Genomic DNA, 107,121 nt, shown 5'->3' on the forward strand with positions numbered 1-107,121 from the left:
AATAAGCATAGATAAACATTAAACAAGCATCCTAGAATCAAGGAGATTTATTTTTTCCCTTCCTATATATATTATAATTAACTTAAATCCCCGTGGAAAAGCTCAATTAATTATCTGGGTTGAAGTTTTCATCTTTGAAAAGTTCAAGAAACACTGTGGTCTTGCACTTAGGGCACTTTGGATCCACCTCGGATAACATGACGTACATGAAGCATCGAGGACAACCAACGAGATCCATGGCTTTTGTTTCTGGAGAAGCATTTGCACGTTGCACATTCTCTTCATCCTCAATTGGTATCTTTGATGAAGATGACACCGAAGAAGATAGACACGATGACCAAGAAAACTCTTCTGGCAACTCACCTGATGATGATTCAACAACCTCCGGCGGCGATGTTGGCATGTTCGGTTGCCTCAATTCTGAGCTTGGACCCTTTCTTTTGCACATTTTTTTGTTAGACCTTTTCCAACCAAAGTAACTCTTCCTCTAAGTCAGTCATTGGAAACAATTAGTATTTTCAAGAAATAATAACTTTTTTAAATATATATATATATATATATATATATATTTTGACCAGCATTTTCTAAACAAGTTAAATCAGTTACGTACGCATAATTATATAAATAGAGCAAGAGGGAGTAGCAATTAGCAGGTGATTTTGTTTTTAATCTACCCGTCAAAGCAAGTCATAAAGTGAAATAGTGCGTGTGAAAACCAGAATGATCGAGATATCGTGGGTGTGTTTGATTTAGAGGATGAAAATAAAATAAATTTTTTAAAATTAAAATAAAGTGTAAAATTTGTAAGTCTTACATGAAAAAAAAATTTCTCTTATTTTTCTCCTCTCACCTTAAACCAAGCACAGGAACATGCAACATAATTAGTAGCTAGTGACTAGTATTTGATATTCTAAAGGGTTGGGGTCACTTGTACTTGTACCTCTATCTAATCCATGTTTTTCTTGGCTGATAAAAAAATGTTGCGTTAAGTTGAACTAAAACAATTTTTCAGAAGGAGGAATTAAGCTAATGGAGAAATGTAAAAGTCTCTTGTGGCAATATAATAAAGGGAATTAAGGGATCCGAGAGCTAAATCCGACCCTGTTATGCTATAGCTAGCAACATGTAAACAAGTATGGTGTCAAATAAAAATTTCATGTACGGGGTTATCCAAGAACCAAGAAGGGTGGTTAGTGTGTGTGTGCGCTTGTTTATTGTGAACCTTTTCAGTTTGACAGCACTGCACAACGTAATAAAAATTCGCAGATCAAAAAGTTGTAGCATGCAGCAAATATATGAGAATACCTTAATTAATTAAAATAGAACCAAGCGGGAAGAGCCAGAATTATTGGAGGGGATGGATCAGTGGTTGAAAAGGATCACACACTCACGAGTCACAACTGTCTCACCAGCCAGAGAAACATCAGCAATAGCATATTCGTACTAAGCTAATTGAGGGTCGACACTGGTTATATGTAGAGATTTTGAGGAGTGGAATGCAGTAAAGGAGAATTTATTGCCCCTGTAAATATCAAATTTAATTTGGGCAGAAAGTTGGCTTGTCTGGTGAAGTTCTTCCTACGTAATAAAAGCGCATTTTTTAATTGTTTCTTAAGATTAGTATTATTATTACATTAACCAACAATTTAATATATGTTCAATGTTGTATAGGATAGTGTTTGATATAAAATGTTAATAGTACACGCGGGTTTGGATCGATCATTTGACATTATTATCGATCACGTGAAATCTTAGCTTATATATAATTAAAAGTAAGAGAAAGAAAATTTAAATAATAAAAGAAAGACATGCCACTTGAAAGGTGAAAATTTTCACATGAGAACATTCAAATGAATGTTTCACGTGAGAGGATCCATTTTCTCTCATCCATATATCCCATTTTAGGTGAATCATGGTAGAGGGAAGAGAAAGATAAAGAAAAAATAATAAATAATAAATATGACATGTAATGTCATGGAAAAAATAGAGAAATAGATAAAGAAAAAGAGGATGAAAGCGAATTATAAGATAATGAGTTATATGCATATGATTGCTCTATTTGATAAGACTCAAGTGTCTTCATCACTTTTTTTTCTCACTTAATCCATCTGGATTGAAAGTTATTGTGATAAATTTGAATTTTAAAAATTTATTGTAATGATCTATATTAAAAATGAGTTTGTAATATATTTTGAATAGTTATCATCTAGTTCAATATTCTATATTTTGAAAATTTTAGGTTAAATTAATTTATAGGTCCCTATTTCATAATTTTTAATTAGGTTTTTGAATTATATTTTTTTTTCAAGTGAGCCGTTGAACTTTTATTTCTTTTTTAATTTGGTTCATGTCCTTAATTGTCATTAACTTTGTTAACGGTAGAGACCTAATAACAGAAATAGAAGTTCAGAAACCAATTGAAAAAATTGTTTAAAAACCTAATTAAATATTTTCAAATATATAGTTCAAGGACTTACTTCAATCATTCTAAAATTCTCTTTAGAATTTCACAATATTTTTCTCAAATCTTTATAGGTTACTTTTGAATTTGGTATTTTTACCTCAGTAGGTCTGCACTGAGTATTCTCATCTATCCTGGTTAATATTCTCAGTCTTCTCTTACAGGTTTAGTTTGGACAAACCTAACGCATTTCCTCCGAATACATCTTTTAATTAAGTGATATTTTTTTATGACTTTTAACTTACTTTTAAATTATTCAGTAGGTCTATAAATCATTTGAAAATTTTAATTAAGTCCCTGAACAATTATTATAATTGGATGCCTGGACTTCTATTTTTTTAATTAAGAAGTCTTCGTCGTTAATGAAGTTAACGATAATTAATGGTAGGACCTAATTAAAAATTTTCATTTAGTTCTATGACCTGTAGATTAATTTATCCTTAAAGTTATACTTATTTAATAACTATGTATTAAGGATAAGATTTCTGGATTTAATGAAGATTTAATTATGTTTTCAGTGCTTAAAATTTAGAATGAATTTGATTTTTACCCTCCAAATCTTAAAAACATCATTTGATTAGTCCCATAATTTTTTTTTAAAACTTATTAGTCCCTCAAATTTACTATATCTTAGAGAAATATATAAACATATATAACAGAAAGAAGTGATAACGTGATAATGTTATACTCCCTCCCGTCTTCAAATCATAAAAAGAGATATAAAAAAAACCGTGTTAATTAAAGGTGTTTTTCCTGATGATGTATCCATGTATTTATAAAGATATGAATGCATAAGGAGAAGTAGACACATCTTACTACCGTTCCTAGCTTGCTACGAACAAGATAGAGGAACCACGTTTCACTACCATCTCCTGTAAACTTCATCTCAACAAGATATGAACCTAAAGATTTTAAAAATTAAAATAGACCTAGTAAATAAACATCTTAGAACCATGAGAATTTTATTTTATTCCTATAAATTAAGTGAATAATCTATTTATAAAGAGTAACATAGAGAGGGAGATAGCAGTTGGCAAGTCATTGTCATCAAAGGCTCAAAGCAAGGGATGATAAAGTGAAATACTGCGTACGATACGAGTGCAAAATAGAATGAAAGAGATATCATTTGCTTAAAAAAAGAAGCAGCTGCAGGCAGAAGCGAATTACTGGGGGATCAGTACATAAGTGTGTCATCAGCCAGAGAAATTGCATGCATCAGCATATTGTACCAATTTCGTGTGTTGAGCAAACCATTGAGGTTTTCAGGAGTGGGAATGCAGTGAAGAAAAAGCAGAATTTATTGCCCTTATAAATGTCAAATTTACTTTGGGCAGAATGTGGGTTGTGTGGTGAGGACTGCGCAGAAATTCTCGAACCCTCAATTTAATTGTTCAAGATTGGATAGGATAGACATGGGGATATAAGGGGCAGTGTCTATCACCCCTTCGGTCTTATTAACACCATTCAATCTAAAGTTAATTTGGAATTATTTGAGTTTAAAAATTAGATTTGGTATATTACGGATTTATATATATTGGTAGTAACATATGTTATATATATATATATATATATTATATCACTACAACAAAAATTTATTTTAACTGTAATTATGTAATAGCAAAAACTAATGATAAGTAAAACCTCATGTAAAAATCTAAAAGTGGTCTTAGGCTCGATTTTTTAAGTAAGATCTCATGTTAAATTAGTAAATACTCTACGTCAATGTCATAATGACAAAAAAAGATAATATATATAATGATCTAATTAATATTAAATTAAGTATTTATAAATGACCCATTTAATTTGTTAAGATTAATAAGTTGTAAGAGTCACTTGATGACCTTCCTTGGTTCAAAAAAGATTGATTGAGTTTAATTGCTATTTAGTTTTGATAATATTTCTCTAATCTTATTTATCTTAATTCATACAACAACTGGATTAATAATTTGATATTCTCATAACAATGGACCTACTAGGAAAGCTGGGCTTTGGATATGCCTGTTTCATGGCAGTTGCTTTGGACACTCTTGTCTCTTGCATTATTAATAGAATACTTAAATCAACTCAGTTAACAGATATATTATGTTATAAATAAATAGTATCGTTACATATAATACTAAAATTTTTAATTTATATTTAATGTACACGTAAATTTACATAATAAATTTTGTGATGATTATTTTTTATCTAATAATTAATTTGTTTACATATATAAATTATAAATAAAAATCATAGGTTTAATAAGTATTTACATATGTAAAAAAATATCAAATTTATTTAATTATCAATTGCTATAAAAAATATCTAAATACATCATTTAATTAAATATCATATTTCTTTAATTTTTAATCATTATAATAAACATCTAAATACATCATTCAATTAAATATAAAATTTGTTTAATTATCAAATTTTATAAATAAATTAAATAAATAAAAAATTTCTAAAAAAAAAATTTTTTTAAAAATTTTACTATCACGATAATATATAAATTGGGTTGTTAAGGCCCTACTTTTGTGGGGTTTCAAAAATTTTATAAACAATTTTTAAAAAACTAATAATTAAGAGTTGATACTAAATTAATGATATTTTTTTGTAAAAATTATTACTTTATTTTCAAACAATATATATTTTAAAATTTTAGGTGTCTTTCAACTGTAATTTATAGCATTAATAGTTGATTATTAGATTTAATGGATATTGTTTTTTTTATAAAAAAAACTAAATTTTAATAGTTGATTTTGCATTATAAAATACAAGATTACTAAATTTAAATAAATTTGAAAAATATATTTTATATATTGAAAAACTCATTATATAATTTTTGTGTCTATTATATATAGCGACATTATTTGTTTATAACATAATGTATCTATTAGTTCAGTTAACTTGAGTGTTTTATTAATAATATAGTGTGTTGTTGGGTGTCCCAGTAAAAATGTTGGATGCCCAAAACAATTGTCAACTTTCATTCAGCAATTAGCATTCGGTTTTTCTTTAAAAAAAAAAATACAGGTTTGGCATTGTTCAATTCCAACGAAAGCCACACTAGCTAGCTGCTCGAGGAATCCAGGTTTCTCCAAATTGTCCGGTTTGCCACATACAAGAAGAGGTGACATTGGTTCAATGCAGCAAAATGCCCATTCCAAGGCTTATTATCTTTCTTGAGGAAGGTATATAATGTGGCTTAGTTACTTTGCAATTGCATGTGGAGATAGCTAATTAACTTCATATATATGGCTCTTTATCAAGGGGTGCCGCTTTGTTGGTTTGAGGGATATAACAAAGTGATACGAGTGATGCGTTAGCATAACTGTTTGGAACTTAATTGCACTGTTGGTTCATGAACCTATCTCACCCTCATCACAACTATAGCAATGAGTTGTAGGTGATAAAGAATCACTTGGCGAATACGGGATATATGGAGAAGCAAACATGCACAGACCATCAAGCTCACACGAACCACGAAATGAATTTTTATATATATTTATACTTAGTTTCGGTACATGAAAAAATATTATATTTATATAAATTCCAAAAATAATATATGATCTATGTAAAAGTAAGATAAACATATAATTTTTATATATACAAATTCCAAAAGTAATATATGATTCAATTTCATCTCTAATTTAATTTGGATAGAATTAATATAATAAAGTTAAAATAAAATAGCACGTGACTCTGATGTCAAACACTCAAGTTTCTTAATAACGTGATAAATCATTGGACTCTAAATGTTATTGTCATTTATGTCATCCATTAACGTTATTAGTTTACTATATTAACTAAAACCAAAATCATTAAATTTTACAGCAACTAACATAAATAAAGTTAAAAGACCAAAATTAAAGTGATCATATTTTTCATGATCAAAATTATATTTAAGTTTTTTGAAAATGCAAAAGTCAAGTTAATTATCGTGATAATATTTAAACTGAGATGAGTGATCTACAAGCTGCAATGCAAATATAACTGAGGAATACGAAGAACACTTATGTTAAGGCCAATGACCAATCAACAGCACAGCATAAAATGAAAAATATACGGATGATAGACAAGTGTATCGGATAGAAAAAGTAAAGTATTGGGTTAAAATTTATTTTTCATTTATACCAACCAGTAAGAACAAATCCAACGTTAATTTAACCAAAATATATAACAATCTTTTTATCATGAACCCTTACTATACTATTTATGAATAAGTAGTAGCTGGAGCAATCATTGTGGCCGTTTGTTTAAATTTTAAAAAAATAATTATGAAAAAAAACACTTTTAAAAAGGAATGTTTTTTAAGAAGCAGATATATGCTCATAAATAGCATAAAACTATTTTATTGAAGAAAATAAACACATCAAAAATAAAATAATTTTTTTATTTTATTTTATATTAAATGTTTTTTTAACAAACAATTATTTAAACAAACAGATTCATTATCTCATCTCACCAACATTTCATTTAGTCCTTTGTTCAAATAGAATTAAGATAAGTCATAATTACGGAAAGATAAATGACAGAATTATATTTTTTAACATACTCTTTTAAATATATTTTATTAGGAATCACAAAATTTAATAAGTGTTATATCTTATTTAATGATTTTTTTCCCTTTAACCAATAAAAGATAATATGTATAGAAGAATATGTTTAAAGAATGTGTTATTAACATTGAGAAAAAGAAGAAAATACATGTGTCTATTTAGATATTTGGTTATCCTAAAATATATTGAATTTAAATTTAGTCCTTTAAAGAAAAAAATATTTGATTTTGATCCTTAAAATTTTTGAAGTACTAAACTTTAGTCACATTTTTAACATTGTTTGCTTCTACAGGTGGCCACGTGATCTTTCTAGTCAGCGATTTTGAAATGGTTTGGCATGCCATGTAACTAGTTATAGAGATCAAATGCAAAGAAAAAAAATTGAAACAACTAAAATTAGTTAAACTTAGTATATTTTGGAAAAACTAAAAACATATTTAAGTGTTAGTTAACTATGTACGTAAATATGATTGATCTATCACTACTACAAATTTAATTTTTTATGACACATATTTTACGACGGTTCTCTGGGAACCGTTTTAGAAAGTAAGATGATGACATTTTTGTAATTATTGTAATGAAAAATACATTTTACGACGTACATTCTAAGTATCTAATAAAATTTAAGACGGGTTTTATACTAAAACCCGCTGTAATTCTAAAAAAAAAGCTCTAATTATATATAACCTTCAGTGTGCAGTGTTGTGCGCAGCCCATTCAAGCAATGCCTTCACCTCTCTCTTCTCCTTCCGCCACCTCTCTCTTCTCCAAAACCTGCAGTGTCTCACCTCTGAACCCTAACGCCTTTTGGTTTCACAATTGTAGTTTCCTCTGTTTCTTTACAACTGCATCCTCTTCCTCTTTCAAAGATTTAACCTTATTTGCTCGCAAATATGTGTGGTTACTGATTCGTCGATGGTATCTGTCGAAAAAATTCACATGGAAAGGGAACGAACACGGAAACACCCTCATCTGGCGTGGGACGTAGCTCCTCCCTCAGCGTTTGAGGTAAGCTTCCTTCAATTCCCTAATTCATAATAAATTAGGGTTTCTTCTTTTCATAGCTTTTTCATAGTTTATTGTGGGCGCAACGGGCTCTGCCGGTGCTCAGTGACGAAGGTTTGAAAGAAAGCACATTTCGCCTTCGAAAAGGGATGACAATCGAGAGGACCATTATGTCTTCAATCTCAGCGAAAATCTCACTCCTAGATGTAAATTTTTTTGCAATTGCGTTTTTTTTTTTTGCAATTTCGATGGATTTGGTAAATCTAACCATTTAAATTTGAGTATCATTTTTGGTGCATGTTGTCTTATGGCAGATTTTAATCTATTATGTTTTGTCATCACTCATGCAAGTGTTGTTGGTTGTCTTTTTTCCGCATTTTTTTTCTTTTGCTTGTTTAAGCAGCGGTTTTGATATTTTCTTATTTTTTTAACAGGTAAAATCCTCGGCAAGATAGGTGAAGGTTAGCAGTCAAGTGTCCTCTGAATACAAGATTTTAATTTTTTGTCACTATGCTTGTGTCATTCAGCATATTGCTAGTGCTGTAGGCACATTTGGTCGGGTTTTGGAATGTTGGGACCGTCAAACCAAAGAATACGTGGCTATCAAGGTAGTTAGAAGCATACGGAAATATCGGGATGCAACAATGCTCGAGATTGATGTGCTTCAACAACTAGCCAAGAATGATAGAGGAAGCTCGTGGTATGAAGGTTATGGAGCAAAATGAATATTAAAATTTGTTTGAATGGCGCCCTAAATTTTGTGATAAATGTCAAAAGATTGGACATCCTTGTGACCCAGCAGTGAAGCATAAAGTTTGGAAACCAAAACCCAGGAAAATTGAAATAGAGCAGGCCATTCCTGAGTAGGAAATTGTTAGGATTAAGATTCCCTCAAGGGAAATTATTCCTAACACTATTGATGTTGAGGAAGGTGGAGTGTGGACTTTGGTTAACAAGAATTCTAGAGTAAGAGGCAAAAGTATTGAAGTTGGGGAATCTTCTGCAACAATTAAGTTTGCTAATGGTTTTTATGCTTTGGGGGATTTGAGTGTCCCACAAGATCCTGTTGATAGAGGACCATGTTAGTGTCATGGAATATTCGGGGGCTTAATAAAGCTGGCAAATTAAGGGAGATTAGCTCCCATCTCCTTAACCTCCAACCAAGTATTGTTGTTTTGATTGAGACTAGAGTGAAGGAAGCTAATGCACATAAAATTCGTGGTAAGCTGGGTTTGAAGGGAAAATACTTAGATAACTATAGTCATCATGGGAATGGAAGATTATGGATTTTTTGGGATGATTCTAAACTTGAGTTAAGATATGTTAGGAGCAGTTGCCAGCTTATTCATTGTAGTGTTCATGATGTGGCTGGTAAATTCAAGTTCTGGTTAACTACAATTTATGCACATAACCAACTTGACAACAGGAAAAAGTTATGGCTTGAGCTGGATGACATTTATAAGAATCAGCAGGGTCCCTGGTGTGCTGTTGGAGATTATAATAATGTGCTTAATAGTATGGATAAAATTGGAGGGCAGCTAGTTACTGAAGCTGAATTTAAAGATTTGCGTGCAATGATGGAGAATATAGGTTTATGTGAAATGGATAGCTCGAGTGAATTTTTTACGTGGTCTAATAAACAAGCTTTTGCTCCTATTTACTCAAGGATTGACAGGATTCTTGCAAATGTGGAGTGGCTTCAGGATCACGTGGGTGCTTCACTTGATATCATTCCTGCTCATATTTCTGACCATGCCTTACTGCATCTTCACTTTCCTGATAGCGTTAAGAAGCACAAGCTGTTCAGATTCCACAATGGGTGGACCAATGTCTTAGGTTTTCAGGATATTGTGGACAAAAGTTGGTCTAAGGATGTGAAGGGCCTGCCTATGCAGAGATTGTGGAAAAGATTGATGAGACTAAAAAATGAGTTACTAACTCTTAACAGAAAATTTGATATTCAAAAGAAAGTGCAATCTGCCAGAATTGATCTTGCTGAAGCTTTTGTGGAGTTGAGGACTAATCAAACGGAAGCCTCTAGAATCAATAAAGTAAAGGAGAAGACTGAGAGCTTGATTTATTGGAATGAAATGGAGGAAAGGGATCTTATGCAAAGGGCAAAAATAGATTGGATTAGTCTTGGTGATGGTAATACAAAATTCTTTCATGCCTACTTGAAGACAAAGCAAAAATCTACCACTATGAAGATGCTTCAGAAGTTGGATGGATCAGTTATCACCAATCATGCTAATATTGCTCAGGAAGTTATTGAGTATTATAGTAGCTTAATGGGTCATAATAGTCCTCATCTCAATCATATAGATATCAAAGCTCTAAGAGAGGGGAAGCAATTCAGTTTGGAGTAGAGAGAGGATCTCATTAAACCTGTTAGTGTTTGGGAGATTGAATTGGCTCTTCAAGGTATTGGAGATTTGAAATCCCCCGATTTGGATGGATACAATGCAAAAAATTTTAAATCTTGTTGGGGTATCGTGAAAAATGATGTCATTGATGCTGTCAAGGAATTCTTTGAGAATGATAGATTATTTCTTCCTTTCAATAGAACTCTTGTCACTTTGATCCCTAAAAGTGAAGATGCAAAATCAGTGAGAGATTATAGACCAATTGCTGGTTGCTCCACCTTCTACAAAATCATATCCAAAATCTTGACTGCAAGGTTGGGGAGTATGATGCCTAGTGTGATCAGCAAGGCCCATGCTGCTTTTGTTCCAGGTCAGAACATCCATAATCACATACTACAGGCATACGAACTAATCAAAGGCTACTCTAGGCGAGGAGGAACCCCTAGAATAATGATGCAATTGGACCTTCAAAAAGCATATGACATGGTTGATTGGACTGCTTTGGAAACTATCATGAAAGAATTAGATTTGCCGGGTAAATTCATCACTTGGATTATGAACATTGTAACTACTGTCAGTTATGTGTTTAACATAAATGGTGAAATCTCAAATGATATGTTTGCTAGGAGAGGGATCAGACAAGGAGATCCTATCTCCCCTCTGCTGTTTGTGTTTATCATGGAATATTTCAATAGACTTATGGAGCAGTTGCAGCTAAACCCTAACTTCAACCATCATGCGAAATATGAGAAATTGGGTATCACTCATCTTACATTTGTTGTTGATGTTCTGTTATTCTGCAGGGGAGATACTGTTTCTATGGAAATGATGATTAAAACAATCACGGAGTTCTCTAACACGACGGGTTTAGTGATTAACCCTACCAAATGCAGAATTTATTTTGGTGGAATTAATAGCGTTGATAAAGCTAGTTTTCAGTCTGTGGCACCGTTTTGTGAAGGTCAATTACCTTTTCGATATCTTGGTGTGCCTCTTACGGACAAGAAGCTGAATATAAAGTATTACCTCCCTCTTATAGATAAAGTGTTGGCTAGAGTTAATCACTGGACATCTCGTCTTCTCACTGCAGCAGGCAGGCTTCAACTGGTTCGATGTACCATCTCTGCTGTGGTTCAGTTTTGGATGCAATGTCTCCCGTTACCAAAATCTGTTATCAATAAAATTGATAGTATTTGTAGAAGATTTGTGTGGTCTGGTGGTACTGAGGGCAAGAAAAACCCGGTGGCCTGGACCACTGTTTGCAGGCCTAGAAAGCTTGGTGGTCTTGATGTTCTTAACTTGCATGTTTGGAACCAAATTACTCTGTTGAAGTGTTTATGGAACATCTGTAAAAAAGACTGATAATCTTTGGGTGAAGTGGGTGCATATTCATTACATGAAAGGAAAAGGTACTATGGAGGTCAAACCCAATTTGAATAGTTCTTGGATTTTTCAGAATATTATGAATCAAAGAGAGTTTATTGGTGAATTTCAATATACTTGGGACAACTTGATGATGGATAACAAATTTGCCTCGAGGAAATGTTATACGGTTATGATTGATGATCATTCTAGAATTGCTTGGAGACACTTATTCTATAGGAACTGTGCTAGACCTCGCGCTTCTCATATGACTTGGTTAGCTTGTCATGGTAGGTTGGCCACTAAAGATAGATTGTGTCGATTTGGTTTGATCCAAGAGAAAATTTGTAGCCTTTGTAACGAAGTGGATGAATCGCATGATCATTTGTTCTTTGCTTGTAGTGAATCCAAAAAAGTTTGGAGTGAGGTGTTAAATTGGATTGATTGTCAACATAGTCCTCAACCTTGGAATGAAGAAATTGTTTGGATTTTGAAGAATATTGTGAAGAAAGGTTGGAAAGCTAGATTGCTTCAATTAGCTTTTACTGAGACAGTCTATAGCATTTGGAGACTTAGAAATGCAAAAAAATTTGGAGATCAAAGATATGTTAGTATAGATCTAAAGGATGATATTATAGAAACAATTATGTATAGGAGTTGGTCATCAAAGAAACTTAGAAAACACATTGCTAATTTGATGTGCTAGGTTGTTTTGTTTAGTCTTTTTGTGGTTGGATCTTTTGATCACCTTGTACCTATCTTGGTTTTTGAATTAATACAATTTCTTGATTCAAAAAAAAAAGCTAACATATATTTTTGTTTTCTATTAATATTCTAACATTTAGTTTTATTTTCTTTATAATTTAAGTTTTTGTTTGTGGTTTTTATTTTGTTTAAAAATATGGTAAGTCTATTATCCCTTGATATTTCACGGTGAATTAAAAGTTTATTGAGCATGAACTTACAAAGGTAATACATCAAAAAAAGAAAAACTAAGAATCGACATGTTAATACTTTTTAATCAAATATCACATCTTAATTTGAAAAATAAAAAAAAAATAATTTCAATTTAATTATAAAAAAACAAAATAATAATAGAAAAAATATTACATGATCATATTTTTTTAAAAAAATTTCTCATGCCCTTTTAGTCATGGCCATGGGCTATGTTTGCTAAAACTCTTAGAGGAGTTTAATTTTTAATAAACTACTTCAAGTTACTTATTTTGATAAGTTACTTAGAAGTATCTTATAGAAAATATGTCAACTTATAAGTTATTAGTTTTTTTTACTTCTCAATTTTGTCTTTATTATTTTATTTAAAATTCAATTTTATCATTTTATTGAATTTAAAGACCTTATCTTTTTTGTTTGTTGTGTAGAAAAATTATTGTATCTAACTTTACATTTTTACAAGCACAAGACACTAGATAAGTTATTTATTTTCTTTGTTACTATGCAACTTGAAATTTTACTTTTTTTTAGTAGTTCCTTTAATGTCAAACTATTTATTTTAATGAATTATTGCATTGCTTATTTTGATATATAGTTAAAATATTTGGTTACTAAACCAAAGTTGATAAAAAAAATAATCAAAATTATATGTACTCCATTGTATAGGAGTGAAACCCCAACAAAAACAGATTTTTTTTTCAATCATAGTTAAAAGATATTATTTGTATCATGTTTGATAGTCATGCAAATGAGAGACGTACACATCTAAGTTCTTTTTCTATAAATAAAAGAAATGAATGTTTAAGAAAAATTATATACAAAATACATTTTTTTTTATTTTTTTTGTTTAAAACAGTAATTTTATTTAAGTATTTAAATGCTTAAAAATGATTATAAACTATATAATTCTAATAAATTTTATTTAATTTAATTTTACTTTTCCAGAAAATGAAAATTTTAATTTTACCATTATAATACAAAATTTAAAAAATTATTACCCAACTTTTTTAAGATATAAGTTATTAGAAATAAAATTCAAATATTATAAATATTAAATATGTCATTTGACATTTATCAATTAACTTATCAATTAATCTTACCAAATACTTTCAATTAAAATCAATTAACTTATAACTTATTAACTCCTAACTTATAATTTATAAGCTTTTATCTAACTTATAAGTTAATTTTATCAAACAGTCGTCATTGCACCTTTGAACATAACTCATGTTTGATCTTACCATCTTGTTTTAATTTTCTTAAGCTAAATATCTTTAATTACTTTACAGTAAAGACTATAAATTATTATGATATGGTCTGAAATAGGATTTCAATAGTCTAGGGTTAGAAGTGGTCTACTTAAAGCATCAAGTGTTATATGCTCCTACTCACAAGTCTTGTGTGCTTTATATAGTCATCAAGTGTGTAGTATGAAGTATGAAGAGACTTACAAGAAAATAAGTTATTAGTGACTAAATTTAGTGATGAATATGCAATATTAGTCACTAGTATGAGCGTTACTAAAACTTTAGTGACACTTTTTTTGGTAAAATTAGTAACTAGGAGTAAAAATGGCCAAAGAATATGCAATCTCTGAGCCTTAAATGCGTAGTATATGAAGAAGCTTAATAACTAGGAGTAAAACTAGTGATGGATACGCAATATTCGTCACTAATTTGAGCGTAAATAAAACTTTAGTGGCAATTTTTTAAAGTTTACATATAAATTGATTTGTCACTAAAGTTATTTTTTTTTGTAAAATTAATAACTAGGAGTAAAATCAATCAAAGGATACACAATCCTTCAATCCTAAATGCGTAGCATATGAAGAGGTTTAATAACTAAGGATACAACTGACTCAAGGGTACAAAATAAATTTGGTGTCTTTCTTACGGGATTAAAGAATATTATTGAGACAGGTTAATTAATAAGATAAAATATAATTAAGTGAAAAAATGACATGACAAATTTCAATAATTTTAAAAAATAATATAAATTGTTCACAAATTTCATACTACTAAGTAAACTAATTAAGTTTTTAAAAAGTTAAACTAGGTTAAAAATTTTATATCAACAATTAAGTATTGTCAATTTTACATTTTGAAAAAAATTATACAAATTTGACGAAAATAATGTATACATAGAAGTGGCCCAATTTTTCACAAATGGCATAAGTGGTGTGCAACTTTAAGTTGATGGGTTTTATTATGTTAACAATTTTTTTTCTTCTCCATAATATCTTTATTAACTTCAATCACATTGAATTAATTTATTTGAAAAGTGTTTGTGTTTTTATAATTAAATTTTATTTAAATTAAATCACATTTTATTATGACAGTAGTAATTATTTTCAAAAAAAAATGTGTTGCAATCTAATTATGCTCCTTAATTGTTATATTATATTAATTGTCCATGGATTAACATTAGTAGTGTGGTGTTTGGTTCCTTAAAAGTTGTACTTATGTGTGTCAGTCATACTTGCATACTTGTATACTGGATCCAAAAAAGAGAAAGTTGAACTATACGCTAGATATTATTTTGATAAAATTATATTTTTAGTTTTTTTAATTATCTTTAATTTTAATTTTGGATTTCTTTTAAAATTATTGACGCATTTAGTCTCATGTTCAATCCCGTAAGTGTGATCTACAAGTTCAAATTTAAACTGTTATATAGGGATGTTGACTGTTACATTCAATCAGAACGTGATACATGATAATAATCATTCAATCAGAATGTAACACATGACAGTTAACAATCATTTGTAACAGTCAACGTTTAAATCTGGACTTGAGAATTGAAGAATTGAATGAGTCAATAATTATAAAGGAAGATCAAAATTGAAATTAAATATAATTAAAGGGATCAAAAATACAATTTTAGGTTTGAATTTATATTTTTGGTAAGTACTCCCACATGCAACTTGTAGACAACAAACATCCCATCCATTATGTTTTTATTAGTAAATCTGATAGTTCATAAATAATTAATCTCCAACAGTTTTTCACACATTGTGAAAGAAATTTACTTTCATACAGTAAAACCCGTACAAATTCAAATCCATATGAGTAAAAACTCGTTAAAGAATGAGTGAGGATTGTGTGGTGCATTTTTGTTACTGTGATAAACAGACGACTTTTGCAATTAATGACATGGTAGTCGTCGCAGCAGAATTCCATCGCATTCATATATATCATCGCTATTTCAGCAAGCATAGTCAGTACTCCTTCAGTAAATGCAATTAAATTTGACATTTATGGTGCGCTTGGTCCGAGAGCAGGTAAGAAGAAGAAAAAAACAAAGAAAAATATATATAATTTATAAAGTATTTTTTTAGAGAAAAAATTAAAAGAAAAAAAACTTCTAAAAATAAAATTTTTAATTTTTTCATTTTCTTTTCAATTTAAATTTTAAAATTTTCATTTTCTTTCTGATTCAAATTTTAAAGTTTTTTTTTCTTCCTTATTTTTCTTTCATACAACCAAACGGACCATTAAAGTCAATCAAACACATCGTCTCCATACGAATGGATCGCTTTTCCTCTTTTGCTTCCTTTGTTCTTCAAATTCTCTACATAAGGATCCCTTTCGCTTAACATAACAAAAACAATTAACATTTAGATGTTATTGGCTGTACTCACTAACTTTCCCATGTTAAACCCCAAATCCTAGATATGTCATCCAATTGCAACAATTTCAATAACTAATTTCACACTAATTAGATAACAAAGTTGTTTAATATCATTTATTTTTATTAATTTTAATAAAATTCTTAAAAAATATTTTTCAAAAACAAATTAAAATTTATTAAAAATAGAATTAAAAATAAATAAAAGATGTTTTAGAAATAGTATCATTAAATAAAATAAAACTAAATAAATTTGATTATATAAGTCCACCATTCATGACATTTTTTTCTTATATTTAAGTCTAAAGTACTATCTCATTATGAAGGTATGATTGAGGAAAAAGAATTAATTAAATTTTGAATTTTTAAAACATTAATTATTTTGAGATAAAGAAAGAAAGCTAAACATAAATAATTATGAGAACAAAATAGTATAAAAAGAAATCAATACATACAAAGATTTTGATTACATTTTTTTTTCGAACGGCCAAACAAATGCTATTATTATGAATAAAGGCATGAAAAATGTCACAACTAGGGGTGGAAATGAGCTAAGCAACTTGTTAAGGGCCTTTGGCTCGACCGCTCGGCTCGGCTCGACTTGTTTACTATAAAAGTCAAGCTCAAACATTTTAAAAAGTCTTTTTAGATAAAAAGGTCAAACTCAAACTATAAAAAAAGTTTGTTAAGCTTGACAAGCCGACCTGTTTAACTAACAATAATTATAATAATAATAACTTTATTTTATCAAATCTTATCTTATCCAGATTTTATTCCATCTAAATTTTATTTTATCCAGATTTTATTTCATCTAGATTTTATTTCATCCAATCTTATGTTATCTTGTCCAAATTTTATTTTATTTTGTTTATGAGCTTGGATTTAAAATAGATTTGTAAGCTTTGGGGCTGAGGACCTAATCCATACGTTTTTTTTAATATTATGCTCTTTTTATTTTTTATTTTATATACTTTGTGTTTTAACGACTTGAATTCAATATGATTTTGTTTATCAATTATTTTTGGATTTGTACATTACTTATACGAAATTTTATAAGTTTCTTTTTTTAGTTAGTATTTTACTAGATTTTAAAATAATTAATTAATCAAAGACGTCTTTAAACAAATTTTTAAATAGGCTCGTGGGCCAAGCCAGACTTTTATGTAAGTCAAGTCGAGCCTTTAAAAAAAGTCTATAACAGGTAATGAGTCAAGCTTAAATTTTACGTATTCAACTCAAGCCGAGTTCAAGCCTAATAAAACTTGGCTTGGCTTGGCTCATTTCCACCCCTAGTCACAACTTGTCACAAGGAGTGCCACCTACCATGCAAAAGGGTTACAGAAAAAAGACAGAGTATTGGCCTACCATGCAAAAGGGTTACAGAAAAAAGACAGAGTATTGGCCCCAATATGTATTGACCTGTGCCACCGCTACATATGCTATCCCACCCTTTCGTAAAGCTCTCTTAGGAATAACACAAACATTGCTCGTATATATGATGAACTGTTACATACCACTAAGCCCAACACAATGATTCGAAACCCGAAATCCATACGTACCCACGTCTTCCTTGATTATATTGAAGTTGTATATGGGAAAGTGCATTGTTGCACTGTTTAACAAAGAATTTCTTGTGATTTTTTAACTAGTGTTTTAGGATATTGATAGCATTTTCTTTAAAGCATATAATATGTTTTTGTAATGGAAAATTTTTAGAGGTTAGTATTGCTAATAAATATGATAAATAATAAAAAAAAATACTTATGATTTTAACTTAACACTATTGACTAATCTCAAATAATTTTATGTAAATAGATTTACATGGTGATTAAAATATTATCTTGGTTAAATGTCTTTTTTTAATCTTATTTATTTTATTTGATTTATTATATCATCTTTAAAAAATTCACTTTGATCTTGACTTTATTTGAAAGATTCAAAATAATTCTAATGATATTGAAGTGAGACGTCCATTAAGAAATTGGATGATGTGACATGAAACAATGTTAATTAATTAAGTTCAAATTTATCCTTCAACTTTTAAAATGTCTTCAGATTAGTCATTCAAATTTTAATTAAAATAGGTTCAAAATAATCATTCAATAATTCAATTATATTCAACACATGATGCTGAAAGAACTAAGTTTAATATATTTAAATAGTGTTTTATATCTTGCAATCTTATGTTTTAGTTGAAGTATATCATTATAATATAATACAACGACGTATTTCAACTAAAATATTATGTAAACTATGATTAATGTTTGTGGAAATTATTAACATATACACTTATGTTATGTATTGGAGTATGTTAGTAAATTATAATTAGATATTCTCTTAATACACTATTTATTTAGCTTGTGGACATATTCTGACTAAAAACAAATTGATATACGTTACCTAGCAAATTATATATATATATATATATATATATATATATATATATATATATATATATATTTTGGTGATATTTTGATAATGTTTTATTTTAAGGATTTAATCAGCAATTAAATTGTTTTTTTTTATATTTTTCTTTCTATCCTATCATATTACATCATCTCTCATATAAAAAACTTCGTACCCCATTATCCGGAGGCTCTTCGTTATGCGAAGGTATGGGGGAGGGATATTGTACGCAGCCTTACCCTTGCATATGCAAAGAGTCTGTTTCCGGATTCGAACCCATGATCAACAAATCACCAAGACACAACTTTATATAAGTATTTTTTTTCTCTATCTCTCTCAAGTTATTAATTGGTGTTAGGTGCCAAAAGAACTTTTTTCATATATATATATATATATATATATATATATATATATATATATAATACACAGATAATATAGGTTGCTAATGTATTTCACCTTTAAAAAGCGAATGTTAGCAAAAACAAATAATTAATTAATAACGCCATGTTATAATGTTCTCAATTCACGTACGCAAGATTCACTTAAAGAAAAGAAATTAAAACTGTGTCATATACATTTACGTCCATGCTGCTGTTATTTTGTTTGCTTATTGAAGCCACATGGCAAGTTGCAGAGATGCAGCAGACATGTTTTGGTCAATTCCAGATCTGAAGACACAGACGCACAGTCCACCATTTAAGTGGTTTTGTTCCGTACGTACGCCCAATGTTATGAGAGGGTGAGGTGATTTCATTTCATCAATAAAAAGGAATTAAGAGAAAAAAGCTTGAACGGGAACTAGTTAGGTATAGCAGCTCAGGCTCCACCTTCATGGCCATCATCAAACACACACACAACCCCCAAAACCTTAACCTAAAACTCTCCAACGATGAACCAATCTCCAGAACCTCACAACTCCTTTTTCTCAATCATATCAATGGCCACCCAACTACCATCTGTCCACTAGGTTCACACGATCTCTGCTAGCACTGTCAGGGCCCACCATCAAATCAGTTTCCAATGCCATCCCATTCAACTAAGCCATCTTTGTCGTACCAATCCCACCAAAAGGTCCAAAACAGTCTCATCAAATCATCACCAACACTCTGCCGCTTTTTCCTCCACATCCTTCATGCCTCCATTCCCCACCCCCTTTTTCGAGTCTTTTCATGTCTCCCTCCCTTTGTTTAATTTGTTCCACTCGCATGCATGAAGTTAGGTTTTCTCTGCCGCTGTTTCCTCCTTTATCACTGATGTTTTGTTTTACTGAATGTGTTTACTTCCGCATGTTTAGTACTAAAGAAAAAAATATGGTTTGTTTAGTTTCAACTTTCAAGTTTGATTTGTAGAAAGAAAAAAAAAATTAAAACAAAATCTTTTGAGTCTGATAAGGGTTTTGCCGCACTTTGTTGCTTTGGGTAGCTTGTTTTCTTGATTGTTATGTGATAAAAGTGCGGCACCTCAATTGAAAATTAATTAATTAAGTTCCTTAATTAAATACTATTAAATAAGTGAAAGCAATCAAACAAGTCTCATGTTGGAATCTTATAAATAAATAAAAACTAATTGCAAGAAGAGACTTGGCTAAAAGTGTCATCTATCAGACTTTTCAACTAAAATCAATAACCTACAAAACTTGTAGATATTTCGTATCCGTATCATTAATTATGACCTGAAAAAAATAAGTACTGAAAGCACTTTGGTTCCATTTGATTTATTAAAAAAATATGATAATAGACAATACAAATATAATTGTTCTGTATGTTTGATTAAAAATTAGACAAAAGGACTATAAAACAACACAAATGAATGGATGATAGACATGACAAAAACTCAATTTTCTATGGTTTGGACAAATCATGAGACAATTCTTTGTTTGAGTATAAAATATTTAATATATAGACAAAAATATTTATTTCTAATTATCATTTAATCATTATATTTTCTATCTTTCTTGTCTTACCATCACAATGGGCAATGCTACCAGTTATGATCATTGTTGGCACCAATGTCTTTATTGTTGTTATCTTTTGTTATATTTTTCAAGATGAAAGAGTGCATTGAATCATATGTAGGTATGCCTATGCCTACGGTGACAATAATCATATGCGTCGCAATAATTATTATTATTGTTATTGATGTCACCATTACTACCATTAAATATTAAGAACATTAATATGAATTATAATAAAATAACTCTTAAAAAGTAGATTATGGATGTAATTCAATCAAACAAATTTTGCTTATAAGATGAGGATTATTTTTGTCTCATCATTAATCGATGCGAGAACTCTAACACGCTTCCCCCTTTCATGAATAAAGACCGGACATCTTAAACAAAAAATTTGCAAGATTAGACATATTTGAGTGACTTAATAGACCCAACAAAAAATCGCTAGTTATTAGGATAAACTTTTATACTGTTTTAAAAAAATAGATCATAATCTTAACTCCATCCTATAAAATCTGTTTGTAAAGTAGATATTGCCCCCAATATATATACTACTTTGATGTCATTACTACTGACGGATCTCCAACAATAATTTCTTTTTTCTTTTTTTAAATCTCCAACAATGACTAATATTAAAAAGAGTATTGTAATACATTTTACAAAGTCAACCAACCAATTAATGAATAAGAGATAAAAAAATTTCTATATAAAACTTGTTCTATACTTCTCATAGTCAACCAAACAATGAGTAAGAAAAAAAGTATTCTTTTTACGTTTATTTTTTTTTTAATAAATTGAAATCAACACGGACCTCTTTTTTTTATTATAAAAAAACTACCTTACTCTTATAAGCTCTCTCTCAAGTCTCAGCATATAAACTGTATTTTTACACAAGCTAAAATTGTAAATAGAGTATGTTTTAATTTGTATTAAGATATTTTCTTGTCTTGAATGATGATTATTATACTTTTTTGTTTATGATTTCATAAATTTTCAATATTTAGATGATGCTTCATTGGTTTGATTGGGATTTAGGTATTTAACTCCTTATTATTTATATATTTTAAATAAATTAATATATTTTTTTGAAATAGTCATAGGGGAGCCGAAAAACGGCGGCGTACACCGCCACGTCCAATCACAACATTTAGTCAACGACGCAAGGCATGACCCAGGTCCATCGCGCCAACGAGCACCTTCGCCGCGTGATGGACATCGACGACTACTCTCCTGACTGGTGGATGCAGTTCTATGTGTCTCCCTATATCCACACCCAATCGACGTTCCGCGAGCTCAGACGATGTTTCTTGAAAAAGAGGATCATCGGTGTGAAAGAAGAGTCGGAAGTTCGAGAACGGAGTTTCGGAAAACTTTCAGGTAAAAAAGAAGATGAAGATTATAAATAGGCAAACATTTGAAAGGTTATTTTATCAACAAGAGAATTTCAATTTTTCACATTTTAAAATGAAATTAAAATTTGACATTTTTAGTTGTTTAAAATTCTGTTTTAAAATTTCAAAAATTTAAATTCTTTATAAAAGAATATCTAAGCAATGAATTTTAGATTAAAAAAATTTAAATTATCTAATAAATTACTTTCCTTAATTAAAATTTTCTTTTACATTAATTACTTTTCTCAGTTAAAATTCTGTTTTACATTAATGAATTTTATGGATTGCAGTGCGTATTTAGCAGGTTGGGGGTGTAATACGGACCTTCCATATCTGATTGCAGTATTCACAATTTGGACACTACTGCATCAAAGGAACAAACATCTGCAGCAAGGTGAAGTATATTTTTTGGCATGCCACTTGTTGGTGTTTGTGGTCTGAATTCAGAGGGGAGCAGCGTGATTCCATGCGAGTTTTAAACCAAGGGAGTGCGCGTAGGACTGAATAATAACAATAATAATAATAATAATAATAATAATAATAATAATAATTCATATATTCAATGAATTTTTATTGATTTTAAATAGTACGTATTTATTTATTAGAAGATATTCTTCTTTAATTTATGTATTCAATGTTTAAATTTCTTTAATCAGCGTTGATCATAATAAGATATTTACTAAATACTAGTAAAATATTTTTTTGTCACTTAAACCCTTCTTTATTTTTTAAAAAACAAAATTTTAACAGAAAGTATGTAATATGACATTTAAAGAATGAAAATATTCTTAAACAATTAAATTAACTAATCTCTTATGTATATTTTTAGTTCTCTAAAAAAGTATATATATATATATATATATATATATATATATATATATATATATATATATATATATAATTTATATTTATTTAATTTATATTTAAAAATACGAATATAATGATCAACAAAGATTGTCCGGTTGGTAAGAAATAGATTCATCTCAAAAAATTAATCAACATTTAACCATTTTAACATGTACGCTTAGTCCCTTATACCATGCTGCTATTTATGAGTAAGGGGGTAGAGCAATCTTTGTCTCTTTTCACCTTCTTTCAGTATTTTCACGGACTTTAAGTATAGTCCTCCTTTCAATTAATGTAGATGCAATTCAAGTTATAATCATATGCCAATAGTATGTACACGGGGTTCGAGAAGATCAATTATTGCGAACGGGTTACGATAAAACCAAATTAAATCCCATTTTTTATTTTTACTATATAGATTATGGCCTTCCTTATCCTTTCCTTGAAGTTCTTGGTTACTTGGTTTGTTATTTGAAAAAAAATAAAATTAGAAAAATTTATTTTTTGGTGAGCGTTGCAGCCAATTTTATTACCCTAATCATATCACATTTATCGGTTAAAATCAAAACAGAGCATCAAATGTTAACTTCTACTTATTATTTTGGAATTTGAACTTAATTTTCTCTTACAAATTTTTAAATTTCCATACTTATTTATTTGATTATAAATAATTATACAAATATTAACCTAGCTAATATATTTACCGTCTAGTTATTTACCATCTACTTATTTATTTAATTTTCTGGATAACTGGATGGTTGTACAGATGCTGGTAATTGTCCTACGGACAAGGATGGAGTACGTTGGTTTAGTGAATCGCTGGTCATATGCGTGAGATTCGTATTGGCGTTTCATTTATCAGGTAGTGGGCAATGGTGTACGTTGAAGCAGATCATGTTATTCTGTTTTTTGATTTCAGTGTTCTAAAGCAATACATATCAACAACACTGCTGCTTTAATCATTTTAGAAGTTCGATCTTCTTTGTGGGATTACTAAATTAATTGAAGCTGTTTGAATTTGAGTGTTGGTAGGAATTTTAATTATGAATTTCATTGAAAAGTGGATATATATATATATATCCTCGTCAAAATTTTCAGATACCGTTATATAATATCCTCGTAATTAAGCTTAGGTTCTAGGAAAATATTGATTGGCATTTAAAAAAGCTTAACATTATATGGATACCTAACCTAAGGCTAGTGTATATTTGGAAATTAGAGAAATAAGAAAAATACATAAAGAAAAAAAATAGGCGCATCTTATTACTACCACGATTCCTCGTTCCGTACCCATATAGTGTGGCATCGCGTTACACTACCATATACTAGCTCCCATAATCTTTACTTCACTCTCAACAAGATATGAAGCTTCAGATTTTACAAACAAAATAAGCACAAACAAACAAACGTCCTAAAACCACGAGGATTTTATTTATTTAATTCCCATAATTCTCCCCATAACTCAACTGTTAGTCTTCAAGTTTTCATCTTTGAAAAGTTCAAGAAACACTGTGGTCTTGCACTTAGGGCACTTTGGATCCACCTCGGATAACATGACGTACATGAAGCATCGAGGACAACCAACGAGATCCATGGCCTTTGTTTCTGGAGTAGAATTTTCACGTTGCTCGTTCTCTTCTTCTGACTCCTTCGGCATCTTTGATGTACATGATACCGAAGATGCAGACGATGACGATGATAATTCCGGCCACTCACCTGATGATGTCGACGATGATAACTCCGCCGATGTGGGCCTGCTTGGCAGCTTCAATTCTCGACCTGGACACTTTCTTTTGCACATCTTGTTAATTAAACCTTTTCCAACCACTAACTCAGTCTTTGAGATCTGTTCATTTTCAAGAAATTAGAAAACAAAAAAACACTGAATTCATTGTGACCAGTAAAATCACACAAAGCTAAATCTGGAGCTATTGATTGCAGGAATTCACACAGAATGAAACAAATTATGGAAAGAAAGACAAAAGATTTAGGCCAAAATTACTGATTTTCGAAACCTAGATTCCACCCATCAAAGCAAGTGTAAAGTGAAATAGTGCGTGTGAAAACCACAAAGAGATGTCATGGTTCCTTATTAAGATCGAAATTAATTTGAACCAATTAAAACAATTTTTCTAGAGAGGGAATTAAGCTTCTAAAGAAGATGTAAAAATCTCATGTGCGAGTAAAATAGAGGGAATTATAGACAAACCAAAATATATATTAGAGGGGTAGTTGATGGGAATATCTAAGATCTATGACTATATCCAACCTCGTTAGGCTACAAGAACACGAGTTTGGAGTCAAATCAAAATTTCTTGCTGAGGATAGTTATCTAGAAGAACCAACAAGGGTTTTTGTGTGTGTTGTGTACTGTTAACTGTCAACTTTATCAGTTTGAGTAATGAGTAGCATTGCACAATGTAATCGAAAATTCGCATAAACAAAAGCCGTAGAAGTGAATATTTATGAAAATACCTAACAAAAGAAGCAGTTGCTGGCGGTAACAGCGAGAATAATTATCGAGCAGTTGGAGCAGTGCTTTGACGCATCACAACAACTGCATCATCAGCCGGAGAAACAGTAGCATTTTGTTTTGTACCAATTTCGTTTGTATTGAGTGAGTGAACCATTAGAGGATCACTATATGTAGAGGTTTCGAGGAGTTGAATGCAGAATTTATTGCCCTTATAAATGTGTTATTTAATTTGTGCAGAAAGTGGGGTTTTGTGTCCTGTGGAGAAATACTTAGACGTCAAGGAAAACGCATTTTTTTTTTGCTAAATACTACCCCCTCCATCTAAACTCATAAAAAAGTGATCTTATATAGTACAGTAAATTTATCTTATTTTATTTTATTTAATATTATCATTCATAAAACATTTTTTTATTTAATTTTAATTTTATTTTTAATTATTCTTTTTTATTTACGAGAGTAAGTTTCAATCAAAAATATTTTACAAGTAATCTTATTTTTTCTTAAGATTAGTAAAATTAAACTGTTAATTAACTTTCTTAATTAATATAAAATTAATTAATTTTACTTATATATGAGTAAAAAAAAATAGTAGGTAAATATTAATCAGTATTTTTAGGACATCAACAAAGAAACTCAAAACAAAAAAATTATTGAAATATGTAAAATTATGTTGTTGATAATTTATTTTATGTTTTCCTATAATCCTTGCAATAAATATTTTATTTATTTAATTATTTAACCAATATTTTAAGAATATTAATTTTTTAACCAATGCCGTAAGTATACCGATAAGGAGACTCATATTAGTATTACATTTAACTTGGAATAATTACATTTACACACTCAATTTCTTTAACAGATTCATTTATACGTCATTTTTCTTTCTATTTATTTTTTATTTTTTGATCATATTATTAATTTGACTCTCTCTCTCTTTTTCTCTTTATTTATGTTTTTCTTCTACCGTACATAAAAAATGGGATTGTAGGTTGAAGATTTTCCATTTAAATGTTTGGTAAAGGGTACGGGCGTCAATGATCTCTTCATTGTTATTATTAACTTCTTTTGATATTTCCTTTTTTTTTTGTTTCGGTAATTCCTTTCGATCAAAAAGTTAAAGCCAATTTTTATGGAACCCATCGAGTTTTAAAAGTAAGATTTTGTATATTTTCAAAAGGAATTTGAGTTATATTATAAGTTATTTTAATTTGGTTTAATGTTTATATTTTCTTTAAAAATTATAATTTTAAAATAAATAGGAATTATTAATAAGGTATCTTAAGTTAAATATCCTTAGCCTTGATTCTTACTTAGTCTTGAAATATATACATAATATTTTGCACAACATTATAAAATATTTAAGTTGATATTATTTGTCTTTTTTTTACAGATGATATTATTTGTCTTGAAACAAATATTATAAATACAAATTAATTTTAATTTTATGCTTCTTTTCAATCCTTTCACTTATATAGTTTTACATATAATGTTAATATTGATAATTAACCTGAAGTGAGATGATTAATAGATAAATTTGTTTTTTAAGTATGTAGTCAATGCTTTGTTTTTTAAATTCATGTAAATATATTAAAAAAGTTCAATTTTTTAAATGAATTTTATTGCTTCTGAAATTAATTCTTAAAATGGGTTGAAAGAAAAGAAAAGTAAAATGTGAAGGAGAGAGAGAGTTAATATTCATTCACTCCTTTCTCATACAAAAAGCCATCTAACTAACTTTATGTTGATTGAGAGTTACATGTTTTTTTCTATCTATATGACTTAAAAATGAATATCAAAGAATTTATAATAATTCATATATCATATTTAATAAATTTAATCAGACTCATTTAATAGAATGACATTTTTAGATCTTAACATGGAATAACTTAACTCTTCTAATTTTTTTTTTCATTTTCATAACAAAATGTTAATTCGATTTAATATGAAGCATGCATTTAAATCACACCCAAAAATAATGACTAAAGAAATTAAAACGTAATTATTTTTTACACAATTAAGTGGTATTAATACCATTTAAAATATAGGATTAGTTAATTATACTTTTTATCTTTATTTTTTATTTTTTGGTAAATTTTATTCTAAAAAAATTAATTTGATGTATTTTACTTATGTTGAGCTAATGTGATATGTTGGCACAATTGTAAAAGTTAGAGGTAAAATTTATTAAAAAAAATAAGAATAAAAATTACAATGATGCTATATATGTATGTCGCATCAGCTCAATATGTAATGAATGATAAAATTACAAATTTTTTAAAAAGAGAAAGATAAAATATATCAAATTGATTGGTTGAGGATAAATTTACTAAAAATAAAAGTTAGAAATAAAAGATCCAAATAAAACTAAAATGTATATGTTAGCCTTTTTGAAATAAGTGTTATTTTGACGAAGTTTTTCTGTTTCAAATTATGCGTCATTTTACATTACTAAAAAATTAATGACCAACTTACCATAAAATATGAAAACATGGCTAGGGATCGGAATAGGGACCATGGTTGTCCCCTCCATCCGTCCCAGACTGCAAGATCACATGGGTAATGATTCATTTTTTGATAAGTGGGAGAAATTAGGAACTAGGAATCACATGTTTCCGTGTCATTTTTTTTAATAATCCTTTTTTAAAAAAATTGAGTGAGGTTTAAAATTTTAAAAAAATCACTTGTTTTGTAATTCTATTCGAACATAATAGTATCATTATTTATTCACTCTCAACAAAACATCTATCTATATAGATGACAAATACAATTTACATGAAGAGAAACTGAAACTAGTATTAACTCCCAAGCATTGAATATGCAATGAACCAAATATCATACTATGTATTCCAATGGTACTTAATTGGAAAGTGGAACATTAGTTATATTATATTTCCAATAATCTCCTTCAAGCTGAAAATGTAGACTAAAAGCATCCAACTTGTTACAGATGTAAGAAATGGTTTGTTTTCTTATCCTTTCACCCCTTCTTTGCCTTCCCTCCCCTCTCCCCCCACACCTATAAAGGATATATTTATTTAAGAGAATGAAAATAGTGAGAAAGAACTAATTTAAATCATACGATAATCATAATTAAATGATTAAATTTGTTTAATCAATCATAATAAATAATTTTTTAGTATGATTATGAAAATAAATCTAAAAGCTTAAATTAATTCTTTATGATTTTTTTGACTGAATAATTCTTTATCATATATGTTCCAATTTTATTTTATTTTTTGAAAAATATGGTCCAATGTTATAAACACGTAATTCATTTACTTCTTTCTAATGATATACTATGAACATTGACATCAGTGCGTGTATAGCAATTGGTCAAAGAATTAATAATTTTTCGATTCCCTTTCCATTCATGTTTTTTCCTATCTGCTTCCGTTCATGTTTAAATTACTCAGAGATTCCGTACGTTATAACTAACATAGCAGTTTGTCTCTCCCTTATTCTAAATTTATGTTTTACACAGCCACATAGCAAAGGCATCACACATTTCTAACTTGGGTTTGATTCAGGAGCTTTTCTTTGAGCTTAGGGCTAACCTCCGTGATAATATCACGAGCTTTCTCTTCACCTATTTATTAATACATTTATTTTAGTCTACACATTATACAAAACAAATGTTTATTTTATATACTAAAATTCTTAATAAGGAAATATCTTAAAATATATAAATTATACTTAATATTTGCACAAAAAAAACAATTTAATTTGTGATATAAGGTTATTTATAATTATAAACAAATTCTTTTTAAGAAATTATTAAAATTCAATTTAAAAATAAAAGTAAAAGGATGGATTAAAAGATATAGACAATTAATAAGATCAAGAAAACATATAAAGATGAAAAGATGGTAGTTTAAGATGATTGAAAGAATTTTTTTGGTTAGTTGTCTAGATAGTATGTCAAGTCAAATACACATTCAAAGAAGAAAAGAGAGAATATACTGAGAATATCTGATTGAGAGAATGAACTAAGTTGTGCATTATAATTTACAAATATAAGTATATATTTAGTACTTAAAAAGAAAGCAAAAAGAAAAAAAATATAAATATTCCTTATTTATTTGGTTAAAAAATTGATTTAAAAATGATAACTATTGGCTTTGGGCCTATGGGCTTTGGTTATGTGTAAGCCGAAGTGTACGGCTGTGGAGTATTTATGAAGCACGCCCACTTATCCTTATTACTGTGCATGGCTCATCCTTTCCGTACCGTGTAGAAATATAATCAAAGATTTAAATTCACTCAACCACTTTTGTTCACCTTCTCTTTGTGTTTGTGACCCATGTTTATCTATTGGTCAGATACCACTGAATGTAAATTCAGAGAAGAGTTGTGAGAAAAGTGTAATACAGATCAAATGAGAAATATTGAAAGAAAATGAAATAAATTAAAGTTAATCTCAATATATTTATAATTTATGTTAATAACAATAACTTCATTTGGCCTTCACATTATTTTTACTCATTTTATCTTCAATAACTGTATATATACTCAATTATTAAAAGAAAAATAACACTCACAATGTATGAAAACTAAATTCTCAGTAATGCATTTTAAACTGAATTTTTATAATTAAATGGAAGCGTCTGTGTTCCCATTATAACAAAAACGGAATTTTGGTTGTTTAATTTTATTTTTGACTAGTTTCATTTCAATGCACTGCGAATGTAAAAGTTATAATTTCTAACCAATGAAAAATCATAATAAATGAAATTTTTACGTTAAATTCTTTATTATTAAAAGATCTTTTTACTTGTCAATTTCTTTTTTTTTTACAATAACACATGTCAATTTCTTTTATTATACGTAATTTTACTATATTTTTATAGGATATTGATCAAATGTTGCTCTTTTATTTTATTTTTTTGTTATCAAGGGGTCTAAGCCCAGAAAATTAAAGAAAATTACGCTGAAACTAAACGTGGAGTAGAAACAAAAGTTGACAACGGGTTCATAGGCTCTTGCCAACCGAAGTCCTTCATAGGCAACCCCAAACCCAATGTTCTCAAGATCGGGTAATCGAATCGGTAGCAGTTAAAGGGTTAATGGTTAAAATGGGATCGAAACGATTTTAATAAAATAATTTCTTGTTAATATTTTAATATAATGTTCTATTAATATTAAACAAAAAATAACATAAATTTCATAAATTGATAATAATAGAAAGTAAAGTTTACTTAAAAATATTATAAATGATAACATATAGTAATCTAACATATTATTTAAGTTCGCCAATACCAAATATTTTTTTAAATCAAAACGATATCGTTTTAAAAAAAATTAAAAAAAAATATACATGAAAAAATATAATTAAAAGAAAGATTATACTAAAAGTAATTAATTACATTATCCAACAAAAATTAATAATTATCAAAGTTAGTAAATATTTCATATTTATCATAGTATAATAGTGACTAAAAATTATTTTTTTTCAACCAGTTATCTTTTTTATTAAAATAAAATGGGATAGCCTGCTTTTAAAATTACTAAACTAATATACTTTTAAAAACTTTAAATTTTAAGATAAAAGTCCGACTTTAGAAAGTTGATTTTGCTTCTTTCTTTTTTATAAAAAAAACATTGTGCAACAAATTTTTCTAATCATGAAAAAATACTAGAAATTTCTTCAACAAAATTAAAGTTGACTTTCCAATGTTTGACTTATCTCTTCAAGGTGAATTTATTAAAATATACACTACTTTAATAATTTTAATAGTGAAATAGTAAGATATACAACACTTATTTATAAAATTAAATTTTTATATTTAGACAAATGTAATTAGTTGTTTAAATATTTTAAAAATCTCAATATAATAACAATATTATTTAATTTAAAGATACGAACATACTTAAGATAATAATATTTAAAATTTTGAAACAATTTATAAAATATTTAAAAAATAATAATTTAACTCTCATAATTAACTTATGTGTGAACACTATCACTACTATAAAAGCAGAATTCAACGTCGGTTAAAATAAGTATACTACGTCGGTTGAAGATCGTCGTTGTCTGCGACGACGTAATAAATTCAATAGCTTTCAAAGATGGTCAAAGAAAACCGTCGTAGAACTTATAGAATTCTAAGACGGGCTGCCGGATAACCCTGTCTTAGAACTTACGAGAGACTACGACGGACATCGGGACAGCACCGTCGTAAACATAATCTTGTTCTACGACGGTTGTATCCTACGGACCGTCGTAGAATGGTCCACAATTCTAACATGGCTGTCGGACAGCCCCGTCGTAGAAGTAACGAAAGACTACGACGGCCATGGGGACAGCACCGTCGTAGACATAATCTTGTTCTACGACGGTTGTCTCCTGAGAACCGTCATAGAATGGTCCTATTACTACTACGGTGTTTTGTTGCGGACGACCGTTGTAAGAGACGGTGTTAATACTACTACGGTCATGATACAACACCGTCGTTGACATAAACGTGTTCTACGACGGTTGTATCCTAAGGACCGTCGTAGAATTGTCTTAATACTACTACGGTCTTCTGTTGCCAACGACCGTCGTAAGAGAGGGTCCTAATACTACTACGGTTTGCTGAGTATGATCGTCGTAGAAATGTGCTGGTTCTACGACGGTCGTGTCCGTAGAACCGTCGTGGAATGTTTTTTTTTTTTTAAACAACAAATTGTGCTGTAAAAATGTGTTGGTTCTATGTTTTTTTTTTAACCCAAGCCTTGTGGATGGCTGTTCAGGTTATAGTACGTGCACAATTGTCCTATAATTTGAACCTGATCATAATAATCGGGAGAAATATACATTTAATTAGTCAAATTTAATCATAAGAGCACATAATTAAGGAATAAAAAGATGATATAAGCACTTTGAAAATCCTAAAAGCAGATGAACATGCTTCTTAGAAGGATACATGCATGATAATGTCTATTTATTTTAAAGTCATTAAATTAAGACACAGAGCTTAATTAAGGATCCTTACTGACTCAACCATTTTTCCATTGAACTGATTACCTTGTAATAAGATCTGTTGAAGGTCACAGCTTGGTTGATGTGTCCCCCTGTAGCAACAACAACAAACAAACCCAATAGATCATAGACTTAAGATGGTAATTTAAAGGAACAACAAAGTCACCACCACCCTGATGGTAATTTCAGCTCACCCCTCCTTGTAGTCCTTGTCACCACCACCCTGAGTAGAAGTTACCTAGCTGGGTTTAAAGTCAGCAATTCTAGCAGTAAAAGTTAATGACACGACAACATTATGATAGACAATTAAGTACAAGCAAAAAAGTTAGTTATCAAATGTTAAGTGAAACAAAAAGCAGAGAGAAAATTAATTTCAATATACAATTCAAGCATTAACTGAAACAATGTACTGTTCAAGGCACACACCCACATTGAAGGGCTGGATAGGAAATTGTTCAAGCTGAGAGAAAATTAAATTCAATATACAACTCAAGTTATCTAAACAATGTACTGTTCTCAGCAGAGAAATAAAATTTTGGCGGAAACGAAAATTGTTCCTAAGTTATCTAATTTTTTCTTGGTTCGCATTTCTTCATTTGGATAAAATATGCCGCCCATTTATGCCGGAGTGTGGTCATGGTCTCTTCTGTTAGCGCTGATCGATCAGAAAACCACTGCACATGTATATATGAATTTAGTAAATCACATAGCATCAGGTAAAAACTAGTGACGTCTAATTACATTAACAAGTAAATCAATAATCAGAAACATACGTGAATCCAGTCATCCTTCAATCCACCACTTACGATGCACCATATCCATTGCATAACATAGTATTCACACTCGTAATTTCCTGTTTGAACATGACTCTACACGACATACGCACACACATTACGTTGTGAATTCAGTCAACGCAAACAGAAATGACATCCATATGGCATTTGGAATTTAAATAAACATGTGCCTTTGCTTCAATCCACTGAGGCCCATGCTGAGGTGGCTTTCCCTCTGCAGTTTTGGTGACTGATTTCATTGCACTATTTTCAAAATAGAAACAAAGCATTACGATCATTGGTGGTTTGCTGTAGGAGTGCATTATGTCATTGAGGCACGGTAGAGGCAACACTAACCTGTTTACTGCACCCTTGATGGCAACATCCGACTTCTTTCGCAAAGAACAAAACCAAACCACTAGATTGTCGCCTGGGCACAATACAACGAGCTGCCAATGGGCCTTGAACAGGTAAAGATACTTCATTAAGTCAATATGTTAAACATTACCGTACTTGACCAACATTATTTGCTCAACTTACTGGTTTAAATAAGGTGCTATGTAAATTTGTTTTCCTGCTTCCTTCAACCACCTTCCAATGTAATTTTCACACTCTTGATGTCTACTGCTTGCATTGTGGATACACTGAGGTTCAAGAAACCCATACAATGCTCCATAACCAATGCTCGCACTCCAATCATGAATAAACCTATGTAAACCATTTTTTCATAAAAGTTGTTAATAGGTTATTTAAACTAGCTAACTCAATTGTACAATGTATAAATGTTTGAGCTAATATGGGTATACACTTACATAAGCCATAGCTGTAGAATGGAGATGTTTAATCACTTGTCTCCTAATATTATCTCGCTCACATCAGCGTGTGTGATGAAGAAGCCATCTTTGACATTATTGATCCCAAATTTAGCACCATCCCATGACACCTCAACAGGCCTTTGGTAAATGTCGAACAAGTTCTTCACCAACTCTCCCAATGGATCAATAACCTCAGCTGCCTTTTCCTCCTCAACAGTCTTCAATGGTGAGCTCACATCCTTCTCTGCTTCCTACAGGAGTACAAAACATTTAAAAAAGACTTACGTAAGTAACCATTTTAAATTATATGAATTAATGTTATTATCCATTAAACATGTTACTACCTCAGACAAGATGGGTTTGACCAAATGTGCTGGCCATGGAACAAAACTACCTAAAGCTTATTTGACAAACTTTATTTCTGATGTAGGGATTGGAACCTCCACATCACCGAAAATAACTTCAACCACACTCACGCGAACAACATCATCAGCATAGGGCACGTTGTGGATGGTGCCAAAACTGTCGCACTGTTTGCCCACTGCCACTAATTTGTTGGAGTTCTTGGCAGTTACATGCAGCCCGACGTTGTCACCATTCAACTCAGAGGGTTTTTTAGCTAATGCATTTGTCTCTGCTGCTGCACAGCTTCCCTTTGTGCTTACCCTTGCTGCTAATACTTGTATATCATTTGGCTGAAGTGGGGCTGAATGTTGTGATGCAATTTGTGACAACTCTAACTTGATAGCTTCTTGTATTTGTCCTTTAAATGTGTCCATAGTGCGCTGTTTTTCCTCTTCTACCCTCCTCATCCACACCTCCTCTCTTTTAATGTTTTCTTGTTCGGCCTGTCTTTGCCATTCTTCTTTTAGGTTACCAATTATATCAGCCAACTGTTCTACAGTGATGTTTGATGAAGTGGTAGACCGACGCGATGCTGGACCAAAGTACTGCGTAATTGTAACCCCTGTCCCAGCCCCACGTACATGATCAGGATGCTCCGATCTTGCAATAGCCATGTTCAAAATATCGTCACGTCTAGAAGGCACAATGCTGCCCTGCCTGCTTTGCTCTTCCAAAGAGTCCCGTTCATATAACACAAAACAAGATCAAGGCATAAAGGAAGTTGTCATTGAAGTATTTGATTTGTTTGTCAGTAACAATTAATGATAATAGTTGCTTACAATTTTGTTAGCAATTTCTTTGGCGGCTTGAGATGTCATCTGGCCATATTGTTTTGTGGGTGCACTCTTCCATTTCTCGTGTCTAGAAATTGGTGATGGTGGGAGGTACAATGAAGGGTCCTCAGTAAATGCTGCTTGTTCTTCTCGTATCTTCCTTTTTTCAGCCATTAATTTTTTTTCTAGCAGCTCATAGCTTCCCCTAGACAACAAGTGCGGAGAGTCATTGTACTTTTGAATTTCTTGTGCCTTTTTTCGTATCCCCTTGAAATTAAAAAATAAGCATTTGTCAACGATGATGCAAAACATGTATTCCAAGGAAAAGCATGAACAGTTTGTAAGATACTCAAAACATTAAAACTGGAAATAACCTGCCAGGTAGGGGTTTGCCTCATTTTTGCAAACTCGGCCCAATCTTTTTCATTAATGCCATATTTAACCAAAGGATCATCTTTTGCTTGGCCGTCAGTGTTACCATACACATATTTTGTTGTCAACGCCGACTTAAATTGCCTCCAACGCGTTGCCACAGTTGACATCACCTTCTTTTTGGCATTATCACCCTCGGGGATGTCGAATTTTGCCTACAAAACATGTGTGTCAAACTAAAAAGCATAAACATGAATGTGTGTAACAAATATTAAATGACCAGTATGAGGGACTTACCAATATGTCATCCCATATCATGTTCTTCAGTGTTTCAGGTATATCATTCCAGCTAGCGTGAACAATTGGAATCTTGTCTCGTGCCACAACTCCAAGGTAACTGTGAAACTGATCCTTGTGAGGTCCGGATCCTCTACCAGTCGCTGGATTCACACTGACTGTTGCCCTTGCTTGCTCCAATGTTCTTGCTGTCAACCTTCTTAGCCGAGTGGCTTGTCTAGTTTTCCTAGACGTCCCATCAGAAGGAATCTCGGCCTGTGTGGGAGATGGAGGGGGTGTCGTCATTCGAATGACCCTGCTGAAACAAAATACAGTCTTAAGTAGTCACCAAGTAACGATTACTGCACACAAATTCTTAGCATTGTTTGTCTATGCATTCAGTGGTTATGCAGCACTTATGATACACATAAACACAAACACACACATTGTTGCATTCAGAGACTAAAATGAAACCTATTTTGAAATTGAAAAGCATGTTTCTCAAATAGGGTAGAATGCAAATATGGTCCTGAAGATACAATGCCTAATGGTGTACTATATTTTATTTCATATTTGGTATTCGCATTGATTAAACTCTACCTGTGTTTCTAATCATATGAAGTATGACTAACAGCATTTGGTTACCTTATTTGGCAAGCAGTCGAAAGAAAAGTGAATATAAACACACACATGAAAGAAAAGGCCACTAACAGCCAAACACCAGAGCAGATCTGAGCAGATCATCATTTGAATCTCATTTTCATTGTCAAAGTCAACAAGCCTAAGTGAATATAAACATGGACATGCCAGCATCAAAGTTTTAATCAAAATTAGGAACTACATGATTCCTCTACAATACAAGCAGAAGTAGCCCTCTGTCGAGGGAATCAAATAATGGAAACACAAGGAAAGAAATAACAACTGAAATTCTGCAGACTCACCAAATATCCCACTCCTCCCAAAATGTCTCTAGCTTAGTCAATTGTTTCCTGCCTCTCCTCCTTCATTCTTTTCCCCTTTTCTCCTTATTCTTAACCAATTCCCCACATTCACCTCTTTTTCCATGACTTTGTGCCATGTATGCAAGGTTCTTACAATTTACAACCCTTTACAATCCAAATTTCTCTTCTGCATCTTATACACATTGTTCTCATAGTATTAGTTATATGAGGGTTCTGGTTAACAACTCCTTCAGTAATCCATTCTCTAAATTGCAATAATTTTAATTCATCATCAGATATTAATTTATTAAATCAGACTTGGATTCAGTTTTCTTTGATTTGTTTTTACTGTCTGATCTTCTGGGCATATGCTGTTAATTCTGTTATGAACTTTATTCCTTGCAGTTGGCCTAAATTGGTTTCCATGGTGCAAGCTCAAAGTCAACAGAATGGGGAATCAAGCACCCCAATAAACTGGATTTGTTATCATGACAAGTGTGTTTTTTGTTGGTGTTCAAGGATGGTGAAGTTAAATTCGAATAGCTAGGTGAATGAACAGTTAGATAAATAATGTGTGTGCAAGTGTTAGTTATTGAACAAATAATTGAGTTCTGGAAGCTAAGTGTAATAAGTGGGAGAAAGATGCTTTATTACCAAAGGTATCTTCATATTAGGGGAGGAACACACTGAAGAATAAAAAATTGTTCTGTATTCTACCTAAAGTGCTTCTTCTTGGAACACATTGAAGAAATTAAAAAAAATTTCTGTATTCTAGCAGTTGAAGCATTTAACTGTACACAATGGTTTAGAGTAGGAATAGGATGAATCTTTATAGTAGGTAGAAAAAGCCCATTAAATGTACTTAAACTTTTAGAAGGGTTAGTGGGCAGTGAGAGAAAATCTTATAAATAGACTTTATATCCTCAAATTACCTTTTTCAACTTATAACTTGTGTCCCAAACTGACCTTCAATGCTATAAATACTCCAATGTTTTATAAAGTTTATATTTTTTTTTACTATCCTCTCTGTTGCTCCTTAACTTTTACACTCACTCACCTATTGTTTATTGGATTTCTTACTGTATGGTTCAGGTGGACAGAGGTGTTACATCGAGTGAGGCTCTACTAAGGCATGACAAATGGCTTCAGAAGAAGGGAATAAAGAATTCCAACTTTGCTGTGGTTACATGGTCCAACTGGAATAAAGAATTCTACCTAAAGTGCTTCTTCTTGGAACATACTGAACAATAAAAATTTGTTCTGTATTGTAGCAGTTTAAGCATTTAACTGTACACACTTGTTTAGAGTGGGAATAGGATGAATTCCAAATTTTGACCAATGAAATGATTGTGTAGAAAAAGACTGCATGAGGAAGCTGATAGCAAAAGGATTATCTAGAATCCTTGATTATTCTATTGTTCTTTCATTGTGAAACTGTGAATTGGCAAATAAATCACATCATACTCATTGGCAAACACATAACTGGAAATAGTGGCTAATTTCTTTCAGAGGAGTGAAATTGTTTTCAAAAATGGAAATTGTAATAGTTGTAGGACTGATGACTAGATTATGATTTGGATTTCATCATTTGCAGAAAATAGAGCAACCTGTGTTTTCCCATGATGCACAGTTGTGAAATTTGACTGGATGATGAGGCAATAGTTATGGTATGGTTGTATATAAGGTATTAGCAAACATTTCAAAATGCAAAATAGTCGTGCAGTCCTGTAAGTGGCAGTGGAAATTGTCAGGGGAGTATGCTCTATAGATCAATCCAGCATGATTTCACTTATGTATAAATATTACTAAACACATGATTTACCAAAGAGCAAAACATGTTTCCTATGGATGGGTGCTAGGTTTTGCCATCCCTGCTATTTCTGAGTTGAGTAAAAACTTTTTTTTTACTCTTTCTGGTTTGAACTGTATACAATTTTTTTCTCAAGTTTTTCGCAAATTAATTAAGTTCTTATTTTTAAAAAAATATTAATTAAATTTGATCCATCTATCACATTTCTTTTACTTGAAATTTTGATTTAAACTCCCCACTATCAAACCATCCTAACCCACCAACATTTTACTCCAAATAGATTGCTACTTACAACAGAAACACATCCCACTATTCCTATAGATTCAATGACTATTTGATTTCAAGACCCAACCTTTTGAACCTTAGGTTAGGGATTACCAATTGAGAAACTTCCACACTATAAATTCCCCAGATATGGTTACCCCCTTCCAGTGGCATTGGGGGAAAATAGCAGTGTGATTGACATTCTTCAATCTGCAAATATTCAAAGAGGCCACATACATGTCTTTGCTGTTGAATGGATTCAGACTAATAAAATTCACTATGGATTAACAGTCTCATATTATGGTTTTGTTGGTTCTAAGTGAAGGCTCCTAAATGGTTCTTCTATATAAACTATTTAACTAAATTTGTATAATAATTAATTCAATTACTTTTATATATGATAACTTCTATAGTAATGAATTCAATTTTAATTAAAAATGATATTTATAATTTTATATGATATTTATTACTGTTAAAAAAGAGGTACATTGTATTTTACTTTAATTTTAAAAGGGATGATTTATATTATCATTAATTTCATTAGTTTAAAAATAGTAACTTGTATCAATAATTAATTATAATTTTTTCTTAAAAGTTTAACAAGTCAAATACATATATTTGTTGTGTAAAAGAGAATATAAAACTACACAAAAAAATAAAATTAACAAAATTATATTTATGTTATTAAAACATGTTTAGCGGAAGTAAAAATATATATATATATATAATGAAAACAATGAAATCATATTTCTTGTTGTATAATTTTTTTTATCTCCTCTTACATTACAAAAATACATTTATATGATATATTTTATCAAATGAATAATGTTTTCATAAAAAATATATTCTCGGTAAATAAAATTTAAAGCACACTTTTGGGGATGAGGATAACAATTATCACCAAATAATAACACAGGGTCCTCCATTTTTATTTTTATTTTGTGATAGAAGATAAAAGATGCCTGTTTGTTAGAGTGAAAATGGTGAAGAAAGAGGGGTGAGGAGTGTGTAATAGTTTTTATGTGTGTTGTTAGGTGATGATTGAGAAAGGAAAAGTAGGGAGGAGAGGTCCCTCTTTATGCTGCAGGTGCTGTAATTTACGCAAGAAGAGATAATTTGTTGGGAAAATATTAAAATAATACCCGATGTTCTACACTTTAAAAATGAAGATTAAAACCATGGAAGAACAGTAAATAACCATTTGCCATCAATTTATAACTAGGTGATGACAAAGGTGAAGATTTTGTAGAATTTAAAACCATGTCACTTGAAGTGAAAATGCCAACAGTAAATAACCATTTGCCATCTTTATTGGAACTTAATGAGAATGAGGAAGAAAAGGTTCCTTACACACCCACTTCTTTAGAGAGTCTACATCAGCTACACAAGAAACTACTTCTCCTTGAGAGGAAAGAATCAGGAACAGAAGAGTCATTGGATGGAAGTGTGATAAGTGATATAGAAGGTGGTGAGGTAACAATTGATAAGTTAAAATCAGCATTGAAATCTGAAAGGAAAGCCTTAAGTACTCTATATGCAGAACTTGAAGAAGAGAGAAGTGCATCTGCTATAGCAGCCAATCAAACAATGGCAATGATAAATAGGCTTCAAGAAGAGAAAGCAGCAATGCAGATGGAAGCCTTGCAGTATCAAAGAATGATGGAAGAACAATCTAAGTATGATCATGAGGCTTTGCAACTCTTGAATGAGCTCATGATGAAGAGGGAGAAAGAGAAGCTAGAGCTAGAAAAGGAGCTTGAAGTATATAGAAAGAAGGTTCATGAAAAGATGATGATGTCAAGAAGAGATGGTAGCATGAGAAGCAGAACTTCATCTCCCTCTTGTAGCAATGCTGAAGATAGTGATGGATTGTCCATTGACTTGAATCACGAAGCAAAGGAGGAAAACAGGTTTTATAGTCATCAAGATCAAGAATGAAACAACCAGAACACCCTCGTGGACGTGGTCTTATATTTAGAGGAATCATTGGCGAACTTTGAGGAAGAGAGGTTACAAATTCTAGAACAGCTCAAGGTATTGGAAGAAAAGCTAGTTATATAAGAACCCTCTCACCCCTCACTAAACAAACTCACTCACAACACAACACAACTTCAATTCAATGCTTCAAGCTATAAGCCCAACAAAGCTTAAAGAAAAAAAATATAAGAAAACCAAAAAAATTACTAACTCTTGAAAAATGAAAATGGGTAATCCTAGCATGGGAGGCTCAAAGAGAAGGCTTTCAAGCAGAGGGCTTGGAGGAGCCCTTAGGCAGCAAAGGGCAAGGCTTTACATAATTAGAAGGTGTGTGGTCATGCTCCTCTAGTGGCATAATTAGGGATCAAAGTTTTATTCAGGTATTTAACAAACTATAAAATGTAGCTTAAATACTCCTGAATGTTGATCATGTGCTAAGCTAGATAACATTATGTTGCTTACAATGATTTTCCTTTAAAGTTTTGTTTATCTTCAAGGATTGATTTGCAATTAATAAGTTTTGTTTATCTATTGTCAAAACTCTCTGACTCGTCTTTCAACTACAACAACCAAAGCCTTTCTCACCAGGCAGGGATACTTGCATGAATCAAAAGAGGCCATAATGTTCTACTGTGAATCATGTCTATAAACAAACCATTGACCTCTAAATCCTGCACTGCCATTATAAATGGCTCATCATTGTAACCACCTTTTTTTAGGTCAACTAAAGTAAAGCCCATTTTGTCTTTGCGTACCCCTGTATTCGCATGAACCCATCGACAACTAAACACAGGAACTCTAAATTGACCTTAATCCAGCTCCCATATATATTCAATGACTCCGTAGTACGGCATTGACGCGTTAATGGGATTATTATCAGAAACACTACTAAAGTGAGCTGCCTCACCCTCAACACCAACCCCGCTGTTCTGCATGGTACTTCTTGCATCCTATGACTTTGTGTAGAAAGCATAGCCGTTGATATCATAACCCTGCCAAGTGGGCACATTCAGATTTGGGCCAAGGGCTAATAGTCGGAGGGTTTCGGAAGCTGTGGCATCGGCAAAAATACACTGCCTAAACCAGTTGACAAAAGTTCTATTATGTTCCTGCAACAACCTCATCTTGTTCATTCTTGGGTTTTTAGCTGACAATTGGTTTTTGTGAGAATGTATGTACGACATCACCTCTGCTGTGTTGTTTAACACATATAGATGCGCTTGGGACAGCCTTTGCAAATTCATGGTGACAACATCAAATCCTCAAGTTCCCTTACCTTGACTCGAGGGTTGATGCCGATTTTGAGGAACACCGACTGGTTGTGCGTTACTTATATAATTTGATGAAAACTCTATTGCTTCTTCAGCAACATATCTTTCAACTATGCTTGCTTCTGGACAATATTGGTTCTTTGTGTATCCTTTCAGCACCTTCATGAACCTTTCAATCGGATACATCCATCGTAAATAAACCAGGCCACACAACCTAACCTCGCGAACCAGATGAACAATTAAATGGATCATTATGTCAAAGAATGAGGGGGAAAAATACATCTCCAATTGACAGACAATAATGGCAGCTTCATTCTCCAAAATATCCAACTGCGATGGGTCAATAACCTTGTTGCAGATAGCATTAAAGAAAAAACACAAGCGAGTGATGGCATTACAAACTTTTTCAGGTAAGATTCCACGAATGGCCACTGGTAAAAGTTGTTGCATTAGTACGTGGCAATCATGGGATTTCAGGCCAATCAATTCCAATTCCTTAATTGACACAAGCCTCTTCATATTTGAAGAGTATCCTTGAGGAACTTTGACATTTGCTAGACAATGACGAAAACTTTTTTTCTCAGCTGTGGACATTGTGTAACATGTTGGGGGCAAATATGTCCTAGCACCTCGTAAAACTGGATGTAGTTGCTCCCGTATACCCAACTCAACCAAATCCTGACGAGATTTTACACCATCCTTTGTCTTCCCCTTAATGTTAAGGAGGGTGTCAATCAAACTATCACACACATTTTTCTCCACATGCATAACGTCCAAACAATGCCGAACATCCAGATTGCACCAATATGGGAGATAGAAGAATATTGACCTTTTTTTCCAAATGTTCTTCGCAGACATGTCCTTTTTTTGTGTCTTACCAAAGGTAGTTTCTATGTCTCTGACCCTTTGGTAAACATCATGAGCAGATAATGGTTCAGGCGCTATTTCAACCTCATTATCTCCATTAAACGCCTTCTTCAAACGCCGATATGGGTGATTTCGGCTTAAAAATCTTCCGTGCCTTGTATAGACTGTCTTCTTCCCATGGGTTAGTTGGATGTAACAAGTATTTTTTTCACAAATAGGACATGCATGGTGTCCTTTGACACTGTATCAGCTCAAATTACCATAAGCGGGAAAATCGTTAATCGTACAGAAGAGCATTGCACGCAAGTTGAATGACTGTTTAGAATTTGCATCATACACTTCAACCCCATCAACCCACAGTTTGGTCAAGTCTTCTATCAAAGGAGCCAAGTACACGTCAATATCATTTCCGGGTTATTTTGGACCAACTATCATCATAGAGAGCAACATATATTTGCGCTTCATGGACAACCATGGAGGAAGGTTGTAAATCATTAATAATACCGACCACGAACTATGATTGGTGGTCAAGTTACCAAAGGGATTCATTCCATCTTAGGCAAGCGCAAGCCTTAGGTTTCTAGGCTCTTGTGCAAAAGATGGATACAAGGAGTCAAATGTCTTCCATTGTGTGCAATCAGCGGGGTGTCTGATCATACCATCCATTCTTCTTTCATCTACATGCCACCTTAAGTATTTAGAATCCTGTACACTCGCAAACAACCGCTTCAACCTAGGTATTATTGGAAAATACCAACAAACCTTTGTTGGACGACTACTAGCGCTGGCTGAACCTTCAGTACCTTCCCCATCGTTGCCCTTGTACCGTGAAAGTCCGCAAGTGGGGCAGAATCGCATATCCGGAAACTCATTTCTGTAGAGAAGGCAATCATTCGGACATGCATGGATTCTTTGGTTGCTGAATGTATTTGGGCAAATGACAAAAACTCTTCAACCCCATGTTGATATGCTTCGCTTATACGAGGTGCTGTAATCCAAGATCGGTCCATGCTCAGTGTTGTCTAATACAAAGCACGATGATGGGAGGCAAAACAACAAATGTTGTATATGAGATAAGAAGCTACAATTCCTTCTTTGCAATCACAGCTTTCCTAAGCCAAATGAACAAACAAACAAGGAAATTTAACAAATGGAGAAAAGGTTTAAGAATAAGAATGTGCAAGCAGATGTTTGGACTTAATGGAAAAGAACATGGTAGGGAAGAATGAACATATAATAGGGGAATGAGGTCCATAGCATCAACTTGATATCAGATGAAAAGAAGAGAGGGACGGGGGAAATTTAAGCCAAAAAGGAGAAAGAGAGGAAATGGATCTACCATATTTAGATTTCGTAATGGATTGGAATCAAAATATACAGTTTATTATCATAACAACAACAACAAAAGCCTTATCTCACTAGGTAAAGTCAGCTACATTAACTACAAAACATCTTTAATCTTGATTAAAGACCAAATCTTTAGAGATATTAGGCCTTATATTGATGATCTAATTATAGAACTTAATTAGGTTAAATATTTAGAGATATTAGACCTTATATTCATCTGATTTCTCGGTCAAGATTGACTACAAAACCATGCCACAAAATATTGCTCCTCCTAATGTGTACTCCACTTCAAGATCCATGGGGAACAATAAGGACGTCAACATGGGTTTCAATCTCACGTGGATCTTCCAAGTTGATCCGGGTTCCATGTACCTTACAAGGTTGCATTTTTGTGACTATTTCTATTCCAAAGTGAATGAAATTGTTTTCAAAATCTTCATCAACAATCAAACGGCGGAGGCTGAAGCTGATGTGATTGGGTGGACAGGAGGTAAAGGCGTGCCAACTTATACAGATTATGTGATATATGTGAAAGATGAGGCAGGTGATGATCAACTCTGGCTTGCTTTGCACCCTGCACTTGAAACAAAGCCAGAATTTTATGATTCATTGCTCAATGGGGTGGAGGTGTTCAAGCTCAACGACACAGACTTATCTGGTCCCAATCCTCGACCTTCTGAGATGTAGATTCAACACGAGGAGCACGCAAAGACTTTCCAAAACAAACATGGTAGTAATAAGACTTTTGTTATTGGTAGTGCTGCTGGGGGTGCTGCAGGTTTTGCCTTAGTGGCTGCAATACTTGTTGTTGTTCAACACCAACAGAAAAAAAAAAGCTCCAGGATCATACAACACATCAAGCTGGCTACCTATTTACAGGAATTCACACACCGCAGGCACCAAAACCTCTGGGTCAGGGAAGAGTGTTGGTAGTGCCAACATATCAGCCATGGCTCAAGGATTGTGCCGTTATTTCTCCTTACAAGAGATGAAACAAGCGACCAAGAATTTTGATGAGTCAAATGTGATAGGGGTAGGAGGGTTTGGAAAGGTTTACAAGGGTGTTATTGATAATGGGTTCAAAGTGGCTATCAAAAGATCGAATCCGCAATCAGAACAAGGAGTAAACGAGTTCCAGACTGAGATTGAGATGCTGTACAAGTTGAGACACAAGCATTTGGTGTCCTTGATTGGTTTTTGCGAGGAGGGTAATGAGATGTGTCTGGTTTATGACTACATGGCACATGACACCTTGAGGGAGCACCTTTACAAAGGAAACAAGCCATTGGACACACTATCTTGGAAGCAAAGGTTGGAGATCTGCATAGGAGCTGCAAGAGGCCTTCACTACCTTCACACGGGTGCAAAGTACACCATCATTCATAGAGATGTCAAAACAACCAACATTCTCCTTGATGAAAATTGGGTTGCCAAGGTTTCAGATTTTGGACTTTCCAAAACGGGCCCAAACATGAACCAAGGTCATGTTAGTACACCCTTGAAAGGTAGCTTTGGATACTTGGATCCTGAATATTTCAGGAGGCATCAATTGACCGAGAAATCAAATGTGTACTCATTTGGGGTTGTTTTATTTGAGGCACTTTATTTGAGGAAGGTAGCTTTGGATACTTGAATTCACAGTTATAAGATAGGAGTTATGCTAGTGTCCTTAACCATATCAATTACAACCAACAATAAATTGAAATTTAATTTTTTAATCCAAGTTGCATACTGCTGATTATAAGAAAATTAAACACAAAGCTACCAAATTTATTATTTTTCAATATCACATGAACTATACTAAAGCACATAATATACTTTGAAATCAAATTCAAGTCAATGCTTTCATATCAGAATCAACCCAGAAAAAAAATAAAGCAAAACAGCTTGTTCATAGAAAATACATCATTTATCATGATTAAATACAGGATTTTCTGGGACCAGGAGTTCAATTTCAACTTCATATTAGACCACAACATATATAACAAGAAAAAAAAAGCTAAAATATTGTCAAAAAGCAACTTATTATAAAGGTAGTAATTATTTGCTATTTTTAGATATTTAGCGAACTGTATACCTATATGGTCTCATATATAGCTTGTCCTAAGCACGGGTTAATGAGGAGAGTTATGTAATAATCACCTTAATAGTCAATATCAAATTCTCAAATATGAATTACTCACTGCAAATTATGTGTTATAATACCAGGGTAGACTAAGAATTTGATTAAGAAAAAAAAAACTTGTAAGGATTGCAGGGATGACAATCTCAAAAGAGAAATTTACCATACACAACATAAGGTATTGATCTTTGATATTTGTCTCAAAAGTCCTAATCGAAAAATCTGACAAGTTATAAATCAAGAGTCAATTATATTGGTGGTGTCATTAATCATGTAGCTAGGAAAAAAGGCTATTGCTTTTGCAAGGTTGTTTTTAGCTATATTTTTATTTATTTGTAAATATTGGACTATTCAATTTGAATTTGGCTAACCAATACAAGTACAACCGACTTAAAGAGTTTAATTATTAACCTTTTCAGTAATAAATTGATATATATATATGCTTCTAGTCTAGCACAGACACAGTATAAAAATATCAGTACTTTTTCAATATAATTAATTACAAGCAATTATACCAATATGCTACTAGTGTATGAATTACAACAAAGCAGTAATTGAAATTAAATTTCCAATTAGCCCAAATTACTGCTCATAACATAAGACTAACAAAATTCATATTAGTTACCAAGAAAGATTCAATTTAAACAAAAAAAATAAGGGCTATAGATTGTTCATATAAAATACATTATTTATCAGTTTATGGTCTTCAAATACAGAAAATGTCCTACTAGAACGTTAACACAGTATCATAAAATTCATAATACATAAAAAAGAACAAACTTGATCCATTTGACTGTTCGCTACTCCTGTTTTCAAATGTGGCATTATTCTGGTAAGTTTTGGTGGGTAATGATAAACCCCTATATTCATCAACCTAACTATAGGATTGCTTCCTAAGAATCAGACCACAAAATTGTACTGTTTTAGATATATTGTAACAAATTAAGCCACATACTGTTTCAGGTGAGAACATCTTAGATCACACCAAAGAACCACATGTGGTATTTAACCACATGGTCTCTTTGATAATGGTTGTATAGACATGGCATTATTACCAAAAGTAATTAAATTGAGAATGTACACAGAAAAAAGTGGTATAGATAACATTTGGAACAAAAAAGGTGAAGATGAAAGTGGTATAGATAACATAATTAAGAACATTATTTAAAAACAAAAATTAATTATGAAAACAAAGAAGGGATCAAAATGAATAAATTCTTTGTTTCAGCCTTTCTGATTCCACATATCCTGAAGGGTTGATTGGTAAGGAACCAAAAGAAAGAACAACATATACTGCTAACAAGAACCGTATATATAATTTATTCTCCAGTTTATTCAATTACAGACACAACTAAGGATGGAGACAGCAAATCTGAAGCTCAAATTAAACATAAGGGGTTTCATCAAGTTCAGTGTACTAACTTAGACCACTAATGATGTGGCACAGGATGACACCACTGATGAAGGATGGCAGCAGGCTGTTCCCGAAGCTCGTCTTTGGATTTTAAACCCCACTGAAACGCAAAAATATAAAATTACAAGCCATAGCTGCAGATTACATAAGAACCTAAACAAAAATCATAGTTTCTGTCACAAAACACACAATGTATCTTACCTTATGGAACCACCTTATCTTCCTTAAACACTACAATGTAGACGACGATGAAGAGCACCAAGAACAACCAACGGCCTGAGACGACAACGAAGCAGAATCGTCAAATGAATGAAGGAATATAACTCATGCAAATGAAGGGATACACAAAGAAGACCTAAATGCAGGCTTACCTTTGTCGGCGGCGGCTGCAAACGGAACAAGAGGCAACGGACACGAGATGCTGTTTGTCGGAGACGAAGGTCTTTGTCGGAGAAGAAGCTCTGTGTAGCTAGGGCGCCAAAGTAAGGGTAAGTAGTCGAAAAATCGAGCAAAGAAGTGATACGGCGCGCCAAAGTAAGAGAAAGTAACGAGCACGTGCCGTAAACGTGATACAATTTGGGATACAACGACGGGTCCTAGCAAAGACCGTCTTTGAATGACGCCCGACACGTGTTTGTACAAAACATACAACGACGGCTCTTAGAATAAATCCGTCTTTGTATGTTGACGCATTAAAGAACGTGTCATCCACATGTAACCACCAACAATACGAAGACAGGTCTTGGGCATGACCGTCTTCGTAACTAAATGACGAAGATGATGACGTGTTTATACTGTAACCATACAAAGACGGGTTTTGGCCAAAGACCGTCTTTGTACTTTAACGCCTGCAATCACGTGGCCTACACGTGAAACCATTAACGATACAAAGACGGTTGTTCGTGAGGACCATCTTTGTAATTGAACGCCTCCAATCACGTGGCCTACACGTGAAACCACCAACAATCCAAAGACGGGTATCTGGATACGATCGTCTTTGGATTTTAAATCCTCAAATCACGTGGCTGGCACGTGAAAGTACTTAAAAAACAAAGACGGTCTCACCAGACCACCGTCTTTGTATACTCGTCGGCCCACTCAGGTGGTTGCCACGTGCTACCATTAACGATACAAAGACGGTTATTCCCCAAAAACCGTCTTTGTAACTTACCCACCTAATTACGAATTGCCACAACAGCTGGATATCTACGACGGGTAGCGGCAAACATCGTCGTTCTCATGCGCTTAATTACGAACATGCCACCGGTTCACCTTTTACGACGGTTCTTTGCAACCGTCGTAGAAGTCCTGACGTAGAAAGCTGTTTTTGTAGTAATATATGTAAGAAGAATTAAGTTAGGAGGAAAATATAAAAAAAAATAAGTTAATTAAAAGAGTAAAATCACATCTTAAAAACAAATACTCAAAATTATAATATAAAAATAAAATATAATAAAAAAATCTTCTATTTTATTTTTATGCTAGAAAAAAATCCTTCTATATTGCATCAGTTTTTTGTCCTTTTAAATTTGCTTTCTTTCGCAGCCTAATGATGAACCGCTCTTTTAATTTTTTTTAAAAAAAGATTTTATTATAGGTGGCAATCAAGTGGGGCTCACGATATTTTTGTAGGTTGGACTTGAATCACTTGATACATCGGAATCTAAATTTAGGCATGTGGAAAAGGAGTGTTAGCAACTCGTTTGCCGTCTTTTGTATAATGGAATACAATTAATGTTTTGACTGGTTTAGGAAGAATATAAAATAAAACAATTAAAAGAGTAGAAAATAAATATAAATTTATAAATTTTTTGATAGAAAATAAAATTTAGATGTGTAAAATAAATTATCATAGTTAATACATAATTTGTAAGGATTTGACGGCCTGCATTTTAGTATGTCTAAGGTGCATATATATGACTCCCTAAAATTCGAGGAACAGAATTTTAGGTTTGATTTGTAAAATGATCATGGGACTGGACAAAATAAAGGCGTAAAATTTGTTACTCGCAAAAACAGGAGACAAGGTTTTATAGGACAAGGGGAATGGAGATATGTTATTGAAGGTGGTTGGCTGGGTAGGATAAACCGTTGCCACATCACTTAACGATTATTAATAGTGTATGTTATCTCATTTTCATTATTCTCCATCTCAAATCTAAACAATGTTCTTTATCCCTTGCCGTTAAAATGCCATTGAAAAAACCTCCCAACATCCCTATGCAACTCCCATCACACCATCATGCCTCATTGACAGCAACACTCTTACCTCACTGCTCCCATTACTTCGATTGATACTTTGCTACAATTAAGAGACATAAAACATAATAAAATCATCCCAACACCAAACAACAAACATCTTCTATGCTCCCTTTCTTTCTTCCATAAATGTTTTTTCGGTTTTTCTTGAATGATCACTTGTTGTCCCCTATTTTTTTTTTTTGCGGTTGGTGCTAAGTGAGTTTGGCTTCTTAGGTAATAAAAAAGCTTTATTATTTTTCCTTATCGATGGTTGATGTCAAGGTTGCCACTCGGGATTGTCAAAATTAGAACAATTGAGAAAGGCTCGGGATTGTGAGAATGATTTTGGGGCATTGAGACTAATTAAGACAGAGAATAAAAGGAGACAAGAGATGAGATGTGATCTTTTAGTACCTTTTTTTATTCTTATAGATAAGAATAATTAAGTATTTTTTTTATTTCTCGATCATTTTAAATTGCCATAATTTTATCTTTATCTCTATCTCTAAATTAATCAATTATTATCTTTTATCTCTTTTTTATCATGAGTTTTGGAAAGAAAAAATCAATAATAATAAAAAAACTTTCTATTACAAATTTAAAAAAAAAAAACAATTTACTTTTAAGCCAATGATGATGAGACTACCAAAAATGTTCTGTCAGAGTATCAGAAACATTATTATTTTATTTTATTTTTTGAAAAAAAGTCATATAACCATATTAGCAGCATAGTATGTTGGTACTTTGTTACCTAGATTTCTGTACACGTTGAAGTTGGACAGCAGTTATGTATAATACGCATATATACCCCACATTCACCACTTACACTGAACTTATCCACACCCCACCGCTTCACGCGCGCCCACACCCTCACCTTCCCCCACCATTATAAAACAAACCAAACTCCCCCTGGCCCCTTCATGATTTCACCGCAAACCAGACATTCCTTCGGTTCACTCTTGCTCCTTTTCCTCGTGTTGTTGCAGAAGCGATTCCAAATGGGCTTGCTAGAAGAAAACCCTAATCATTCCAAGACCATCCTGATCCGCGAGGTCTGGGCATCCAACCTCGAATCCGAATTCCAGCTGATTCGTCAAGTCATCGATGATTACCCTTTCATTTCCATGGACACCGAATTCCCCGGCGTCGTTTTCCGTCCCCACACTGTAGACCCCACAAAACCCTACCTCCCACCTTCCGTCCACTACCGCTTTCTCAAGTCCAACGTTGATGCACTTAACCTGATCCAGATCGGTCTCACTCTCTCTGATTCCAACGGAAATCTCCCCCACCTCGGAACCGCCAACCGCTTCATCTGGGAATTCAACTTCCGTGACTTCGACGTGGAGCGTGACGCCCACGCGCCTGACTCCATCGATCTCCTCCGCCGCCAGGGAATCGACTTCCGCCGCAACGCGGCGGAGGGCGTCGACTCCTACCTGTTCGCCGAACTCGTGATGTCCTCGGGACTCGTCTGCAACGACTCGGTGAGTTGGGTGACGTTTCACAGCGCGTACGATTTCGGGTACTTGGTTAAGATCCTGACCCGGCGGAGCCTGCCGAGCGGGTTGGAGGAGTTCTTGAACATGTTGAGGGCGTTTTTCGGGAACAACGTTTACGACATAAAGCACATGATGCGGTTCTGCGACACGCTCCATGGCGGTCTGGACCGGCTCGCGCGAACCCTAAACGTGGACCGGGCCGTTGGGAAATGCCACCAGGCCGGGTCTGATAGCTTGCTGACGTGGCACGCGTTTCAGAAAATGAGGGATATTTATTTCGTGACGGATGGGCCCCAGAAACATGCCGGTGTTTTGTTTGGATTGGAGCTCACTTGCTCAACCAGTTGAGAAAACTGACAATATATATACATAAATAAAAAATTTATTCATTATTTTATTTGTCGGATAAATTATTAGTATTATTCTTTCTCCTCTACGTTTAGGAAAAACTGTCAATAGTTGACAATTTTTTTTTTGATGGGATGAAGAAATTGAAATTTGAAACACACGCCATGCATTGTTGTCTCTTGGAAATGAGGACCGGTCTCTCCTCTTAGGATTCCGAGATAGAATTAGGACAAGTTAAAGATGTTTAGTTTGACTGTTTTAATTTTTATTAAAAATAAAAAATAATAATAGAAATGTGTTTGTCGAATGATGAATCAAATTATTTTCAGCAATAAATTTAATTTTAAGTAAAATTAAAAATATATTTTTTTAAAATTTTTATTTTTTAAAAGTAAAAAATAAGAAGTTAAATCAAACATATTTTTAAAATTCTAATATTTTAAAAATAAAAATAAAAAATAAAAATACAAACCAAATACACTCTTAACTTTTCATCCTAAAATTCATTCATTTTTAGTGCTAGTTATTATCGTTAATTACACTTTCTTTTTCTTCTTTTTTAATTTTTATGAATAATTTATTTAACATTTTTTATCCACAAAAATACATAAACATAACAATATAATTATTATTATTATTTAGAATTATAATTTGAATAAAAATGGGGAAAATATTTGATACTATTATTTGTAAAATTAGTTTATTAAATTTTATAATAATTATGTTAAGTATTATGTCACAATATAATTTATTTACCGTATGAAAATTTTTATGCTTATGTTTATTGAATTTTTTTATTTTATTTTAAATGATTTTATCATATACACGCTGATCATAGGAGTGAATTAGAAAAAAAAATCAACTCAAGATAGAATATAAAAGATAAGGGTAACCTTCACTCTAAGAGCTAACTGGTCATGAAAATATAAATATTCTAAGAAAGAGTAATAACAGAAGAAAAAAAATATAAATATATATTATATGATGTAATAAAAGAAAAAAAATAAAAATAAAATATGTATTGTTAAATAGGTGTAAAAAAAAGATGTAACTCCTTATATTTTTATGTTTTTATTGAGCAAAGACGTGGGCCATGAACGAACGCGAGCATCGTATAGGAGCCGTGCTGACAAATAAAGTTTGTCTTTTGTCATGAAATTCGTGTACTGACACCTGCTCTAATATTCAATGGATACTGACTGCTATTCGAACGTTAGGCACAATTGGGATAAACTATGGGCCTGCATGCAGGTTGTTTTTGGCAATTAGTAATCCAGACTCTTTTTCTTTTTTTTTTTGTAAAATTAAATAGGAAAATATAGAAAATGAGTAAAGAAAAGTAGCAGTTGGTACATTCTTCTTTTACAGTCAATTAATTGAAAATATTTTTAACTATAACTTTTAAATAATTATTATTAAAAATTAAAAATTTATCATATTAGTCCATTCTAATTATATTCATAAATTCATTAGATAACATAATTGAATTTTAGTCCATCTTCAAAAATATGACCCAGCAAGATTAGCAGTAAAACAATTTTGAGAAATAAATTAATTCTTACATTATAAATATGATTTTTTTAACATGATCCTCCACGACTACTTGATTTGGAAAAAATAGTTCTTATATATTCAATTATTTATAGAACTATTATTTTAGTTTGAGCATTGCACATAATAAATTTTTTTTATAAATTATAATTTATAATAAATAAGTATTTTAACATTTTAAATTATATTATAATAAAAAATTTTAATAAATAATTTTTTAACATAAATTATATTTTAGATTTGTGATAAATCATTTATATTATGATATCATGTTAATTTTTATTATTTGTATTTAAAAAAAATCATATTTAAGTTTTAACTAAAGATATTAAAAATAATAGATTAAAAAGATAAGAAATTACATATTGGCAGGAGCATATTTGAATTTTAAAATAAAATATACATATTTAAAATTGATTTTATGATATTCAGTTATATGTTACTGACCATTCAATTAATATTAAAATTAAAAACATAAGAGAATATATTATATGTATAAGAGGAGAGTGAAGTGTACCACTTTATGAGAAAATAGTATTCAAACAAGAATAAATCTAAAAGAGAGTGAGAGAATGAAGAACAAAGGAAACATAAACTTTTATATATATATATATATATATATATATATATATATATATATATATATATATATATATATATATATATATATATATATATGATTTCTAATGCACTCACATATTTTATTTTAAAATATAAATACACTAGCATATAACAACAATGAACAAAAAATCATTACTTTTTGCTTTCCTAAATTTATGTAAGGATATAGCAGTAATTTGATCCTTAACTTTTTTTTTATAAAAAATTAAATTATTTCTCTCTCCTCCACTACTCATCACTCCTTTCTATTTCCTCAATCATCTCTCACATCTCACCCCGCTAATTAAATTTTCAGATTCTACCATTTTCCTTTCAACACCTTTGTAAGTTCTTAAGTATTCCTCAAACCGAAGGAAAAAGAAAACTCTTAATCAGATTTATCAAATTGATCGTTGAAACAAAAATGCATGAAACAAATAAATTAAGCAAAGTTACTGAAAAACATTTTTTTAAAAAAAATAGTGTTTAAATGTACCAAAATGATTGATTTTGGCTTTAATGGAATTCAAGTATCTAATATTGTAACATAAGACCATAAGTGGTCATTTACTCTTTCTAAAGTTTGGATAAAGAGAGTTCATTGTTTCTTTAATAATGTAAAGTACCATTCCAAATTTTGTACATAAAAGCCATTTTTCAAGGATTAAAATTTTTCACTTTCCTCCACCATAGCACCGTTCCCCCATGCTCACGATATGGAGGTGTTGAAAGTTTCAGATTGCAAAAGCTACAGCCAAGATTGTCTCTTTTTCTTTTTCTCATTTTCTTTTGCCATTTATAAGGAATACAAACAAGGTTATGACAAGGTGTCGAAAGAATATGAAAATTTAATGGGTGACGGACGGTGAGAGGAAAGAGACAACAGATAGGAGAGAGAAAGGAGAAAGAGAAATAAGTTTTTTATTTTATAACAAGTTAAGAATTAAATTACTATTATATCCCTACATTAAATTTATAAAAACAAAGTAAGTGATTGGTTTTTTTGTCTAAAAATTTTGAACTATATAGGAAAAGTGTAATTTGGTCTGCTTACATTTTTCATTTTTTTATGAATCTTAAAATTATGCGTATTTTTTTTTCTTTTGTTTTTCACTGGTGACTTTTCTTTGGTCCAAGACGCAATAAAACAAAGACCCAAAATGGGCCCAACAAAATATGATTGTTATTCATTCAAGTTGAGAAATTTCTGTAAACGAGATCTGTTACAGAGCTATTGGCCCAATTCGAAAGTGCTGGTCTGGTCATAAGGTGGGGAGGATCATACCCATTTTGCCTATTTTTTGTACACTAATCCTTGTTAGGATAAATTCTCCCGTTTATGCTTTGTAAATAAAAGTTACAAAAAAATATGGTGATAAATTGAAATAAATTATGCCTGCTTCCCTTTCCCCTCCCTTATCTTGCCACATTTTGCCCCAATTGAATCAATTTATAGTTATTCCATTCGAAGTGTTTAATATATACGTTTAACATCGCAAATATTTCATATATGTTCATAAAAAATAATGTTTAAAATATATATGTTCCATACCCAAGTATTAGGATGATTGGTGATTGAACACCTAACTCCTCTGTAGCTCCTGATCGATATGAGAGGGGTGCACCGATAGAAAATACTCTCACATGCTCATGTCATCTTTGTGAGTGATACGTGTCTTCATAAGTTCAAATCTTATTACTAAGTTAAATTACTATATATAGAGAGGAAGAAATGGATTAGATTATAAGAAAGATCGACGATGAGTAGTAGTGACAAACATGGATGTGGTGATGATAGGTAATAATAAAATCACAGATAAGGATAATATATATCCCACCTTAGTATGTGACCCTAGAGAAGTAAGGAACATTTTCAAGGAAGGATGGGGCCATGATGTCTTATACAGTTATACCACTATTGCGACTATCCATGGAGATTTAAACGTCTCATGAGTATGAGGCCTCAAGCATGGGCATGAAATATCTACATGATTTTGGAATCAAATCAAGAGTTTAATTTTGAAGAGTATACATTCAGTCTCCTCACTTTCTTAATTAAAAATTCTCAATATCCTATTTAAATGTGCATTTCACACACTTTTTTTACAATTAACAACAACAAAAAGTCAAGGTCTTAAATTCCGTCATGTGAATATATAAATATGATAAAAAATTAGTCATTGACAAAATTAATAGATATTTTCACATTATCATATAAGATATAGATTAGGGTGGACCACCACTTCATGTGGTTTATGGTGTACCACAATTTTTATCCTTCATATTAATTTCATTCTATCATTATGGGATGTGCATCATCTACACCATATACCTTCTCCCTCTCGGATCGACCCCCTTTCATGATCTTTGTCATCATGCTTCACCATTGCGGCTCTGATGACATTGTACCACTTTGGTCCATCGTCAAAAGTTTGCTTTGTTGTCACCACTCCAACTTCGCAAATTGAGAACAAATTTCATTTTCATTTTCCACCCCTCTAATCAAATCGTCTTTCCAATCATTCTAATGACATCACTATCTTCTTTGAGCCTCTATTATTAGAAAGGTATGATAGGAAAAATAGATCAACACAATGACAAATTCAATAACAGAGCAATAGGCAGCAAAAATAAATTATCTAAAACTTGCAAGAACCTATGAGGAACATCAATAAAAATAGAACACAAAATAAAAAATCAAAGCACACAAGAGATACAATTTGTTTAATGTGAAAATCCCCTCAATGCAAGGATAAAAATTACGGGTCGTCTAGACAAAAGAAACAACCCCACTATAATCAATAAAAGTACAAGAGAGTCTTCAACATGTATAATAAAACATGCTACAAACAGCTAGATAGAGAGACAATAAGATGAAATCTTAAATTGGAGAGTAGAGAATGTGAAACACTTATCTCCCTTTCCATATATCATTTTGATATTCCAACCAGACAATTTGAAGTATCAAGTTTGTAGAACCTATTGTCCAAAAATCAGTCTGATCCAACAGTGAACCCATAATTGCAATTTGAAAAACGCTCTTTGGTGGGTGTGCGAAAATCACAATAACTTTTTCTCTCCTTTATCTCTCAATTTTTGTAACTGTTTTTTTTTTTTTTTACAAATGAGTCTCTCTCACCCTAATTTGACCCATTTTCACTTAAATAAGTGAGATAAAATGAACCTTTTTATTTGGGTCTTTACTTCATATAGAAAGGAAGCCCAAAAACCCTAACAAGGTAATCATGTCAAGAAGGTGACAAAGCTTGCATCTAATATAAGAAGACAAGGGTTCTTTGCCGTAGAATAAAATGAAACGTTGTCATTGAAAATTACCTTGGACAACAACAAATAGTGGCTGGCGGGCTTTGTTGGATGGAGTTTCCATAATCAGGTATGGCATGACCTATAATAGTAGATTGGTCCACCTTAAAACATATACAACACTAGACCACCCTAGAACTTGTCTAATAAACAAAAAAACTACTTATCTTCTAATTTTTCTATATATTTTGTCTCTTTAATTAGCAGTGTAAACTCTTTCATTCTACTTTGTTCTATTTCTAGTTGTAATTGATCGAATTTCAATAACTATCTTAAAAAGAAGTTATAAATATTTAAAAATAATCTTATATCAATTTAAATTCTTATTGTAACATCATTTTGAGTTAAATTTATACAAGTTGTAAACACATTAATAAATGAATTGTGCCATTACATAATTCAACGAGAGCTTTACACATACAAATGCATAAAATTAAAGTTATTCGAAAGAAAGATACACTAGTATTTACGTCCTTCATTCTAGGGATATTTATACTTGAATTTCCCTCTTTCTCTTTCGCATCTAAATTTGAAATCTCAAATCAAATCCCACAAAACCTCAATAAATTTTGAACCGTGCTCCAGCTCCTTCCAACCCCACGTACATAACAGTTAGATAAACGAATAAATGAGAGAGAATGAACATGATAAGATTTGATAGATCAGTTTGAAACCGTAACGTTTCCATGCAGCTTCATCCCACGTGCGAATTCAATGCATTCACGTGGCCTTCACACGTACATACGTTCGTTCACGCCTGAGCTAGCTCTAGCATCTGCAACAACATTCACCGACTCTTTCTTGTGATCTGGTTCCTGCGACATTGTTGATCAGGAGCGCCACCACCCTTGACCATGCTCTTCTTCGGGAACACTTCTTCGCAGATCTCCATGAAGGCTTGAACGATGAGTTGGTGGTGGCACGTGGCGTTCAGCTTGAGGAAGCACTCGAGAAGCTCTCGGAGATCGGTTTCTGTGTAGATCTCTCTCTCGAGGATCATTTGGAGCATGGAGGCTCGGAAATCCTTATGTGGGTCGTTTGAGTCCTTCTCAACGGCGATGCTGTCAACGAGTTTTGGGTTTGGTTTTGGCATACTGTTGTTGTTGTTGGGGTTTTGTTGATTTGTGTCGGGTTCGGAGATGGTGGTGGAAGTAAAGACTTCATCGTCGTCGTTGCGGTCACCGGAAGTGGTGGATGAATTGAGGCTGCTAGGGTTTGTGTTTTGGTAAATGGAGATTTTGGGTTTTGGGGTGGGTTCGTGGACGTCAGAGGATTTTGGTTTGCTACACCCACAGCCTCCATTTGCTTTGTATAGGGCTCTCATGAACCTCCTCTTGTTGGAAGACATTAATGTATTGATCCTTTAAATTGCGGTTACAGTTGCAACTGGGATTTCGCCGGGATCTTTGATATCGTGACAAATTACTCACTAATGCGGTTGATGTGGTTACAATTGTAATTGCAGAGATGGAAAAACTTTGATGTTGCAGCTAAAATTGACGATTGACTATTATGATTTTGCTTGGGATAAGATGGTGTTGTTGGTAAAAGTCCTTTTCAAAATCAGATTGAGGCAGGGAGAGAAAGAAAAAAAATGGGAATGGAAGAAGAAAGTTGGATAGTGGATTGGAGTTTCTGTGGGAAGTGTTTGGGAAGAAAGGCTTTTAGGTTTATGATAGGGTGGAAGGCATAATCATGTGAACGCTCTTTCGGGAGAGACCCTCACGATAAGATCCTTTTTTCGCGTTTATTATCAATAATAACCAATTTTGTTAAGAATAATATTATTTCATTTTGATTTTTTAATTGTTTCTACTTTCCTAATTAGGGCATTCCAATGATAACAGCGGAACGGACCCCTTTAATGTTTAATACTACATGTCAATTAGTACGTCATTTTAATTCGCAACAAACTTCTCTTTCTCTCTTTTCTTGGGTCTTTGACATAAGAAAAAAAATTCTTTTGTAAATGCTTGATAGTTCGAAGGCGCAAATCTTATCATTATTATATAACGTTCTTTAAATCTCATATAGGTTGCGTTGCCCTCCTTCCATCTACTTCATCCAATCAGTTTTTTCTGCTATTTCTTTAAACAAAAAGAAAGCTAGGTTTTGTCTTTAAATTTGTTCACGAAGATATTCAAATTAATAGTCTAGTATGAGATGGTTTTTATATTTTAGAGATGACAGTATTTTAGTCTGGGTATCATAGAACAAATGTTTATTTCTATATAATTGAAATTAATAATAAATATTTTTAATATATAAATATATTATAATTAAAATCTATAATAAATAAAAAATTATTATATAAATTATATTATAATTTAATTTTATAAGATATATTTTAGATTTATAATGAATAATTTAAATTGGGATATTACATTAATTTTATTTATTTACAATTTCTTTAAAAAAATTATTGAATTTTAATTTAAAGATATATAGATGAAAAAAGAAAAATTAAAATAGATAGACAATTAAAATAGATATAGGTATAGATAAAATAATAAGAGCAATTTGAGATGGTTAATAAAATTTTCAGCCAATTTGTTGGGTGTGAAATGTACTTTTAAAGAAGAGAAAATATTAAAAATGTACATCTAATTAAGATAGTAAAGAACTTTAAAGTTTCATTTTTCAAGTTATATATTTTAATTTACTGTAAATAATACTAAATGTTTTAGAAAATAATTTAAAAATCACCAATGAGCCATAAGTCAATAGACTTCCAAAAGTAAACCACTGAAGTTTGATTTACATGTGCATCTTTATATGATAATCTACATTTGATAAGGATAAGAGATATAAAGCTATTTTAGGTTAAAATAGATTTTGTCTTTTATGTTTTGAATTATTTTTAATTTGTTCCATTATCTTTTTTAATTTGAGTTAAAACAATCATTTTAAAATAATTATCATTTTTAATTTTAAAACATGATTTTAATTTATTTTTCTTACTTATTCAAGATGTAAAATTTGTCATATAAATTTATGTACGTGAAAATTATAAAATTAAATTAATGTTCAAACATAAAAAGTTATAAACATAATAAGATCACATGAAAAATAATCCAGCAAGCAACCGAAAAAGACTTTTAATAATATTTTCGTGCATGAGACATTCAATAGTATTTAAAAGCAACATTCAATAGTATTTAAAAGTATTATTGTCTTTTCAATATTATTAAATGAAATTAACTATACTTTTAATAGTATTTTCGTATGACATTCAATAGTATTTAATAGCATTCTCTATTTTAATAAATATTAAATGAAAGAACAAATTAAATATGATGCTTTGAAAGCGCTGTTCATGAAACAATTGAGATAGCAGCAATTGTTTAAGAAAGTACTTCTGTCTTTACATTTAATCTTAAGAACAAGATATTGTGTGTTCAGATTTCTTATTCTATTTTCTCCTCTAAAAGAAAGTATATGGGATGTTAAAATGAGCTCAACTCATCAGATCAATTATATTTGTTTAATCTATCAAAATGAACAGAAACTCTTGCAAGTACAAACCAAAAATCTCATTTTCACATAACCAATAAAAAATAAAATAAAATAAAATAAAACAAAATACTAACAAGTCAAATAAAATAAAATTAACAAGAATCTAACATTTAAAATTAAAATGAAATCCACGATTCTGTCCTTTTATGGGGATTAAATTGTATTTTAATAATCACATACATGGACCTGTGAAAAACAGAAGCTACTTTTAATTTATTTAAATTCAGGCATTAATTTATAATCGTCATACACTTTTAGGACCAAAGCGACCATTCTGCCCATTCAGCCTTTCTTTCTTTTTTGACTTTTTTGACTCTTAAAACTTCGATATTTTTAGATGTGAATTGAATTGTATGAATTGAACGACCATAGCAATGAGACATCAAGTCCACATCTTCCCGGGCTCAGTGCTTAGACAACATTGTATATGAAACGGGCTTATGCAAAGGCTAGCAACAGATATAGTTATGACAGTGTCATTATTCTCAGGCCCATCAAAGTCGCATTATATTCCAAAAGGAAATTAACTAAAAAAATTTACTAAAATAACAGGAGAGAGGCAAAACAACATAGGTAGATAATTTTCTTTATATGTTATACTTTCCATACTTAGAATTATTCAGACCATAGTTTTAAAAAAGCTATTCATAATTTATCATCGACCACAAAATTATGGATATATCATCCTCTTAAACCAGGATGTGTTATCCGCATATCTTTTTTGGTGTACAAGATAGGCCTTTCTCCAAGAACTCTTTCATTTCACTAAGAAGAAAAGGTCGAACTACATACAATTTTTCACGGCTTTAATTTGTAACCATATCTAGTGTCCAAGTTTTGTTTTCTTAGGCCCACTTTTTTTTCTAGTGTCTCAACTCTTGTTCTGGATTTAGCAGTGGTGACAAACAGAAGGATGCCAAATAGATGATGGCTATGGAAATTTTGATTAGACCAAAACAAAAAAGAAGAGTGTGGTTTTCTCAATAGGCATTGTACATGAGGCAACAAGCCAGCTGATCTGCTCCCTGTTCAATTCAAGTTGCCACTGGTTTGCTGGGTGTGTCCAAATTCAGCCTATCTCCTTCACTTTATTGCTTCAGTTCAATCTTTGGAAGGACAATAATTAGGTGTACTTTTGATGTTAATCTTTAATGCCAAATTTTATTAAGCAAATTATTGGCTATAAACTTTTAATTTAATTAGAGAATGACACCAAAAGCATTTAATAAATTATAGTTAGATTTTGTCCTTTTTGAAAACATTACATGAAAAATAGTTTAATTTAGTTTTAATATATTGTCAATGTAATTTTTTTAAGCTATTAGCCCGTTAAAAAACACCTTAAATATGTTTCTAAACTAAGTATTGCAAAAGTTAATAATTTTTAGTTATAATATAATGCAATAATTAAATGACCATGTAGGTAAATCTAATGCACAATAACCAGACATTGGCAATGTTCTTAGAATACTTATTAAGACTAAAAATATTAAATAAAAAGTAAAATTATTTTTGTTTATAATATATTACATATTGGCGGTGGACTAGCTTCTTCACATTTATTTTCTTCTTCTTCTAAAAACAAAGGTGAAAATATATTAATTAGTTGAATCTTTAGGATAATCTATACACTAAGAAGAGATATTAAATAGAATTAGATGTATCTACGAATTAGTTGTTTTAAAATGGATTCTTCCTAAATACAACACATGAAATGATATTTTTTTATTATTTTTTAAAATTTACTAATAAATATTCTCAAAACACTAGCTATTATTATTATTATTATTATTATTATTATTATTTGAGTTTTATTATTTACATATGTAGATTAGAAAATCTAAGTGCAAATATAGTATAATATAAAGAAATTTGGAAGACCTTGCCAGTATTATTATTCACTTCCAATAGCACATTTGTAAACGAAATGTGACTAAATAATATGTACAACTTTAACGAATATAGCTTAAAATTATATAACACTAAAAAGTGTGTTTTTCTTTAAATGTTTATATATCTATATTTGATTTGGAAATTCTAAAATTACATTAAATCCATCCCACATAACTCTTACTTACGCTGTTACGCATCGATCCTTTTAGTTTCCAACACTTCAAGTTTAATTAGATTGGTTCAGTTGTGCTTTGTTTTTTTTTTTTGTTGAATCTTTAACCTAAATTTGTATTTCAAGCTTAAGTTTCAAAGAACAAAAGTCTCACTTTCATGAGTTTATCTTCTTTTATTTGAGTTTCAAAGGACAAATCAAATATATGTGAAGTCATGTCTAAGAGTGTAAAAGCACGTTAATGATTTATTAACTTGAATAACTTATCTGCGTCAAATATTGAGAGTTCTAACTTCCAAATCTCCAATCGGACATCAAATACCTAACTTATCTCGCATTATTATATATGAGTTTAATGTTTATCTATTAATTTTATATTATCATTTTAATTACATATTATTATTTAAAATATTTTAAAATAATTATTTTAAAAATTAATAACTTATTATATATAATAAATTATGATTATATTTTTATGTTAAAAAAAAAATTAGACTTTGACTGTGCATGCGTAACTTATTTAATCTTTGTATATACCCCGTATCAAAAGGTAAGAGGAAGTTGGTGGAACAAGTTCATCCATCTCTCCTTTTAGAATCTGCAAGAACTAACTTTTTGTAAAGCTTCAGGTAAAAGAAACCACTACGAATATTTATCCTTACTCAAAAATCATATGCATTTAATTATGTCTATATCACGATGAATGACTTCAAAAATCTTTCAAAAGTGACCTATGCTCTATGATATCCGTGTGTCATGTGGTCCACATGCATTAAAGCCACATGATCCAACACTACCGAACATGACAATATATCCACTCTAATATTATGCCTAGAATTCAGTTACTCTTGCAACATATTAGTTTTCTTTGTTCGTGTCCTATTTGAAAGAGTAAAATGACAGTAACAATGATAACAAGAACAGCCACAAAGCGAAGTAGCTAGCAATTTGAATCACAAAGATGCAATGTAATTTTTGAGGGGAAATTATATATATAATCCTTATAATCTCGTGGTCAAGCAAGAACTATATAATCCCTTTAGTAGTTCAGAATAAGAAATTTGAAAATACTCTCTGATTTCTCTCTCTCTGAAAAATAAAAGAGCTAGCTTTCGAATGATATGGCTGATGCATTGTTGTTAGTGTTCTGGGAGCGGAGGACATGATCTAAAATACATGCAGGGATTGTAACAATTAAATTACTTATATTACAATTAATTGACTTGTACAAAAAAATGAGTTTTCATTAAATTGTTTTGTTTACATTAGGAGTATAATAAAGAAATGCGACTTTATATAACTTATTTAGTACGCTGCAAATACTACTTCTCCGGGCTAAACTTTATTACAGACAGTTTACTTTATACGCCAATTAAATTAAACTTTATAGTTATTTTTTTCATAAACCAATTTGGTCAATTAAACTTAGTTCATAGTTTGGGTTGTCGCTTAACAAATTAAAAATATTCCTATGGCCATAAAATGTAATTTGCGTGAAAAAGGCATTGTCCTTTCAATCGGGACGAACATACATAAATAAACCATAAAGCAACTTGTAATTTATAAAAAAAATTAGAGCACAACGCGCTCCTAATTGAAAGAGGTTCTTTAACTTATTTCCAATAAAAAAGAGTTTAACCTCATAATAAAGTGTAATCTCATAATAGAGTTTAACCTCGTTTTTATTTAGAATAAGTTAGCCAACTCTAATTAAAAATTGGAACTGATTAGTAGGATTATATAGTACTAGTAGAATGAAATCTCCTAATTGTCCGATTCTGCGTTCTTCCATAGTACTATTGGACCTATTATACCAAAAGAAACTGAGTCCCAAAGAAACCTTGGTCAACTACGTGGAGGACTACACCATTCCATCAAATTCGAGTCAATTTACTTCTTCTATGCGCAAATCCCCGTGTCACGGAGAAAGGATAAAAAAGAAAGAAAGAAAAATACTAGTATTGACTAGTGTCTTTAAAATACTCCTATTAGTAATTAAGAAATTAACAATACTATTAATATATCTCACAACAATTTTCAATATATTTTTACACGTAAATTTTAATAGTAATTTTGTATCATTAATGTCTTAACCAATATTTTTTAAATTGAATTTAAGAAGACAAAGAATTTGTGACACATTCTTAGTATGTGTAGTGGTATGATTTTAGGTAAACATTTACATATTTTATTTCATAATTAGAAATTAATGTTGGGTATTGAATTTGAGTTAAAAGATGTTAGGTAAGTTTTATATTGAATAAAAAAAATTCTTAAACTTTACTATGAATTTAATTTTAGAATAACATCCACGTATAATTAGCGTTGGTAGACGTGCAAATTAACGTCTATTAAGGTCATATTTTGTGAGTATAAATTGTCAAATTGATGGAAGGAAAAGTAGATGAGATTTCTCTGTTAGAAATTTAGAATTTTTAAAATTAAAATCGCGTGATAAAATTAAACCTAGTCGTCGAAGCACACATCATCAAAACAGGTCAACAACCAAAAAACTATCATATCAACTATTCTCCCGGGCTTTCCCTTTCATCTTCGGATTTACAGTTACATCTTCCATGAAAGCCTCTTCCATCCACGAAAACATAACCCATTATTTAAAAAGAACACACATTTAAATTAAATTACTTAAAAAGACAATTTTTATTGCTTTTTGTGAGAATTTAGAAAACAACCACACAGTTCAAAATTAAACTAAAATAAGCATGCAAATGCAAGGAGTCGGTCGATAAGGAACAAAAATAACAAAAACATTTTCATATATATAAACTGAAGGATATCGACTTTATCCAAAATACTTCCGAAAAAAGAAATTAAAAACATAAAAAGAAAAAAGAGAGCATTATGTATGAAGAGGGTGGTTGAGAATAATTAAGAGAAAGAAAGTAAGAACTATAACAACTATAGCAATGCAAGCAAACTACTTGGTTTACACATAGATATCACTGTTCATGGCTTCATGCATTGCTGAAATTTCTTGAGTCTGTCTCTGACTTTAGAACTTCTCAGTTGTTGGTATATGGAGAATATAATTACTAAACTAGACATCAACAATGCATGTTTGGAAGAGCTGAAACTTCACGGCCGGACCGGCAAATCCGATGGCGTCGTCCCGGTCGCCGGCGAGCCTGAGGTACGCCGGACAGTTGACATTAATATGGTAAATTCCGGAAACCCAAGTTCCGACCTTCCACTTGACTCTTCCGTTGACTTTTACGTTGACCAGAATTCCTCCGGAGGTTTTGTCCTGCTGGAGGATCTGGAGCGTGAAGGGGGAGACGGGGACGGCGGTGGCGTAGAGGTAGGGGGACCAGACGGAGGTGTCGCGGTGGCCCTGGTAGGTGGCGGGGAGGGAGGTGGCGACGGAGACCTGCTGGCCGCGGTAGGCGGCGTAGGCGTCGAGTTTGGTGTAGTAAACTCCGATGCGGTGGTTGGGGTTGAAGGCGGCGAGGGTGACCTGCATGGTGAGGGTGAGGGTGTTGGGGGTTGGGGTAATGGGGGAAGGGGTGTCGCCGGTGGAGGAGAGGTTGAAGGCGTAGACGGTGGCGTCTTGGAGGATGAAGCGGGGTTTGGTGGGGCGGAGGATGATCCAGATGAGGAAGATCACCAGGAGGATGAGGAGGATGAAGCCGAGGATCGCGGCGAATACGCGGCGGGGGAGCTGACGCCGCTCCTCGTCGTGGTGGCAGCACTCCTTGGTGCTCATGGCTAATTTGTTTGTTGAGTGAGGACTAAGGGTGAATGTGGAGGTGTGTTTTGCTTTGCGTGTAGTGGATATTCACCCTGAGGAGAATGTTTCTTGCATTATGTGTGCCTTATATAGCCAGAGCAATAATTTAACCAAATATCAAATGGATCTACCACAATGGACTAATTTTTCATACCAAGATGAATCAACCACCAAGGTTTATATTCTTGTTGAGAAATGTTTTTATTTGATCTCTAAATGTGTCTTGAATAAAATTGTCTTTAAAGGAAAAGATTTGGGAAAGATAAAAAAGTTTTTTTAGAAAAAAAAAGAGAGAATAGAAAATTAATTAAGAAAAGAAAGTAAGAGATGTTAAAAAAAGAAAGAAGGATTGTTGGAGGCAGTGCATGCTGCAATAGTACTACTTAGCAGATGAGAATAGTAGATATGTAGGTAATGTTTATTATTTAACATTACCATGGGGTGAAAACATGTCACACTTTTGTGGATGTGATCCTGCACCATAATTATTAAATCTGATTTATTTACTTATCATAAGGTTTTTTAAGCTTTAATTTAATTTGCTTAAAAGTTTGGTTTGACTTAAAAGTTTATTTAAAATTTTTTTTCTATATAAGAGTTTATAAAGAAGTCTAATTAAACTAATTAGTCTAAACAAATCAAGGAGTCTAAATGAACTTATATATAATATTATATGTTATTAATTTATTATATAAATAGATCAACCTCTTAGATCTAATAAGTTTTGTTAAAATCTAATGTCTGACTTTTTTAAATAAAAATACTTTTTTAAAAAATTAAATCTAATCTTTATAATAAGCATGTTAGATCTTTTGTGGGCTAAGCTACAAGCCCCTCGATGAGTCACTAGCTTATTTTCACCCACCAACAGTTAAGAGAAAAAGAAAAGAAAAATGATAAACTATTGATAAAATATTTATAAAGAGCTATAAATATTAGTATTAAAGTTCATCTCAAAATGTGATGGTGGTAGATATAAGAGATAAAGATAAAGGAAAAAAAAGGTAATAAGAGAAAATAATAGATGTGATTAATGTTGTATTAAGAGAAAAAATGGAAGTGAGATTATTAGGTAAAAGAAAATAATAAGTGTGAAGGTATAGAAAGAGAGATCTAAACAAATTAAGGGAAAAGCTAATGATTTATTTTCAACAAAGACGGTATATCAAAATTCAATTGATTATTTGATTATAAGTGAAATTTTAATTTTGAATAAAGAATAATAATAAACATTATTAAATTATTATATGTGAATTTCGTCCTATATTTACTTCTCTCTTTCCTTTAGTAAGATAAGCTTTTAATAATAATAATAATAATAATAATAATAATAATAATAATAATAATAATAATTCTCTACTTGCTACATACAGTTTGTACTTATAATACTCAATGTGCATGTATTACGGTTTTTGTACTTATAATACTCAATGCCAGAATATTTCCGCAAACACTGTTATGCTATTAACACGTCTCATATGCGTGTTATCTTGATTGTTTTCTAACTTAACAATCAGATAAAAATCAACTTAATGTCAAATGTTTTAAGTAAACATTCTTGATTTACCTCTTCAAAATTAAAATCCCCATATGTATAATTGGTAAGTCAGGACTTCAGGAGTTTAGAAGCCTGGCTAATCAGTAATTAGCAATATTAAGCACATATTTTGATTGAAGTTTATAAAAATATTTCAATAGTTACTTCTTTGAAACTGAGTTTTCAGACCAAATTTTAATTTCAAATATTCTTTTAAAAAATAAATAAATATAATTTCAAATTTATTTTTCTCTCAAACATGCTTTTAGATCCTTTCAAAAATCTAAACACTAACACTCCCTAATAATAGGTTCGGGAGGTCTTACTGTAACATAAGGTTCTGTAGAAATCTGGGCATGGCAATGGAGGGTCCCCCTAATAATTAATTAGTAACTCAAAAAATGTATAGCGTAGAAATGCCAATTATGGCATACTCCTACACTCACCAGTCACCCCCGACCACATGGGCTATGCCCAAGTACTTTACGATTTTGGTACATGAGTAGGGACTTACTACTTAGGAGGGTCTAATTTAATTTACCTATTTTATAAATTACCGATTTCCATTTGAGATTTTTGTTTCCTGTTATAGACAATGTATAATTGATTGCTGTATGAATTGTTGGCTAAGTTTTCAGGGAATTCTCACATTGATTATGCATGTACCAAAAAGGGTTTCACACTGATTAGATAAGAAACTACATATAAATTTTTAATTTTACACTCCGAAGAACATTATGTCTGAGTAATTAATAGTCAGCCTTTGTCTTCTGCAGCCAGTTTTAGAATTTCAATATGTATTTCGAAACTGGACTTGATGCGTGACAAATTTTCAGAGAACTGTTAAAACTTGAAATGAAAGACAGGGTTCTTAATTTTAACCAGACGACAGAACAGAATCAACAAATATTGACTGATTTATTTTGAGTTGTTTGCAACAATCATAATTTCATAAATTACTGACATCACTATTACGGATTTTCGCTGTTTTTCATTTGAATATATATTTAGCTACAAGCCAATTTAAATCATAACCGAATTAACTATTGCACCTACCGCCACAAACTTGTGTCAATTTGTAAAGAAAACATTATTTCGATCAAGAAATTCGTGCAGAACTAAACTGGATGGATAAAGCTTAAAGGTATCTAGATGTCAAATCAAATTAAGTTAAGGATCATCATTATAGATCCCAAAGTAAGCAAGGCACAACCGGAATATATGTGAATATATGCACAAAGAATTAGCGTATATGATCTTCATATTTGACATTGATAATTTTCCCTGACTTAAAACATATATACTAGTATATAAATATGTTAGGTAAGTTTGCAAAATCAACTAAAAGCATAATAGAAAGACTGAAAAGTTTAAAGAAAGAGGATATACCTGTCATGGGGCTAGCTAGAACTAGAATCTCTAGATTTAGACAAAATCAAATTAATTAGCTTGAAGAGAATTTATAGTACGTTGTCCTCGTGAAAGGAGTTAAAGAAATTAAGAAACTTCTTTACTAGGGAGACACCCAACACATTCCCCACCCCACGAAGAATTTATAAAAAGGTAGCATTGGATCCAGAGCAGAGTTAGTAGGGGCATTATAGTCACAAGGATTTCTTATGTGAAGGTTCATCTTATTACTTTCATTTTCTTTTTCTATCTAGTTAGACATGGCATCTCACGGGCGGGGACGGATATGGGTTCCTCTTTCTCTCAAAATTATCTTTATTCTTGATGAGTATGAAATTTTTTTCCCATACCTGTTCTATAATTAACAAAATATTTTTTTGCAAAAAAAAAGTACATCAAGAAATCAATTTTAAATAAATTGAACAAAGAAAGTAAAATAAAGAGCAATCTTTTACATATACACAATTTTTACATAAAACAATTTTAAAATAAAGAACAAAAAATTAGATAATCATTTGCACTTTTTACATATACACAATTTTTTTCTAAAGTTAAATGTTAATTCATCCCCTTAGGTATACATAAAACAAAGAAAGTAAAATAAAGAGCAATTTTATAATGATGCATAAAAGTGAAAAATTCCCCCAATAGGTTTACATAATTAAAAATGCTAATTTGCCTGTTAAATAATTAGTGCTCTCTGATTAGTATATACTCAAGACACTCGTTTGGGAGGTCCTTCCACAAATGTAAGTGAAAAGTCTAATCATGCGTCCAAGGTCTTTTCCTATTGTACACCTTAATCATCCATTAACACGGTGTCTTTTCCGAAGAAGCCAGAAAGTTTGATAAAGTTATTTCTTATTTAATCACTTCCCCATTTCTTTTCGTTTTCATAATCTTTGAAATGTAGTACATGAGAGGATTACGTAACCACTTTTTTTTTTTTTCTTTACAGAAGATTATGAAACCACTTTAAGAGGAGCTTTCATCAAATTACTTTGCCCATATAAGTGTAATCAGCAAGTATAGCCGTTGGTTAAGTTCCTCCACCAATTAAGATACGATATGAGATGCGGAGTATAGTTTATCTCATATTCACATTGACTGTTAATTGTTATAAAACATGCTCCTCAATCTATCCATTTTTTTCTCCCCTTTTTACTTTAGTTCGCTATCCATTCTTGCCTTCACATTGGAAAACAATAATAAAAGTAACAAGGGTTGAGGGAGAGTCAAATCAATGGATGTTCATTGAAATTTCGAGTCACATTCAAGTCCACACCAATGTCACCGCTATTTGGAAGGGCACCAATTGGAAGATATATATGAACATACAGATAGACTAGTGCAACCTTTTCAATGGATGCTAGCAATTGTAGCCTTAAAGGGGGGCCTTTTTCCAACACATGATGAATGGAAAGCGTTAACCCCCAAACTGTTTTGCTTTATGAGATTGGATGTATTAGTGGATACTCTAACTCTAATATATTATTAATTTGGTCCCTAACAAAATTTGATTAGATAGAGGTAGACAGAAAAACGAACTCGTGGGACCATGACAACCATAAGATAGTCCTTGGATTAGATTTGTTATATTATTTAATTTGAAGGTAGTTGAAGGTGGGTGATGGATAAGTTTGGGAAAAGAACCGCTTAGTCCCAGATTTGCCTTATCTTTCAAGGTAGACATGTAGGCCTTTTGGAATTTTTGTACGCAAATCATGTCCTCCTAATGCATGGCCAATTTCTGGTCACTTTCTCCATGACTCGTTAATTTCCTCTCTCGCTGTGTTTGATTTTCATGATGATATTATGGTCGATTGGTCGTTAACTTGACTATGCATGATTTTAAGTTGGAAATCACAACTCACAATGAAAGCTCTGCTTTCCTCGCAGGTGCATTGCATTAATTACTGGTAGTTTCAGGAGGACTTTGAGAAGTTTCACATGCAACATGTTTTGTTTACTATCTTGGTCTTCCACCGTATGTGACACGAACATAAACACCAGCCTTTCGAACATTGGTAGTGCTTCAAGTAATTAGTTAAATTAATTTTTGAAATTATATATATATATACACCAATGAATTTAATCTTTAAAATTGTGAAAATTCACATTAGGCTATGTAATTATTAAAAGTAAGTAATTTTAAGACCAAACGTTTTTATAACATTAAGGATTAATAATTGAACATATTATTTTATTAGGTTAAAGCAACATCATGGAAAGTACATGATGAGACATTTTAGTCCTTACGAGATAGAATAAGTATAAAGCCTTTTTAATAAGTGGGTTTTTATTCCTGAGATATGCATCCAGGAAATTTCCTTTAGATTTGTCATGTTATCTTCAATTGAAGGAATATCAAGAACGTGGAAAAGTGTCAGTAGAATTTTCTTTGAACCTTCGGTTTGCATATCCATTATATCAAGAGAAGATTCTATTAGCATCCCCTTTTTTTCTCTTTTCTCTTTGGACTCCTTCGGTTTGCATATCCATTTTTTTCTCTTTTCTCTTTGGACTCCTTCGGTTTGCATATCCATTTTTTTTTCTCTTTGTACTCCTTCCGCATTTTTGTGCTTTTCTTTTTGGCAAAAATACTATTTTCAAAATTTAGTTTACAAGTTATACATTCGGAAAATTAGTTCAGTACATTTGCAATCTTTGGAAGAAAAAAGAGATGAAATTCATTGGTGAAAACAGCACCAGTGAAGGACATGACAGCGAAAAGGAGAGGGGAGATAATGTTGAGAAAAGAGGAAGGAGAAGGACAGACAATGGGGTGAGCCAGTGAGAGGGAAACAGGGAAACAGGTGTTTATGGAGGAGAAGAAAAGGAAAAGAGTATTTTGAAATCCTTTGCAAAGAAAAAAGCTCTTGCTATTTACACTCCGTTTTTTCTAAGTTCACTTCCTACTCCTCTGCCTCTTAATTATTTATTATACCCTTTTTTTTAAGGAGTATACCCCTTTCGCTTTCCAAAAATATTTTTCCTAAATTACATATATCTATTCCAGAAGTATATGTATAGAACTATGATTCATAGTTATGAAAATATACTTCCAAAATAAGTATATATTTTTAAGAAAATATCACTTAAGAATTAAAATTATTGATGAGAAATTAAAAAAAGATGACAAATACTTATCTTATATCCATATTTGTTAATCTTATTTTCATCTTATCATTAGTGTTCTTTAAATCATTTCTAAAATCTTATTTTCATCTTATCATTATTATTTTTTAAACCCTATTTTAAATTATTTTACCATATATTCATTATATGATACTACATTTTCACCATTATTATATAATATTTTATATTTTCCTTCATGTGATACTACATTTTAAGGTACGTTCATCACTAAATTCATATATTATACACCTTAATTACAAAGCAAAACTTTTGACAATGATTTATTTTCTTTAAGTGTGTTCATTCATTTTCTAATCCAAGTCTACATCAATGATTCAGGCTGCAACCACTCTTAAGTACTTCGATTGAAGTATGATTTGTTAGTAACGAAAATGTCTTGAGGGATATTTTATTGAAAAATATATGCTTATTCTAGAAGAATATTTCTGAAACTATGAATCATAGTTTCAGAAATACACTTCTAAAATAGACATATATAATTCTCAGACATTTTCAAAAAGCAAAAGGAATGCACTTGTTTCAAAAAAAGGATATAATGGGTAATTGAGAGGCAGAAAGGAGGGATACAGGGTGTGCTTAGAACAAACGGGTGTAAATAGAAAGAGCCTAAAAAAAGGAGGTACAAACTGCGAATAAAAGACCTATATCAAGGCCTGGGCCGAGGTACTTGTGAGCCCCTCCCCCATTCTGGGGTAGTAATGGGTATTGCAAACCAATCTGTCCGTGGTCAAGTAGACCAATACATTATGTTTTGTAGATCTGTTCACAGAAGGCCCATGTGCCTATTTTTTTTTTCATTACTTGTAGAATTCTTGATTTGTGTGCTACCATGAACAAGCAAAAATTATGTGTTTTACTATTAAAATTACCTTCTTTATATTTATATATATATATATATATATATACAAATAAATAAGTTAATCAGCAAACATGCCAATCAAATCCAAACTTGCAAGTTTTGCAAACAAATCCTACTTACGCCTACAATAACGAATTTAGCTTCTCTGTTGTCCCTTCCCATACTGTTCCTGTACTGTTCCATGGAAATAACACTTCATGACAACTATATTAATATTTAATTTTAAAAATCATCAAAATTGTATATTTTTAAGGGGACAACACAAGAAGGGACAACAGAGAAGTCAGATCCCACAATAACATGACTAGTAATTCACTTTGTCCAAAATCAGTACTACCACATCAGTTTGGAAACTGGGGCCATATATTCCTCTCAATTTAGCGGAAAAAGATTATCTCCTTATGATTTTAAAAAAATAAAATAAATGACTCTCCATTTAATGTGTATCACATCCATTTCATTTATTTTTTCAAAACTTTAGTAATAAAAGAAATGAAGAGAAAAAGAATTGGGAGTAGATCTCGATCCCTATTAATTTAGCACAATTTGAGCAAGGTTACACTTAGGCCTAGACAATAAACTCTCCATGATAATCCTCATAACGATCATTCAAACATTACACCTTAAAAGTTACTTCAAAGCCTAACGGGTAAGGCATATACTATATTCACTTGGACTCGTCCAGATAGGAATCTCAATTCCAAAATTTTGAATGAAATTAATTTTAAAATGATGTGATTTATATATGTATGTTTTATTATAAAATTAAGTTAGAAATAAAATTTAATACATAATTTTGAATACAACACAAAAATTACTTAAAGTTATTTCAACTCAGAATTAATTATGGACCCAAAATCAAATATATAAAAATATATCCAAAATTAATTTTTCAAGGCAAAACCAAACATGCACTAAGTCCTTGAGATACTATTATAGAATCAATACTAGAAAAATTGAACCAAAATTATTCGAAACGAAAAAAATGTAGGAAGCTATATACCGGAATAAAGTCAAGGCAATGACATTCACATGATATCACTTTATGGATGAAAGATTCCAATTGCCTACAATAAAATGGAGGGTAAAAGTGTGGTAGAATGAAGGTGGAAAAGAGAAAGAAGGAGGAAAAGAGAGAAGAAACAGATTTAAGAGGATAGAAGAAAAGAGAAGAGAAACAAAGAGGTCAAGGAAATGTGCGCTGCAGTCTGTCTAAAATACCACAAACTTACCTAACAACCATAAAATAACAGTAGTTGACTAAAACTAACTATCTGACATCCTTTTCTTTTTATATTTACATATCAATACCCCTCCACCAAAAGAAGACCATTACCCTTAAGGGTCTTGCATTTCAAACATTGGAAATTGTTGTTCTAACTTGATTAAAGGAATTCATGTAGTCTCCTCATCGGGTAAACCTCGCCATTGCACCAAAATTTTAGTGATAATACAACTCTTCTTCCTTCCCATACGTTTGTTGAGAATCTTTTCAGGAAACATAAAACTAATTATGGCTGGCCAATCAATGGGAGGATGCCTGTGCTTAACAGAGGGGTCCTAGCATAACTTGAGTAAGGAGACATGAAATGTTTAATGGATTCAAGAGTTTTCTGGAAGTTGTAACTTGTAGGCAACTAGATCTACCTTTTCTAGAATTCTACAAGTCCCATAATACCTAGGAGCAAGTTTTTGAGAGCTTCTTCTTGTTGTAGAAATCTATCTATAGGCCTGAAGCTTCAGTAACACCAACTGGCTAATTTGAAATTCCCTATTAAACCTTCTTAAGAACTCCTTCCAAAAATTGTTCATGAAAACAAATCCCTATCACTAATTATCTCAACTAGTGCTCCACGTAGTTTGTAAATCTGATCCATGAAATGCCGAGCAAGTGTTGCCACTGTATATGGCTGTGAAAGGGCCACGAAATCGACATACTTGCTCATACGATCAATAACAACCCAAATAGTATCCTCGTAATTGGATGTGAGGACCCTCAATAAAATCAGTTGTTATACTTCCCCAAATCTGACTAGTAGGAATAGGAGGGTGCAAAAGTCTAGGGGTAGCAACTGTATCATACTTTTCATCGTGCACATGTATCACAATGTTCAATGAAATCCTGAACATCTTTAATCATCCTTTCCAACCAAAATTGGGATCTAGAACTCTGATATGTTGCTTGCACCCCTGAATGACCTCCTTGAATGCTAGAATGCATCCATTCTAGTAACTGATGCCTCAACTCAACATCATTGCCAATTAATAACTTCCCTTTCTTCCTCAAAAGTTGACCATCCCAGGTGTAGTGTCCCAAATTACCTCCCATCCAAGTTAAATGAGACATACCATACACCTTCAATCTCTTCCACATACCATACTCCTTCAATCTTTTTATTCCAACTTACTCCAGTGTAGATAATTCAACCCCATTCTCCTTCAAACACAACCTCTTGGTCAAACAATGTCCAATAAATCATGGTTGCTGCCATTTTCAATGAGGATTTGAAGTGTTCTCCATCCCACATGCCCTTTTATTCACATAAAGGTTGTTCCTTCCTCACCTTCAATTGCAAGCAAGCTAATGTTAGGATTATCTTCATTATCACATTCAGCTTCTTCTACAATAGTAACTTCTTCTTCATCAAGCTCAATGAGCTACAATTGCATCCTTCTGCACTAAGGGAAATTACAGTCGTTGGTGAACTTATCAAGACAACAACAAAAAAAAAAACGATTTCAAGCTCTATGATCGACTTCTTCTACAGTTAAAGCTTTCAACGTTCTTGATGAATTCTTGGGGGGAAAAACGATTCTATTTATTGTCCCTGCTGCTGACTTCTCTTTTGGCTGGGACTCACTCTCTACTATTGCGTTCTTGATGGACTTTCGATTATCTTGGGTACTCTCTATTGTATTATTGCTTCCAGGAGCCATGTAACTCATGTTCTTGGTAGCCATTTTCCTCTCATCATGTTGTCGAAGATTTATTTCTTGTGCCAAGCTGCAAGCTCCTCTCATGGTTCTTAGCTTGAATAAACGGACTGGGTTAACATATTCATCTTGCAAACCAGCCAAATAAGCATCGACAAGATAGTCTTCAGATAAGCAAAATTTACAAGAAATCGCATCAAATGCATTATTAATTTCTGACAAGGTGCCATGTTGTTGCAAACACCTCAAATCTTGAAGATGATCTTGATGGCATGTATGGTGGCGCCCTTCTCTGTAGCCATGTCCAAGATTGATGGGACATAATACCTTTTGTCCAACTGATTAGAAATACCCTCCACCTTGTCTGAAAGTGCATCAACCTTTGCAAGCTTTTGCTCCATTTCACGCATCATTGTCTATGATCTAGTTTTTGTGTCTATCGGTGAAAAGATTCTGATCTAGTGGTCGTGGACAGCCAGCTCTGAATATCACTATTATAGAATTTACAACAATCAAGATTCCTATTTACTACAATGTCCAGATTAACAGCAAGCCAAATATTAGTACTCAGCCAATAGAAGTAAACAGAGACAAGTGACAACCATCCCATTTGATAATTGTCAACATTAACAGGTTAATGAATCCATCCTATAATACTATCCAAACCCAAAACCGATCCAAAACATGGGCACCAGCCTCTACCACTAGCATCCAGCAAAGCCTGTAACTTGGAACAACTTTCGTCGTCACCAATGCTTCACTATGATTTTATATGAATATGATCTGTTTTTACTTTGTGTTAATTTATTAATAAGAATACAGGTGACAGGGAAACAGCAAATTTGCCTCATGTAGAGTCATAATAAATTTCTTAAATAATTACTCAATCAAGAAAAGGCCTTCAGTTTGTACTTTGGATGCTCAGAAATACTTGCAAAGACAGGCCTCCCCTAATGCAACATATTTATTAAACCAAATCGCATAGATATAAACCGTCGACATAAGCATCAATTATATATATTAACCATGAGGTAGTGGTAATTTTGAAGAAGAAAATAGTACTAATAGAATAGAATATGTATGGCTAGGTAGGTTCCACAAAGCATCCTGGAAAAACACAAGCATGAGGGTGACTTACACGTATAAACATAAATTAACTGATCATCGACAAAAGTGAAGGTATGATCGGTTAGTTAAAAAAAAATGCCCAAGTAAAAATTATATATATATATATTTTTATAGTAGCTAAAGAATTATACTATATATATCATAGATTTTTATAATGTTTTTATAATATTATTTTTCATTATATTATTTATTTATTTACATTTTTTTCCTTTTCTTATTTCTCTTTTTATCGTACAAAATAATTATACAACTATTTAATTTTTCTTTAATAATTGTGGTTATGCCAATATATCTGTGTCATCTTTTCAAGGAATTTGATTCGAGTGTTTCCTACTTTTATTTTTAATTAAAAAATATTATATTATTTTCAGTATTTTTTTTAAAAAGTATGTATAAGAAAATGTGACTTTTTCCTATTTTTATTATTCCTGGATCCTTATACAAACTTTTGAAAACATAAGATAATGTGATATTTTTGTAATAAAAAATAAAAATAAACGTTTTTCCCTCAAACTAAACCGAAGCTAACATTAATACAAAAAAAAAAAAAAAAAAAGCTGAAGATAAGATTTTGTATTTGCTTAAGCCACTTAGTTGAAATAAATTATTATTGATAAAATAATTGGCTTTCTACTAGTTCATTAATGTTCGGTTTCTGTGTCATTGATCAGTATTAAAACTTTTTCTTAATAATTATAAACTCTATTGCTATATCTTCTCAACAATTTACTCAAATATTAAATAAAGTAATCGTTAAATATTTTTGTACATTATAAATTTAAGTCATTATCTCTTAAAAAAATTAAATCATTATTATTAACTCTTTTTTTTTTCAAATTTCACTTTTATTGTTTTCTTAAAAAAATATTTTTTCGTCTCAAATTTCAACCATTTATACTTTCAAAAAATTTGTTTTTAAAAACTACTCTTCTCCCTCTCCCTCTAAATTATCATTTTTTTTGCTTATTGATATATTTATCTAACAATTACATTTTTTTTACTTTTAAAAAGTTCAATTAATTAAAAAATCTAAATAATGCACAAGATATTTACTATTTGTTTTCCATAGTATGAGACTTTGTAACTTAAGAACAATAATTAAGGAAAATATAATGTTTTTTATATTAATTTCAATACTTTCAATTACTTAAATAATTAAAGAATTTTTATGTATTTAAAATAATAAACAATTTAAAAAAAAATATTTTTATTGTTTCTTTAACTACTACACCCATACAGAAAGTATAAAGTATTGGTAGAATATAGCATTAACTCAATTGTTTTCTTTTTGATGCATAATCGTTTTCTATTTGTTTCATTACAGCATGATTGGAGTTGACCATCTAGGTAGAACACTGAGCGCGCACATCAATTCTTAATAAGGCCTGGCCATGTCCACACAATTGATCGTAAGTTGATGGTATTCATTCGTATGGTTACTATTTACATCAGCATAAAAAGAATTACAAAAAATGAAAGAAAAAACGATAAGCCTGTTTGTTCTCTCAATTCAAGTAGCACTTGAAAAGCTATGAAAGTGGAAAAAGTAAATTGAAAATATCAAATAGAAGCAAACTCACCATGGATTAAAAAACACTCATTAACTGCGTCCCCCACTTTCCTCGATCATCAATCCTTTTAGACTCTTGGCTAACCAAATGGCTGTCTCCCTTGGGGAGACTTTATCTTTTCCAAAGGGCTTCAGAACAACTGCAAGTTCCTCCAATCTATTTTGCTGCAGCAAATCTGCAGATAATTCCAACAGACCTTCAAGTGCTTCAGCTCTCTGCCTGGAAGATTTAACATCCAAAATTTCCTTTGGGGGTGTTTCCTCTGCAGCTGTAGGAGTGTTATGTTTGGTATACTCGGAGGAATCAGATTTTGAAACAAGAGAATCAGTGTTTTTCACATCTTGTTTCCTAACAAGAAGATGATCAGAAAAACTTGATTTGATGTTCATCAAGTCGGTGCAACTTGAAGATTTTAAGTTAGGAGGACTACTCAAGTTTCTGATTTCCATATTATCAGAAATATTTGACTTCAAGCCAATAGCTTCAGAGCAATTTGAAGATTTTAGGGTCAAAGGGGTGCTCACATTTCTCATTTCTAAATCATCCCTTGCAATGTTGATAAACTTACCGACATCTACATTTTGAACTCCCATCTCCACAGATTCCTTCCCTGGCTGCTCACTCCCCACGCGGTAACTGCTATGGCGTATGACATGAATGACATCATCAAAAGCTGGAGGAAGATGGCCAACAGCTGGCCTTTCTGGTGCTGGATTCTGTAAAACCATTCCTTTCTCTTCTTGCAAAACTTTCTGGCTTGAAATTTTAGTAGAGATAATCGAAGGAGCAGTTTCATCCACTGATGACAGTCTTTCCCTCACCATGAATTTGTCATCACCAGTGGAGATGCACATAAGTTTTGGCCGGCTAACTTTATCAAGCCTATTACTTCCTTTACTTGAAGGACCAAATTCTTCACAAACAGACTTTTCTCCAGAAATGAGGAGCGACTGTTGGAGAGATTTGGCTGAAGACATTTCCTTTGAATCTTGAGGGTCTTTGATTTCTTGTGTGATTTCAGCAGAGGGATCTACAGATAAATTATCACACCTGGAGCCAGCAGATGCAGTCCTTTGATTTATGGAAAAACTATCATCAGAAGCAAACATTACCTCAGCATCTTGGCCTGAGTGATCAAGAGTTAAACTGGGACTTACTTTCTCATTACTAGTTATATTCTGAAAACATGGTGTAACCACAGGGGTTTCCCCAGATAATTGTTCAGACATCTCAAAATGCAAATAGGAAGCACATGAAATGCTATATGGACATGATTCCACGTTTTCAGTGTGGTTTAAACTCTCATGATCAGGAAGTGTTGGTTCACTTAAGTCAATAAAAGTGGTTGCAAAATCAGAAAGTTCGAATCCTTGAATAGAGAGTGAAGATGAGACAGAATTGCTGCTGTCTGTTTGCATTCCTTTGGAACTGGTTTCAAAAGTCTTCAAAGGCTCTCTAGTAGTCTCTCTAGAAACATGTGGTAGATGAGTGTTGGTCAGCTGATGATGGCTCATCTTAGGCTCCCAAACCATTTTCTTTGGACTTGACTTTCCAGTATTATTTGTTGCATTTGGAACATCAAACCCAGCCTGCCTCACATGTCCTGGAAAAGAAGGTGGTTTAAGTAAGCTTGGACGAGTCTTTTGCCTTGGCTTGGAAGGAACTTCCCGTCCTTCTACTTGTTTGACTGGACCAGATGGTGGAATCGCATTATGTCGAGGTTTAGTTTTTGGAGTGGATTCTATCATTGGTAACTGCCAGCATGCATCAATATACCAGAAATAAATTTCAATGTTATGAGGAAATCTTCAAAAGTAACAAATAGTACACTATAGCATTTATAATGGTAATGTACCTGATGCTTTGAAGTATGCAATCCTTGCATTCTTTTTGCAGAATCAGGAGTTGTTTTAGAAGGTGCAGTAGTTGGCACCTCCAAATTAGGCTTCAAATCATAAGCACCAAAATTGGGTTTGGGCAATTTGGACACTGTCTCTGAATTTATTTTATGGGTCAATACACCACCAACCTTTATGCGATTGCCTCTTATTGGAGAACTTGTCTCTCTAAGTTTTCCATCTTTTAAAGCTGTCACAACATTCTTAATTGGTTTTGGTTGCTTAGATACAGCATTAGAATGGTGTACATTATTAGATTGCTTCGTCAGCTCTTTCTCATCTGTTTTGGCATTGACTCTACTGGAGCCATTTCCCTCTTCCTCGGGCAGGAGTTGCTCAGAGCTGTCATCCTCAATTGATGTCAGGTCTATTTCGGTGATTTTTCTATCACACTTCTTTACTTCATTTGCAGTGTTTTTCTCACTCGACATGAAACTATCTTTCTCAGGACTCAAACTACTACTACTGTTTTGACTTTCTGGCTTATTTTTTCGAGGATGATGGACAGCAGAAATTGGCCTTTCAGGAGAACCAGCTGTTGGGGTACAGAAAGATGAACGATATTGATCAACATAAGGCAGCAAATAAGGGTGTTTTAAGATTTCAGATGCCTGAGAAAAATATATAATGAAAATGTTCAGGATTAGCAACAATAGGAAACCAGGGAAACATTTGAAACTCTCAAATAGAGGCTTACTGTTGGACGATGCTCAGGATTTTTTCTCAGCATGCCCTTTATCAGCGTTTTCCTGTAGGTATGACCAAAGTTCAAGATTTGTCATGCCCATACATGAGAAGCGAGAATTTAACTAGAAAGTATATATATATATATATATATATATATATATATATATATCCTCTTATCCTATAAAGATTTGAGCTTCTCTTAATGCCAAACAGAAGCCTTTTAATGGCAGCTAAAGCAAAAGATAATCGAGTTAGGTTGCCTTTTTCTTTTATAGATCTCAACTCATGAACATTGATGAGGCATATAAAAAACTAACAGCATTCTTGAGAATAAATAAAAATTGGAATGGTGCAACAAATGCAGAATATGACCGTAAGTGCACCCACACAAGCATGTGTGATACTAGTTGGTAACAAGGGGCATAAACAATGTTACTTAAGACTAGAAGATGAAATCTTAGGTAATAGATTTTTTAGGAAAAGCATGATGGTCACTCATTTAAATATGATACTTGAAAAATGAAATTAGCTAAGTGGTAAATATAATATTAATAATAATAATAACAACAACAACTAATATAACAATTCTCCAAGTAAATGTAGTAAATAGAATTACGAATCTCCAGGTAATACTTACATATGTGATCTATTAATGTCAAGTCTACGGAAAGTTCGGCTCATTCAAACAATCGAGTCTACCTTCATGTTTGAGTTTGTTTATTTGTTTAGCTAAGCACAGGAGCTTGGTTGAGCAATCAACAACCCAAATCAAATAATTCACAAATAATCTAGATAATTTACACCCCTACTATATTAACTACATTTTTCTGCCATACAAACATGACTTCACCGAGAAATTCTGAGTAATCACTCACTTTCTATTAACTTGATTATACTAGCCTTAAACAAAAGCAGATGGAGCTTACAAAGATGGGGAATAACAGGGAGGCAAAGGGCCAATAGAGGAACGGTTTATCTTGCTTATCAACCCTGCCATATCCTGAAACAAGATTTACCATGCTTATCAAGAAAAAAAAACAAGATGACAAATTGCACACACATATCAATATATCAGACCAAATTGGGGCCACAACAAGCTTAAATTTAGAAGTTAGAACTCCATCACTGGTATCTGAATACCAACAACCATAAAATAGGTCATGATGAGGATTCAGGTAGGAGTGGTTCTTCGATTATGCCTGGGTTTTATAGTTTTATCCCTTCTAGACCATTTACATGAACTTTATTTTGTGGCACAAAATCATATATTTGTTACCTTTGGCCAAGAAATGAGATATTTTGTTCAGATCAAACTTGAGGATAACATATTACAAGAATTCTCAAAAGATAATATTTATTATGAATACTACAAAATAAGTAAAAAAATAAAATAATAGGAACTCAAACAAAATTGTTATTTAATTTCAGTCCTTGTGGACCATTATGCAAATCAATACCTTATCCTTTCTGTTGCAAAAAAATGCAACTTTACCATCTTCGATGCACAAATGAGATATTACATTCATATATGACTTAATGACAGTGCATTAAATGAGACAATTGATTATAGCATATCTATAATTACTGTAAAGTCAAAAAAAAAAATCAGAGGAAAACTTACAAAAGCTTTAAAAGCTGGGCGATGAGCAGCCATCTCATATATACAACAACCTGAACAAAAAAAATGCCTTTTAGCGGTAGCAAAACGAATATCAGAAATTCATCGCCTAAGACATATACCTAGTGACCAAATATCAGATTTGAATCCATAAGGAATATCTGCAAGAAGTTCAGGACACATATAGTTGGGAGTTCCTACCACCTGCACACAAATATTTACAGCAATTAACTTCCACAACCAGTAACTGCACATTTATGAAATAAACACAATGCTAATAATATGGTACCAATGTCATATTATAAGTAATTGGAAACTATTAAAGCATGGATTCCATCCTTCCAAAATATGAGAGCTGATAAAAATGAAGTTCAGTACAACAGTCTTCCAGCTGAATTGGATTCAAGTAGAAACTATGATCTTATCACCAATAATAATAACCATTTGTCTTATTTATCAAGTCTGAAGCAAGGAAATTAATGTAATCCACTCAAACAACTCTCAATTTCCCTCCACATTTTTTATTTTCAGAAATGTAGAATAAAATTAGAAAAGCTTGCTGACTATATCAGCAATGGAGAGAAAGACAAGGGTATGGAGCTGAAGATTGCAATATGGCTCCAGGGGAATGCCACCTTAGCCTATTATAGAATATTCTCCATCACAACTGACACCTTATAGGTCATCCCTGTTGTACTAACATATACCTATTTTCAAGATATATCACATATGCATAGGTTTAAGTGTCATTGTGGTCAACAAAAACAGAAGAAAAATATTTATAGTAACTAGTATTACAAGGAAAAAAGTTTAAAATAATGGAAGAATTGGAAGCATTATAAAAGATCTCAGTATACTTTAAAATTCAACCCTATGTATACAGTTTTTTTTCTTTCACCTACAACAAATAGGCTTGCACGTCTATTTATCCAGGTTTGATGTCAATTTTTGCCTTGGCTAAAAGTAGATATGTTATATATGAAACAAAAAAATAATAATAATTCTTTTATGTGAAAAAAATAATTGATTAAGCAAAATTCTTTCTAGCAGCCATGAATTTGGTTTAAAATAAGTGTTTTGGGGAATTTAGATTTAGCATCGTAGTAATAACAAAAGAATGGGAAGTATAGTGTAAAGGAATAAATTGACTGGACAATCAGAGAAGTTTTAATTAAACGTAATTGTGAAGGTCGTTATTAGCTCATGGCTAATGGCTTACCAAATAGACTCAATGACAAACATAGTAACAAAGTGAAGCTTTTTGTTCTCATGGTTATATGTAGATATAAATAGGTATTTTCAGAGTGTAAGTATAGCTAAATATTTCCAACCGAGGGAGCAAGTAAGGGGAATGATGTGAGGATGAAAACCCTAAGCTCTTAACTTGGTTTTAGTGCTGCTCAGCATATGATGCTAACATATGTAGGATTCAACAATGCTGTAGAAACTAGACAGAATAATAGTTAGCATGAATCCTAACATCATTTAAAAAAATGGATTTAAAGAAGAAAAAGAAGGCAGCAAGTTCCCATTTCTCACATACCGAAGAAGCCAAATCATCCGCTTTTAGTGTCTTAGCAAGCCCAAAATCCCCTATATAAATGTCAGGAAATTACAGACAAAATTCAGGATGAAAACGTCATAATCTATCCCTAAAGTAGTGAAATATGATATATGAACTCACCTAGGCGAACATCTTGATCCTTGGTTAGAAAGATGTTGGAACACTGCCAGCAGAGTGGACAAAATAATTTAACATATTTTCAAATGGAAGATTAAGGAGGAAAAAAAAGAAGCCACATTACCATACAGTTTGTTTCATCTAAGTAATACCTTCAGATCACGATGTAAAACAAAATTTGAATGCAGGTATTCTACTGCCAAAAGTATTTGAGTAAACCACTTGCAGAGTTTCTTCACAATGTCAAACACACCCAACATGAGTAACCAAAATATTCAAACAAAAATATAAGAATTAGAAAATTCCAAAAATCAAATATATATGTGCAAAAATACCTCCTCAGGAAAGTAAACCCCGATTGATTTTTTCATCAATGCAGCCCTATTAAGTATTTAAAGAGAAAACAAACATAACAAAATAGTAAGTAATTGGACATACACAACCCATGAACTTCACATTACACTAGGACTTCACACTTCACAGGTATTATCCAATACACTCACATGTCTCCACCTTCACAGTATCCAGTAACAATGCAAACATAGCAACCCTACAATACAACCAAAAACATACACAGCCAAAAAGAAAAACGTTACAATCCAACAAACTCCAGTTTACAGCAGAAAGTACATTACTGCATACTGCAATATAACAATTGAAACGGTGTGCTTTCTCTAACCTTCTCAACCCAAGCCTCTTTAAATTGCACAATGTAGGGATGCTGAATTCGAGCAATAAGAGCCATCTACAATTCCCAAAACAGCCAACAACGGTCAAATCACAGAGCACGAAGCAAATCAACAAGCAAGAAATTGAAGAAACCAAAAGCCTACCTCTTGATGAGCAGATCTTCTGCATCGTTCAGTCTGCCGCGCGAGCCTGATTTTCTTCAACACGTACCTGCAATCCACGAACCAAACGAACCGTTAGTTCTCAAAATTTGAATAAACGCAAACCAAATACAGACACAACCAAACGCAAAAAAATGGAGACGCAAACGCACTTCTTCTTCTCCGCTTTGTGGTTTACGAGAATCGCAGCGCCAAACGCGCCACGACCGATCTGCTCCATGATCTCGTAGTGATCCATCCGCGACTCCATCGCGCTCTCGATCCAATTGCAACAAACCGATTTCGCTCCAAACGAATTTCACTCTCCGAACTCCGGCGACAGCGCCGAAACCATTTCTAAACGCAGTTCGCGCGTTCTACATTGCTTCCACAGCGGAATCACGTGCGAGGTTAAAGTTTTCTGAATTTTCTCATCACTGACGTGTCTCCGCAATCAATGCAGTGCTTCGGCTACACTCAATTCTCTCTCTCTCACACACACTCTCGAAGCGCCGTAATGATATCAATAATGCCAATTACGCAGCGTAATTATCTTGCGCGGAAATCGCAATGATGAGGTTACTTTTTCGTATGAAGAAGAAGAAGAAACAACTGCGTTTTCCCTTTCTCTCTCTAAGCAGAGGAGTCTAGAGAGAGAAAGAAATAGCATACGCCGACAGTCACAGCTGGTCTACCAGTCTACCACACCGGCTTCGTTCCCACCCGTGGATTTTTCGTCTTTATTTATATGCATATAATAATGTATTACTGTTAGCGTATTTATTAGGAGGATGAATTGATGAAGTAATGTCCTTAATTTTCTTGAAAAGCAGTGATTACTTTTCTAAAATTAAGCTAAAACGCTTGCTTACTTAAGAATTAGATTAATTTCACTTTCAGGTTCCGTTAACTTCAAAATTCAGCATCCATTAATGACGATTATCATGGGGTGTGTCGCCATCGTGGGAGAAATAGAGAAATACTCCTACTGTACCAGTTATCCGTTGTTAATTACCGAAACAGAAGACGTCAATTGTGAGTAGAATGTACCACAGTGGCAGTCAGAACCTGGAATTGCAACTTTGCAACCCTACTGAAAGGAAATTTTTAGTGTAATTATTAACGAATAAAATATTTGTCGCCAGAAAAGAAAAAAGAAGAAGATATCCTTACTATAAATGACATATCTGGCAAATTAAAAAATGGAATGGCCAAATTGTTTTAATTCATTTCAATTATATGATTTTAATTGTGTTTTGTTTTTCTAAATCTTTCATTATTTTTAATTTGAAAACAAAATATATTGACATTATAAGGTATTTTTATAATTATTATCCAGTTGTAAATCGTCAATTAAGTAAAATTGTTAACCTTTATAGGAATTATTTTAGAACTTATTCTTATAATGATTTCTAATTGGTTCACCATGGAAATATTTTTTATAAAAGTTATCAATAAAGGGTATTTTCATAAAAAAAATCTTATTAACTAAAAACATTAGAATTTAATAAGTATACATTGTCAGTTTTATAGTTTTTATAAAGACTATTAGTTGACTCGCATATTTGACGTTACAAAATTGTAATCAAAAGCTTTATTACCCTTTAATATAAAGGATTAAAAGTTTGAGTTTGAAATATGCAAAAATATTTTTTTCAATTTCTAGCACTCCCTTCTATCTTTTCTCTTCTACTTATGTTCTTCTCAGTTTTGGCCTCAAGTGTTTGGAGGAGCAAACGAGATATCAGGTTGAACTAAAGGTCTATTAGAATTTGCTTTTATGGTAATGCTTTTTTTTTTTTGGTCAGCTAAAAAAAATTCATTAATAAGGTACCAGAGGTACCACAAATACATACAATGTTAACATACCAGCCCCAGCCTCCAATACAAAACCGGCAACGTTTCTTTTCCATTTGCTTTTATGGTAATGGTTATTGTCATGACACAACTTTTCTTCTCCATTATTCTTTTATTGCTATATCTTTTGTATGGATTCATTTTGTGCCATCAGTTAATAATATCTTACATCTATGATTCGTTGCTAGAATGAATTAAGGTGTGAAAAGACTTACGCCACTATCTTATAATACAACTCGAGAGTCATGGTAAAAAACTTTGGCAATCATCATCCACTGTTCTAATTAAATATGAGTCAATGCTTTTTATTTTATACTTTTTTTAGAAGCAATATGAGTCAATGTTAAATATGACAAAGTTGACCCAACCTTTAGAATCGTTAGTTGTAACCTTTACAATTGTCAAATCCAAACAAGGCATGCATAATTGTTAAATCCAAGCAAGGCACGCATAATTGTAACCTTTACGGTCGAATTTGTACTGAAATTATGCGTGCATAGAAACTAACATTCATAGAACGTATAAATCAAGTTCAAGTATATATATATATATATATATATATATATATATATATATATATATATATATATATATATATATATATACATATATAAACACCTCCAATCGATTAACACAAATTGGACCATGTGCAATAGGATATAGATATTATAAATCATTGAAGGTGAACTTATAAATCATTGGCTGGCTTATATAGCGACAAAACTCCTACTCTAATTAAGGTCAAAATTGTCTTATATTCTCTGTTGTGTAAATTCGTGTTTCAGAAGGCACGACCATGTCCTAAGCAGCTCAAGTGCTCAAGTGATTAATCGAAGTTATTAGGTACTGATAAAGGGTTAGAGGCTTGTTTTAGATCAACTAAACTAAAATATCCAAAAGTTCGTACCACACTAAAATACAAATGTTATTAATTGGCCCTATCCTGTATCATACGCCATACATATTTAATGGAGTTCTTTGTCTCTAACGTGCGATAAAGCAAATATGTACTAAAAATGATGCGTGTGTACAGATAAGTATGCTGTTTTTAATAAAAACAAAATAAAATTGAAGGAGAAAAATGAAATAGAAAATATACACCAAACGGACACACCTAACTGACCATTCCAAAATTTGACATCTAATATTCCTTTTAGAGTAACGCTAATTACAAATGAAGGTGAATAAGTTGGATTGAAACTCTTCCTTAAACTTTTCATTTCATATGTTCTAGGGATGAGAAAAAATTATCTTGCAATGATTGTGCCCTTCTCTATGATAGTTCTTTAGCTTTCTGAATTCTGATAGAAAGTTGCTTAACCGCTATGGTCCTGAGGGGGGGCATACTTGTTATGTTAGATGATCTTGTAATTTAAATAGAGATTTATTTAACTATTACAACTTAATTTATATCAGGATAGATACATCTTATCTTTTATCTAATTATGACTTCTTAGCTTGTTTGTTATAAATCATCATTATTTTTTACTAGAGGCTCGTGTCAGGTTGTAATAACATAGATTAAATTAGGATGGATCTTCTCTTTTATAATCTTATCCCTTGTCAACTGAAGCTCGTGTCATGTTGCTGCAACTTAGATTCTACACACAAAGAATATGAAGAATACAGAGAATAAGTAATATTTTAATGAAAAATTAAAAATATAAATAGGGCTGGAATTTAAATGCTAAAGTAGTAATATGATCAATAATCTATTTTTTTCCTCAAATTTTAGTTAGTTTTTTTAGCATGTATTTTTTTAATCATCAACAAAGAATTTTCTTTTAGAATAACTATAAGAAAAATGATAAGAATAAAAAATTATTAGACAAAAATTATTAGACAAGTGATTTGATACTTATGTCTCTTAATTAATGTTTGAAATTTGATTTCTAATTGAAATATAAAATTGTAATTAGAGGTATTATTTTGTTTCAAAATGTACCAACTCAATACTAGAAGGATTGCAAGGTGTGAAATTAAATAAGAAATCCATATAAAATAAAAAAGAAGAAAGAAAAACCATTAGAAATATATAGGAGGTATAGAATCGACCACTTTCAACTACAGTATTACTTTAAAAGCTAATTTCCACACACCATTAATACAATCTAATAAAAATAGAATTCACAGCATTTATTTGCCGAGAAATATACAGATGGGAAATAAAGAGAACAATGTAGAGAAAAGAAAAAAAAAATAGAACTATTCAGTAGCTCAAGTTTTGAAGAGAGCGCCGTCCATCTTATTCATATATGACAACGGTCAAAAAAATATTAATAATACTAATAAACTTCTGCCATGAGGAAATATAATACTTAAACGTCATTATTCCAACAAAAACAGTTGAGCCTATACAACTCCTAGAATAAACAAAACACAGACTACCAAATCAAACATAGAACAGGATTGTTGCACCAATCCTGCAATATAGCATTTGATAAGAAATTCGCTGAAGACAACCAACCACATATGTAAGTATTAATACTTTATGCAAAAGATTATCAATAAATCTCTATTAGAAGGAAAAACATTATATGATATGTAAGTAGTGATACCAAATCATATAATAACTTTTTCTTTGTTTAACTCTCTAAGTGCTCTGTTCATAGAACTGGACCGTGGGTGAATTGAATCACAAACAATTATGACATTTATTAAGTGCAATCAAATCTTTGCAAAATGTACTATTAAGTACCGAATATATTCTTACTCTGCTGATATGGGAGATGTGAATATATGGTTATGTAAGGGAAATTAGTTAGTAGATGACAAGTTAGCTGGAGGGCTGAATAATTAACTTATTAAATTATAATTATTTACTAAAATTAGGTAAAAAAATATAAAATAATATAAAATAAAAATTATAATTTATTTAACAAAGGTAACTAGAAAATTGAATAAATATATATATCGAGGATAAAAATGAAAAATAATATAAAAATAGTGTTACAAAAATGATTATTTTAAGGTTATGTTTAGAGAGATATTTCAGTTAATTTGTAGTTTTTTTTATTATCTGGAAAATTTATTTAAATGTTTGGTAAATAAATTTCTTTTAATCATTTTTAGCATTTTTTTAAATGCTACTTGAAGTAACGTTTTTTTTTTTAAAAAAAAAGTTAGTTTCTAGTTTCTAATTTTTTTTATTCTTAATATATTTATCAAATTTTCTGATTATTATTTATAAATAAATCATAATTTTATTATTTTTTTGTCATTTTATCATTTTTAGAGTTATTTCAACAATTAATTTATTGAACACTTACCATTTAATAAGCTATTTTTTTCATTTCTATCCCATTTTTTAACTAATTTTATTGAACATAACTCAAATAATATTTTAAAAAAATGTTAAAAACTATTAAGAAACTTTAAAAAACTTATTTAGCAAACAATTAAATAAGCTTTTTAACTAATAAAAAATTAAAAATTAATTAAAATGTTGCAACACTCCTAGAATTTCTGGACCCCTATCAATTGCCTACAATAACTGTATAGAATATTAACCATGAAAATATTATAACAGCCATAAAATTTTTAATGGAAATTAATATCCTGTTGTATTTTTTTCTTACCTAGAAAGTTAAGAATTCAAAGCTTTCATGATAAAAATTTTTTATTTATGCCATGGTGAACATAAGTTATCTTTCCTTATATATATAAAATAAATATATTTCATATAGATATCATATTATTAATATGTATTATTGTTATAGGATCTAATGACTTTTAATTATTAGTATATAAAATGACTTTATTTTTTTTAGATTGTAAGATCATATTAATGTAAATTTTATTTATTGTTATTGTGTATAAGGGAGTCTAACTCAAGTAATTGAATAATGTATAAATTCACTGATACTTGAGTTCCATTGCCAAGAATAAAAAGATTTGATTGTTATTATGTTCATAAAATTATAACCTTCCAAAATTTGAACACAAGAAATTAGTAAGTCTTTAGTGAGTAATATTTAAATAATTGTAAAATAATAAAAAAGAAATTCAGTCTCCTTCAATAGACATCTGGATCCGTCCTACTTAAGCATAATATTTAAATTCCGACCCTGATATGGTACCATCTTACCAACGTCCAGTTTTTTTCTTTTATTTGGCACTTTCAATCCATGAGATTATTGGTTCCAATTTCAATTCTAGTCGGTTTTTGACGTCAACCTTTAATTAATGCGTAACGCGTTATATGCATGTGGAAATGTTTATTATACGTAGAGTGCACCCAAGTTGTATATTCAAAGCCAACTAATATATGATACTATATCGTTAACTTAAATAGTAGTACTAATACGACAGTTAGGTAAGAGTATCTATAATATATAACTGTATAAACAAGTTAACTCTTTATCTTAATTTTGTACATCATATAATACTTAAAAAATATATTATTTATAATATAAATGTTTTAAACAATGATGTTTATATAAATAATTTTATGTCATCTACTTTAATGAGAAAAAAATTAATAATATTATTTAAAATTAAACAACTCATGTAGAGACTCTGTTAAAAATGTTATAAACAAATTCATGTTAAAGATAAGTTGAGTTGTGTATAATTTAGATGTGTGTAGATAAATAACCTCATTAAGTATTTATGAAATAAGTTTTTATTACACAATAATATATGTTATATATAATTTTGATCGTAAAATGAAACAAGTTAAAAATAATTTAGTGTGATAAATTTTAACAAGAAACTTATTCAAATGAATTAATTTTTTTTATAAAATATAAATTCAAATAAATTTCATTTTATATTGTATAAAAATTGTATGGCACAAAAAAAATTTTGGCATGGAAGAAGGACATTTTTATTATTGTTTTATGGTTACTAGAGATGTACACATGTTAGATTTGATTTGGTTAAACATGTTATTCAACCTCATAAAAAATCTACGAGTTGAGTTGGATCGACTTTGTATAAAAAAAAATTTGCAGACCCAATTCAATCCAACCTAATCATAAACTTGGTTGGGTGATTGAGTCTGGATATTTAAAAAATTAGGATAATAATTTATTTTTGTTTCTAATTTTTTAATTATATAATAACTAAATGCACTCAAAAAAGATCAAATTGTAAAAATATTTTACTAATAAATTTAATAATTTCAATGTTATATGATATTTTTATTTTAGATAGAAATAAAATATAATATTAGTATGTGAGAATATAAATAAAATCAAGACTGAGATAAAAAAAACTTATAAAAGAAAAAAATCATGGGTAATTTAAATTAATAACTTATGTGAACTAAAAATTATTAATATGTTTTGTATTTAATAATTAATTTATATATATAATAAATTAAATTATATAATATGAGTTGAGTTAAGTCGAGTTAAAAAAAAGAATTTATTTTTTAATTTATTTATAATCGAATCTTAATTAGATTGAGTTGAATTTAACTTAAACTGAACTTAATGACACTTTAGAAACTCAACTTAAGGAGTGGATCGGATTGAGCGTGATCCGAACCGTGAGTAACCAGCACTTGCTATGGAACTTCCCAGCCACCTTTTGCAAAACTGGATCAATTTTGAAATTTAAGCAAAGTGTTTGTGGAATGTGACCACTAATAATTCATGAGACGATTGAAGTCATTGAAGAGATTACAAATGACCGCCTTTCTTATAAACTAAATCTTTTTTAACATAATTAAATGCGCCAAACCCTTGAAAGTCAATTTCCCATAATGTTAGTTTGCGGTATTCATTGCATGACATATCTCCTGCTTCAACACAAACACATCTCAATCAAAATCTAAGATAGTGTCAGGAATTGCATAATAAATAAACTCTAATTCTGATAATAACATGAAATAAAGTTGAAACTAAAACAGTGTTTTTTAATCAAACCAACTGAAAACACTCCTTTGCCTCCTATCACTTTCCTTTCAATTCCACAAAGAAAAGTAAAGAACACACAAGTTTGAAAAACCACCTGGAAAAATGGAAACACAAAAACAAAAACAAAACTATTATTCCATGGGGGCTACCTTCGGTCACGTAATTTTTAACTGGATAAATCTTGGTCACACTCAGATGCAATTCAACTATAAATTATAGATTATTAACCTAGATATCAGGCTCCAGAATATTCTTGGCCTTTAATTTTAATTCTCTGTCTCGCAATGCAAAGTTGAAGAATAATTAATGTTTGTTCTCACCTTTGTCACGATGCTATGCTCATATAATCTCACGAATACAAATTCCTTCTGGTGTCTGTTATTGATTATTATGCATTTATGTGTGGTTTAAACAAGGTTTTGAAAAACAGAAATTACGTACTCTTCTGTGTCGTTGATTCTCCACTTCTGTGTGGTCTTCGCAATCTCACGAATGCAATAGATTCTTGTGAGACACACATGTTTAATTATATAATAAAATAAAATATGTTAAAATTTGAAAAAAATGGAAAATTGTTATATAGTTCAAGATCTCTAGATCTATGTATTATATATAATCTCGATCCATCTATAAATAAATATCATGTAAAAATTTGTCACACCCATAGATGCATATAATAATTTTTTTTCAGTATCAAATATTAATCTCACTGGACCAAAAATAAAAAAAAATCATCTGTCTTTCTCAATCCATTCAATCAAATACTAATTTTCCTCATAATATGTAATTACTATTGATTCAAAAAAATTTACATAAAAAAAATTAAACATAATATTTTCGTTAAATAAATGTATAATAATTTCTTTTATCCAAAATGAAAGATGATAAATATTCTTAAGTTAATTTCTTTTACATGTTGAATAATCATGAAAAAAAATAAGACATGTTAAAATTTTGATTAATGCAAAGGAATGTGTGACCACAAATTAATTTTGTATCTTATCGTCCAAAGGAATAATCTCTATCTTACTGCAAACGCATCTTCAGCCCGACGAAAATCTCACTTTAGTGCCAATAAAGATGCCGCAAACCAAATCAATCATCAGTCCTTTCATCTTTTCAATTTTCTTTTTTCTCTCTTTACCAGGACTTCATGTTGTCATTGGATAGAGAGGATGATGAATAATTCAAAACCAAAAATGATAGTGAAATGTTTTGTTGCCACCCTGTTTCTACTAGTTGCCTTACTCCCAATGGTACAACCAATCATGACTACTTTTACCTTAAAACTATACTGCTGCCACACCTTGCAGTAACATGAGAAAAGTCTAAACACACAAATTAATAGATATTCAAAGCTCACTAGTTAATATTAAAATTATATTTTATACTATATATTCTAAGTCTTCGCTACGAATCCAATTCATGACTTTCATTTAATTTTTCACTCAACTAACTAATATCATGATCAGTCTAGTTGGAATAGAAATGAAAATGAGTGTTAATTTAATCTTTCTTTTTTTTTTGGTTAAGAGAAACTGGAAGTACAAAAATTTGACTTTTAAAAACAAAGTTTTAATTTCCTCTTCTTCTTCTTTTTTCACTTTTCTTTCAATTCAAATTTTAATTTTTTTCTATTCTTTCGCTTTTTCTTCACCATACCAAACCATTAAATAATTTTGTATTATTTGTTTGAAGTTAATTTAATTATCTGATCGATGTAGAATCTTTTAAGACCTAAAATTATTTAAAAATCTATGTTAGAATAACGAATTTTAATTTGTCACTGACAAACTTTTATAAAAGTTAATGAATATATAAATTATTATATATTAAAACAAAAAATGAATGCAATAATAATATATGACTTTATTTATTTAGATATATTAATTTTTTAAATTAAAATAAATTATAAATAATTCAAACCTTGATTTTAAAATTATTTTTTTTAGAAAAAGTAATTTAAATTATTTAATAAATAGAGCAAAGTCAATTTTCCTTGCTTATTACCTAAGTCAATTTATATTCAATGCAAGTCAAGCTATCAATAGTATACTAACCTTTGTTTGGGTGTGTAAAAACTAAAAAAAAAAAAGTAGTAGAAAAAAAATAGATAATAGATAAATTTTGAATTTATTCAAACAAAGAGAACAAAAGGAAAAATTGAGCTCTCTATTCATTCGTTTGATTAAATAAAAAAATATAATTACATAAAATTACATTTAAATTGTAGTTTAAATCTATTTTTAATTCATTCGTTTTAACTTTTTCAAAATAGTTTATAACATCACTTGGTGATATAAATGACATATTTCAAAACATCTAATGCCAACAAGGATTTTAAGGTAGCATATAACCTGATATGATGTGATTATATGCATGTTAAATGAATAAGTATTTACAGAGACTTTTCAAAGATTTAAAAATATGTAAGAATTAAAACTAATAAAAAAAACTGTAAAAAACTAAGCATATATAAAGTCATATTTAAAAAACTAAAAATATATTTTATTCATTAGCGTTTAGATCATTATAACCAATAAAGTAAATTCATTTTCAAGTTATATTTGTGTCATTATCATGTGTAAAAACTCTCCTTCCTTACCATTTTCTTCCAAAGTTTTGAGAGAAAAGTCCACACCCAAATCTTACACTTTTTTTCCTTCAATTCTTCGTCGTTCCAAACAGTAAGCTTGTTTTGAGAAGCGTGTTTTTTTTTTCTCACCATTTTTGGCTAATTAAGTAAAGAGTGAATTTACATTCGGCTAGAGAAAAAAATAGTACAACTTAATTTGCACAGTTAAATTAGTGTACTACTGTTAGTGCAGTTTAATTAGTGTACTGAACTAGTAAAGTAGGCTAGAGTGATTCAATAACGAGAGAGATGTACCTTGCCATGTGTTCAAGAATGTACGCAAGCCATTAATTTGTTTTTCCTACATGAATCATTTGATTTTTGTGTAGTACAAGATGAGGACTCGGTAGTAAAAAAATAAAAAGGTAATTTTCATAAAATAAAAATTAAAGTTAAACATATTCATAATTTTTTATTTGATCCTCTAAAAAACAGTTTTTATTTGATAATCTTCTACCCTTGAATAACATTATTGTACTCTTATTATTTTGTTAAAGAGAGGACGATACGATTTAATTTTTAAAAGATATATCGAATAAAGTTTAAAACCAATTATTATTATTATATTTATACGAGTGAGTGTAATACGTATAAAACCACAAATTATTATTTAAATTACTTCAACATAATTATTTTAAAAATTATTAATAAATTTCATATATGACAGATTATATAACTAGATGATTATATAACAAATTTTACACTATAAATATATAATCATTTTTCTCTATTTATATTTATATAATAAAACTAAAATTTCATTATTTAATTTCCAACAAAATCTAGTATTATATTAAATATAATTTGAATCCATACATTTCTTACCCACTTCATACAAAATATTTGGATAACATTTTAGTTTTACTTTAGTTCTCTTAATGGATCTAAGCAACTTTATACAATGTTCAGTTTTTATGTTTATTTTCTACAACTTTGGAATATAATTTTTTTTTACTTAAAAACTAAATTATGCACTTCGTCTTTATTTTTTATAATTTAAAAATATAAATATTTTTAATAACAAAATAATTTAAATGCACAATAAATTAAATTTAATCACGTAATGCTATCGTGTTGTTAGGCGAAATAACTCTCTTTACACACAATAGTGAAGATAAAAAGATATGGGACAAACACACATTCCCAGCTATTGGAAAGAATATATATAAGAAAAAATAATTGATTTCACACTAATTAAAAAAATAATTTATCTAATTTAATTTTAGTAATATTAAGTAAAAAATGAAGTTATTTTTAAAATATAATCTTGATATCATAAATGAAAAAAATATTGAAAATAAACTTATAATTAAATTAATACTGCTTTAGAAATAATATCATTAATTAAATAAGATAAAAATAATTAAATTCACTTATATTTAAATACATCCTATCCAACAAGTTTCTTGTTTATATTTGACTCCAAAAGAAATATTCTCTCCGTTTCAGAATATATATCATTTTAGAGTAAAAAAAATTGTTATGTTATTTTACAAAACAAATGTTGCATTAAATATTTTATTTTTAAGGATATCTTTACTAAATACTTAATAGAAGTAATGCATATGAAAAATAAATGAATCATTAATTAAATAGATAAAAGATATATTAGAAAGTTATTTAATATTTTTTTAAAAAAAATTAATAAATTATTTATATTTTAAAAAAAATCTTAAACGTTATTTATTCTGGAAGGAAGAGAATAAGTCACAATACCTTAAATAGAAACAACAAAAAACACAACTTAACATTGATTTGACATCTCTAGCTTATATTTACGAGAATATCTCAATAATTATCTATTATTTGAAATAAGATTACAAGTTTTATAGATAAATTGAAGAAAATTCTCCTCGTTAGATTATCCCCTCTCTCATTTCACTTGGGTGATATCTTCTCTCCTCATAATGAACCTGTTTATACACATTGCATCCTTATCTTTTAAATCAAACTAATAACATTCTAAATTTAAACGATAAGGCTGTTAGCTATCACTAATGAACGCAACTTGAGTACCAGACTTCCACATTTCTAATAAAACTTTCGACACAATTAATCCTATATAGATTTATCATCAATTTCATCAAGTTTCAATGCTCGTCTCACGTACCAATGTTAGGAAACAAATCCCTTCATGCATAACAATATAATGATCAAAAGATATCAAAACACACACACACACACGTAACACCATAAATAGAACTATCGAAAGACACATTTTAGTAAGGTTGGACACTTCTTATCTATAACTACGATAACATCTCAAATATTATAAATTTTCAGCACAAACCGTCACCTATAGACCCATCTCTAACTTAGGTATCTTCTCTCTTCAACAAAACCTATTTTATACACCTTGATTACATCTTAATGTTTAAAACCAAGCTCATATAATCATAAAATCTAAATGATAAAGAACGATATTTTATCTCTATCTGGTCAATATCTTCCAACATATATAAATAAATAAAAAGTGTGCTAGTCATTTTTTTCATAGAATATTCAGCAGGAAAAATCAGACACGGGATAGCCGCAATCCATGTCCGAAAAAGAGTTGAAGAGAATCATAAGGGAGACATGACGTCGAGGCTTATATTCAAAAGAACACAGTACAAAAAAAATAAAATTATTTAAGTAATTTTAGAAGTATCGAATATTTATTATTTTAATTAGTTTATGTATTTTAATAAAGTTCATGTGCATATATGCTTATTTTGAAGAGTTTTTTAATATTTAAAAGATTATTTAACATGATTTATATGAGTAATTATATTTTACTTAAAACACTAGTTGAAAGAGAGAGAAATACTTTAAATATAAGATTGACGGTTTATTCTAATAATTTATTTTAAAGATGAAATTGATCTTGTGACGCTTAAAATCGGGTAGAAGACATGTGCAGTAAGCCTCTAGTTAGGATCAGAGGATTTTAGCTAAAAGTTCCAACATGTTAATTTTTAGCATCATGTTTGGTAGTATATATTAGGAGTATCTCTCCTTCTACTACTTTTTATTTCAGCAATATTATTTATTAATTTTATTTTTTATACACTTCTTTTATCTAATTCATTTTATTATAACACGGTTGGCTAAAAGAATGATCGATTGAATAGCAATATAAATTTTCTCAATGCATATATAGTATTTACTTTTACTTATTATACCATCCCACTTTTTTATTTTATTTTTTCTCTGAAAGTGTTTTGTTTCTTTAAATGAAAAAAGAGAAATTTTTAAAATTTAAAATCAACTAGTATTTTTTCTATTTATTATACATGAGTAAAATTTATTTTACTTAATTGAAATTCATCATAAATATATTATTTTAATATATAAATGATATTGTAATTAAAATTAATAATAAATAAATAATTTTAATATAAAAATTATAATTTGAATTTGCAAAAATTAATTTAAATTTTGATACAAAATTATTTTAAATTACCAACAATTGTTTTAAAAATTAAATTTCAATTTAGTAAAAGAAGGTAAATTGATCTCAAACATAAAGATAAAGGTTTTTGTCTGTCATGGTATCTCTCAACTTATCCTGTAAAAAATTAATCATGTTGTGTTACATAAATGTCTTTGGTTCAAGATAAGAGAATTTTATATATAAAAGGAGTCAAATACAAAATTTTCAAATTAAATAAATTATTTTTTATATATAAACAGAAAGAAATCTTACACTATAGAAAACAAAAACAAAAATCAGTTAAAAAGCAATCAAAATTTTTCCTGAAGTATAAAAAATATTCTACGTTCACTTCTATATTCTAATTTTTCCTGAAGAATCAAAATAGAAAGAAGATCCTTTTCAGATTATTTTGGCATCATATACACACTAGATGGACATTTTTGCGTTGGCACCAGCTGCCAGGTGATTTTCAGGTGGCTCGACACCCACACAAGACGGCGCTGTCACAGAGGGAGCAGGGGCATCAAATGTGTTTTGCAATAATTAAATCTTCCGCATTATTTTCTTTAATCATTTCTTTTTAAAATGGCTGCATGAGCCATCATTCAAATCCTTGAATCATACCACTATAAATACGTGTATTACCCTATGATCTTCACCACACAACATTACTTGTTCACCACCTTGCTCTCCTTGCAACTTCCACCCCTACCACCTACCTTGATTCTCTTGAGACTTTTTTTCCAATGGCGTCAAAGTTTATCTTTACCACTGTGGTTTTACTTATGCTTTTGTGCTTGCTTCTGATGAGGGAGCCTTCTGGTTTGTCAATGTTCTTTTTTTCTTGTTATTACCATAGTTATTTGAGTGACAAATATTGGAATATAAGACTGTGTATTGTTTTATTCATATTTTTGTTGCTAGAGTATGTGTTATAGCATTCTTATAATTTTTGTTCACTGGTTGCAGGTTGCGGTTCTGCGTATGAATGCTTTGGTGCTAATGCAGCTGATCTAAGGGACATTCCAAACAGGAAGGTCTGACTCTCTCTCTCTCTCTCTCTATATATATATATATGTGTATGTGTGGGGTTTAAACTTCAAAGGGGTTAATTTCTCTCTCTTTTTTTCACGTGATTTTTGTATGATCGTAACGTGAGAAAGATCTTTTTTGGTACATAGTTTCTGGGGTAAATTTCTATAACTTTATCTTGTGGTGTATATATGCAGGTGCTGTCTGTTTTGAAGGATAAGAAAACTAGTGCTCTGAAGGCTAGTCTGCAAGGATCATCAAGCAACAAGTATGGTGAAAAGCCACTGAATTGGGAGTTAAGGAAGGTTCCTTCTGGTCCAGATCCGCTGCATCATAATGGTGTCAACCCCAAAAAGCCTCAAACCCCTTAAACTCACCGATGGAACCTTCTTTGTGCTCTTGGCCTAGTATTAGTTATCAGTGTGAACATCTACCAGCTTATGGCATAAATATAAACATACACTCATCTTCCTTTTCATCTCTTGTTTTACCTATTTTCCTCTCTCTTTTTTCTTCTTAGTATTTCCACCCCTTTTTCAGGTGTATGTTTATGGGTGTTGAAGTTAGTTAGTGCTTTAGTTTTTACTTGTAGTAGAATAGATGGCATCATCTAGTTTCTGTGCTAATTTTATGTTAATCAAGCAGTATTTAATGCATGCAGTTTTTTAAGGCTGGAATGAAATGTCATTATGCAAAGGCAAATTTAAATTAAGTTAACTAATTTAAAACCAGTGAAATATGGAAAAGGAAAGAAAAGGAAGAAGCAAGTCTTATTTGACAGATTATTTTTTTTAAGTAATAATACTTAAATATTTTATTATTTTTCTTTATTTTTTTATTATATCGTAAATTTTATTGTATTTGTATATTTTTAATGTTATATATCATGAGTGATCATGTAACATTCTTTTTCTATGTGGTAAAAGATTATGTGCACAGCTCATTCATGGATTGGACGGGAAAAACAGTGACATGATGTGTTCTGCTCCTTTCACCCGAATACTACAAAAGTATGTATATGCAGATAACTAACCTAGAGCTTCTATTCATATCTGTTATGTTATCTATGCTATTCTGACGCGGGTCAGCTAGATATGACAGCAATGTCACTAAGGTGACGCAAGCGAATCATTTCCACTTTCAAAAAGTATCCAAATATCCAACCCAACATAACAAATTGAACAAACCAAATAATGGGAGCAAAACCAAATCTGGTAAAATATTCTCTGCCCGTATTAACAAAGGTATATATACATGCATATGTATATATTCATGAAAATGAAAGACAAGTGAAAATTATAATAATACACAATAAACATAATCTTTTACCACATAAAAAAAGAATGTTACATGATCACTCATGATATATAACATTAAAAACATACAAATACAATAAAATTTATGATCAATAAAAAAGTAAAGAAAAATAATATATATATATATATATATATATATATATATATATATACAAATTATATTATTCATTCAATATATGGATAAATGAAAAAAATACTATTACTCTTACTCATACAATATTTGTTTATAAGATCATTTTTTTTCTATCTCCCTTTCATAAAGTCGAAAAGAGTCGCTGTTGTGCATATGATTTGTTAAGATGATGATGGCTAAACCTCACCAACTCTTGCCTTTCTACGCTACACTTCTCGACGCCTGTTCTTTCTCAATCTAAAACGAAACCACGCACTTACCATCACCTTAGGCATTTCACACAATGACTTCATTCGAAGCAAGCTTGTGTCTTCCTACGCTTGTTGTGCTCAATTGCACGAAGCCAATATCCTCTTCTCCTTCACCATTCGCCAGCCCACTTTCCTCTTCAACTCTCTCATCAGAGCTTATTCTTCTCTCAATCTTTTCTCCCAATCCCTCTCCATCTTTCGCCAAATGGTGCTTGCTCATAAACCCTTTGATCGTCACACCTTACCCGTGGTGCTCAAATCTTGTGCTGGCTTATCGGCTCTGCGGCTCGGGCAACAAGTCCATGGAGCAGTTTTGGTTAATGGGTTTGGCTTAGATTTGGCAAATTCGAATGCTTTGATGAACATGTATGGTAAGGGCGGACATTTGGTATGTGCACGCAAGGTGTTTGATAGAATGTGGAAAAGGAATGAGATTGCGTTTTCAACTATGATGGCGGGTTATGGAATGCATGGAAAGTGTGGGGAGGTGTTTGATAGAATGGTGGAGGCAGGGGAGGCCAGATGGTGTGACTTATACGGCAGTTTTGAGTGCATGTAGTCATGGGGGTTTATAGATAAAGGGAGGGAATATTTTGAGATGATGGAGATGAGGTTTGGGGTGAAACCTGGGTTGCAACATTACACGTGCATGGTGGATATGTTGGGGAGGGTCGAACAGGTGGAGGAAGCAGAGAAGTTAATTTTGAGAATGGAGGTTAAACCTGATGAAGCCTTTGTGGGGTGCCTTGTAGGGAGCATGTAAAACTCATGGGAAGCTTGAGGTGACTGAGAGAGTAGTAGAGAGGGTTTATGGAAGGGAATTGAGTTTTGCATCGTCGGTTTGAGTTTATTGTACGTGGCATTTGCTGATGAGAGAAAGCGTACAACTTAAAGGATAAGCATGTTCATGTATCTTGCGTCGCCATAGTTTTAACCTTATATTCATTATTATATAACCAATTTTGATCGTGTCTTTCAAATTTATTTCCCAGTTAATGATAAGCAATTTAGACTGGTATATATAGTTATAAAAAATAGTACGTTTGTAGATTGGTGTGCTTGTAGAAAGAGTACATTTGCATTAATTGCTTTTTTGAACTGAATTAATAGGTCTATTACCTAACTGTGAGTTTGCAACTCAATTACAAAATTTAATCATCCTCATAAGATTCTTTTCCGGAGAAATCTGGAATATAGCCACATATTTGCAGCTCAAAGGACATAAGCTCCAATGCTGCGTAAATATGGTCTTTTTCCTCGTGTGATTTATCACCAGAAACAAATTTGTGAATGCTAGAGTCAATCTCAACGGAACTAAAGCCTGGTTTCTTTTGTATACCACGCTTCTTCATTCTCCTCCTAACCTTGTTTGCACCATCCCACTTTCCAACGGCTGCATATATGTTAGAAAGAAGCACATAATTGGAATCTCCCCCAGGGTCCAATTCAATAAGATAATTCATCACGTTTTCAGCCAAACTAATGTTCCCTTGAGTCCTACAAGCTGCGAGCAATGAACCCAAAATCACTTCATTTGGCTTCATGGGCATATTCTTCAACACATTCAATGCCTCCTCTAACCTCCCTGCTCTACTATAGAGATCCACAAGACAACCATAATGCTCCATTCTAGGCAAAATTCTACGAACTCTTCATGTTTTCAAAGATTCCAAGTCCCTCATCAATAAGTCCAGCATGACTACATGCCATTAGAGCACCTGTGTAGCTGACCCCATCTAGTTTGAACCCTTCCTCCTGCATTGAATTGAAGTTATTCAGAGCCTCATCCGCAAGCCCATTAGCAGCAAAATCCACAATGATCGAGTTCCATGAAACTAAGGTTCTCTGGGGCATTCTATCAAACACTTGACGAGCAAGCTCTATGCATCCACAACGAGAATACATGTCTCTCAACGAGTTGGAAACTTTAACATTGTTCCTGAAATCTTGCGTCATCACAAGTCGGTGCACCCACAAGCCAAGACCGAGTGTGCCCAAGTTGGCACACGCCGCAATGACGGCAATAACAGTCACATAATCAGGTGCCACACCAGAAAGCTGCATTTCTCGAAAGCACTCTAGAGCTTCACAAACCCACCAATTAGCGCAGTCCAAGAAATAGCATTCTTCACGGGCAATCCATCAAACACTTGGAGAGCATCTTCGAATCTCCCATTCCTCATGTACCCATCAATCATCATGTTCCAAGACACCAAATTTCTGACACCCATTTGGTCGAATGCCAACCTAGCGGACTCCACACGACCGCATTTAGCGTACATGTCAATCAGTGCAGTGCCCACCATGACATCAACACATCGTTGATGTCCAAGCCCAGTTTGCGAACATGTGCATGTATGGCAGTTCCAAAGGAGAAATTAGTGCGTGCGGGATAGTGAGCACAAGCAGAGAGTAACGTGATGAAAGTGATGTGATTGGGTTCAATAGCAGCTTCTCTCATTTGCACGAATTTGGAAGCAGCTTTTACCAAGTGACCACTTTTGCAACAGTCTGCTATGGACGTTGTCCACGCTACAATGGGGTCGGTATATTTTGTGGTGTGTCTTAGGGAGAGGCTTTGGTTGGTATTGGAGTTAGTAGTACAAAAAGTGGAATGAGTTTGATTTAGAAGTGAATTTGGTGAAGGAGATTTTGGAGGGTGCGGAAGTTGAGTTGGTATAGCCTTGAACGGAGGAAGGATCATTCTTCTCGCAAAATCAAAATCCCCTCTCTCTCTGGGATTACGCTTCTGTATTTGAATTTTTTTTTTATTTACATTATTGTTTTTTGAATAATTCTTCCAGTATATATATATTTTTATTATTTATAGAAAATTCTTCAAGTATATCAATAGTTCAGCTTCAGCTATAGTACATAATTTCACGAGATGATAAAAGCTAGAACATGGATGCTTAAGATATAATTTGAGATTAATTATACATGTGTAGATTTGAAATAATATATATATGCAATCAGAAATGTCAACAAGATATTTTTTTCATATTTTTTAAATTCTTTCTTTATTTTAAATAAAACTTTATGTTAAGTCCATAAATAAAATGAACCTACATAATTCTATTGGAATCAACAAAAAATTCTATCTAAAGAAATATCGAATAACTTTTATACTTATTAATCTTCTCATATAAATTATGAGTGTGTTTGGTTTCACATCTTTCACCATCAAATATGCGTAATCATTGAAAAAGTGTGATAAAAATGGTTGATTAAGATGTTTGGATGTTCCAATAAGTGTGATTGTGACTCAATCAATTTTGTAGTGAAGCTACTCTGGGTAGCTTTTGCTTAAAGGGAGAATGATTTTCATCTTTAGGTCTAGTTTTTTCTTCTTCTCAGTTTTCCCTTCAATTCATTTCCTCGTTAAATATATTTCATGTGTGTTTCACAAAGTTAATGAAGCAAAGGCTCGTTACTAACACTATTGCCGGTGAAATCTTTTAGTCTTGGGAGACACCACTTGTCATGACTCTCTGGTCATGTTACTAAGATGAACAATGATGGAAATGCAGAAAGAAGGAAACAAATGAGTTCATGGAAGTATAAGACAAAAAAGAAAATTAACAGATAAAAGAGAAGAATTACAATAGAAAAATGTCACATTTTAATATAATATTATCGTTAATAGTGGGGTAAGATTATTTTTATAACAAATTGTTGTGCAATTGTGGGATAAACATTGAGGAGATTTACACCAATGAATCATGAGCAATCACATAAATGAATTTGATATTACACTTTAACCCAAAACCTTAAGAATCAGGTTTATGAGTCTTCTTCTCACTTATATGATGTTCAACTTTGTCATTTTTACCTCAAGTGAGATTTCACCTCACACTTGTACTCTAACAATTTGCCTTGACCTTTTCCTTGTAAGTTGTGTCCTTTCACGTTTCTGTTTCCTCTTGACATATAGACCATCACCTTACGAACTCCCCATCACATTTTGTCTTTGTTGAGAGTGAGACATAAGTGCAATTTGTATCGCCTCTAGATCGATTGAATCTTTCTTGTACGTTAAGGTTGTCACCAAATATTCGTAAGAAGAAGGCAAAGAACACAACATAATACATGTTTTACCCTCGTCCTCAATCATCACCTCCAGCCTTACCAAATCGTTGATAATTTGATTGAAGACATTCACGTGTTGTTGGAGATTCAAACCCTTATGTATCTTTAGCCCGTATAGTTTTTTTCTTTAGATACAATTTATTTGTCAACAATTTTGACATGTATTGACTCTCCAATTTCTTCCATACCCCCAAAGACATCAACTACATCACATGATAGAGGACCTCGTCTGCCTAACACAAGTGTGTTGTTGCCACAACTCTCTCTTGCAACTCCTCCCAATCCAAAGCCTTCATCTTATCGGGCTTAAAAACTTGTTAACTCCTTAGCAAGTATACCAATTTTTTCAAGTAGTAATTTAAAACGGTAAGACCAAGTATCGAGTCCACAGGGACTTCGAGTGTACTCAGGGTTTATATATGTCAAATTTTAAGTAATTAATGAATTGAATTGAATATTTGTAACTTAATGACGCATAAATGTAAATTTGACATAAACTAAACTACAAAGCTAGCATGTGCCTAGGTGAGAAAACAAACACTCAGAGC

The 107,121-nt window shown here is 31.4% G+C and overlaps 9 protein-coding genes, 1 long non-coding RNA gene and 3 pseudogenes across 13 annotated transcripts in view; 7 read left to right on the top strand and 6 right to left on the bottom strand.

The window, feature by feature from the left end:
• Positions 1-3,833, bottom strand: part of LOC114379469 — a 3,869-nt gene extending 36 nt beyond the window's left edge. The window contains exons 1-2 of one of the 3 annotated variants that reach the window (XR_003659501.1): positions 1,306-3,833; positions 1-461 (exon numbers count right to left, since the gene is read on the bottom strand). The exon at positions 1-461 is cut by the window's left edge and continues 36 nt beyond it. Coding sequence is in view for 1 of the 3 variants with exons in the window: in XM_028338136.1 (XP_028193937.1) it covers positions 107-487; positions 3,281-3,346 (447 nt within the window). In the remaining 2 variants the exon portion in view is untranslated. Of the gene's footprint in view, positions 488-1,305 lie in introns of all 3 variants that reach the window. The other 2 variants (XR_003659500.1, XM_028338136.1) reach the window with 2 other exon arrangements.
• Positions 3,834-24,058: 20,225 nt separating this feature from the next.
• On the bottom strand, positions 24,059-25,642 carry LOC114379353. Its single transcript, XR_003659460.1, has 2 exons — positions 25,383-25,642; positions 24,059-24,753 (listed from the first exon to the last, which is right to left on the bottom strand). It is a non-coding gene; the product is annotated as an uncharacterized LOC114379353 (long non-coding RNA).
• Positions 25,643-35,095: 9,453 nt separating this feature from the next.
• LOC114379010 lies at positions 35,096-36,064 on the bottom strand. Its single transcript, XM_028337575.1, has 3 exons — positions 35,780-36,064; positions 35,485-35,697; positions 35,096-35,377 (listed from the first exon to the last, which is right to left on the bottom strand). The coding sequence occupies exons 1-3, from the start codon at positions 36,062-36,064 to the stop codon at positions 35,096-35,098; spliced, it is 780 nt and encodes a 259-aa protein (XP_028193376.1).
• A 3,928-nt stretch (positions 36,065-39,992) lies between these two features.
• Positions 39,993-40,711, top strand: LOC114379012 (myosin-binding protein 3-like). The gene has a single exon (XM_028337576.1). The coding sequence runs from the start codon at positions 40,034-40,036 to the stop codon at positions 40,709-40,711; it is 678 nt and encodes a 225-aa protein (XP_028193377.1). The 5' UTR covers positions 39,993-40,033.
• Positions 40,712-40,877: 166 nt separating this feature from the next.
• Positions 40,878-41,099, top strand: LOC114379390. Its single transcript, XM_028338033.1, has one exon. The coding sequence runs from the start codon at positions 40,971-40,973 to the stop codon at positions 41,097-41,099; it is 129 nt and encodes a 42-aa protein (XP_028193834.1). The 5' UTR covers positions 40,878-40,970.
• Positions 41,100-44,476: 3,377 nt separating this feature from the next.
• LOC114379013 lies at positions 44,477-45,868 on the top strand (annotated as a pseudogene).
• Positions 45,869-50,764: 4,896 nt separating this feature from the next.
• LOC114377907 (probable CCR4-associated factor 1 homolog 11) lies at positions 50,765-51,924 on the top strand. The gene has a single exon (XM_028336380.1). It carries the CDS (start codon positions 50,933-50,935, stop codon positions 51,860-51,862), a length of 930 nt encoding a protein of 309 aa, XP_028192181.1. The 5' UTR covers positions 50,765-50,932; the 3' UTR covers positions 51,863-51,924.
• Positions 51,925-56,316: 4,392 nt separating this feature from the next.
• Positions 56,317-59,076, top strand: LOC114379014. Its single transcript, XM_028337577.1, has 2 exons — positions 56,317-56,418; positions 58,110-59,076. The coding sequence occupies exons 1-2, from the start codon at positions 56,317-56,319 to the stop codon at positions 58,377-58,379; spliced, it is 372 nt and encodes a 123-aa protein (XP_028193378.1). The 3' UTR covers positions 58,380-59,076.
• A 6,589-nt stretch (positions 59,077-65,665) lies between these two features.
• LOC114378347 (NDR1/HIN1-like protein 1) lies at positions 65,666-66,815 on the bottom strand. The gene has a single exon (XM_028336925.1). It carries the CDS (start codon positions 66,640-66,642, stop codon positions 65,977-65,979), a length of 666 nt encoding a protein of 221 aa, XP_028192726.1. The 5' UTR covers positions 66,643-66,815; the 3' UTR covers positions 65,666-65,976.
• A 12,248-nt stretch (positions 66,816-79,063) lies between these two features.
• Positions 79,064-86,785, bottom strand: LOC114379630 (serine/threonine-protein kinase Nek5-like). 2 transcript variants are annotated; one of them, XM_028338316.1, is made up of 14 exons: positions 86,152-86,785; positions 85,982-86,048; positions 85,828-85,893; positions 85,652-85,698; positions 85,484-85,529; positions 85,301-85,381; positions 85,152-85,194; positions 85,011-85,060; positions 83,590-83,671; positions 83,471-83,520; positions 82,776-82,849; positions 81,860-81,911; positions 81,120-81,773; positions 79,064-81,018 (listed from the first exon to the last, which is right to left on the bottom strand). In XM_028338316.1, the coding sequence occupies exons 1-14, from the start codon at positions 86,247-86,249 to the stop codon at positions 79,294-79,296; spliced, it is 3,135 nt and encodes a 1,044-aa protein (XP_028194117.1). In that variant the 5' UTR covers positions 86,250-86,785; the 3' UTR covers positions 79,064-79,293. The 2 variants fall into 2 exon arrangements, with proteins under 2 accessions (XP_028194117.1, XP_028194118.1); XM_028338317.1 differs by lacking the exons at positions 85,011-85,060; positions 85,152-85,194; positions 85,301-85,381; ... (3 more) ...; positions 85,982-86,048; positions 86,152-86,785 and adding an exon at positions 84,852-84,914.
• Positions 86,786-100,441: 13,656 nt separating this feature from the next.
• On the top strand, positions 100,442-101,309 carry LOC114379015 (protein CLAVATA 3). Its single transcript, XM_028337579.1, has 3 exons — positions 100,442-100,574; positions 100,722-100,789; positions 100,982-101,309. Exons 1-3 carry the CDS (start codon positions 100,499-100,501, stop codon positions 101,153-101,155), a joined length of 318 nt encoding a protein of 105 aa, XP_028193380.1. The 5' UTR covers positions 100,442-100,498; the 3' UTR covers positions 101,156-101,309.
• Positions 101,310-102,357: 1,048 nt separating this feature from the next.
• LOC114379071 lies at positions 102,358-103,444 on the top strand (annotated as a pseudogene).
• A 62-nt stretch (positions 103,445-103,506) lies between these two features.
• On the bottom strand, positions 103,507-105,263 carry LOC114379070 (annotated as a pseudogene).
• Positions 105,264-107,121: the final 1,858 nt, after the last annotated feature.

The sequence above is a fragment of the Glycine soja genome, chromosome 12 (assembly GCF_004193775.1).
Source record: "Glycine soja cultivar W05 chromosome 12, ASM419377v2, whole genome shotgun sequence".
Taxonomy (NCBI): domain Eukaryota; kingdom Viridiplantae; phylum Streptophyta; class Magnoliopsida; order Fabales; family Fabaceae; genus Glycine; species Glycine soja.

Coding starts and splice junctions, on each gene's coding strand:
- LOC114379010 (XM_028337575.1), bottom strand. CDS start 36,064: ATGACGACACCCCCTCCATCTCCCACACAGGCCGAGATTCCTTCTGAT. Junction 35,698..35,779: donor TGATATGGGATGACATATTG/GTAAGTCCCTCA, acceptor CATGTTTTGTAG/GCAAAATTCGACATCCCCGA. Junction 35,378..35,484: donor GGCAAACCCCTACCTGGCAG/GTTATTTCCAGT, acceptor TTTAATTTCAAG/GGGATACGAAAAAAGGCACA.
- LOC114379012 (XM_028337576.1), top strand. CDS start 40,034: ATGTCACTTGAAGTGAAAATGCCAACAGTAAATAACCATTTGCCATCT.
- LOC114379390 (XM_028338033.1), top strand. CDS start 40,971: ATGAAAATGGGTAATCCTAGCATGGGAGGCTCAAAGAGAAGGCTTTCA.
- LOC114377907 (XM_028336380.1), top strand. CDS start 50,933: ATGATTTCACCGCAAACCAGACATTCCTTCGGTTCACTCTTGCTCCTT.
- LOC114379014 (XM_028337577.1), top strand. CDS start 56,317: ATGGGATGTGCATCATCTACACCATATACCTTCTCCCTCTCGGATCGA. Junction 56,419..58,109: donor ATTGCGGCTCTGATGACATT/GTACCACTTTGG, acceptor AGCTAGCTCTAG/CATCTGCAACAACATTCACC.
- LOC114378347 (XM_028336925.1), bottom strand. CDS start 66,642: ATGAGCACCAAGGAGTGCTGCCACCACGACGAGGAGCGGCGTCAGCTC.
- LOC114379630 (XM_028338316.1), bottom strand. CDS start 86,249: ATGGAGTCGCGGATGGATCACTACGAGATCATGGAGCAGATCGGTCGT. Junction 83,672..85,010: donor CGGATGATTTGGCTTCTTCG/GTATGTGAGAAA, acceptor ATTTGTGTGCAG/GTGGTAGGAACTCCCAACTA. Junction 81,912..82,775: donor CCCTGTTATTCCCCATCTTT/GTAAGCTCCATC, acceptor TCATACCTACAG/GAAAACGCTGATAAAGGGCA.
- LOC114379015 (XM_028337579.1), top strand. CDS start 100,499: ATGGCGTCAAAGTTTATCTTTACCACTGTGGTTTTACTTATGCTTTTG. Junction 100,575..100,721: donor TCTGATGAGGGAGCCTTCTG/GTTTGTCAATGT, acceptor CACTGGTTGCAG/GTTGCGGTTCTGCGTATGAA. Junction 100,790..100,981: donor GGGACATTCCAAACAGGAAG/GTCTGACTCTCT, acceptor GTATATATGCAG/GTGCTGTCTGTTTTGAAGGA.